Source organism: Pogoniulus pusillus, chromosome 6 (genome assembly GCF_015220805.1).
Source record: "Pogoniulus pusillus isolate bPogPus1 chromosome 6, bPogPus1.pri, whole genome shotgun sequence".
Taxonomy (NCBI): Eukaryota; Metazoa; Chordata; class Aves; order Piciformes; family Lybiidae; genus Pogoniulus; species Pogoniulus pusillus.
In genome coordinates this window covers 23,497,103-23,639,144 of record NC_087269.1, presented here as the reverse complement: position 1 = coordinate 23,639,144, position 142,042 = coordinate 23,497,103, and the positions used below count along the sequence as shown (strand labels likewise).

Below are 142,042 nucleotides of genomic sequence, written 5' to 3'. Positions count from 1 at the left end.
AGCAGAGTTACCCTTCCTTAGGCATGAAGAGCACAGCTAATCCAGCCCGATTCCAGTGCGGGCACTGCACAGTGCCGGAAGGGCCCTGTTCACCCCCTTCATGCCTGCAGGGCAAGGCTGGAGGGTGGGAAACAGGAGGCTTTTCCTCTCCCATTCAAGCCACAGAGGGAGAGGAATTTAGGGGTATACAGGACTCCAGGACACCACAGTATCACAGTATCACAGTATCATCAGGGTTGGAAGAGACCTCACAGATCATCAAGTCCAACCCTTTACCACAGAGCTCAAGGCTAGACCATGGCACCAAGTGCCACGTCAACCTTGCCTTGAACTGCCCCAGGGTCGGCTACTCCACCACCTCCCCAGGCAGGCCCATTCCAGTGTCCCAATGACTCTCTCAGTGAAGAACTTCTCCTCACCTCGAGCCTAAATCTCCCTGGCGCAGCCTGAGGCTGTGCCCTCTTGTTCTGGTGCTGGCCACCTGAGAGAAGAGAGCAACCTCCTCCTGGCCACAACCACCCCTCAGGTAGTTGTAGACAGCAATAAGGTCACCCCTGAGCCTCCTCTTCTCCAGGCTAAACAATCCCAGCTCCCTCAGCCTCTCCTCATAGGGCTTGTGCTCAAGGCCTCTCACCAGCCTCGTTGCCCTTCTCTGGACACGCTCAAGCATCTCAACGTCCCTTCTTAAACTGGGGGGCCCAGAACTGAACACAGGACTCAAGGTGTGGTCTAACCAGTGCAGAGTACAGGGGCAGAATGACCTCCCTGCTCCTGCTGACCACACCATTCCTGATGCAGGCCAAGATGCCACTGGCTCTCTTGGCCACCTGGGCACACTGCTGGCTCATGTTCAGGTGGGTATCAATCAGTACCCCCAGATCCCTCTCTGTCTGGCTGCTCTCCAGCCACTCCGACCCCAGCCTGTATCTCTGCATGGGGTTGTTGTGGCCAAAGTGCAGCACCCTACACTTCGAGCTATTGAACCCCATCCCATTGGACTCTGCCCATCTGTCCAGGCGGTCAAGGTCCCGCTGCAGAGCCCTTCTGCCTTCCAACTCAGTCACATCTGCCCCCTGCTTAGTGTCATCTGCAAACTTGCTGATGACTGACTCGATGCCCTCATCCAGATCATCTATGAAGATGTTTAAAGAGGATGGGGCCCATCACAGATCCCTGAGGGACACCACTAGTGACTGGCCACCAGTGGATGTGGCACCATTTCACCACCCATCTCTGGGTCCGGCCCTCCAGCAGTTCTAACCCAAACACAGAGTCTTGCCATCCAAGCCATGGGCTGACAGCTTAGCCAGCAGTTTGCTGTGGGGGACAGTGTCAAAGGCCTTGCTGAAGTCCAGATAGACCACATCCACAGGCCTCCCCACGTCCACAAGCGGGTCACCTGATCATAGAAGGAGATCAGGTTAGAAAGGCAGGATCATGCCCTTCCTAAACCCATTGCTGGCTGGACCTGAACCCTTTGCCATCCCTTAGGTGCACTCTTATCACCCCCCAAGATAACCTGCTCCATCAGTTTCCCTGGCACTGAGGTCGGCTGACGGGTCTGTAGTTCCCCAGTTCCTCATCCGACCCTTCTTGTGGATGGGGACCCACGGTGGCCATTTACAGACTCCTGGGACCTCTCCGGTGAGCCCAGGACTGCTGGAAAAGATAGAGAGCGGCTTGGCCAGCTCAGCTGCCAGCTCTCTCAGCACCCTGGGATGGATCCCATCTGGTCCATGGACTTGTGGGTGTCCAGATGGCTCAGGCAGGTCCTGAACTAATTCTTCATGATTTCCAGGGGAACACATCGCTCCCCAACCCCATCCCCCAGTTCAAGAGGCCACTTGCCCTGAACTCCTCCCTCCTTGCTGTTGAAAAACTGAGGCGAATGAAGGCATTCAGGACCTCAGCCTTTTCTTCATCTTCAGTTACAGTGTTACCCCTCCTGGTCCAGTAAGGAGTGGAGGCTCTTCTTGCCCTTCCTTTTAGCATTGATAAATTTATACAAGTGTTTTTCTGTTATCTTTCACGGAAGTGGCCAGCCTAAGTTCTAGCTGGGCCTTAGCCTCTCTAATTTTTTCTCCTACATAATCTGGCTATCTCCTTAAACACGTCAGGAGAAGCCTTCCCCTCCCTTCAGAGGTGATACACCTTCTTTTTTTCCCCAATTCCTTCGGAGCTGTTTACTCATCCTGGCTGGTCGCCTTCCCCGAGCCGGCTCATCCTTTCGGCACATGGGAACTGCCAGCTCCTGTGCCTTCAAGAGCTCCTGTTTAAAGTAGGTCCAACTATCCTGGACCCCTTTGTTCTCAAGGACTGCTGCCCAGGGGACTTAGGAAATAAGTTTCTTAAACAAATTGAAGTTTGCCCTCAGAAAGTCCAAGGTGTAGGTTTTGTTGCAATGCCTCCCTACCTTCCTGCATATCTGAAAACTCCAATAACTCGTGATCACTACACCCCAGGCAGCCTCCCACTGCCACATCTACCTACCAGCCCTTCTCTGTTGGAGAGCAGCAGGTCAAGTGAGCTTGACCCCTAGTAGGCTCACTTAACAGCTGGGACAAGAAGCTGTCCTCCATGCACTCTAGAAATCTCCTGGACTGCCTTCTCTCTGCTGAATTAAGTTCCCAGCAGATGTCTGGCAGGTTAAAGTCACCCACAAGGACAAGATCTGATCTTGAGACAGCCTCCAGCTGTTTGTAAAATATCTCGTCTGTTTCTTCATCCTGGTTGAGTGGTCTATAACAGACTCCAACCAGGATGTCAGATTTATTAGTCCTCCCTCTGATTTTAACCCACAAGCTCTCAACCCCTTCATCCCTCACCTCAAGCTCAGTAGCATGGAGTGACTTCCTAATATACAGAGCCACCCCTCCTCCTCTTCTCCCTTGCCTGTCTCTCCTGTAGAGGTTATATCCCCCCAGTATAGCAGCCCAGTCATGCCTGTCATCCCACCAAGTTTCTGAAATGGCAACTATATCATAGTCACCCTGGTGGACCAGGACTTCCAATTCCTCCTGCTTGTTACCCAAGCTGCGTGCATTGGTGTAGATGCACTTCAGCTGGGCTCTCGATTCCTCAATTGTCCCTAGTTTACTTCCCACTCTCTCCTTCTCAGAAAGAGTAATTGCCTCACCCACCCCCCTTCAGACCCTAGTTTAATGCCCGCCTAATGAGCCCTGCCAATCTCATTGCCAGGACTCTCCTGCCCCTCCTAGACAATTGACCCATCACAATCAAGTAGGTCCGGCGCAGTAAAGTTCCCCTGTGGTCACATTCAGATGATGCCTTGGGAGAGGTTCCTTCTCCAGGGCCATTGTTGGGTAGGAGCAAGTCTGTGCTCGGCTGGGTGGGCAGAGGAAGTATGGCAGCCTTAGAGTCCACACTGTGGCACAAACGTTTTTGCTGCACAGGCTTTGCTTGCCTTACACACCTCAGTTCAACCCAGCTTTTGTCCTAAGTTCATCTGACCCTATCCAGGAGCTTGTGTATACCTTGGAAAAAGAGTGGCTGGAAAGCTGCTCAGCAGAAAGGACCTGGGGGGGAGGTGGCTGACAGCAGCTGAGGATGAGCCAGTGTGTAGCCCAGGTGGCTAAGAGCCAACAGCATCCTAGCCTGAATCAGCAACGGTATGGCAGCAGGAGCAGGGCAGAGTTTGTGCCCCCTGTTATCAGCACATGTGAGGCTGCACTTCAGAACAGTTTTGGGGCCCTCACTAGAAGAAGGACATTGAGGTGTGTGAACAGGTCAGGCAGCAACAACAAACAGGTCTGCTTGAGTTAGAGCGGTGAGGGAGCAGGTTGTTCATCCTGAAGAAGAGAAGGCTGGAACGGGAGACCCTTCTGGAACTCTATGGCTCCCTGAAAGGAGGTTGGAGACAGGTGAGGGTTGGGCTTTTCTCACTAATAACAAGTGATAGACAAAGGAAATTACTCTAGGTTGCCCCAAGGGGCATTTAGGTTGGACAGTAGAAGAAACTTCTTCCCTGAAAGGGTTCTCAACACTAGCAAAAGGCCGCCCAGGAAGGTGGTTGAATCCCTGGAGGTGTTTCAAAGAGGGCAGAGCCTGTGGTGCTGAGGGCCCATGGCTTAGCCCCAGCCTTGCAGAGTTAGTGAATGGTTGGAGTGGGTGATCTGAAAGGGCTTTTCCCAACCCAAACAACTCATGACTCTCTGCAGATCAATCCCCTTGTATCCTGTGAGTTCCTGCAGGAGCAGGCACTCTGGTAGCAGCATGCTCAGCTTGTGTTGCTACTGTTATTGAGGGAGCAGCCTGCTGAAACTTGAGTCACTCTTTGCCTGACAGGTTGGACTTCAACGGGTTCTACACAGGAGCGCTTGGAGCAATGTCTGCTGAGCGCAGCCAGAAGGCAGCTCCCTCCCTTCCTCGCTGCCTGTCCTGCTCAGTGAAGCCCCTCTGCCTCCCACCTCAGCTGCCAACTCTTCTGAACCAGCAGAGAACCAGACACTCAGTGGGAGCCAACACTCAACACTCTGCAACCCCCATCAAGCATACGGGTTGTTGTAGTGCACCTCCTGAAATGTAGGTGGCATATTTTCTCTTCTGAGATGCTTTTATGAAGGATCCATGAGTGTATTTTACTGCATAGTAAAATTGTGGATTTGCATGTTGTAAAATAAATTAAACTAGGAAAAAAAAAGGAGGGGTTCTTTGGGCTGTTAACAGATCCTCAGAGTGGTGTAAGTCAGCCTTTAGGTGACCAGTTGTTGGTTTTCTCACAGAGTGCTGTCTCAGATGCCCATGTAGCAGTGTTCTGAGAGGAGACCCTAGTGGGAGGTTGATGGAATGAAGCTGACTCTAATGATGAGGTGGGCTTTGGATCTGTGAGCAGGGTGATGATGTGTGCATCACTTTGGCTGTCCCTTGCAGAGGACCTTCAGGGTATCCTTGCAGACTTGTGCAACCATAACAACTTGCAGGAGCCAGTTTGGGAGGGGGGGTGGAAGAGAAGTGTCTCCAGGAGCAAGTGGTAACCAAGACAGATGCCCACGGTCCTCAATGGCAACCCTGGGGAGAAACACTGGGGCTGTGCATGCAGGTATGAGTGCTCCTGTTAATAACCTACCCTTTCCTCCTTCACTTTCTCCTTGCAAGGACATTCTGGAGCACATTAAGAAAGAGCCACTTTCATTTTGCTTTGTTAGCCTGAAGCTGTATCTCAGCTTGGCAGATGGGACAGACCCAAGTAGAAGAGAGAGGTCACCAGTCCTGGGTCTGGAGAACTGAATTCCCTTCATCCAAAGGTTGAGGACTGAGTCAGTACATGTGGTCTTCAGTGAAAGCAACTTGTGCAGTTGCTGGGGAAAGGGGAAGTTGTTGTGTTCTGGCTTCACAGAATAGGAAGCTTGGAGAAGTTGGACCTGCTGTCTCCAGTAAAGTTTTCTGTGGATCTACAAGCTTCACATCTGTGCCTTGAGCTCCCAATTAGAAATGCAGCAGGGACATCAAGTCTCGCCTTCAGGGCCCAACCTCTTGGGCTTGACTGAGAACCCTTTGCATTGTCTGCCCCAGGCAGAGGTGGTGGTGTAGTGGGGAAGTGGCTCCTGATGTTTGCACAAGGGACACATGATGGGGTGACTTCAGTTACCCCAAGGCTGTGGCCTGTTTGTGGATACCCTGTTGGCAGCTCCTGCAAAAATTTGGGGTGCTTGGGCTGATGGCCCACTTAGCTCTATCTTCCGTGCTTCAGAGCAGACCTTCGTCCGGGCCAGACACTCTACTGCCAGCCCAAAGCAGGATCTGTTTGTGTATGTTCTCCCCTCACCAGATGTAAGGAGGTCGCAGGAGAGGGGTGTCTGAACCTCCTGTGTCTGAACTCAGCGCAGCCCCCACCCTCGTAGTTGGTACCTCCTCGCCAGAGGTCCGTTTGGCCTGTTCTGTGTCTCCCTTAGTGAGCTGGGTATTTTGCTGTGCTTCACAGACCATGGTCCTTTGAGGCCAGCTGTGGTGGTTTCTGAAACGTTTTGGAGGAAGCTTGTGCCCAGTGTCGGAGCTTTGTGACAGCTGAATTTGGTGTCCAAACCCCTCCTGGAACAGCCTCTCCAGGAACATGGTGGAGTCCCCATCACTGGAGAGTTTCGACATTTGATTGGAAGGGTGTGAGTGAACCTCAGCTAAGCAGCCTTCCCCTCAACACATCAGACATGAAGGTCTTCAATGCCATAGCTGCCCCAATGACCTCTCATCTCTTGCATCCCCTCAGGGCCCCACAGACACCCACTCTCACATCCCATCACACCATGGCTAGTCTTTCTGGGCTCTCAGCCCCTCTGTCACCTTAGTGACACCTGTAAGCTCCTGCTGTGTCCTAATGACACCCACTCCATACCCCACAGGCAAGTCCCACTGTCCCATGGGACATCTCCAGCCCAGCAGCTTCTCCAACACCTCAGAGCCAGACTGGACTTCCTAATACCCTGCTGTCAGCCCCCTCCATGCCTGCAGTTCCCTGGGACATGTCCTGGGAATCATGGACCTGTGCTTGGATACTTTCCAAGAAGCTGCACAGATAGTTTTCTGTGATACTCAGCACCCCCCAGTGCCACATGCATCCTCTGACGCCCCACAACCTTCTCCCAGTGCCCCTCATGACATCCTGTGATGCCCCCACAGACCCTCCCCAGTGCTTCAGAGATACCTCCTGAGGCCCTATGGACCCTTCCCAATGCCCCCACGATGCTCCTGGTGCCTGGTAGACCCTTCTCAGTGCTCTATTAGACACCTCTCCCAATGCCCCCACGGACACACTTGATGCCCCGTTAACTGTCCCCAATGCTTTGGGCTGGTTTTAGCCCAAAGACAGACATCACCCGATACCCCCCGGACACTCCCGTCGCCCCACTCTCCCCACTCTAGCGTCTCCCCAGCCTAGCTCCTAACGGAGTCCCCCGCTGGGGGCGGCCCCATCTCCGCCCCGTCCCGTCCCGCCGAGTACGGGTGAGTCACGGCGGCGGGAGCTGCCGGCGCTGTGGAGGCCAAGCGCCGCTGTACACCTCCGAGCCATGGCCCCACAGTTCGGTCCGCTCCTGCAGCGGCTCCTGCGCTGCTGCTGCCGCTGCTGGACCACGGTAGAGCGCGGGGCGGGACGGGTAGGTCCCGGGCGGGTGGGGTCCGCCAACGGGACTGGCGTGAAGTTCGGGAAGGGCGGAGCGTGGGTGCAAGGCAAAAGAAAGCTCGGGGGTAGATATTCTGCCGTGGGGAAGGGTCGGAGTTAGAGGTGAAAGGGTTGCGAGTGTTGCTTTCCATGCGAGAGTTAAGGGGACGCGTGGGCAGTGGAGCGGGAGGGGATGGCATGGCGAGAGCTGGGGTGGAGGGTGGCCTTTTGGGGACGGTTTCACAGCTCGGTGAGGCTTCGGAGGCCGGGCTGAGCCCCGGCATCACCGACAGGCTGGGCGGGCATACTCCTCCCCGAGGGTGAAGGGAGGAGGAAGGGGTTCCGAGTACCAGGCTCTCGCCTCCCTTGGCCGACTCGGCAGCGGGACGCGTTCGGTGGCCCCAGCCTCTGCCCCTCCGTGCTTTCCGCTCCCACCGTCCCTCCGCATGTTGGGACGCCCGCCGTTATGTAAAGGCACGCTCAGCGGGGAGGCTGCCGCCTGCCACGGGAGATTTGTCACCGCCAGCCTGCGGCGTGCCGGCAGGGACACGCACACACACACGCACGGGTGACTCAGACGGCCGCGGGGGTGGGCTGCGGCTCCCGGCTCCTCCTCGGGCTCCGTGGGCGAGCAACCACTTCGGGGGGCTCCCGTCTCCGACGAAATGCTGCCGGCTGAAACTCCTCCTGAGATCAACAGAAAGAGGCCGGGGGGCGCGGGATGAGGCCAGCCCAGCCCGGAGCCTTTCCCCCGCACAATTCCCGGCAGCAGCCAGGCTCTGAGCCAAGTACTTGGGGCATCACGGCTGAGGAATCTCCCTCCTGAATTAAGCACCAGCTCTGCCAGCCTCGAAGGGACCTACTTACACCCATGGGTGATGCTGAGTGCTCTGTGCATGCCAGAGCTGGGCTGAGGAGGCTGGAGCATCCCTGGAGCTCACCAAGCTTTCCCAGGACTTGCCGTTTTGGCTCTTCCTCGTGCCTTCACCTTGTCTGCTTCCATTCTCTTTGGTTGGTTCACAGAACTGTTTTGGTTGGAAAAGCCCTTTCAGATGAGCCAGTCCAACCGTTCTCTGTCTCTACCAAGCCTAAGGCCATGGCTTTCAGCACTACATCTCTGCCTCCAGGGATGGGCATTCAACCACCTCCCCGGAGATCCTCTGCCAGTGGTTGAGACCCCTGTTTCAAGGCATCCCAACTCAAAGCCCTTTGACTTCTCCCAGTTGCAACCACCAGGCTGGAGGAGAAGTTCACTCATGTCAAGCAATATGAGATAGTGATGCCACACAAGGTGCCAGTGCCTCGGGGAGAAAGGGATCTCTCTGTGCCACAGGTGAGTAGGCTCCCAAATACCAGCTCAGCAGATCTGGCTGCACTGTCTTGGAGGTAGTCTGGAGCAGGGTGGGGGTGTTGCAATCAGCAGAGAGACTTGGCCCACCACTGTGTTCAGAGCTAGACCCTCTTGGATCTTGGCCCACCACAGGACTCAGAGCTGGATGCCCTTAGTCCTTGGTCCACCACTGAGCTTAGAGTTGGATTCCTTTTGACTCTTGGCCCACCACTGTGCTTGCAGATGGAACTTTGTGGCCCACCACTGGGCTCAGAGCTGGACCCACTTAGCTCTTGGTCTACCACTGAGTTTAGAGCTGAATCCCACTTGAATCTTGGTTCCTCCATTGCTCTTGGAGCTGGACCCACTTGGCCCACCACTGGGCTCAGAGCTAGACACCCTTAGCACTTGGCTCACCACTAGCTTAGATCAGGATCACCCTTGACTCTTGGCCCTCCTGCCCTTCGTTGGTCTTGGAGCTGGATCTTCTTGGCCCACCACTGGATTTAGAGCTGGACCCACTTGGATCTTGACCCACCACTGGGCTCTGTGCCAGAAGAATAACCTCGTGCAACATCTTCTTGCATTGCTTCCCTCTCAGAGGGTAGAGATCTTCAAGCAGATCAGCTTCCCTGGACTGTTTTTGGGTTAGAACAGAAACTGCAGATAGCTGGCTAGAGATGGAGGTCTTTCTGTGGAGAAAATTACCCAACAGTTCCACCTCTCAGAGCCTCGTGGCATTTAGTCTTTGGTTAAGGAGGAATTTGCAAAACGTCACTGAGCTGTAAGCACTTTTCTTGCTGTGTTTGCTGAAGTTGGGGTTATTTTTTGTCTCTCAAGACAGGGAAATAAGAAGATGAAAGTTGTGGCAATGCAGATGAAAGGAAGCCAGTGCTGTTTTTTTTGGGAAACCTTGTAGTCTGAGGCTTGACTCAGGGGTTTTCAGTGTGGGTTTTGACATCCATGGGGTGAAGGACTGGACTCTAAAGATGCTTTCCTCCTTGGCTTCGAGTGAAATCCAGTCACAGGTGTGCATTCATCTTCTAGGAGTGTTAGCACCTGGTGAGATGGAGGGGCTGGAGACATTTACTGCCTGGTAAACTCCTATCAAGCATTCATTTGTGGTTCAAACACTTTGTGGTAAATGAGCTTCAAAACCACCCCCTAAGACCATCTGTTTTCTCTGCTCTACGAACCTAAACTTGCCCATGAGACGAACATTCCCCAGCTTATTTAGAGACACCATCTGTGTCAGGCGTGCCAGGTGCTTCTGCATCCATCACCCAGCAAACGGAAGCTTGCCCAGCTGAGAGGCCTTCTGCTTTCCAGGGCACAGAAGACTTCTGCCTTGAGCAGTGTACTTTGGGACAGCCATGAGTAGTGTCTGCCAGGTGTCACCTGAATTCAGTCTTCAATTGAGTCATCCTTAGACCTCCCAAACCTGCTGTGTGCTTTAAGCCATCTGGGCAAAACTTAGATTTGTTCTCCTAGTAACCTTGGTGGGGAAGAGGTTCTCAGCACGGCTTGACCACCACCAAGCCCCTCTCTGAAGTGAAGACAGGTAGCTGGATGGTTGTTTTCTGCATCAGCTCCTCCTCTGGCTTTGCATTAGCAGAGTCTTGCTCAGGTGAGCCAAGAGCTGGTTCCTGGGTCAGAGCAGCTGAGATACATGTTGTTGGTCCAGCAAAGCATCTGCCAGGTGAGATTTGAAGCAAACCAGCTCCCCTCTGGCTTTGCTTAAATCCACATCTTTTGCCATGTAGACAGGATGGAGATCTAGGTCCTGCAGCACAGAATCTCTTGGAATGACAGCCTTTTTCACAGGGCATGGTCTTCTAAGCAGAGGGTATAACAGGGCATGGGGCAAACCTGGATTCTTCATGGAAAAGGACCTGAAAAAAAAACAAAAAAAACCAAGAAAGGCCTTAAAAAGGATTTCTAGTTCTGTGTTCTCGTCTGCAGAAGTGACATCTCTCTCATCCCCACACTCCAGCATTTCAAAGAGCTGTATTGAAACAGGAGGGTGATGGTCAGCCTGTGTTAAGACCCGTTGCTGCAAGCTCCCCACCACACCCTACAGCTAGCTGGGGCAAAGAGATGAGTCCTTTCCCTGAGCAGGACAGCAGAGCTCCTGCTGGCCCACCCTGAGGCTCTCCATGAAGCATCAGGCTGTTGCAATGTGGATGGTGGGGCTGGATAGAGCAGGAACAAGGGATGGTGGTGGCCCAGCAACCTGCATTCTTTTCTTCTTCTCTTCAGCTGCAGCTCCTCTAATACATGGCCACATCCCACCTGGGGAAGAAATGCCCAGTGCTAGGCTGGGACAGTGACATCTCATCCCGACCCTCTGCAAGCTCTCTGGAGCTCTCTTAACAAGAATATCTGGAACAAACTCCTCCTCTGTGCATGCTGTGGCCACAGCTCTGCTCTGCTTGCTCAGCATGTGTCATGGAGGGTAGCAAGGCCCTTTAGCGGGCCCCTGTTGTGCATGCTACAGTGTCTCACATTGAAGGCCAAAGCAATCGCAAAACCAAAACCAATATTCCTATCTGCCTGCATGAGCTACTGTATCCATGAGAAGATTCCTCCCTAGGAAGGGTAAAAGGTAAACATTGGCTTTGTTTTGGTTTTGGGGGACTTTGGTTCCCATGTCCGCTCAACACCTGCCGGGGGGCTGATCTCTGGGTGGTCTTACAGGTTGTTTATGGTAAGAATTGTCCAATTGTAAGATTGATTATAATTTTGTACCAATCTGTAAAAATAATGTAAAATCGCCTGAACTGGTTAAGCACACCCCTTTCAAAAGACTATAAAATGGGGCATTTGCCTTAGTCGGGATCACTCTAGCGCTCTAGCTCTCTAGCTCTAGCTCTAGCACTCTAGCCCTCTGCACCCTCCCAACTCTGCTGAAGGACACACTGCATGCTCGACCTGCTTGGTAGCATCCTCTGAAGCCGGGGGCCTGCCTGGGCCTGATCTGCGAAAAGATTGGACAACACCTGAACTTCATAAACACTTCGAAACTCTGCTGAGCTGCTTTGAACAGTGAGTAAACCAACGAACTTTACTTAAAGACTGAGCAACTTATCGAGACTCAAAGAACTCTCTTAAAACCACAGACTCTCCTTATTTTGCCTTTTCTGCTTTTTACCTGCGACCGCGGATCAAAAGAACTTACGTGGGGGTAGTTTAGCTAAGTTTGGGGAAGGGGATTTTCCATATTATAGCAATAAATCATTTAATCTTTACAAATCAGCCTCGCATGTTCTCCCATAATTCCCCCTAAACTGCATTTCTGGGGACCCATGAGGGTGCTTGCACACTAGTGGTGTGCCCATCTGCAGCTGGAGCTTCCTTCCTACTTGGTGGGCCTTGTGCAACCTGCTGGAAATGTTGAGAGGATGTTTGGTGGACAGCAGCCTTCCCTTGGAAGCTGAAAATGTGGTCAGGGGAGAAATGAAGATGACCCAAGTGAGAAGCACCTGACCCTGCTGGCACTGAGTCAGCAACGTTTGTCTGCCTCTGCTCCTGAGAGTGATGAGCCACCCTGTGCCATCCTCCCTGGGAGAGGCTGCATGCCTCCTCCAGGAGGAGTGCTTCCTGTGGGAGATGCCTTTTGGGCAGCTGCCCACCCGGGGAGAGATCCAAAGAGCATGTGCCTTCAGTAGAGTCTCTTGTGCTGCAGTGGTGACTGGAGAAAGGTCTCTGGTGCATGGGGCACCAACACAAGGGATCAGTATCTCTCTGTGTTAGATGGAACCTCTAGAGTTGTGAACCAGCCTCTGCAGGTGGAGATCATGAGCCATCTCAAAGGAACCATTTCTGGAGAGACAGCTCATCCTAAGGGTTCAGGAGCGTGGCTGGGCTGAGCTGTGGCTGCCCTGACCACAGTCATAGTGACTGCAAGTTGGACTTGAGATGCCTTCCACCAGCACCATCTGGCACATGGCAATAGTAAAATCTACTCTCAGTAGCAAATGAGCCAAGAGGTTGGGCTACTGTTTTGCATGCTGGTACAGTCAGAAGTAAGGAAGGTCTCTGCTGGGTGAGAGTCGTTGGGCACCAGAAATCTTTGTGGTTCATTGCATAAGTGCTGACCTCAGTCACCAAAAAAGGAGCTTGGCCACGGAATGAGCAGAAACTTCAGTTTCTGACATGACCATCTGCAGCCATGTGTTAGCCATGGGAAAACAGGCATTGCTGACTCTATCTCACTGCTTTTGACCTGTTCTTTATGCAAGGAAGTGCCAGGGATTTGCATCATTCCCACATGCTTCTCTCATTTCCCCTGTCTTTGCTGGGTGCCTCCAGGGTGGCACAGCCACCTTCCAGTGGGGTGCATGCAAATTCCTATTCCTTTTCTGGGCAGATGGGGGACCAAGAGTTCTCCTTACTGCAAGTCTTTGCTCCTGATGGATGGTAGGTTGTGATGTCATCTATCTTTCATGCAGAGCTCTACCAGACCACATCCTCTACACCCTTCATGCTGAGGGCAAGGACTACCTCCGGTGGCTGGTAAAGAACAAGTGAGTGTGGGTGGGCCACAGTGAAGGGTGGGGCAGGCTTGCCATGAACATCAGTTCTGTAAGGCCTGGTGCCACTGGTGATCAAAGACCCCAGCCCAGAAGCGCACTGGCAAAAGAGTACTTTTTTTTTTTTCCTCCCTACTCTCCCTACCAAAATGCACTCAATGGCCACCATACCCAGCATGATCACGTCAGGGCTCCCCATCCTCTCCCCAAAGTGGGGATCACTGTTGACACCCCTTCCCCATCCTGCAGGGAGCTGCTGGGGCAGAACTACACTGAGATGCACTACTCAGCTAATGGCACAGAGATCATAGAGAGGCCAGCTGTTCAGGTATGGGGCTGGCCCCAGGAGCTCCAGGAGGAGCAGGCTTCCCCCTATTTTGGTCTGCCAGCATGCTGGCAGCAGTTGCATACCCCTTTGTCACTTCGGCTCTCTCCACGTGGCAGCATCACTGCTTTTACAAGGGCCATGTGCAAGGATACTCCAACTCAGCAGCAAGCATCAGCACCTGCAGTGGGCTCAGGTAGGACCTTTGACTCCCCTGGGGCACTGAGGCTGGCCAGAGGACAGCTCTGAGCCTGCTGTCAGTGTGTGCCATGACACTGCTCTGGCAGTGAGCTGGTGAGACCTTGCCATCTGGAGCTGTGCTGGTGGAGAGGGAGCTCAGCTTTTCCCAAGAAGAGAGGAAGACATCCCTATTCCTGCTGATAGTGGGAGTGCTCACGACCCTGGCTTGGTGCCCAGCAGGAAAGCTGCACGTGTTTTGCAGCTAAGCCTGCTGGTTTCGGGGGACTTAACTTGTGACATGGGCATAGACTGGAGACCTGAGTGTGACAGGAGGCTTGGTCAGGAGTGTTCCTCCCTGGCAGCAAAGCATTGCTTGTCCTGGACCTGTCCTCATTTCCCAAGGCAGGGGGCCCCTAACTCATCCCTGCATGTACAGCGGTACCACAAAGTCCTCGTGCACATGGTCCACCTGTGCACATTGGTGGTGTATTGGCTTGCCACAGCTGGCACCTCCTGTGGGCCGTGGCCAGCTCCTAGAGCTGCTGGCCAAGTGTCTTTCAAAACAGAAACAGAAGCATATGGTGCTTAGTTGCTCTCTTTCTTTTAAGATCAGATGGCAGCCAGATATTGCAGACAGTAAGCAGGAAGAAGGCATACCTTGCAGGGGGCTGTATGAGGAGGACAGGTGGTCCTTGGAGCACACAGGGGTTGCAAAGTGGTACAGGAGAAACACCCACTGGGCTGCATGGCAGTCATCTCCTCATTTTGAGAGTCTGTGGAGGCTTCAGCTCACACAGCTGGTGCATGCACGGGACATGATATCAGATATCCTTCTGCAATAAGAGGACAAGATGTCAAGGGAGAAAAGGAAGGGACTCTTTACATGGGCCACCCTACAGAAACCATCTTTAAGGCAGAGATGCTGTGTTAAAGCTGGCCTGGCAGCCCTGTGCAGTTCTTCTCACTTGAAGAGAGGCTGAGGAGCTGGGCCTGTTTAGCCTGGAGAAGAGGAGTTCAGGGGGGTCATATACTGTCTACAACTACCTGAAGGCGACATGTAGCCAGGTGTGGGTTGTCTCTTCTCCCAGGTAACCAGCAATAGAACAAGGGGACACCGTCTCAAGTTGTGCCAGGGTATGTATAGCTGGATATTAGGAGGAAGTTTCTTCACAGAGAGAGTGATTGGCATTGGAATGGCTGCCTAGGGAGGTGATGGAGGCACCGTCCCTGGAGGTCTTCAAGAAAAGGACTGGATGGGGCACTAGTGCCATGGTCTAGTTGATTGGATAGGGCTGGGTGATAGGTTGGACTGGATGATCTTGGAGGTCTCTTCCACCTGGTGATTCTATGATTCTTTCTGCTGCCTGGCAGTGCAGGAAAATCTCCCTTGCTACCAGCTACAGCTGCCATGACATGGTCAGCTCCCTTCAGGCCAGCAGCTGGTCTCCAGTCTCCTTAACCTTCATTGTGGTCAATGGTGGCTCTAAAGCAAAATGCTGTGGATGTATTTCCTAATGCTCCCCATCTCCTGCCGTGCCTCATGCCAGATCCATCCTGCAGCACCTGCTCAGCAGGGAAGAGGCTTTCAGTCCCTCATGCTGCTGTGAGCTCCTTCATTCCACTCTTCTGCACAGCAGTGTGGACCTTCATGCACTACCCAAGAGCTGCTAAGAGCTTTGCACTGTGTGGGTTCCATGCACATAGCCAGGAGGACCTGGAGTGTCACACCCTACTATGGCTGATAGCTGCCTGCAGGAGCCCTGAAGGATCAGGATGTCTTCTTAGCTGGGATTTGGCAGCTTTTTTTGGGTCACAGGCAATGGCAAGGGGTTGCAGATATGGTCTGGCTGTGTTCTGCTGGCTCTGCCCGCAACCTGTTGCCCTGCCTGCCCCTTGGCAGTGGGTTTTCAGGTGACAGGACTACCTACCTGCTGGAGCCCCTGGAGATGCTGGTGAGTGGGTGGCACATCGTCTACAGAGCAGCTCACCTGAGGGCAAAGCATGGGACGTACCTAGAGCCTGCTGCACCTGGGAAAATGACCATGAGCCCAAAGCCTCCTGCGGCCATGAAGCTCTACCACTGGGTTTAAGCAGTGCATTCCTTCTTCTCCCTGTAGCTAAGCTTGCAACAAAGTCACGGAGAGGAGAGGGCCATACTCCATCTCTTGGAGATCCTCGTCTCCCACCTGCTGTTACTTGGGTACCCAACTATGAGTTGCTCCCAATGGCCTAGCTCCTCAGATCCTGTACCATTAGCAGGAGTATCCTGCTCCCCCTAAAAGCACAAGGCCTGCAAAGCCTTACTCTGCTAGGAGGCTGAGGTTTTCCCTTGTGTGTTGGAAGATGTCTGAAATACTCAGCAAAGTAACACCAGAAAGCAGAGTGAGAAGACCTGCTAGTCTTAGTTACCACTGGAATATGCCCAAGAACCAGCACATAGAATCAGAGAATCATAGAATCACCCAGGGTTGGAAGAGACTTCCAGCGGTCAGCCAGTCCGACCCACCTACATTCAGCAGGGACATCCTCAGCTAGATCAGGTTGACCACAGCCCTGTGGAGCCTCACTTTGTCTCCAGGAATTGGCCCTCAACCACTTCTCTGGGCTGGGCAAAGCTGCAGAGCTGAGCCCCTCTTTGTGTTCACTTTCTACTTCCCTTCCAGAATCAGCTCCACTATGCAAAGGCTCCAGATATGTGGAGCTGGTCCTCGTCGTGGACAATGAGGAGGTAAGAGGGACGTGGGGTGAGCTGCTGCCTGTGTTTTTGCTGTCATCCACTGCAGTGAAGAGGTGGAAGCAGCCTGGAAGTCATTCTGCGTCCCCTTCCCATAGTTCAGGAAACACAAGGACTTGCCCACAGGCAGAATTGCATGAAGGAAATTGTGAACCATGTTGACAAGGTAAGCCCAGGGGCCAGACTCTGTTCTCCTTTCTCCTGTGTGTGTCACACAAGCCAGCACGGGCACAAATGCAGCAGAGGCGAGAAGTTGGTGTGAGTAGGATGGTGGAGCTGACTTCGAGCCCGCAATGTGACCGACTGTCTTGGCCAATGGAGTGTGCAAAGTGAACATGAGAAGCAGCTCAGCCTAGGTTTCTCAGGAGCACAGAATGGCTGCTTCCCAGGTTCTCTCATAAGGAAAGGAGACAGGAACTCCTGGGAGCACATCACACAGACACTCTCAAGCTGGAGCAGGTGCTGATGAGGGAAGGGTGATGCACCACAGTGCGGATTCTGCTTGCCTTGCTTCTGCCTCACTCTTTGGTCAGCAGTGTGGGAGCACCACCCCAGCCTTCACCAGCCAAGAGGAAGCCCAGAGGCGTGGATAAACCCAGCCTACATGGTCACCCCAGCTTTTGTTAGTTACTGACAGAAATGATGCTGCACAGTGAAGTGTGGTTCTGGCTTGGTTGCAGTGAGGTGGAACCTTCCTCTGCTTGTGCACCTCAAATCCAAGTGCTTCTGCTGGCCTATCTCCTACCCCAGCTTTATCAGCCTCTTCACCTGCGTGTGGCCTTGATTGGGCTTGGAGGTGTGGAGCCACAAGGACAGAATTGTAGTGAGCCCCAGCTCAGAGGTGACGCTGAACAACTTCCTGCACTGGCGGGAGGCAGAGCTGCTGAGGAGGAAGGACACACGACAATGCCCAGCTGGTCACGTAAGGATAGGGGCAGCTAGGGTGCCACAACAATGCAGTTGCTGCCCAGCCCACATGGCCAAGCTGGTGTCTCAATCCCACAGGGGCATAGACTTCCACAGCACCACTGTAGGGCTGGCGAAGAAGCTGATGATGTGCACCACGGACTCGGGTGGTGTCAGCCAGGTGCTTTGCCACTGCCCAGGTTTGTGCTGGAAGGGCAGCTGTTGTGTTTTGCTCCAGCTTGTCTGTCCACAGCCTTAGGGCTGGATCTGGTCTTCAGCATCTCTGACTTTTGAGCAGCTGTTGTAGCTGCAAGAGAAGGGTAGCTGTGGAAACCCAACCTGGGTGTCTGCAATGTTTCTCACATACTTGAGCCTTGAAGAACCTCCCAGACCGCTCTGTGGACACAGGGCTTCTCCTACCACCATTCAGGTGGCTGGGACTTTGCAGCTGCTCTTTTGCCATCCTGGCTGTGCCATTCATGCCCCCTGCCCCAGGAAGAGCATAGTGTGCTAGTGCAGGAGCAGTCAGCACTGGGCTCTCTGGCTGTCCAAAGCACTGTTTCTGGTAGCCACCTATCTAAGCTCACTTATCCCCTTGAGAGCCCATTCTGGAGGTCTTCAGGAGCTGTGGACCAAGTCCTTTGTTTGTCTGCCTTTAAATGAGAGCATTAGGGAGCAAATCACAGGCAGCAGTGAGACCACAGCGCCTGGGCAGTTGAAAAGCCCCCAGTAAGCCCATGGAGATGCTGTGGGAGATCATTTGAAGCAGGTGGCTGCAACCTTTTTGTCCCACAGGACCACAGCACAAATCCTATCGGTGCTGCATCCACTTTAGCTCATGAGATGGGGCACAACTTGGGGATGTCTCATGATGAAGATGTTGCTGGCTGCCGCTGTCCTGTCCCCAGAGTGGAGGAGGGTGTGTCATGGCATCAAGCATTGGGGTGATGATGGAGGAAAGGGCAGCAGAGCACAGGTCCACAGGATGTTAGGGGTTGGAAGTGACCTCCAGAGATCTTCGAGTCCAACGCCCCTGCCAGAGCATAGAATCCAGCACAGGTTGCACAGGAACACAACCAGACAGGGATGGAATGTCTCTGGAGAAGGAGACTCCACAACCTATCTGGACAGCCTGTTCCAGGACTCTGTGAGCTTTATGGTCAAGAAGTTCTTCCTTGTGTTCAGGTGCAGTTTCTTGTGCTTTATTTTACATCCACTGCCCCTTTACATCCACTGCCCTTGTCCTATCCCAGGGCACAACTGAGCAGAGGCTGTCTCTGTCCCTTCCTTCCTAACCCCCAGCCTTCAGATATTTATAGACATTGATCAGGTCTCCTGTCAGGCTTCTTTCCAGAATAAGCAGCCCCAGGTCTCTCAGCCTCTCCTCATCTGGCAGTGCTCCAGTCCCTTCAGCATCCTTGTAGCCCTCCTTTGGACTCTTTCCAGTAGGTCCCTGTCCCTCTTGAACTGGAGAGCCCAGAACTGGATGCAATATTCCAGGTGGGCCTCACCAGGGCAGAGCAGAGCAGGAAAAGAACCTCTCTAGCCCTGCTGGACACACTCTTCATCCATGCACCCCAGGATTCCATTGGCCTTCTTGGTCACAAGGGCACATTGCTGGCCTATGGAGAACCTGTTGTCCTCCAGGAAACTCCCAGGTCATTTTGAGTGTCCCTCCAACACCTGCCCATGAGATGGTCAGGTCTGCGTGGAGACTCACTTGATGCTGCGCTTCAAAGATCTGCTGTGCCTTTGAGCCTTTTGGTGGCCCTCTAGCTTGTCCCTGGGTTGGTTGGTGCAAGGGTCCCAGTCTCTGAGTTCACTACCTGTTTTTGTGCCACTCCAGCTTGGTTTATCCAAGCTCTTCAGCCGCTGCAGCGAGCAGGACATGTGACAGACAGTTCCTTGGAGGACCCCAGGATCAGCTGCATACTGAATGTGCCCAGGGCAGAGGAGCTGTATGGGGGGCCGGTGTGTGGGAACCACTTTGTGGAGCGTGGGAGAGCAGTGCGACTGTGGCACACCAGAGGTTAGAGGCACACTCTGGGAACCCATCAAGGGTGAAGGTGGGCAGCAGAGACCTGCGATCATTCTTCAAGGCTCAGATGAAGATCTGCAAGCCTCTTTCTTGGACATCCTGCTTGTGGCACTCATCTTCCACATGTTCCTGACCCTTCTTCCAGAAATTAATTGTCAGAGGATGTTTGTTCCTTTGGATGTGTGCCCCCCTTCCTCATGGCAGCTGGTTGGAGTGTGCTAGAAGATAGACATCCTCAAAGCATATCTTCCAAAGAGATGATTCAAGGAGAGGGCTGTCATGACATGTTCTCTGAGGCCTAGCAACCATCACTGCATCACAGTGGGGAAATTAGAGATAAACAGGCCATGCCTCTGGTTAAATGCTTGAGTCACAGCCGTGCTCTGGGACCTGAAGGGGTTCTTTCCTGATGCAGTGAGCGCAGAAAGCCTCCTGTTTTCTCCTTCCTGGAGAGGTGCAAAGGCTTCTACCAGAACAATAGGGACCCAGGTCAGGCCCCATCTTCTGAAAAGTCTCTTCAGGTCATTGTCTTGGTGTTGGTGATGAAAGTAAAGGGGCACAGAACGTTTCACCTAGGTTGATGCTGTAAGGTTTTCCCCATGGTTCAGCCTTGTGACGGCTATGAGGCTGTTGGCACGTGGTGAGTGGCAACTGGATCTCCCCCTCCTCCTCAGAATGGAAGGAAAGGGTCTTTCATGAGAGTTTCATACCTCCCTCTCTTGCAGGTGTGCTCTGACCCATTGCTGCAATGCCACCAATTGCCAGCTGAAAGAGGGAGCCGAGTGTGGCTGCCAGGACTGCACGGCCACCACTGGAGACACCAACTAGACAGGAAGTGACTGGAGATGAGGAATAAATTCTTTACAATGAGAGTGAGGAAAACACTGAAACAGGTTGCCCGGGAGGTTGCGGATGCCCCATCCCTGGAGGTGTTCAAAGCCAGATTGGATGAGGCCTTGGAGTGACCTGGACTAGAGGGAGCTGTCTCTGCCTATAGTAGGGGCATCTCAGCAGAGGTAAGGTATGTCCCTAACTTGCTGAAGACCATGAAGGACCTGTGTAGCAGCCTGTCCAGAGCCAAATGTACCCAATGACCTGTGTGGGAACCATGTTTTTGATTCGGTGCTCTCACTATGTGGACCATTTGGCATGTCAGGTAGGCAGGTGGGGAAGGTTTGGCAGCTGCTGTTTCTGGCATCCTGGTGTCCAGGCCTCCTGGTTCTGTTAAGTGCAGGATGAAAGGTGCTGAAGAACCAGGCGATGTCAGAAGAGATCAATGTGGCCCACTACTGACTTGGGGAGCACACCTGTGTCTCCATTAGGTCCAAGGGGAGATGGGCTGGGTTCTAGCTTATGACCTAAGAAGTGCCCTGGTGTGAAGAGACAGGGCTGGAAGCAGACCCCAGCTAGTCCATACTAGCAGCAAAGCTGAAGGTGCTCATACAGGGAGAGACTTAACTATGGAAAGGTCCAGCCCCAGGCCTGATGGTGTCTTTGTCCTGGCAGTTAGATCAGTCACTAGCAGAGTTGGCACAAGTTCCTGGAGCACCTCTCCTATGAGAACAGGCTGAGTTGGGTTGTTCAGTCTGGAGAAGGCTCCCAGGAGACCTTATTGTGGCATTCCAGTATCTGAAGTGGGCTTACAAGAAAGTTGGGGGAGGACTTTTTAGGGTGTGGGGTAGTTGATAGAACTGGGGGGAACAGATCCAAGCTAGAGGAGGGAGATTTAGATTGGAATGTTAGGAAGAAGTTCTTCATGAGGGTGGTGAGACACCGACAGAGGTTGCCCAGAGAAGTGGTGGAAGCCTCACCCCTGGCTGTTTTTTAAGGCCAGGTTGGATGTGGCTCTGGGAAACCTGATCTAGTGTGAGGTATCCCTGCCCATGGCATGGGGGTTGGAGCTGGTCCCTGATGTCCCTTCCAACCCTGACAATTCTGTGATTCTATGTCTGGGTCTGTGGGGTGCAGATGGTCTATAGGGCAGAGTGCTGCTGGGTCGTGGTGCCTGCCTGGCTCCGGGGCTGTGAGTGCAGAAAGGTGGTGCTGATGTATCCCCTTTTCCATGCAGGTGAAAGGCTGCTGGGATCTCTGCCAGACCAGCAAGAACGACTGCGACCTGCCTGAGCACTGCAGTGGCTTCAGCGCTGAGTGCCACGAGGACGTCTTCCAGGAGAATGGGCTGCCCTGCCAGCAGGGCACTGGCTACTTCTACAACAGTGCCTGCCCCTCACACAGCGAGCAGTGCCGTGCACTCTGGGGCACAGGTAGCGGCTCCCCTCACCCCAGTAGAGGCTGGAGACTGGCCTGCTGGAGAGCACAAGGGGAGCAGGACCTTTGGGTACTAGTAGGGGGAAGGTTGACCATGAGCCAGCAATGTGCACTTGTGGCAAGAAGGCCAAGGGCATCCTGGGATGGATCCTGATGAGAAAGACTCTCCTGCCCCTCTGCTCTGACCTGCTGAGGTCATATTCTGGAATTTTGTGTCCAGTTCAGGGCTCATTTCGAGAAGCAGATCAAGGAACTGCTTGAGAGAGTCCAGCACAGAGCCACGATGATGATGAAGGCAGTGGACCATCTGCCTTATGAGAACAGGCTGAGGGAGCTGCAGCTCTTGAGCTTGGAGTAGAGGAAACTGAGGGCTGTCCTCATTGCTATTGATGCAGATGTGCAGGGTGAGTGCCCAGAGGATGGAGCCAGGCTCTGCTGAGTGATTTCAATGGACGGACAAAGGTTGTAGCTGAGGCATAGGAAGTTCCATGGAAACATGAGGAAACATTTCTTCACAGTGAGGGTGACAGAACACTGAAACAGGCTGCCCAGGGTCTTGGGAGTCTCCTTCTCTGGAGATATTCAAGACCTGTCTGGATGTGCTGCCTGTGTGACTTTCCTTGGGTGACCCTGCTCTGGCAGGGTGTTGGGCTGGATGATCTTTGAGGTGCTTCAGCCTTTATTATTCTGTAATCCCTCACTGGTCTGCTATGGCTGCCAACCCCTGAAATGTGGCCACCAGGGCCACTGTTGCCAGCTGGCTGCTACTGCTCTGCATAACCCTCTCCATGTGTTCTGCAGCAGCCCAGGTGGGCTCCTGATGTCTGCTTTAAGCACACAACAGCGAACAGCACCTTCATCTCCACTGTCGCATCGAGTATGGAAAGCAGCCCTGCAGTCCCAAGTAAGGAGCTGGGGGGCTGCTCTCCGTGTCTAGTGACAGAGCCAAGGGGCCCTCAGCCCCATACTGCCCCTGTTTCTCCTACAGGGATGTGAAGTGTGGCACACTGCTGTGCCTGAGTGACAAGGCCAGCTCAATCCTTAGCAGTGGCCTCCTACTCCCTCTTCTTTGCTTCAAGTGCAAGGCTGTCATCTCCAGCCACGATGCCAATGAGGTAGTAGCCAAGCTCAGACTGGTTCCCACTGGTGCCAAATGTGGAGAAGTGATGGTAAGCCTGCTGGGCCTGCTATGTTGGGGTGTCAGAGAAGAGGGGGATGACCACTAGCTACAGAGACCTCAAAGACTCCCTGTGCCTGCCCCTAGGTCTGCTATGCTGGGCGCTGCCAAAACCTCTTGGTCTACAGCAACTCAGCCAAGTGTAACAACACGGGGGTAGGCTGAGACATTGTCCTTTCCAAGAACCGACACGGCCCAGGGGCAGCCCTGGCTCCTAAGTTGTGTCCACAGCCCTGACACTTTCCTCCCTCATCTCAGGTGTGCAACCACAAGTGGGAGTGTCACTGTGAGCCAGGCTGGTCAGCACCCTACTGTGAGCAGAAGATTTCAGAGATGGTGGCAGGTATGGCACTGCCTCTTTGTGGCCAGCACTGGCTCCTCCAACCTGATGCCTGTGCGGGAAAGGAGGTCAGCACCCTGCAGTGGCACTGATGGGGCTGCTCCAATCCCCTGGGTTTTCCCTAGTGTGGGGTTGCTGGTCCTGATGTCAACTGGGTCTCAGCAGGGAGCAGCAGTGTGGTGTTGGTGGCTGTGCTGGCACTCTGGCATCCTGCTTGGCAGTGGTATTGTGCTCCTCAGAGGCCTGGGGATGAGCATTTCAGAAAGGGTAATTCCCCCCACCTCCTCTGCCCCACAGCAGGGGCTGAGACATAGCCACATGAGACCAAAAGCAGCCCCACATTGCCCCCGTGCCCCACAGGAGGAGCTCTGGCAGGCCTGCTGCTGGCCTTGCCAACCCACTCTTTCAGAAGGGCAACCAGAGCCATGTTCAGCCCCAGCAGCTGAGCAGCACAGCAGCTCAGCAAGCTACCCACCTGCTCAGACCCTGCTCCCCCAGGCCCGCCAGGTAAGGGAAGCACAGGAGAGGCCTGGCACAGGGCCGCTTTGGCAGGCGGTGGGGGACCAGCCCTCTCACCCTGCGGCCTGCTGACCCTGCTAGCAGCCAGCACCAGCTTCTTGGGGAGACGTCTCAGCCTCTCCAGGATGGCCCCTGCAGGTAGGCAGCCCTTCGAAAGCCAACGCTGCCTCATGGTGGGGGTGGCCTGGCCTGGCCTGGTCTGTAGATGGGCACTGCTCTCACACCTCAGCCTCCCTTTACTGAAGGCAGCCCATAGATGTGTGTGGCACAGCCATGGGGTGGCCCAGGCAGCTGGTGACTGAGGGGATGCAGGACCCTTCTCTCTCCCCAGTCCCCATCTGAGTCCCTCCTTGGTGACCAGTGAGAGACTCAAGTCTACTCTCCTAGGTGAAAACAAAGCCACCCAGCAAGCCTCTCCCAGTACTGAAGAGGAAGGTGCCCCTGCTGCGGCGAGATGCCAACAGGAGCAGGCCTCCCTTGCTCCCCACCCAAACCCCTCTTGGTCATCCCACCAAAGGTGGCCCTGAAACCACCCCCAGCCAGGAGGTGACCAAGGGTGCTCCATCCACCACTATGACTGAGGTGCCTGCAGGCTCTGAGGCTTGTCTGGGACAGCCTGCGGAGCTGCCATCTTGCTTCCACCACTGCTTAAATTGCTCAGCAGACCCTCCCCTGGCAGTGCATTCAGTGTTTACAGATATTTGATTTGTGCCTTAAGGATTTCACAGCCTCATGTCCCTAGGTCAGCCATCAACTGGGGCCTGGTGAGGCCAGCTTCTGGTTTTTGAGGCAGCCATGAGTTGGCCCAGCTGACCCTGTTGCCCTTGGAACTGAAACCTTCTCTCTTGACCACTGAACGTGTCCTGCTGATGAGCATGCTCCACCAGCCTACTGGTCAGGAGGAGCATTGCACAAGGGGACTGCTGTCCTGAAAACACCACTTGGACCACGGACAACCATACAGGTCCAAGCCAGGCTTGGCTTCCCACAGGGCTTTTATCCTCTAAAATTATGGTTCTCATGAAAAATAATTTCTTTTTACAGCAGCATTTAACTTATGACCTTAGGGGGACCCTTTGTGACACCCATAGTGAAAGCAGGCCTATTTTTCCTATGGTTTAGGCTGAAGTTTTTTTTGTACCAATAAAGACTGAAGGCAGTGGTGTTGCTGACTGTCTCGTGCAGAAGAGGGGCAGCAGGATGGCAGAAGGCAGGGAGCTGCCCTAGGCTCAAGGTGGTGGATTTGGTGTGAGTGGAATCAAGCTCCTAAGTCCTGTGCGTGAGCCACAGGACCAATGGCAATGCTTCCTGCCAGCTGCATGAAGGGAAGCTGGCAGAGGTGCTGCAGGGGGTTGTAGTGAGTCCCTGTGACCCCCCCAGCACACAGCAATGTTAGCTCACAGCCAGAGCCGTCTGAACAGGCCCTGGGCTGCCCCCTGACTGAAGACACTGTGCCAAAGAGCAGGGCTTCCCCCTCACCCGGGCCAAGCATTCATGCTTGCAGGCAGTTCTGGTGCTCGGAGACTGACCTGCTGTCCCCAGGGACATTGCTTGCACACAGTGGCCATGCCTGCACTGGCTGCATGCAAGCAACACAGAAGTTCAGGTCGGGTGGGAGGGCCAGCTGGTCTCAGCTCCCAGTTTCAGCTTTTAAGGAGACAGCTGAAACAGACCAGGCCTGCAAGTGTTTGCCCTAGCTGCTCAGCTCCACTCCCCTTGGCTGGCTTGGAGGCTGCATATGGAGCTCCCAGGGTGGCGGTGACTGCAGCTGGCAAGTGCTGCCCGGGGGAAGAGGCACAGGCATCTCCCCTCTCCACACACTGCACCAGGATGTGGGATTCACAGGCATTAATGTAACAATGGTCAATCATGGATCAGTGGCAACACAAGCCTTGGGCAAACGATCTGAGTCAGAGTGGACCTGAACATTGTGCAAGAGAAGAAGAATGAGAATTTGCAGATCAGAAGAAGCAAGGAGACAGGACCTTGCTATCTGATGAATATGCTAAGACTGTCCTTCTTATTCGATGAATATCCTGAGACTGTTGCTCCCTGGGAAGCAGATGTGGCCGACAGAATTTAGATTAGATGATCTTTGCATGTGATAAATGACTAATCAATATGTAAAAAATTTAAGCCTTCTTGACAGAATATATATTCCTGTATGTTGCCTATAAAATCAGAAATTAGCTTCATCAAGCTGTCTCCCTGTCCCTTCGTCGCGGCAATGGTGACTACTGATGTGATAACGGCATTGAACATCCGAGACAGGACGACGGGTGTGGAGTCTCGGGGAACTTGGAATTCTGCTGAAGAAGCACGCGAGTGGGCCCGTGACTAGTCACTCCTCGAGATGGCAGGTGAGCCCAGAGAAATTGAAAATGGGAACCAGAGTTCCAATGAAGAAAGGGATGTTTATAAACGCATGAAGGCACTTGTCCGGATGCATATAAAGACATTTTGGGTCATAATTTAAAATTGGTGATGAGATGGTTTGAGGCTATTAAAGAACAAGAGGGGAAGTCGGGTGGGGCAAGAAGGAAGGGACACCAAACTCTGCAAAGCCAGAAGGCGAGTCGAAACCGCCACCGGTCCAGCCCTCTGCCCCCCCACTGCCTCCATCAGTCCACCCGCGCCATTGCCTAAACACCATATACAATCCCATCTTGCTGTTGGGGTTTTGCGAACGGCACCTCGAGTGAGGATCCTTCGAGCTGGATCCCTTTGACCCTGAATGAGAACCGGACCTCTATCCCCCATGACGATTATGACCCCCGTCCTTGGCAGAAGGGATGTTGATAAAAAAAGACAAAAAGAGCTCTGAACTTTTCCTCTCTATGAGAGACATGAAGCTTTAAGAGTTATTTTTGCAATGCAAAAAGTCTGCTTTTTAATTCACCTGAGATGTGGTGACAAGGGCTCCGAAGAGAAAGCTCCAGAGGGCTCATGAATCTGCCGATAAGAAAAGATGTGGACAGAAAACAGAAAAAAGTAACAGGGTTAGCAGCTACAAAGGTAGCCGACGTCAAAAAAGTCTTACGGGATTAACTGCCAACTCCTGTAAGCGTCTGCGGCTCCAATTTGCCTGCAGAGAAATTTAACTTTTGGCTGTAAGATGGAAGACTGCAAGCAAGAGAGAAGCAAGACAGAAGGAGCGAATCTGCTGAGCTGTAGCAACTCTACTTGGGATGCCGTGCAGTCCACCGGGACCACCTGGAAGTGGCGTCCCCCCTGAGGATCCGACACCACCGCGCTGCCGCTTGGGCGCTGCTGCAGCACACAGTACCACCCCCACACCTCGGGCCATGAGGGGCTCACAACACAGTGTGTGGCGAGCCCGGCGCGTACGGAGGGAGAGGCACAGAGAGAGCGCAGCAAACCCTCCCCACCGTCACCTGCCTGCCGGCAGACTCACAGAGGCTTATCTGACCTGGTTAAACAAGCCCTTTCAACTTGATTACTGATTCTGCTTATGTTGCAGGGATTGTTATACGAGCTGAGGCTGCAGCGCTCAAAAATGTTTCTAATCTCCAGCTTTTTCATCTGCTGCAGACATTGATTTATCTTTAAATAACTGGCTCCTCGGTCCATTTGCTAGATACCAACTTCAAGGGACTTTGCTGAGAAACATGATTGGTATGATTTTGGGAAGGTCATCAACTACTTTAATTGGTTCTTTTTGTGCTACCTGGGGTTATTGATAATGATGCTAAAGAAGTAAAGATAATGGTCTGGACGCTGCTCCCCCCCTGTATAGCTCAATTACTTTGCTTCCGAAGATCCTTTTAACCTTGCAACAACAGTGGAGTGGGTGGGAGCATTTGGCTCAATGGGACCTCCAGAAATTTATTGGACTCAATTGCTGTCCATAGAAAGGCCAATTCAAAAATGTGTGGTAAAAAAGGCAGAACAACAATTTGCTCTCAATGGTATCATCAATACTGGTGCGGATGTCACTGTCATTTCATCTGCTAAGTGGCTTCCGGCGTGGCCACTGACAAAACTATCACAGCCGCTAGCAGGAATAGGGGGGTTGGGGAGGAGTCAGCAGAGCATGGACTCTAAATACAGATCATCGGACCTGAGGGAAGGGTTGCAACTGTAAAACCTTTTGTGTTGCCAGTACCTATGGTGTTGTGGGAAAGAGATGTCACACACAGTATCACACACAGTATCACCAAGGTTGGAAGAGACCTCATAGATCATCAAGTCCAACCCTTTACCACAGAGCTCAAGGCTAAACCATGGCACCAAGTGCCACGTCCAATCCTGCCCTGAACAGCTCCAGGGACGGCGACTCCACCACCTCCCTGGGCAGTCCATTCCAGTATCCAATGACTCTCTCAGTGAAGAACTTTCTCCTCACCTCGAGCCTAAATTTCCCCTGGCGTAGTTTGAGGCTGTGTCCTCGGCCTCACCTTAGAAACACATTTTTAGAAAGGGCTGCTGATGAGCGCGACACCCTAAAAATATCCTGGAAAACACAAACCCTTAGGGCTCATCTTTCAATGGGTTTCCAATCTAAAGGACCCATTGTTACTTCTCAAATGGGTCTTCTTGCCTCATCAACCTTCTAAAATGAAGGCAAGAAACAGAATTACTACTACAAAGGCTCACCCCGCCTTCTCCTAAAGTTTTTTTTTCTTTACAGCGGCTTGGAAGAAGTACCTTTCTTTAAGGGACCAGACTGAATTTCTGATAGCTGCCTTGCAAATTAAAATCCTGATAACGTTTCTAATTTTTAATTGCAATAGATCTTAGAGTTTTAAGAGTTCATTGGATAAGTTGTTAATTGCAATAGGATAAGTTTAGGAATAGTTTTAGTAGAATAATTGTAATAAGGCTTAAGTAATTAAAATAAAGTAATTGAGTATATTAAGTAAGTGGTAGAATTTAATGGAATATTATGGTAAGAATTGTTTTGTAAGTGTATCTGGTTTTGTGATTTAAGGTTCTTTTCTTTTTCTGAATACCAGGGTATTTTCAAGGAGCTCCATGAATGTATCATCTTCTTAGATTTTCTTTGCTTTTTCCTCAGTAATGATTTACTGGTTTAGACTTTTTTAAGTTGATAATATAGTAAGAGTTTATAATAGAATATTATAAAACATTTTTCTTAAGTCTTTTCTGTATATTAATATAGCATTATAGGATAAGGATTATATAAAAATAAAATTTAAAAAATATAAAAAAGAGGGTGTATAAGGGCAGCCACCCTGAAAGAGGGACTGCAAAAAGAAAACCTTATAAATTTTCAATTTTTAAATTGCTTTCTTATGGATGACAGAAATTTTAATGCCAACGATTCTCGTGTTTGCATCTGTCATAGGTTTTGACCATGCTTAATCTAGGTATTTTCATGAGTTTCCAACAATTCCTACTCATAGGTAAAGATGGGAAACAAGAGTTTTATTGGCAATGTTTAAAGTGCTGTGCTTGTTATCTTTTTGTAAAAGGCTCCTTGCAGAAAGATAGGAAGCACTGCCTTTATTTTTAATAAAACAGAAAAAGGAGAAAAATGTTCCCCATCGTTAAAAAAGATCAGTTCATGCTTTTCAACAAGATTGTAAAGATAATGTAGAATTCTGGAATGAAGGAGAAAGGATTGCTGATTCCTTCTTTACACCACAAATTGCATCAGCCCAAGCTTTAGCAACATTAAAAAAATTAGGATGCTGGTTAGCAAAACAAACAAATACTACCAACATGGCACTTTCAGGTCTCCTATTAGATATAAATAGTGTTAGACATGCTACCTTGCAAAATCGGGCTGCAATTGATTTTTTGCTTTTAGCTCAGGGACATGGTTGTGAAGATTTTGAAGGACTATGCTGTATGAATTTATCTGATCATTCTGAATCAATACATGCAAGCATTCAACAACTGAAAGAGGGAGTCAGTAGACTGCATTTGGACGATGGTGGAGATTGGCTTGACAAACTTTTTGCAGGATGGGGATTGTCAGGATAGATTCGTAGTATTGTAAAAATGTTTTGTTATGATTGTAGTACTCTTATTGCTTATATTATTACCTTGTTTTTTGCAATGTATTCAAAGAATGATTGAACGTGCCACATTCAGGATCTTTTTTGTGCAACAGAAAGGGGGAAATGTGGGATCACAGGCCATTAATGTAACAATGGTCAATCATGGATCAGTGGCAACACAAGCCTTGGGCAAACGATCTGAGTCAGAGTGGACCTGAACATTGTGCAAGAGAAGAAGAATGAGAATTTGCAGATCAGAAGAAGCAAGGAGACAGGACCTTGCTATCTGATGAATATGCTAAGACTGTCCTTCTTATTCGATGAATATGCTGAGACTGTTGCTCCCTGGGAAGCAGATGTGGCCGACAGAATTTAGATTAGACGATTTTGCATGTGACAAAATGACTAATCAATATGTAAAAAATTTAAGCCTTCTTGACAGAATATATATTCCTGTATGTTGCCTAATAAAATCAGAACTTAGCTTCATCAAGCTGTCTCCCCGTCCTTTTGTTGCGGCACCAGGACACATCAAGCCATCAAGGAAGTGGTAACAAAATAATTTTATTCTGCTTTATCAAAAGAATTTAACACTGTGCGTGTAAACTTGAACATCTATATCGTGACTCCTTGGAGAAAGTGTGGATCTAGTGGCAGGCCCCTTTGCCACAGGGCCACATAGGCCTTTGGAACAGAAAGAAAAACCAGCTCAACCCTAGCGGCCTGGCTGCACCCACAGCTCCCAGCTCAGAGCCACATAAAGCCTAGACTGGGGGTGTTCAAGCCATGAGGATCCCCTTCTCTTCCACACCCCCTGAGGCTTCCAAAGTGATGGCTGGTGAAGCAGAGAGGGATGGAGGCAGCTTTTGCAGGAGGCGTTGATCATTACATATTGATGCAGGCCTTCACACTGCAGAAGCATCCCCCAGTGTCCCTCAGACCACCCAGGGGAGGTGGCTGATGCACACCCAACAAGAGCAGGATGACAGCCAGTTACAGCCACTAATGGCAAAAGGGGAAGCAGCCCTTCCTGCACCAGCCTGGAAAGCTTTCCTGCTCCCCACACAGGGATCTTGCTGTGGGAGAGCTGCCAGGTGCCTGCTTATTGCTTCTGGTGGTTTCTCCCTCATGCCCTTGCTTGTCATCACCAGTCTGATAGAACCCACCCTGCTCATTCAGCCTGAAACCTGGGGTTTGATGCCAGCAACGAGCAGTGCTCAACACCAGCAAGTATCACAAGGAGACAAGTTTTCATCTCCTCCAGCAGTGTTGTTCTACAAGGCCTTTGATTCAAAATTCAACCAAAGTGGCTACTACAAGCCAACAGCAGTGAGGAGGTAGAGAGTTAAAGAGGTGGAGACTCCACAGGCTCCTCAAAGACCTTCCCACAGGAGAAATGAGACCTTGCAAGTCAATCCTCGTAGAAGACACTTCAAACGCTACAGCTACAAAAGATGCTGCCATCAGAAATGTGTTTCAGCCCTGCCCTGCCCGCTAGCTGAGCTGCCTTCCAGCATGACTTGCAGACACCCATCCTGATCCCTTGCTCCACCAGGCTAGTGGGCAGCTTGCCCAAATCTTTGGCAGGTAAAAACACGAGCATCCTCCCATCTCATGCAAACACTGGGCTTAGTGCTGCTCAGGCTGGCACCTCCAAGACAGGTGAGTGCATCACAACTCCAGTGCACCAGGTGTGAACAGCAAAAACTGGAGTAACCTCTCCTAGCGACCCCAGTACCCTTGCTCTCCTCCTCAGAGCATGAGAATGCATGCTCACCTACAGACTCCCTGGAAGATGAGATTGCTGCAGGTGACCTATCGCTGGTGCAGGACCCTAATCCTTGTTCCTGCCATGGCTGGGTTTGAAGAGAAGCTGAGCACCAACTGAGCACTGGGACTTTTGCAAACAGATGGAAGAAGGCCCACCTGAAACTGCTGCAAAGTCTCAGTCATGTATTACCCAAGCTGGCCAGCAGCAGAAGAGACACAGAATCACAGAATCAGCCAGGGGTGCAAGGGACCACAAGGATCATCTAGTTCCAACCCTCCTGCCATGGGCAGGGACACTTCACGCTAGATCAGGCTGTCTAGAGCCTCACCCAGCCTGGCCTTAAACACCTCCAGGGATGGGGCTTCCAGCACCTCCCTGGGCAAGCTGTTCTGGGTCTCACCACCTTCATGCTGAAGAACATCTTCCTAACATCCAGCTTTCTATCATTCCCCAGTCCTATCACTACCTGACAGCCTAAAAAGTCCTCCCCAGCTTTCTTGTAGGCCCCCTTAAGATACTGAAAGGTCACAATAAGGTCATCTAGGAGCCTTCTCCTCTCCAGACTGAACAGCCCTAACTCTCTCAGTCTCTCATTGTAGGAGAGGTGCTCCAGCCCTCTGATCAACCTCATGGCCCTTCTCCGGACACCTTCCAGCACATCCATATCCCTCTTGTAATAGGGGCTCCAGAACTAGATGCAGTACTCCAGGTGGGGTCTCACCATGGTCAATGCATCCTTGCTCTGCCCTAAAGAGAGAAGCAGACAGGGCAGAAGCTGAGACACTTCCTTGAGGAGAGATGCTGCCACCCTCCAAGTCAAGCCACACAGGAGAACAGCACTGGAAAGCCTGAAACCCACACAGCTCACATGAGGAAGCCACAAGCCTTTCCTTGGGAGCTGAATGTTTCACCAAGGAAAAAGCTAGGCATGAGGCTGCAGATCATGCCAGGGACAGAAGATCTCAAGGCCAGCACCAACCAGCCCATCCAGGGAACCCAAAGGGACAGGAAGACAGACTGAACACACAGACATCTCAAGGTTGGCAGAGTAGAGGCCATCTCTGAACTTGCAGTGGGTTTAGGGGCCAGCAATACTGCAGTGATGCCAGTTGTGGAACAGCTTTCCAGCTCAAGCTCTTGCCAGTTACTTGTCCAGCCATCATCCTCTGAGACTGTTGCAGAGCACAAGAAACAAGTCACAGAAACAAAGCTAGCCAAAGCAGGACAGAGGGCAAGTGGAAAGCAGATCACACCAGCAGATATCCCCTACTCCAGGCACATCTCTTTCTCTCGCCCTGCAGTGGCAGTAGGAAGCAGAAGCTGGATACATCACAACACAGGTCAGCAGAACAGACCACCCTGCTAGCACTGCTTGAGTCAAAAGCCCTGCAACACAGTAAAGCTTGGCCATCAACGAGAGCAGCAGCCACAGACTCCCTGCCATGGCTGTTAATAGGACACAGGAGGCAGGTCCCCGTTCTTCTTGGAGCAATGGATTCCAACTTGAGGAGCAGCACTTGCCTCACCTGCTTTACAGTGGAGGTGTCAAGTGTCCGATGTATGCAGCAGGATTCCTTTGTTCTTTGCCAGCCAGAGCAGTGGAAATGCAGCCCCCGTTCCATGATGAAAAGACCTGCGGGGAGGCTGGCATCTGACCAAAGATTTCCCACCTCTGTTTCCGGCTGGCTGCTCAGAGGTGCTCCATAGTTGAGGGTGCAAGCTGGGACCCAGCCACCCAGCTGAACCATCCTACAGTCAGTCACAGGCAGCCAGCATGTGGCTTTTGTTGGAGACAGGGAGTTACAGAAGCCTCTCAGAGACTCCTTGTTCTGAGTTCTTACCTAATGCCACTGTCTACAGGAAAGAAGATTATGGCTGTGCAGTTCCTACTCAACCTATTTCACACCAACTGACTCTCCTTGGCACAACACACCCTGGGTAGGAACGCTGGCCAAGGAGAGCCTACTCCATTGGAGTCCTTGGAGAAAGTGTGGGTAGAAACCTGCCTTGAAGTTCAAAAAGCAAAGCAAGCTTCATTGGCAGGATAAAGGAAAAGTCTTGGCTCAGCCTCAACTTGGAGCACCAGGGAACAACGAGCATGTGGCAACAAGACTCGAAGCTGCATCTCCTGCCTCTAATCAATACTTGCTAAATAACTGCACCTACTGCAGAAGGCTTCCTGGTGTGTCTGTCTTTTAATATTCCAGTATAGGTTATGTTAGTACAGGATTATCCCTCCTTTGGAAGCACCAATTTAACAGGGGAAGGAATGGAAGAGGCAGAGCACTTGCAATGTGTTGCTAGAAGAAAAATCACCCCAGCTGCACCTATCCACAAGATGTCCATGCGTATGCTGCATCTGCCCCACCAGCACGGGCCACCATCCCCACTCACAGCTGGGCTAGCTCGCTAAGCTAGACTGGCAATCTTTCTACCTGTCAGCCAGTGTTTTCCCCTGCCATGAGGTGGCTTTCCTCAGAGGTCTTCAGGGCCTCCTGTAAAGGCAGGCTGGTTTCTTGGGCAGTCCTCAGATTGGGTTGCTGGAAGGCACAGGAATCCAGAAAGACACCGGGGATGCGGTCACCGAAGTAGAGCTTGCTGTTGCCAGCTATTGCTTGGTATTTCACTAGCTCCAGGTACTCAGGGGTGAGCTTCAGCTACAGAAAAAGAGAAACCAGACACTGTAAAAGACAAACTTCCAGGCCCCACATCATTAGATTTCATCTCAGGCAGCTGCTTCACGGAATGTAGGCTGTTACATCAAGTGTTTTCCCAGTGGTGCCCACCTGAACCTAATCTTCTGGACAGAGAAAAAGGGTAAGCAAGTCCTCTTCTGATCAGCTTCCGAATGCTCACCTTGTTGGAATCAGCCAGCTTCTCAGCAGCGTAGTACTGAGCATCAGCTTTTGCTTTCTCTCTTGCCAGAAATGCAGCATCTAAGACCACAACAATGAACGAACAGAAAAAGAAGTGTTAGCAAGTGAGTATCTCCATCACATTCCCCCTGAGCCTTTGCCTCATGAGGATAAGCTGACCCAGGTGTGCCCATGACACAGCCTGCCTGGCTGTCTGTCTGCACTGCTGGCTCCATGCTGAGGTGCCTGCAAAGGGGAAGAATGACACTAGTGCCTGTCCTTCTGCTGCCAGAGCCTTTATTACTTCTGCAGTTTGGTAATGCCTACCAGCCCAGGTGTGAGGTTCTTCTCCCTGCCACCACTTTCAGCTGCAAGATAAGCCCAGGAGTACAGTTACCTTCAATCTCAGAGATGCGCTTCTCTGTTTCTTTTTCCATGATCTTCTGCCGATAGTGAATCCTGGCCACCTGTGCAGCCTTCTCTGCCTCTGCAAATACAAGCTCAGCTCAGACATTTGCTCCTCAGAGCCCCCTGGCTTCACAATCTGCCACACAAGTAGTCTGCTATCTGATGCCTCTACTTCTGCTTGAACACTGCGTACTCCATGTCTGTACTCCAAGCAATACAGAAAGAAACAGTGCTGATGTTTCTAGACCTGCACCGACATCCCTTTCACAAGCATGAGTCTCCTGCCACAAAGACATCTAGCTTTAAGCCAAAATGGTATTTCCGGCAGAGCTGTTGTTGCCTCTGCCTGCTAAGGCAGGACTCTACCGCAGGACAGTGGTGTCTGCTGTTCTGTTGTTATGGGAAGCCAGGTGGGATGTAGACACAGCAGCACAAACATTTCTGTTTTCTAGATAGATGACTGTTGACCCAGCCAGGCTGTGAATTCTCCAGGGAGCTGTCAGTGATGGCAGACAACCTTCTGCTCCAGCTTACTGGGGGATGAGGAATGGAAATCTGGCCTGACTCCCACTCACAAGGACTCCCAACTGGGGACGTACCGATGAGTGCTTTCTTCCGGTCTGTCTCTGCCTCCTTCTCTACTACCTTCTGTTTTTGGGCTGCAATCAGCAGCTTCGTCTTCTCAGCTTCCCTGCAGGGTTAGAAACATTGTCACAAGGATACGGAGATAGGGAACAGCTCTGCATGGGTATGAGAAGTCCTCGCAGCCATGGGGACTAGTTCTGTCTCTGGGTGTGTAAGTGTAAGCCAAGGCAGGAGGTCAAAGGAAGGCACTGGAACAGGGGAACCCCTCTGGCACTAGTGAAGCTGCATTTAGATGCTGCCTATAGTTTGAGGCCCTGGGGGTGAGTAATTCAGTGAAAGGCTACTACAGATGTCAGGTGGGGACCAGGGAGCTGAGTTTGCTTAGATGGAGATGAGGAGGTCAGGGTGGGACCAAAGAGCTGCAGCTGTGACACTGGCCCTGCTCTGGAAAAGGGTTTGTACAGGCCATGGGTATGTATCAGGCTAGAATCATATGCAGTTCTGTCAGTTTGCTGAACGGGAGCTCACGGAGACACCAAGAGCCCTAAGCCCCAGTTTCAGTTTACAAGTCTCCTGCAGGTTCTCTGTAGCACATGGGTGTCCATTCTCCATCAAGGAGCAGGAACACAGCCTTGATTATGGGGATGCTGCCTGTGCTAATCATCCTTGTGAAGCACTGAGAGGCTTTGAGGTGAAAGAGCTACGGCAATAAGGAAATAAAAGGCACAAGTGTACCTAGCCAAGCATACACTGTCTGGATTCTGCCTCTTATTTTCTGAGCACCATGGAAGAGTTTTCTAAGAGAATTCTGCCTGTGCTGGACCTTCCAAACCCATTCACACAGTTTTATGTTAGCTACTCACATCAACTCAAAATTTCTTCGTATGGCTTCTGGAATTTTGGGCTTTGTAACACGCACAGCCTACGGGAAAAGATAAAGTGCATTTGAAATAAAACACAAAACTACAAAATTATTTGGGTTGGAAAATACCTCTAAGATCATCAAGTTCTGACACCACCATGGCCACTAAGCCATGGCCCCAAGTGCCATTGTCACATGCTTCTTGAACACCTCCAGGCATGGGGACTCCACCACCTCCCTGGGCAGCCCTGACTACTCTTGCAGCAAATAAATTTCTCCTCATCTTCAACCTAACCCTTCTCGGCACAATTTCAGGCCATTTCTTCTCCTTCTATCATCTGAGACTGGAGAGAAGAGACCGACGCCCACCTCACTGCAGCCTCCTTTCAGGAAGCTGTAGAGAGCAGTCCCCTCAGCCTCCTCCATACTAGAACTAGTGATGTTCAATATCTTTAATGCTATAGACACGAGATTAAGGAACCCTCAGCAAGTTTGTAGACAACCCCAAGCTGAGTGGTGTGGCTGACATGACTGAAGGGTGATGATGGCATCCAGAGGGTCCTGGACAGGCTGAAGAAGTGAGCTCAGGTGAACCTCACGAAGTTAACAAGGTGAAGTGCGAGGTCCTGTACCTGAGTTAGGACAATCCCCATTATCAATCTAGTCTAGGGGTGATGAGATTGAGAGCAGCCCTGCAGAGATGGACTTGAGGGTGCCAGTGAGTAAGAAGCTGGGCAGGAGCCAGCAATGGACACTGGCAGCCCAGAAAGCAAATGGCAGCCTGGGCTGCATCCAAAGCAGCATGGCCAGAGATGGAGAGAGGGGATCCTGCCCCTCTGATCTGCTCTAGGCAGATCTCCTCTGCACTGCTGTGTCCAGATACAGAGGCCCAAAGACATGACCCCTGACAGAAAGGGTCCAGAGGAGACCATGAAGATGGTGAGAGGGCTGGAAAACCTCTCATGAAAGCAGGCTGTAAGAGTCACGGCTGTCCAGCCTGGAGAAGGCTGTAGAGAGACCTTAGAGCTGCATTTCAGTATCTGAAAGGGACCTCCAGGAAGGCTGGGGAGGTACTGCTCAGGAGGGCCTGTGGGGACAGGCTGAGGACAGTGGTTTGGAACTGGAGCAGGGCAAATGTAGGTTGGATGTCAGAAGGAAGTTGTGCACAGTAAGGGTGGGGAGACACTAGAACAGGTTGCCCAGAAAGGCAGTGGAGGCCACATCCCTGAAGATATTCAAGGTCAAATTTGACAGGGCCCTGAGCAACCTGATTTAAAGATGTCCCTGCTGACTCCAGGGGATTTAGACAAAATGACCTTTGAGGGCCCCTTCCAACTTGATGCATTCTGTAATTCTATACTTGCCAGAAAGAAGCCAAAGGGCAGTGTTGAGTACTTCGGCCTTTCCACATTTTTGGTCACTATGATGTCTGTCCCTTGGTTTTTCTCTTCCTGTGGATGCACCTCAGACGCTCTCTGTGCTGCCCTATACAGCAACCAACAGGTCTAAGCCTAGCTGTGCTTCAGTATTGTCAACTCTGCCCCTGCACTCTGTTCAACCATCTCGCTTTTCCCCAGCACTACCTTTGGTGAGTCTTCTTTTTGCATTCCAGTGCAGTCAGGAGGTCCTTGTTTATCCATGCTCCACTCCCATCTCACCAGCCTTACTTTCCACACTCTGGAATGTTCTTGGCAATAAAGTGGGGCCTCCCAGCCTCCATGCCTGACCCACAGGACCCCAGCAAGCACATTTAACACAAGCTGACTTTTGTCCTCCTTAAGACCAGGCCCATAATTCTCCTGTTCACCTTACTTCTCTGAGGACTCTGAACTCACCAGTTTACATCTGCTACAGCTCACACTACTACCAGACTTCACCTCTCAACCAATTCCTCCTTGTCTCTAAAAGGTCCAGCAAAACACCCCTCCCAGTCAGCTTTGCTCATCACTGCCAGTGTTTGACACCCTTCATAAACATCCAGCAATGCTGCATCCACCATTATTGCTTTTCCAGTGGACACTGAGGTGGTGAGAGATCACCCACCATGGGTACTAAGATCTGTGATCATGAAGCTATCTCTGGTCTTCTATAGGCAACTTTACCTATTCCACCTTACTAACCAGGTAGTCTGCAGCAGACAAGGACCACATGGTCCTCCACATTGGTCTGATTCTTACCTCTGCTGGCTCTTATCTCAGCTGCTCATCAGCCATCCCCAAGCGAAGCTTTCATTTCAGCAAGTCCTTTGCAAACAGCACAACTCTGCTGCCTCACCTTCTCAGCCTGTCCTCCCTAGAAACCCTCTACCCCACCACAGCAGCACTGCACTCACAGTCCACCAGGCCTCAAGACTACAAATGCAGATGTGTTTCTCAGGTTTGTTTCCGGACAGACACTTGAGACAAGCCTCAAGTTGTGCTACATCCACAGGGCAAGTGTAAAAGCCTTCCCCTACCATCCACTGGCTTCCACTTCCCTTCAGGCTTCCCCACCATTCCAGCTAGGAAAGGCAGTTTTGCATAAGGCAACCTAGAGGACTTGGGAAGCTTTTGCACAAACTAGTTTTATTAAACCTAGAAGTAAATGCTGCTCATTTTCTCTAATAGCATCTTTTCAGTAATGGTATTCTGGGTCACTTCTGTAAGCAATGAAACGCCAGTGATCTCAAGAGCAAAAATTCTCTTCAAGAGGAAGAGCACTGTGCCCAAATCCTATTGCCCTCAAAGCTCACAAAATTCCATCCTAGGCACATTTGGGTAAATCTGAGTTACACATCTGCATATGGAGAGCTTAAAGAAAGCTCTGTTCTTCAGCAAAGAAGCAAGCAGTTTCCCGAGACAGTAATGTGGCAGAGCTGTGTGCTGAGGCACAGTGTTACTGGAGACAAAAGCACAAGAGAATAGGAACACAAAGGCAGGATGTCTCTGTCTCTTAAGTACTAGAGATGAACCACTTTCCTTACTAGTTAAGGGAACTCTGGCCATCCACTGAGCTCAGGCTGGGATGATGCAGGCATCCTTCTGCTTTTGACCAACAGTAAAGACTGGGCACACAGAATTGAAACAGCACAGCATATGTCAAAGATCAGGTTCAACTCTGCAGTTAACCTCTCCCTGCAAAGAGCCATGAGCTGTGCTTACTGCCTTCCCCACCCTGACATCAAAAAGATGATAAATCTGACTGGCAATGAACCTCTATACATCATTCATGATGCAGTGCAAGTTAACTCAGACCTTTAGAAGAGCAATGCCATCTCAGCTTCTCTGTGGGAAGACAATGCCTGCAGTTCACCTCCTCAAAGTAAATCAACAGCTGCAGGGGGGAGCAGTCTTTACTGTAGTCTTACCTTTACCTCCCTGCACACAGTTGCCCAGCTCACCTAAATATAGCCACAAGGATGGCAAGACAGATCTAGTCTCAACTCTTCCCTTCAGTAGGAATCTCCAGAGATTTTCATCTCAGCCCTTGAGTCTGTTTTGCCCAGTTGGTTGCCCTCAACTTCAACATGCCAAAAAATCCAAGATGCCACACAGCCCGGCTAAGATTAGAGATGACTTTCTAACATTAAGCCCAAGCATAAAATCACTTCAGAGATAACATCTTTCTCTATCTCTGGCACAAACATAGAGAAGATAAAGATCTCTTTGCTTTTTCAATTACCTGTAGGAACTCTGCTGGCACAGTGGAATATCCAGTTCTGCAGCAGTACCAAAGAGAGTTTAAAGGAAAACATTTTCTTGCCCTTTGCAAGTTCAATCAAGTATCTGCAGGTCTCTGGCCTAAAAAGTCCTCTTCTCTATGACGCAAGGGTTTCCCTACCATGAACTCAGAATTTAGAAGTGATCTCTGGTGATTTGGACAGTCTTCAACTGACCAGCCTCAACTCAAGGATCAACTATTTCATGTTATGTGGAAAAGGGAAGCAACAAATCTCATCAGTCTAGTGAGAGGCAAGCAAATTCAAGGCAGAAAAAAGAGGAATCTTTGTTAGGGAATGAACCTACCTGGATAGTGAGACCTGGTGCCATGACGTTGAGATCTTTCTGCAGAGCCAACTTCAGATTCTCATCTATCTGATCTGTGTTTGGAGAACAAGAAAGAGATCATTTGGCTTACCACCTTTTCTCTAACACTCATACAATACATGTCATCTGGCCTTGAAGAACAGACATTTCTCTGGGCTAAGGCAAAGATGATTTTTGAGCTCATTCAACACACTGCTTCCCTTCCTGGAGCCCCTAGAAAATATTCCCACAAGGAAAACCACACACTAGTGTCACTGGAAAGGCTCAGCTATTAATGAAATCATGGTATCTGAGCTAAAGGCAAGTGGCTTTCATCATCACAGCAACAAAAAGCACCCAGAGCCTCCAACACAAGTCTGTCCCTTTCTAGATGGAGCCACACCAACCTTACTGCCTTCAGTCTCTAGCCATGTAGCTGCTACTGAGTGCATTTCATCACTGCCAGGCTCCAGGGAGATCTTTCCAGTTGTGAAGGGATGTACTGCTAGGAAACTCCTCCCTGACTGCAGACAGGTGGCCAGCACCAGAACGAAAGGACACAGCCTCAGGCTGCACCAGGGGAAATTTAGGCTCGAGGTGAGGAGAAAGTTCTTCACTGAGAGAGTCATTGGATACTGGAATGGGCTGCCCGGGGAGGTGGTGGAGTCGCCGTCCCTGGAGCTGTTCAAGGCAAGATTGGACGTGGCACTTGGTGCCATGCTCTAGCCTTGAGTTCTGTGGTAAAGGGTTGGACTTGATGATCTGTGAGGTCTCTTCCAACCCTGATGATACTGTGATACATCTGGTGAGTCCATTCAAAGATTTACAGTCCCTTAACATCTGAAATAAACTCATTTTGCTCTGCTCTGCTTCTCAAAAAGAAAGGTGATGCTGGTCTGCCTTTGGGGTAATTACCAAGAAACAGAACTTGCTAATTCCTGAACCACTTCTAGGCCCTTGTAAAAATCTAGAACAGTGCAATGAACTGGAAGCATGTCCCCTCTGGCTCACATTTGCTATAAACAGCCAGAAGGAAGCTTTTAAAGTTAAAAAAAAAAAAGAAGATAAATGCAGTGATAGAACATGGGCCTGAAGTAAAAAGCCATTATCACAGTGAAAGCACCAGGCATGACTCCATGTGCAACTCGTATGTCCAGAATTCAGTCCTAAGTGGAAAGAAAGGGGCTGAAATCAAAATCCCAAGTGCAGATGTGGAAAGATGAAGAAACCTGAATTGTTAAAGAGTGAAGTTGTGCAAGAACTGGTATGTGGATATGGAGGGAGCTGGATTCCAGACTGCAGCAGTGGCTGTTTGCTCACAGGAGCCTTCTGTGTGATGTGGGAAGGTGATCCAGACCTTGGAGGGTGCATCCAGCTGCCATCCACTTACCAAACAGCTCAATGTATACTTCCTGCAGGGTATGGGCACTGCAGAACTGGTTCAACTCATGATGAATTTTATTGAAGATCAAGGTCTTATCATAGTCTGCGGTGTAGTTCCTCACAATATCGTACACTGAGGAAGTAAGAGAACGACCAGAGGTCACCACTGACTGCTTTCTGCAGTGTCACAATCACAAAACAACAGCTTGGTGTGTTTGGAGAGCAATGCAGCACTGGGATAGGTGCAAGGGGGATATCCATCCTTAGAGGTTGTCAGGACTTGGCTGGACAAAGCTATAGATTCTCTGCCCAGCTGTTAGGAGCCTGCTGTGAGTGGGAGAGATGAGGAGAAACCAGCAGATGTCCCCTCCACCAGTGCTGCTAGAATTATAAAACTTTAGAAGACAATGTCATTACAGCAAGATATACAGCATGCTCCTGCTTCATCATCTGCACGAACACAGAAACCAGTCAAGCTTGCCAGGACCTGCATGTACTTGAAGAGATACTACTGCAAAGTGAAAACAAGCATCATCCACACCATTCTAAAATGTTTTCACCCTCAGTAATGCCAGTGATTTACACTAAGTTATGCTGATGGAAAAATAAACCAAACTGTCTTGGTCTTTGATCCAGCAGCTGGTGAAATAAGGTAAAGAGGCTTCTAAGTGGGTTCAGCCTTTGTAATTTTCCCTGGAAGCTGAGCTGACAAACCCCTGTGAGCTTTGGTTTATTCAGCTTCACAACTGGTTTCCCCTTCAGGAGAAACAAACAGGATTGCTCCAGCATCCAGCACATTTCTACATGCAAAGGGCAGGAGCCATCCCAGAACTGATCTTTGCAGATCTGCTGTTCTTGGAAAAGCTTGCATACATTCGTGAAACTAAGTGCTAAGGTACTTGGAACTATGAGGATAACAAGACATGGAAAATAGAAGCCTTGCCGAGCAACAGAGAGGATGGGTGAAGACAGTCAGAGTGCTGCTTGTTGGCAGAAGATGGGAAATACCTGCATATGGTGCCAGTTTATTCACAACCTCTATTCGGTCAATGTAGATCATAACACCACCACTGCAAGGGAAGAAGAGGAACAAGAATTATTGCCTCAGCTGCTGACAGTGCTCCATTAAACAAAGTCATCTTTACCCCTCTTTTACTAAATCCCACCAAACTTACTCAAAACAATTCTGACTTGCAATTAGATGGTAACAAACTCCAGCTTTGTGCAGACTTCTCCCTCTCGGCAAAAATCAAAAGCATGCCCCAGCAAGCCTGCAAGGCGCTTTCAGTTCATCTCACCCCACACTGAGCCAGCAAAAGGAAAGAGGAATGTGGCTGCAACTCTTAAAAAAGGGGAGTCCAGCACAAGAGCAGATGATACCTGCAAGCAGCAGAGCAGGAAAACGTTGCAGACACAAGCCCTTAGTTTAAGTTCAGACATTCACTAACTCCAGCAGACACTCAACAGGGCCCCTGTCTGGAAGAACCAAAGCACGTGAAAGAACTTCAATCCATGTCCCCTGCTTCAACATCAGGTTGCAAATGATTCTCCAGCAACACTTCAACGCTGCAAGTGTAGTGTAACATAGCTCCATACACCTCAGTAGAAGCCTGTAGGCCACTGTCTCCCCAAGAGATTGCACACTGTTGGGTGGGCAGAGAAGAGCAGGAATTAGGGGTAGGGCTTAATCCTAGCCTCTGCTCTTACTGATGTAGCTTTCAGCAGGTCACACTCATGCCTGGGTACCTGAAATGCTGGGGAGAAGCACGAACACCATGGGAAATCAGAAAGCAACAACTCAATTTTCAACAGGTCTCAAGCCTCTCTTGAGTTCGTCTTTAAAGCCCAAGGCTCTTGCAATTCTGTCCTCAGGGCAAAAGCAAATTACAAAGCAGCATCTTTAGCAGAAAACATTTAGAGACAACTGATTCCCAGAAGCATTTCCAAACTCTTTGTGGTGTTTTAACTCAAGCACCTTCCCCAAGGCCTGGCTTCCTCTTTTGCAGATGTTAACCTCTGGCAGCCTGCAGCAAACCCCCCAACCTTGTTTGTGTCTGGGCTCTTTTGAAAGAAGTATCCTAGGCACAGCCTGGATTTTTCTGCAAACCTGCCTGGCCACGGCAAGCTAGGAGCTAAAATCCTCCACCACCCTGCCACTTGCTGGTTCCTATGCCTCTCTTTCCCCAGCTCAGCTCCCCTGTCCCCTGGACACATTTCCCTGAAGCACACAGCCACTGCTGGTGTCCCCACGGCCCAGCCATGTCTCACCACCCACAGCTCCTGGGCGTACCTCCCCTGTAACATTCTGTCTTGGGTGCCTTACCTCAGTGTCCCCATGGCCAACAACTCATGACACAGTTGAGACCCCCCATTTGACCCTCTGCCACTAGCTGCTCTGGGCAGAAGTTTGCGGGTGGCCACCCTGGGTGCCAGGGTGGCTGCTGGCAGCACTGCCCAGGAGTATTTCTGTTTCCTGTTAGTGATGATCTGAACTTGTTTGCTGTAATGGACTAGTCAGAAGAAAAGATATTTGTGGCTGAAGAGAGACTTATTTCTCAGCAAGATTCCTTTTTTCATTCATAACATCTCTGCAGGCCACAGTCACTTTGGTCACTCTCTTAAGAGCAGTACTTTTAGGTAAGACAACCTGAAGGATCCTTTATAGCTATATCTGGCTGCACAAGCAGTTACAATAGCAGGACAGATGTGGTTTTCCCCATCCCATCTGTTCTGCACTCTGGCTCATCATATCCAATAAAATGACTATTTGTGGCACCCAGCCGTATTGCTCAGGATCCTCTGAACCTGGTATCACCCTCCTGATTTGTTCTAGTCACCCTATGACATCTTCACCAGGACTAGGAAACCCAGCTACCATCTTGGCCAAATGCCAGGTCCTGCACCTGGGTCACAACCCCATGGGGAGCTACAGGCTTAGGGCAGTGTGGCCACAAAGCTACCTGCAGAAAAGGGACCTGGAGGTACTGATCAACATGAGCCAGCAGTGTGCACAGGTGGTCAAGAAAGCCACCGGCATCATGGTTGGAATCAGAACTGCTGTGCCCAGCAGTAGGGAGGTGACAGTCCCCCTGTGCTCAGCACTGCTGAGGCTACACCTTCAGTGCTGTGCTCAGTTTTGGGCACTCAGTACAAGAGAGGTGTGGAGGTGCTGAAGCCAGTGCAGAGGAGGGCAAGGAAGCTGGGAAGGGCCTGGAGAATAAATCTGATGAGGAGTGACTGAAGGAATTGGGATTGCTTGGTGTGAAGAAGGGGAGGCTGAAGGGAGACCTCATGGCTCTTCACAACTCCCTGAAAGGAGGCTGTGGAGAGGCTCGTGCTGGTTGCTTCTCACAGGTGACTAGAACAAGAGGGAATGGCCTCAACCTGCAGCAGGGCAGAGTTAGGCTGAACACCAGGAAAACTTTTTTCACAGCAAAAGTGGTCAGGCATTGGAACAGGCTGCCCCAGGAGGTGGTAGACTCACCAACCCTGGAGGTGTTTAACAGTTGTTTAGATGTGGTGCCTGGGGATATGGTTTAAGGGCGAACCTTCACCTCACGTGCAAGAAAGGCCAGCACCTCAGACCAGAGAGGACTGCCACACACAGCAACCCTGCCAAGGATCAAAACCAGCATGTGTCAACAGAGTAACTGTAAGTGAATTACACCAGTCCTGCAGGTCAAACAGGAGCCCCGACGAAAAATGTCCCTCAGAGTTGAAATAGGCTGGCCACCTTCTTTCCCCACTGAGGGCTGGAAGTTGAACAAAGCCCAGGAAGCACCTGTGCTGTGTTTTCCATCCATCCACCCAGCTGCTGGAGCTATCATGACTTCACACTGCAGCAAGCCCTGTGGACCTCACTGCTGTCAACCCTGGAGTCAAACTGAACTGTAATACTCTGAGCTCCTCAGACAAGACCTCCTCTCAAACAGCCTGGTACAGAAGATGTTAGTGAAACCCTGTGGTGCAGGAAACACCACCCTGGCAGTTCAGGGCATCGTGCAATGATTTGGGCTAGTTCACACACCAGGCTGATCTGCAGATGTACAAACCCTCTCACCACCTGCAGCTGCTGGTCTCTGTACCTCTGGGTCTCATGCTGGCTCAGGGCTCTTTCCATTTCCAGAAGCCACCAGCATTCTCTGAACAGCCTTTGCATGCCAAAGCCTGGCTCTTGCCAGATGCAAGGCAGGGTGACTCCTGCTGGGGGATTTCCAGGGCTTGCAACAATTCACTGCAGTTTTGTAACCTAACACAGGCATTTACAGTCTGTGCTAGGGTTCCTTGCACCTCTCCAGGTCTTCCCTGCAGAGCTGCTCAGGCCTGAAACAAGCAGGTGCTTTAGTCAAGGAGAGAGGCTCAAGACACCCATAGCAAGTCTGAAAGGAGGACTACGTGCACCAGAGAGAAGTTAATAGAATGGGTTGGGTTAGAAAGAGGACCATCCAGTCCCAAGCCCTGCCGTGAGCAGGGACACCTTTCACCAATCCAGCTTGCTCAAGGCCTTATTCAACCTGACCAGGTCCTTCTTGTGGTGGGGGACCCAGAGCTGGAGGCAGTGCTCCAGGTGGGGTCTGAGCAGAGCAGAGGGGCAGAATCCTCTCCCTGTGCTGCTGCTCTCCCTGCTCTGGCTGCAACCAGCACACAGCTGACTCTGGGCTGCCAGCAACCAGTGCTGGCTCCTGGGCAGTTAGTCACCAACTGACACCCCTGAGGCCACCTCCTCCAGGCTGCTTTCAAGCCATTCTCTGCCCAGCCTATATTTGTGCTTGAGATTGCACCAACCCAGCTGCAGGACCTTGCATTTGGCCTTGTTGACCTTCATGAGGTTGGCTTGGACCCAGCTCTGCAGCCTGTCCAAGCCCCTCTGGATGGATGCCTTCCCTCCAGCTTGGTGCCATCTGCAACTTACTGAAGGTTCTTCTATCCCACTGCCCATGTTGCTGACAAAGGTGTTAACCAGCACTGATCCCAGGACATACTCCCAATGTCATTTATCATTGATTGCCATCTGGACATTGAGCCTTTGACTATGATTCCGAGTGTGCCCATCCAGGCAGTTCCTCATCCAGTCAGTGGCCCATCCCCTCAAGTCCATGCTTTTCCCATTTGGTCACCAGGATGCCACAAAAAAAAATAATCTTGCCTTATGGATCAGGTGGTCTCCTACATCAGTTACAGCTTTAACAGATATGGGAAGAGCAGCTGATACCATCTACTTGGGCTTGTGCAATGCCTTTGGCACTGTCCCACGTGCATCCTTGACTCCAAGATGGAGAGACGTGGACTTCATTGATGGACCACTCAGTGGACAAGGAAACGGGTAGATGGATGGACTCAAAGGGTTGTGATCAACACCTTAGTGTCTAGGTGGAGACCAGTGACAAGTGGAGCTCCTGGGTCCAGTGGTGTTCAACATCTGTGAGAGTGACCTGGGCAGTGGGCATGAGGCACCCTCAGCAGGTTTGTGGTGTGTGTGGTGCAGTGGACTTGTGCGAGGGAAGGGATCCATCCAGGAAGATCTTGACAGGCTTGAGAGGTAGGCCAGTGCCAACTGCATGACGTTCAGTAAGTCACAGTGCAAGGTCCTGCAGCTGGGTTGGGGCAACTCTAGACACAAATCCAGGCTGACTGCAGAGTGGATTTAGAGTAGCCCTAAAGAAAGATACTTGGGGGTGTTGGGTGCTGAGCAATTCCCCAGGAGCCAGCAGTGCCCTCATGCAGCCCAGCAAGCAGCTGTGTGCTGGGCTGCATCCAGAGGAGTGTGGGCAGCAGGGCAAGAGAGAGGATTCTGCTCTTCAGCTCTACTCTGCTGAGACCTCACCTCCAATCCCGCCTCCAGTTCTGCTGTCTCTAGCAGAAGGACACAGAGCTGCTGGAGTGAGGCCAGAGGAGGCCACAAAGATGATCCAAAGGCTGAAAGAGTTCTGCTATGAGGACAGGCTGAGGGAGCTGAGAACATTCAGCTTGGAGAAGATAAGACTCTGGGGGACCTCAGAGCTGCCTTCCAGTACCTGAAGGTATCCTCCAGGAAGGCTGCAGAGAGACTTTATCTGAGGGTGTCTAGAGACAAGACAAATGGGAATGGTTTGAAGCTGAGAGAGCAGGAAATTCTTTAGTAGGAGGGTGGTGAGACTCCGGAACAGGTTGCCCAGATTGGTTGTTGATGTCTCCTCCCTAGAGGTGTTTCAGGCCAGGCTTGATGAGGCTTTGGGCAACCAAGTCTAGTTGAGCGCTGTCCCTACCCATGGCATGGGGGTTAGAGTGGATGAGCTCTGAGGTCCCTTCCAACCTGAGCCATTCTGTGATTCTACGGTGTCATGCAGGACAGCGTCAAACACTTTACACAAGTCCAAACAGAGCTTTACTGAACAAACTACACAGAATTAAACCAAACATTTAGCTCCCAAATCACAGCATGGTCAATGCTGACAGGGACCTTTAGAGGTCATTTTGTATAGTCGCCCTGCTCAAGCAGGATCAAAGCAGCATAGGTGAACAGTGATTGTGTTAGGACATCTAATACGGTTCACCTTTGCTTGGGTGTCAGTCTGCTTGTTGTTCTGGCTTGCAGGATAGCTGGACCCCACTCCTAAATCGGAGATGTGATGCTGTCTGACAAGGTCTGGCAGGTGAAGTCTTACTATTTATAAGCCAGAAGTTGCATTAAATACACTGCAGAAAGTCTGCTCTAATAACTTACTTTTAAGCATGTCACTTGCAGGCAAGATTACAGAACATAATGAGACTTACTCCTGGCAATTATTTTACGCTTGATCTGAAGGTTCTTGGCCTGCCCACAAAGTCCTGGCTACAGCACTACCTACAGACAGTCCTCAAAGAGGTTTGAAATCTCAAACCTCAAACTGAAACCAGCTAGGGCCCACAAGAACTTTATGTTAATATTTAAGCCCAAGGGATGTCTGATGAGCTGCTCAAATAACTCATTTCAATAGGGACTAAAAGAAAACAAACTCTGACTCGTTAGTGTTCACAGAACCACAGAACATTAGGTGTTGGATGGAACTTCTGGAGCTCATTCAGTCCAAACCCCTACCAGGGCAGGACCATCCAGAGTAGGTCATGCTGGAATGTTTCCAGCTGAGTTTTGAATGTCTCCAGAGCAGGAGACTCCACAACGTCTCTGGGCAGGATGCTCCAGGGCCTCAGCACTCTCACAGTGACAAAGTTTTCCCTTCTGTTCACAAGTTCAAAATGTTGTCATGTTTAATTTCTTTGTTGTTTGCCACACGTAAGTCATTCTGCCTTTGTGGTTTAACATAAATACCCTAATGCTACAAGACAAGGAGAATCACCAGGTGAAACAGATTCAGTCAACACTTAATCTTGGGAACTATCAGAGAGAATAGCATCTGCAGTCCAGTTCCTCTAGTCCTTTCCTTAAGGATCAGCTTGATTATGAAGCAGGCAGGTGCCACCGATGTACAGGATTCTTCCTTGCTCATTCTCATTTTCTCTTCACCTCAGATCAATGTCAATTACCACAGAATCTCAGGACGGGTTGGAAGGGACCTCAAAGATCATCTAGTTCCAACACCCCTGCCATGAGCAGGGACAACACTTACTAGACCAGGTAGCTTAAGGCCTCATCCAGCCTGGCTCTGAGCACTGCTAGGGTTGGAGCCTCCACAAGTTCTCTGGGAACCTGTTCTGGTGCCTCATCACCCTCTTGGGGAAAAATTTCCTCCTAATGATTGATGTAAATCCAATTTCTACCAGTTTGAAGCCAGTGTCCCTGTCCTGTCACTAAGAACCTTAGTCAAAAGTCCCTCTCCAGCTCTCCTGTAACCCCTTCAAATACTGGCAGACTGCTCTAAGGTCTAACCCAATCTTTTCTTCTGACTAGCCCAAACTTTCTCAGCCTGTCCTCACAGCAGAGGGCTTCTAGCTCTTAGATCACTTTAGTAGCCTCCTCTGGATCTGACCAAATCATTCTAGACTCGTTTTCTTGAGCTGTTTCTGAACTAAATGAGCTCCCATCAGGAGGATTCTCACTCACCTTCAACTTTTAACCACTGCTTAGCTCAACATTTTTGTTAGCCACAAACTTCAGAACAGGAACACCACAGAGCAGAGAGCAGATTGAGGCACAAGCAATGATCTATACAAGTAACTGAGGGGAGACACCAAGAAAGATCAAAAGGCAAATAAATGCAAATCCCTTCTGAACATCAATTCCAGTGAAAGCAAGAACACTGCTTCCCATACTCCCTGCTGTTACTTAGTTTTGGGACTGATTATAGAGTATGTGCCTTTACTTTTCAGTCTCTGTTGTCAAATCCATTGTGAATGAGGAGATGCACACCACACAGCAGAGTGCATCTGCTCATTCCCAAAAGAAATGCAAAGAAAAAACATACCTGGTCCCACAGGGCACATTTTTCACTTCATCAGTCTGCAGTGTGGTCTGAAATAAAAAGACAGTAAACAAACCCACTTGTTTTCCAGGAAGCTCGTGCCCAGATTCCCACAACCATTACACAGGAACATGGAGCCAAAACTATGATCCCTGCCTTCCTCCTGACTTTTGCAGGTGGGGACAGAACAGTTTCCAATTTGCTTTCCAAGAGACAGAAAAGTAGTAATGCTCATTTCCCTACTCTCAGCCCCTGCAGTGCCAAGGCCTGCAGCTTTCCTAGAAAACAATTAGGACCACAAATGCAGTACTGCCAGAGCAAGATGTCCCCTGTCCCAAGCAATGCACATGCATGTTGTAGAAGCAGAACGAAAAGGACTAGTCCCAGAGCACAGCTGGGCCTGGCACCTAAGGCAAAAGGAACTAAGGGCTTATAGAATGGTTTAGGTTGGAACTGACCTCAAAGATCATCTAGTTCCAACCCCCCACCATAGGCAGGGACATGTCCCACTAGAACAGATTGCTCAAGGCCTCATCCAACCTGGCCTTGAACACCTTCAGGAAGGCAGCATCCACAACCTCTCTGGGCAACCTGGTCCAGTGTTTCACCACTCTCACTGTAAAGAACTTCTTCCTAACATCCAATTTAAATCTCCCCTCTGCCACTTTAAACCCATTACTCCTCATCCTGTCATTGCAAGACCTTGTCAATAGTCCCTTCCCAGCCTTCCTGTAGGCCCTTTCAGATACTGGAAGGCTACTCCAAGGTCCCCTTGAAGTCTTTGCTTCTTGTGAATGCTTAATGCAATCAAGAATCACAGAATTGCCAGGGCTGGAAGGGACCTCAAAGATCATCTAGCTCCAACCCCCCCTGCCATAGGCAGGGACACCTCACACTAAGATTGCACAGAGCCATATCCAGCCTGGCCTTAAAAACCTTCAGGGATGGAGCTTCCACCACCTCCCTGGGCAACCTGTTCCACCACCCCAATGCCGAAAAACTCCTTCCTAATCTCTAATTTAAATCTCCCCTCCTCTAACTTAGATCCATTCCTCCCAGGACTCATCGCTACCTGACACCCTCCTTGGCTTCCTTGTAGCCCCTTTCAGATACTGGGAAAATGACAATAAGTTCTCCTCATAGCTTTCTCTTCTCTAGACTGAACAACTCTCTCAGCTCATCCCCATAGCAGAAGAGCTCCAGCTCATCCTTGTGGCCCTTCTCTGGACACATTCCCTATTTTTCTTGTGATCGTTAAGACTGGAAATGATGTCTAAGGTCATCAAGTCCAACTGTCAACACAACACGACCATGAACACTATGTCATGTCCAGAAGTGCCATGTCTTCCTAGGAGCTGCTACCCTGACTACCGTATTACTGAGTCACTTTGCAAACACCAGTTGCCCAGGCCACCCCCATCCAGCAACATCCCCACTGAGATCTGCTCCCACTTCCAAGATGAGAAAATACTAACCTGAACAGATTTGAAGGTGGTGATGAATGGGAGCATGATGTGATAGCCTGGTCCACTTGGACTAGTTAACAACGCACCACCCCTACAGAGAGAGAGAATGGGGAAGAGGCTCAAGCAACTGTAAAAAAGTTAATTGTTGGCTTGGAGCATGAATGAGTACATTTAAACTGCCAGGGTCGCAGCTACAGTAGGACAAATTACATTACTCACCTGTACCAAACATGCCTCCCTACTAAAGGCCTGACCTCCCAGGATACTTACTACAGCTCCACAACCATTTGCTTGGGTCCTGTGAGCAATTAACTTTTGGAGAAGGCAGGTACTGACACAGCCTTCCGTTGTTATGACACTACAGAGAGCTTCGAGCACACAGATTTTCCTTTCTAGGTAGTTCACTATTAACCATGGAAAAATCCAGCACTTGATGTGATGCTGCCAGTTTGGATTTCCACAAAGCACTTGGCACAGGTCCTTACCCAAGGCACAATGAAACCCCCCAGGCCCCGCAGGTAGTTAAAAGGCAGGAGAGGTCTAAGCAGTCAGTCCTCCTATAGTGAGGTCTCTTGCAGCATCCCATAAGGACCTGTGCTGCTTGACCTGCTCACAAGTAAAGGGCAAAGAAATGTAATCAGGTCATAGTAGGAAGTGCAGGGTATGAACGACAGGACAGAAATATAGCAGAATGGCTGGTGCAGAATTTCTTTGTTCCTTTACTCAGATTTGAGACAAAATCTAGCCAAGTGACTCTTGGTAACCGTATCAGTGTTTAGTCTGACAACCAAATGCTCTACAGATGTGATTCAGAGTGGCTACATGCCCCACAAGCTCAGCCCAAAGCCATGGGTGATGGCCCCCAATAGAAGAAGGGAAGGATTAACATGAAAAGCCCGGAGAGGCCAAGAGCTTTAGCACTCTAAGTTTTGAAACCTAAATCGCCACTCAAGAAAACGGAGGCAAAAGATTGAGGAAAAAGTAGCTGAGGATTCAGAAGACTCACACTCCTGAGAGTTCTGCACAGAGCCAGACCACCCAGGCACTTCTGGTGCAAGAGAGCAGATTCACTGCCTCTGCCCAATTCGGACGAAATCATGGCAGAGAGAAATCACTTCCCGAGGTGAACTGTGGCCAGGGACGAGTTTCTACTGAGACAGAGAAACTTAGGGAAGCCATGAGCAGCTTTTCAGGCACCGGCAGTAACAGTACCTGTAATACACAGCCAGGTGTCCCTCCTCAACTTTATGGATAGAGGCATACAGGAAGAAGATGAGAAGTCCCGTGGCAGCTGCAACTACGGCTCCAGCCTGAGCCATGGTCATCCTCGCATCACCTGCAGGCGAACAGAAACCGTTACCCCTTGCAGCCGAGGGTCGCCTAGAGGTGCCGTTGATCCGCCGCCTGCATTCGGACTTTCCCTCGCTCCGCTGACGGTGTCTGCCGCCCCGCAAAGCCTTCCCAGCTTTGAGACCGAAAAGCCCAGGACCAGCCGCGGCGCCCTCAGCGACCAACGCTCCGCAGCAGGCTGCCGCCGCCTCCACTCGAGGGCCGCGTTACCCTGCCTCGTTACTCACAGCCAGCGGCACGCCACCGCCAAAAGCGCACGGGGAGCTCCGGCTGCCCAGACCGTCCCGCCGTAGGACGAAATATTCCGTCAACACCCACCGCACCGCGAGGAGGTGGGGCCGCCAGCGGCCCCTCGGCGCCCCACCGCTCCCGGTCGACTGTCCCTTGGGAGGTGAAGGCTCCGGCGCAACTCTGCCGCCCTCCCACCACGTTGGGCCTAGCCCCCCGCACTGCCCCCCTCCCCGGTACTTGCCGCGTGCCCACGCGCGGCCGAGGTCCCGCGCACGCGCGCCGCCCCTACCCGCACGGGGCGGACTCGGGAGCGCGCGCGCCGCCGGGCGCGCAGCGATGACGCCAAGCCCCAGCGCCGCCGGTGCCGCTGGTCCGCCTGCCGGGCAACAGCGCGAAGGAGAGGCGGGGAGCGGCTCCACAACTTTATTGCAGCCGTGCTGTCTCCCCTTACGCCCCACCCCCCAGAGCATACCAGATGCGTAGCACTAGGCAGCAGTCAGCAACCGCGGCGGAGCCCTGAGGCGGGGCGCCGCGGGGACTGAGCTCTTGGTGCCAGTTCCCTCCGGCCAGGCGGGGCCGTCTGTCCCATCACGCCCATGACCCGGTGCTGCAGCTGCAGCTTTACGCTCGCCAAAACACCATTCGTTACTGCCACAGGTGTATCCCCGCCTGACCACCACCCGCACCACCCCTCTACGGCGTGCAGAGCATAAGGTGATTGATGAACCAGTCCCCTCCAGCTCTTTGCGGCGAAGGCTGCCCAGCTCCCAGCACGAAGGCACTCTGGCTCTGGAGACAGCAGCACAGTGTTGGCTCTTTTGGGCTATTTCAGCCAGCTCCAATCAAAACTCTGAAAGAAGGAGGGGAAAAGAAGTAAGTGAAGTACATTGAGCAGCCAACTCCTGCACATTCCCAATGTGGTGACCAAAGAATCTTCTCAAAAAATGCTGTGGATCTGACAGGTCAAAAGTCACCTCCCAGTTTCCCAGCTCAGTTTGCCTTGCTACAAACGCTCCCAATTCTTATTGCAGTTGCTTTATAAATTGTATCTTGAGCCCACAAAAAACCTATCATCAGGGTTCCTGGAGCACCATGGGGCAGAGTGATACCACAAGAACACAAAAAAGAAAGGCTCAAATACATTCAAGAAAAGGAAAAAAGTGTCTTTTCCCCCTGTTTCTCCCCAGGCAAAGAGGGCATTTTCTGCTACTTTTGTCGCTCAACTTCTGTCCTCTGCTGCAAGGAAGAGGGGAAAGAAACCAAACAGAGCCTGATTCTACATTAACAAATAATCTTTATGTTCTCTAACATGCCAGAGACTGCACCTTGGAAAGAGATAGGGACAACTAACCAGTAAGAATCCAGTGATAGAGTTTCTCACTTGTATCTAGCTACAGCAAGGAGACAAGGCAGGAAAGAAGATTGTTATTGCACAACGGATACCAACCCTGTCAGAACTAAAGACAAACAAAACATTGATCAGCCATTGGATGAAGACCAGGCTTTGCATCATTAAGAGTCTTTCCCCCACTATCACAATTACTTTGCTTTAATCAGGAGCTCATTTCGTTTGATTGCTCAATCCCTTGCAACTCCCAACTGCTAAGTTGTCATTTCATCACCCCAAATAACTTAGTCACTCCAGTAACCTCTCACTTCACTATTTACTAATTATTCAATAAACACTGCAATGCTCATGGATTTCAATATTTATGAACTGTAAGAGCTCCCACTCAACAACCACTGCGGAAGGGAACCAGGAAAGCAGGGAGACGGCTCAATGTGAGCTGGACTTCTGAATGATCCAACTCTTTATGGAGAGCATCAGACTCCAAGTTACAAAGCACATACTTTGTAGTTAGGGTGAGAAGTGTGAAATGCATACAGCATACTGCATAGTATTTTCCTTATCCCTTGGCACATCTAAATATTTGAATATGTATAATCTTCCCTAATTGTGGTTACTGCAAAAGCATTTTTAGTGCACCTAAGTATTGGAATTTGCATATTCCTCCTAATTCCCTCCTACTCTGCACACAGCCCCACAGACGCTGTTTATCAGAAGGCTCAAGGACAAATTCCTCTGAGCTTCACACACAGCGCTGTGGTTTACTGCAGTTCCAATACTTAGACCTCACATCCAAGGCTTGATTGTACATGCTTCTAGGGGCTTGTGCCCCCCATTTTCCAGCCAGTTCCCAACAAATCACCTCCATTTCCCCACCCCTCTGGTTCCCTGTTATTTCAGCAGCCACCACCAGTAAACAGCTCCAGCTCCTGCATTCTGTGAGAAAGAATGTTATCCCTTAGAAGACCATGGAGAAGCTCCTTGAAAATCGAAGTGACAGAACATAGGTGAATCTCTGCTGTCTTTACAGGACTGCACATTTGTAAGACAACCTGATGCTGTCAGAATCTGTGTTGACTCTTCTCTGTGATATAAACTATCGATACCACCAAGCTGTGTGGTGCACTTTGACACACCAGAGGGATAGGGTCTAGCCAGAGGGACCTAGACAAGTTTGAGAAGTGGGACTCTGTGAACCTCATAAAGTTCAACCAGGCCAAGTGCAATCCCCAGCATCAGTGCAGGCTAGGGGATGAAGGGCTGAAGAATAACTCTGCAGAAAAGGACTTGGGAGTGCTATGGGGTACAAAGATGTACATGAGCTGGCACCAAGTGCTGCCAGCCCAGCCCTAGACTGTCCTGGGCTGATCCCCAGCAGTGTGGGTAGCAGGGGCAGGGAGGGGATTCTGCCCCTCTGCTGTGCTTTGCTGAGACCCACCCCTGCAGTGCTCTGCTCTGGAGTCCTCAGCACAAAGACACAGAAACATTAAGAATGGGTCCAGTAAGTCATGAAGGTGACCCAAGGGCTGGAGCACCTCTCCTGTGAAGTCTTGGAGAGTTGGGGGTTTTCAGCCTGGAGAAGATTCCAGAGAGACCTTTTTGTGACCTTTCAGTGCTTAAAGGGGCAGATCAGAAAGCTGGGGACAGACATTTTAAGCAGAATCTGTTGTGACAGGACAAGGTGTGATGGGTTTAAATGGTCCTCTCATTGTATATTTATACACATGTTTCTGTGATACAGCCTCTGAAATCAGCTGGGAGCTTCTTCTAGCAGACTGGTATTCTTACAGTAACTGGATTCTTATGAATAGTAACTTGCTGGCCTCAAGAGCAGTTTCACATTGCATCAAAACATCTGGGTGATCACTTTTGTAATTTTTTGCTATTTCAAATACCTATTTGGGCAAAGAACCTTCTTAAGACTTTCTAAAGTACCACCTTTGACATGAGGAGAGTTTCAGTTAACTGTCAGGACAGGGCTTTGAATATGAACAGTCCCACCCACACAAATCAGAGCTCTGCAGCTGAGAATTCAATCAGTGGAGTCCAGGAGGGCTGACAGGCATCACATACCAGCCACAGCAATTCACGTAATCACAAATGACCCTATTTAAGGAGTTTTCTGTAACCCCAGAGGATCCTGTGTGGCTGTTAAAAAGATCTAGTTGCAGAATCACAGAATTAACCAGGTTGGAAAAGACCTTCGAGATCATCACATCCAACCTATTACCCAAATCTTGCCTCTTTCTTTCCATACCTGAAACACTACATCTTTACTCATAAGTAAATGTTTGAATAAAATAAAGATGACTCAGGTAGCTGGGAGAGAGGGGAGCAAGTAAGCCACCCAAACAGAACTTATATAAAAAAACATAAATAATGCCTCAGGTAAAAGCTACTTGCTTAAAGATGCCAATATTTTCACTCATTTATTACCAAGGCTATCAAGAAATACTTTGGAGAAAGAGGATCAAGTTTTTTCAGTCTCCTACAAAGGCACCAAGTTTACATCAGAAATGCTCCTCTGTTGTTTTGACAGTTGACCCTGGATTCAATCTTTCAATTTAAGTATGGTGCAGAAATAGGACAGACTCACCATCATGCTGCTGTTCTGCTCCTGTCTCACCTCCTGCAAAATACTGCTGAAGAGCTCTAGGTAATTCAGATTCTCTTCTATCACCTGGACAAAATTTTCCCTGAAGGGAAGACACAAGATGACAGATCTAAACAAAAGTGACACCAATATCAAAAGGCTTTGCACTAGGGGAAAAAAAACTAACAACACAACAACCAAGCCATAACTAACAACAAAACCAAATTGTAGGAGCCATCTTGCAGGGTAGAAACCCATGCCTTGAGGTGGCATCCTGCAGAATCCCAGCCTGGAAGCATACATTTGCACTCCTCCTCAACAGAGGATCTATGCAAACCACACTGAAATACAACCTTAGCAGTACCACAATGAAGTCATGGTTCATAGAAGCGCTTCATGGCAATCCAAAGGCACCTTGCTCAGGAAAGTGCTTATTAAAAGGTGATCAACTCCACATTACTCAGAGGCAAGAATTGCCCCACAGCACTAGAGAGCAAAGAGGAAGCAGAGAAGGTTGCTTGGAGTTCCAAGTGTGAAGATGTGACGTGTGTATTTGCAAAACCTAGATATTTTCTCCAATCACCTAAAAGGAGATAGCAAAATAGTCTGATGCCCCACAAAAGCAGGACTACAACCCTGGATTTCAGAAGGGACAACTTTGGCCTTTTCAAGCAATTGCTGGGGGAAATCTCATGGGACAGGGTACTAGAAGGCAAAAGGGCCCATGATAGTTGGTTAACATTTAAGGATCTCTTCTTCCAATCTCAAGATCAGAGCATCCTAGCAAGTGGAAAATTGAGAAAAGGAGCCAGGAGACCTGCATGGTAAAGTAAGGGACTGCTGGGCACACTCAAGTGGAAGAAGAGAGTTTACAGATCATGGAAGGTGGGGCTGGCCACCTGGGAGGAGTATAAGACTGTTGTCAGAGGGTGTAGGGAGGCAACTAGGAAGGCTAAGGCCTCACAGGAACTCAACCTTGCAAAGGACATCAAAGATAACAGAAAGGGCTTCTTCAAATACACTGCAGGAAAAGCTAATGTTAGAGGCAATATAGGCCCTCTGCTGAATGAGGAGGGTGCCTGGTGACAGAGGGCACAATGAAGGCAGAGTTACTAAATGCCTTCTTTGTCTCTGTCTATACTACTGGAGACTGTCCTCAGAAGCCCTTGACACCTGAGCCACCAGAGGAGTCTCCCCTGGTTGATGAGGACTGGTTTAAGGACCAGTTGAGTAATCTGCACATCCACAAGTCCATAGGTCCTGACGGAATGCACCAGCACATGCTGAGGGAGGTGGCACATGGCATTGCCAGACCACTCTCCACCATCTTCAGTAAGTCATGGTGGACAGGAGAGGTGCCTGAGGACTGGAAGAGGGCAAACATCACTGTAGTCCTCAAAAAGGGTAAGAACTCAGGCAGCTATAGACCTGTCAGCATCAACCCCATCCCAAGAAAGCTAATGGAGAAACTTGATGCTGTCCTAAGGCATATCTGGGACAAGGGGGTTGTTAGGAGCAGCCAACATGGTTTTACCATGGGGCAGTTTGATAGCCTTTGATGAGGACATAACCAGGTAAACAGATGATGGGAGAGCATTAGATGTGGTTTATCTTGATTTTAGTAAAGCATCTGACACTGTCTCCCACAGCATCCTGGATAAATTGAGGCAGTGTGGTCTGAATGATCAAGCAGTGAGGTGAATTTGGAACTGGTTGAAGGGAAGAAATCAGAGAGTTGTGGCCAATGGGACAGAGTCTAGTTGGAGGCCTGTACTAGTGGAGTCCCTCAGGGGTCAGTACTGGGACCAGTTCTGTTCAGTATACTCATCAATGACCTGGATGAGGGCACAGAGGCACTGTCAGCAAGTTTGCTGATGACACCAAACTGGGTGGAATGGCTGCCACACCAGAAGGCTGTGCTGCCACTCAGCGAGACTTAGACAGGCTGAGAGTTGGGCAGGAAGAAACTGAATGTAATTCAACAAGGGCAAAAGTAAGAGTCTGGCATCTGGGAAAGAACAACCCCAGTTGCATCAATATAGATTCAGGACCGACCTGCTGGAAGGCAGCGAAGGGGAAAATAATCTGGGGGTGCTAGTGGATGCGTAGGTTGGCTGTCAGCCAGCAGTGTGCTCTTGTGGCCAGGAGAGCCAATGCCATTCTGGGGTGTATTAGAAGGGATGTTTAGAAGGTCGAGAGACATTCTCCTCCCCCATTCTCCTGCCCTGGTAGGGCTGCATCTGAAGTACTCTGTCCAGTTCTAGGCCTCCCCGCTCAAGAGGGACAGGAACTGCTTGAGAGAGTCCAGCACAGAGCCACAAAGGGAATGGAACATTTCTCAGACAGCCTGAGGGAGCTGTGGCTCTTTGGCTTGGAGAATAGGAGACTGAAAGGTGACCTCATTCATGTTTATAAAGATGTTCAGGGTGAGTGCCAGGAGGCCGGTGCCCCGTGACAAGGGGCAATGGGCGGAAGCTGAGGCATAGGAAGTTTCATGTAAACACGAGGAGGATTTTTTTCACTGTGAAGGTGACAGAACACTGCAACAGGCTGCCCAGGGGGTTGCGCAGTCTCCCTCTCTGGAGATATTAAAAGTCTGCCTGGACATGTTCCTGCGTGATTTGCTCTAGGTGATCCTGGCAGGGGGTTGGAACTTTTGAGGTTCTTTCCAGCCCCTGACATTCTGTGGAAAACTGTTAATGAAGCCAAAAGAAAAACTACTCAACTCCTGACAGCTCTCTTAGGTCTTTCTGAGAGAGACCTTGACCAAATCCAACCCCAACACAGAACAGCATGACACATAAGAAGGGAGTAGCACAGTGCTTTAGCTGAGAGGCCTGTGGAACTTCCTCAGGAGCAGAGATTAGAGGTTACTGCATACAGAGTTCAACCTAATTCCTGATTTTTAAAAACACTGGCTACAATCATCATGGGTTCACCAAGGGCAAATCCTGCCTGACAAACCTGGTGGCCTTCTATGAACAGATCCCAACATTAATAGATGAGCGGTGAGCTACTGATGGCAGTGACCTGGAGCTGACCAAGGCCTTTGACACTGTCCTGCACCACATCCTGGTCTCCAGGCTGGTGACACATGGGTTTGGTGGGTGGAGCACTGATGGATAAAGAACTGGCTTGATGGCCGCACCCAAAGAGTGGCTGTCAACAGGTCCATGTCCACTTGTCACTGGCCAGTGACAAGTGGAGTCTCTCAGGGATCAGTCCTGGGACCAGTCATGTTCAACATCTTTGTGGGTGCCACGGACAGAGGCATTAAGTGCACTCTCAGCAAGCTTGATGACCACACCAAGCTGTGTGGTGCAGCAGACACGCTGGAGGGAAGGGGTGCCATCCAGAGGGACCTGGACAGGCTGGAGAGGTGGGCACAAGCCTACCTCATGAGGTTCAACAAGACCAAGCGAGAGGTCCTGCATCTGGGTCGGGGCAAAGCCAAGCACAAATCCAGGCTGGACAGTGAGTGCCTGGAGAGCAGCCCTGAGGAGAGGGACTTGAGGGTGCTGGTGAACGAGAAGCTCAACAGGAGCCAGCAGTGTGCACTTGCAGCCCAGAAAGCCAACAAGATCCTGGCCTGCATCAGGAGAAGTGTGGCCAGCAGGGTGAGGGACGTGATTCTCCCCCTCTACTCCGCTCCGCTATGATTAGTCACGTATGAGCTACTGAAACCTTTTTTTTTTTTAAGATAAATCCCTCTGCAGATATTGAACCAGATGGACTGTTTAGTACTGACCTCAACTTCAGACCTCTGTTTGAATTATGGCTTTTTAAAAATCACTAAAACTGTAAGAAGTGCCAATTATGGCCTGATTTACCTGGGACTTGCACCAGAACTTGGGCATGGGTACGGAAAGAAACTGCATTCTGGATCAAAATCACAGCAATGAATTTTTCTGTGCTATGACCCATGGTAAATGACTAACACTTCAGACAGGAGTTGAACAAAGTCTCCTTCAGAGACAATCTAGCACGGCAAAGTCTCTCTGCCCTGCAGATCCAAAACCCATCACATGGGATATGGTGAAAACATGCCCCATAGCTCCCCTGAGCAATAGAGGGCATTGGCAGAGGACAGGATTTCTAAGTGTATTCACACAAAGTGGTCATGCTGGTGTCTCCTTTCCTAGAAGCTCTTACCCATCTTCAAGAGCTGCCACAGATGACAGAGGATGAGGCACATTCCCTGAGGAGCTCTGTGGGAGCCATGGGGCTGCTGGAGTTGAGGCTGTCCCTTCCAGGCTGGGGCTTACCAGTGATCGGGAGGAGCTCTGAGTCTACAAAGAAAGAAACTCATCTGCTGTGATGGGAAAAAAGGATTTCATCAGGCTAAATTATTTTGTAGGCAAAAATTGTTTGTAACAAGGCAAGCATTGTTTGTAACAGACCCATCACCCATGCTGTGCCTGTGGCAAGGCAGCTGCTACAACCCTCCACTGTTCTGCAAGTAGCTGCTACCAGATGTCTCTGCAGGTCATGTCACCCATGTTGTGCTATGGCATGTCTTCAATAGCGAGTCATTATGAGGTGGTGCCATCTCCTGAACTGTAAACCATTTGCATTGGATGTTAGCAACCAGTTCTTTACTATGGGGCTGCTGGAGCACTGCAACAGGTTGCCCAGGGAGACGGTTGAGGCCCTGTCCCTGAAGATAAGTCAAGCTGAGGCTGGACAGGGCTGTGGGCAACCTGATCTAGTGGAGGACATCTCTGCTGAATGCCAGTGGGGTTGGACTGGATGACCTTCGGTCCCTTCCAAGCCAGACCATTCTGCATCCTGACAAGTGAAAGACATGCATTTTTCCTCTGCTGACCCTGAATGTACGCATGTGGACATCAGGAGGTAGTTTCTGCATAGTCGCTATAACTGATGCTGAAAAGGCACATTAAACTAAGCAGGAAAGCATCTAGTTTGCTTCTGCAGCACTAAAATCATGGTAGGTTGGTAGGTTGAACATATCAGGCTGAAGTTCACCTATCCCAGTGCATGCCCTCCAACATAAGAAGCTGGGTATGGCATGACATGTCTAAAAGCAGTCCAGCCACCAGAGAAGTTGTGAAGGCTCCAAACTGGGATGTGTTCAAGGCTATTTTGGGCAGAATCTTGAGCAACCCGGGCTAGCAGTAGGTGTCCCTGCCCATGGGAGTGGGGGTTGGAACTAGATGGTTTTTTAAGGCCCCTTCTAACCCAAGCCATTCTATCCTTCTATAAATTTGCAGTTTGATGGGACTAAGGAATTCCTCATCTGGGCTTCCTTTCCATAGATTTTTCTACCCCTTTCTAAACCTGTGATAAAATTTAGCATCTCAAACTTCCCTTCTCTATGGTAAAATCAAACATTGTCTGGAGGTTATCCCTTTTTGGTCTCTTCTGAGATCCATTTGACGTTCTCTGGATGCTGCACTGGAGAGAAGAGAGAAATAAAAAGTCCAAAAACTACTTACACAAGCAATTTTCAACAAATGCCATATCTCCCTTTGCCTTTTGCCCTGCATCTGCATCACTGAGTTGTCAGCTTCCTTGATGTCATTTAGAGCCACTTCAATCTTTGGAAGCAAGTCAATGATCTTCTGCTTACAACCCAAGAGCTTGCTGTAATACAAACCAAACACAAAGTCACTTTCCAGCCTGTGAGACAGGATGTTCTGGGGAAACCAAAAGTCTCACTTTGGGATTCAAGAAGAATTCTGAGACAAAACCCATCCCGTACCTTAGCACAGCACTATGACAGCTGCAGGTACAAAACCTGCAGGACTGGAGGGCCCACACAGCTTTTCCAAGTCCAGTTAAGGCTCACAATATAAGTTCACAGAACATACCATCACCCTTCTCTTCTCCAAGATGAACAACCCTAGCTCCCTCAGCCTGTCCTTGTAGCAGAGGTGCTTCAACCCCCTGATCATTTTCATGGCCTCCTCTGGACCTGCTCCGTCACATGCATGTTTCTTCACTTGAGGTTTCTTCCCTAGTACAGGCTGCCCAGGGAAGTTGAGGGATCAAAAGTGTTCAAAAAACATGTAGATGCGGCGCTGAGGGACATGGTTTAGTGTTGGATTTGGCAGTGCTAGGCTAATGGTTGGAGTCAATGACCTTTGAGGTCTTTTACAACCTTAACGATTCTGTGACGCTCTTGTCTGTGGTCTCAGGGGACTGACCAGGTAACAATTTCCTTTATGAGATCTACTAAACAGAAGCCAGACATGAACTAAAAACCAAATCATGCTTTGCCAACTGCTGAGATCTGCATCATGACAGTTTTTTTCCTGTGATCCTTAAAAAAAACCAAGAAGAAATCTTGTGGTTGGTATCTTCTCACTTGTTTCAGTATTTCTTTCCCCTTAAGACTTCAATCCCAACCTGCACACTGGCACAACGTGCCCCATTTCCAAGCCCTTGCATTCTCCCTCACTTCCATATAACCAATATTTACTACCTCTATGTTTAAAATAATAAAGTGAAAATTCAGCACAAAGGAGATGAATTCCCTTCACTATGAGAAATTTTTTCCTGTGGATGGAACTTCTAGGCTCTAGATCTCCATGGTTTTCCTTCTCCTTTCCTGCTACAAAGCTACAAATCCTGCAAATTGCATTTATTTAGGTTTATTTTCTGCATTGAGTACCTGAGATGGCCGAAGAGCTCCTTGAGAACTCTATCTTGGCTCTGAACTGTCTGCACAATGATCTTCACCATGTCCATGCTGTCACTGTAGGCATGATCTGCAAGAGCCATCAGTCACCACGTTAGTAAAATGCCCTTCAGCAAAGATCCAAGGAAAGATTTGACTTTGTGAGTGCAGCCAAACAAACTGAAACACAATAAAATGCATTCCAAAGAGATCAGGTAAGGAAGTTAAGAAACCTGCATGGTTGAGCAGGGAGTTACTATATAACTGAAGTCAAAGACAGAGGTATTTAGGGGCTGGAACAATCCTTGCTATCAATACAGGCTGGGGAAGGAGCTGACAAAAAGAAGCCCTGTAGAAAAGGATTTTGGGGTGGTGGGTGAGAAGCTGAACAACAGCAGGCAGTGTGAGCTTGCAGCACAGAAGGCCAATAACTGCCTGGGCTGCATCCAAAGATCCAGAGAGGTGATGGGTTTAGGAAGGGCAGATCCTGCCTCTCCAACCTGATCTCCTTCTATGATCAGGTGACCCGCTTGGTGGATGTGGGGAGGCCTGTGGATGTGGTCTATCTGGACTTCAGCAAGGCCTTTGACACTGTCCCCCACAGCAAACTGCTGGCTAAGCTGTCAGCCCACGGCTTGGATGGTAACACTCTGTGCTGGGTTAGGAACTGGCTGGAGGGCCGGACCCAGAGAGTGGTGGTGAATGGTGCCACATCCAGTTGGCGGCCAGTCACTAGTGGTGTCCCTCAGGGATCAGTGCTGGGCCCCATCCTCTTTAACATCTTCATAGATGATCTGGATGAGGGCACTGAGTCAGTCATCAGCAAGTTTGCAGATGACACCAAGCTGGGGGCAGATGTGGCTGGGTTGGAGGGCAGAAGGGCTCTGCAGCGGGACCTTGACCACCTGGACAGATGGGCAGAGTCCAATGGGATGGGGTTCAATAGCTCCAAGTGCAGGGTGCTGCACTTTGGCCACAACAACCCCATGCAGAGATACAGGCTGGGGTCGGAGTGGCTGGAGAGCAACCAGACAGAGAGGGATCTGGGGGTACCGATTGATACCTGCCTGAACATGAGCCAGCAGTGTGCCCAGGTGGCCAAGAGAGCCAGTGGCATCCTGGCCTGCATCAGGAATGGTGTGGTCAGCAGGAGCAGGGAGGTCATTCTGCCCCTGTACTCTGCATTGGTTAGACCACACCTTGAGTACTGTGTTCAGTTCTGGGCCCCCTAGTTTAGGAAGGACACTGAGATGCTTGAGCGTGTCCAGAGAAGGGCAACGAGGCTGGTGAGCGGCCTCGAGCAGAAGCCCTACGAGGAGAGGCTGAGGGAGCTGGGATTGTTTAGCCTGGAGAAGAGGAGGCTCAGGGGTGACCTTATTGCTGTCTACAACTACCTGAAGGGTGGTTGTGGCCAGGAGGAGGTTGCTCTCTTCTCTCAGGTGGCCAGCACCAGAACAAGAGGACACAGCCTCAGGCTGCGCCAGGGGACATTTAGACTCGAGGTGAGGAGAAAGTTCTTCACTGAGAGAGTCATTGGATACTGGAATGGGCTGCCCGGGGAGGTGGTGGAGTCGCCGTCCCTGGGGCAGTTCAAGGCAAGGTTGGACGTGGCACTTGGTGCCATGGTCTAGCCTTGAGCTCTGTGGTAAAGGGTTGGACTTGATGATCTGTGAGGTCTCTTCCAACCTTGGTGATACTGTGATTCTGCCACTTTGCTCTGGTGAAATCTCACCTGTAGTGCTGTGTCCAGATATGGGGACCTTAACACAGGAAGGACATGGACCTGATAGAGAGGGTCCAGAGGAGGCCATCAAGAGGCTGGAGCACCTCTGCTATAAGGACAAGCTGAGTGAGCTGGGGTTGTTCAGCCTGGAGAAAAGGCGGCTCCAGGGAGACCTAATAGCAACCTTCCAGTATCTCAAGTGGGCTACAAGAAGGGTGCACAGGGAGTATTTGCAAAGGCCTGCAAGAACAGAACCAGGGGCAATGGCTTCAAAGTAGAGCAGAGCAGATTTAGATTGGATGTGAGGAATAAGTTCTTTGCCATGAGGCTGCTGGAACACTGCAAAAGGATATCTGCCCAGGGAGGTGGTTGAGGCCCCATCTCTGAAGATTTGAAGGTCAGGCTGGACACGGCTGTGGACAACCTGATCTAGTGGAGGATATCCTTGCTAAGTGCAGAGGGGATTGGGCTGGATGACCTTTGGAGGTCCTTTCCAGCCCAGATCATTCTACGATTCTGTACCATAGAAGAAGGGGCTGGCCACCTGAAAGGAATACAAGAATGATGTCAGGGCATGTAGGGATATGGTGAGGAAAGCATTCTTAGAATTAAACCTGCCAAATGGGAGATCAAGGACAACAATAATGGCTTCTTCAACACTTTGGAGTCAAAAGGAAGACTACAGGAAATGTGGGCCCATTGCTGAATGAAGAGGGTGCTCTGGTGACCAAGGATACAGGATAGGCAAAAGTTACTGAATTCCACTTTTGCCTCATCTTAACTACTACTAGAAGACAGGCCTCAGGAGTCCCAGACCTTGAAGACCACAGAAAAAGACAGGAGAAAGGAAGATGTTGCTTAGCTGAAGAGGATATGATTGGAGATCAATCGAGCAAACTGATGAAACACCCACAAACCCATGCCATGCACCCACGAGTGCTAAGTGAGCTGGCAGAAGACATTTCTGGACCACTCTCCATAATCTTTGAAAAAGTCCTTGAGAACAGAAAGCTGTTGAGGCCTGGAGGAAAGTCAGTGTCACTCCAACCTTCCAAAAAGGCAAGAAGGAACCCAGGTTCCAGCTATAGGCTTAGCATGAGTAGTCAACATGGATTCACTGAGGGGAAGTGATGCCTGACCAATCTGATAGTGTAACTAGATAAGACAGAGAAGGGAAGGGCAGTGGATCCGGTCTGCCTTGACTTCAGCAAAGCTTTCATCACTGTCTCCTATGGCATCCTCACAGTCAAGCTTCAAAAGGGTGAACAGGGTGATTGGGTGGTGAGATGGGTTGGGAACTGTCTGAAGGACAGAGCTCAGAAGGTTGTGGTGAGTGGGGCAAGGTCTAGTTGGAGACTAGTGGTGTCCCCAAGGGCCCAGCCGTGTTCAATATGTTCATATATTCAATACATTCATCAATGATCTGGACTAAGGGATAGAGTGGACCCTCAGCTACTTTGCTGATGATTCCAAATAGGGAACAGTGGCTGCTGCCCTGTCAGCTGTGCTACCATCCAGTGTGATCTGGACAGACTGGAGGGCTGGCTGGGGAGAAACCTAATGGATTCACAAAGGGCAAGTATATAGTCCTGCATCTGGGGAAGAACCCCATGGACCAGTACAAGCTGGAGGCTGATTTGTCGGAGAGCAGCTCTGAGGAAAGGACTTGTGAGTGCCAGCAGCCAACAGGATGGCCATTGTGCTAGTTTGAAGCTAGCTAGAATGTTTTGGTGAGAACCAGATTACAGGCTGTGAAAGGAAAACAATGGTGATGTCTACTTCCCTCACCATCTTGCCAAGACGTATGGGAAGGAGAAATGAAAACATTAGATAACACTCTCACCATTTTTTCTCTCACTCTTGCTTGGGCTGCTGGCTGAGCAACATCTTACTCCCTAACCTCACCTTCCATTTGGCCTAACCCACTTTGCTTCTTAACCTCTTGGCCGAACCTCTATTCTTCTTTAGGACTGGGATAAGGTTGAGAGGGGCAGGTGGGAAGGTGCAGGGGTGGTTGAGAGCCCCTCCTGGGGACTCAGGTTTCTGGGAGGGCTGTTGTGTTTCTGTATTACCTTTTACCTTGTACATTTCTGTATATAACTGTATATACTGTAAATATCTGCTTGTATATTGTGCTGCTGTAAATATAAGCTTCATTCATATTTCCAGAGCCGACTGAGTCTAGTCTGGGTGATTTCTAAAGTGTGGGGGGGCGGAGAACACCCAAACCGTCACAGCCTTGAGCTAGCAGTGTGCCCTCATGGCTGAGAAGGCCAATGGCATCCTGGGGTGCATCAAGAGGAGTGTGGCCAGCAGTTTGAGAGAGAGTCTCCTCCCCCCTCCACTCTCACTAGGGAGGCCTCACTTGCAGTATTGGGTGCAGTTCTGGGCACCTCGGCTCAAGACAGGTAAATAACTACAGGGACACTAAGAAGATGAAGGCACTGCAACATCTCTCATCTGAGGAGAGTCTGATAGCCCTGAAGATGGTTAACTTGGAGAGGAGGAGGCTGAGGCGGTTCTCAGTTATTACAAATATCTAACGAGTGGGTTTCAGGACGATGTAGCCTGACTCTTCTCAGTGGTCCCCAGTAACAGGACAAGAGGCGCTGGGCATAAATGAACCTCATCACTATTCTTCTGTCTCAGTAGTGCCTCCAGGAGGATCTCCTCCATGATCTTACTGGGCACAGAGGTGAGACTGACTGGCCTGGAGTTCCCTGGCTCCTCCTTCCTACCCTTTTTGAAAATGGGAGTTCTGTTTCCCCTTTTCCTGTCAGTGGGGACTACATCAGACTGCCATCACTTTTGGAATAGAATAGAGAGGGATTTAGCAACCTCATCTGCCAGTTCCCTCAGCACCTGTGGGTGTATCCCATCAGGTCCCATGAACTTAAACACTTTTCGGGTTCTTCAGGTGATCATGAACCTGATCTTCACTTATGATGGGCAGCTCTTCCTTCCAGTCCCTGATTTTATCTTCCATGACTCCAGTAGTGTGGCTGGAGGCCTTTGCAGTGAAGACTGAGTTGAAGAAGTCATTGAGAACCTCAGCCTTTTCCATGTCACTTGTGACCATTTCATCCATTTCCTTTCTGAGAGGGTCCATATCTTCGCTAGGCTTCTTTTTACCATTAATATATGTGTAAAAAATTCTTGGTGTTCCCTTTGACTTCCACATTCAATTCAAACTGTGCCTTGGCTTTCCTAACCAGATCTCTAGGTGGTCAGGCAGCTTCCTTATATCCTCCCCATTCCAGCTGTCCTTTCTTCCACTCCTTGTACAGTTTCTTTCTGTGTGACAGTATGTCCAGGAGCTCCTTGCTCAGCCAAGCATGCTTCCTAGCATTATTCCCTACTTTCCTCTTTGTTGGTATACATTGCTCCTGGACACGAGGTGATCCTTGAATACTGACTAGCTGTCCTGGGCCCCTCTTCTCTCTAGGGCTTCATCCCATGATACTTTGGCCAGCAGATCCCTGAAGCCATGAGGACCAGGGCTTGTGACCTGGAAGCCGCTTCTATTTGTCTGTGAAGGGCCTCATCTGCTTGGTTCTGCAGGTCAGGTGTCTGCAGCAGACCCCTACAGTAACATCACCCTCCTCTGTCTTCCCTTTAATTTTAACCCATACATTCTCACTAGTTCATCATCCTTCCCCAGGTGGAGTTCCATTGATTCTAGGTGGTCACTGATATAGGGCAACACTTCCTTCTCTCCTTCCCTGCCTGTCCTTCCTAAAGAGCTTGTACCCATCTATCCCTACATTCCAGTCATGGGAATCATCAAACCAAGTTTCAGTAATAGCCACTATGTCATGGCATCCCAGCAGCACAGTGGCTCTTAATTCATCCTGTTTGTTGCCCAACCTCCGTGCATTTGCATAGAGGCACTTCAGCTGGGCTGGCCCTGGCCTCCTCTTGTGGCAAGTCCCCTTCATTTCCTCAGATTGTCCTGGTGCATCATCCCTGGCTTGCCTCAGGGCAGCAAGTTGAGGGCCCTCATTAGCTCTCCATCCTTCTGACTCTGGTGAGCTGCCCCTCTTCAAACTTGCCAGTCGCTCACCAGGCCTAGCTTTTTCTTGACATCTCTCCACAGCAATGCCCAGCGCTTGCTGTCTGGGTACTGGCTTCAATAAGGGCTATAGATAGTTGCACAAGTAACTAATCCTTCTCTTCACCACTCACTATGTTCAGAACATAATCCCTAGGCTCCATCCAGCAGAGTTAAGAAAGGATAGAGAGAAAGGAAACTGTCCTTGGGCTGGAGCAATGAAAGGAAGATTTCTTCCTATGTCTGGGCGTAGCAAAGCAACAGTACTAGGGGGCAGGAAGCAAAGTAGAGAATGGCAGGAGGCAGATGTAGTTGTGCTCAGGCAAGATGCTCTAAGACTGAAAACCAAGAGACAAACCTGTGGCTGAGAAAAAGGACTACAAAATGTGGGAAAGTGCTAGGCTTAGCTAAAATAAGACATCCTAAAGCACGCCCTTTAGTCTGGTTGACTTAAATACAATCACTTGCTTTTTGCTTTCTGGAATCACCTCTTGCCATACCTGGAGATCTTGTTTTTAATTGCTTGTACAAGTCTATGGCTCTCAGTTCCCTTTAAAAGAGAAGAAAATTATTCATTCATGTATCAACAACAAATAATTAAAGAAAAAAAAAAACAACAAACTGCAATTAAATTATGCATTGGAACTGCCACTTTCTACAGCTACTATACAAATATGACATTTGGAATACAGGGATGGTCTTCCTGTGGTGGAAAAAAGCTCTTCCCTAAATGAGGTCTCTCTTTTCCTCCCATAATGCATTTTTCCCCCCCTCAGATAACCACACTAATTAGAGACCACTTTCAGTTTCAAACTTCACATGTTTTAGCTGGGTTTTCTTTGATCCTTCATGCTGAAACCTCAGTTTTAGAACTGCAGGCACAACTGCCTGAGAAATTATTTTTCCCATTCTGCATTTTCTGCCTGATTTTTAGTGATATTCTGCAACTGAAGACAGCTGCATCACAAACAAGAGAACAGAGTTTCTCTTCTTCCCATTAAGTAAGTGTTATTGCTGTCAAATATTTGAAAAGCAGTCAACCACTGAAGCTTCCCCCCTTTAGCGAATCTTCACTGGTCTAAATTAAATGTCTGACAGAAACAAATTGCAGTTTAAACAGTTCCAAGTCTGCTTTTGGGCCCTCACCAAGCCTTTTCTTTCCTTCAGCTGCCCTTAGATCACCCCAATAGTGTTTCCTGAGATTACATAAGCTGCTTCTGCCTAAGTCAGCATTTGTAGGGGGCTGGACCACCTTAATAAATCCCCTGTATCAGCCAAGGAGAGGGAGAGGGGTGTTTTTTACTCCTGCTGCAGTGGGAAGAAGAGAACTTTGCCATTTAGCAGTGTCAGGCAAATCCCAGACATCACCCAGGATCCAAGCTAGAGCTCTGTGGTGTGCTTTGTCATAGCCCTAAAGACTAAAGAGCAGGGAATTCAGTCTGTTCTCTACCTCACTGCTCACAAAGAGCAGCAGCTTTAGACCAGAATACCAACAGCTCTGGGTAGACAGATGATGCAGAGGTGGGTTTGCTGTGGTGAAAGTGTTTAAAAATACATTTTAGGAGGCAGGTTAACGATTAGTTTGAGCTGCTCTGATCATGGGCTGCTGCTGCAAAAAGTGGTTTCTCCCTCTACCACCTCTCCTCCCCTGTCCACCATGTTCTGCTGCTCCTACAACTACACATGGATGAAAAGCAGCTTAGCTGCTCAAAGAGGGAGAAGGAAGAACACATCACAAGCAAGCATGTTTCCTCCCAGAATACTCAGAGATATTCAGAAGAGCTCTTATTAACAACAGATTCAGAGATTATATCTTGGTGGATATTTGATTCCTTTTTGATAATTGCCACTTGTGCTCTCAGCAACAACCCAAGCTACAACATATTGTACAGTATATTTGTTTCCAAACATTCAGTTCTCCACAAGCCGTTAATTACCCTAACTTGGAAAAATCCATTTAAATAGGATTACAATTACCTCATCCATTTTATTACTCTGCACTTAAGCATTAACCCTCCTCCAACAAAAAAAACTTCTTTGCCTTTTTCATCTGAGGCCAAGATACAGCCACCCCCTTTTAAAATGAAGCTTCATAGTCAGTGACAGAGAAGTGTCCTGTTCCCTTCAGCTGTGTTTTCCATGTTACCCCAGGCCTAGTCACTGCATGCCTGAGTTAACTCTTGTAACTGGATGTTGTCCTTTCCTGCACATTTGGATTTCAGATAGAGCAGTGTCCTGTCCTGCCTTATAATGTTGCCAAGTGATCATTGGAACAAGGAACCTACAGCCAAAAGTGGTGTGATCTGCCCTTCTACCAGCCAAATAATCTTTAACTACTCTGTACAGAGTTTGCAAAAAGCAAGGAGCCTTTGAAAAGCACTAACAGAGAAAAAAGCAAATCCCCCAGAGACTGAACTATACAAAATCCATTGAAGTGCAAGAAAAAACGAGGACTCACAAGCTCTCCATCACCTCTCCTTGGCGCCTTGCGTATGGACTCTTCTGAAGTTCTACAATCTCTGTGTGAAGAGCCATGATCTGCTCATCCAGATATCCAATATCTTCAGCCTAAGGGCAACATTGTACACATCAAACTGGGAGGTACAAATCCAAGTGCCAGGTGCTGCGCTTGGGTCACAACCCCATGCAGTGCTTTATGGCTTGGGGCAGAGCGGCTGTAAACAGAAAAGGACCTAGTGATGCTGGTTTGACAGGGGGCTGAAGACGTTCCACAGAGTAGAACACTTTTCCTTCTTGATAAGCAGGAAGAGTGTGACTACACATGTGAGCTGCACAGCTTGAAGACACATCATTCTGATGGTCTATAAAGTAAATATTTGTGGCAATATGTGGCAAGTGGTACATGCTGCAAACAGCCAGAGACAGCTTTCATCTATTCTGCTAGAAGAAGCCTCCCTTTAATCCTTGTTGCTTCCTAACAGGGACCAACAAGATCCCCAAATGTGAAGAGCTAAACAGAGGTGGATTCCAGTTGCCCTATTTCCATCACATGAGCAAGAAGAAAAAGGCTCCAAGAACCTTTTGGCATAGGTAAAAGGATCCCAGATCCTGAACTGCCCAGCCTGTTCCTTAATAAAAACAGTCTGATTCATTGTTTGTTTCTAACACATTAATTAGGCAATGGTGTGGTTAGGAGGCCAGGGCAGTGACTGTCATCCTGTACTGGACACTGGTGAGGCCAAACCTCCAATACTGGATTCAGCTTTGGGCCACTCTAACAAGGACAGTGAGGGGCTGGAACAGGTCCAGAGAAGGGCAGTGAGGTTGGTGAAAGGTCCAAGCAGAAGTCTTGTGAGGAGCAGCTGAGGGACTTGGGGTTGTTCAGCCTGGAGAAAAGCCTCCTGTACAACCCCCTGAAAGGAAGCTGAAGCCAGGTGGACATTGGTCTCTTTTGCTTAATAACAACAGATGAGAGGAAATGGTCTCAAGTTGCCCCAGGGGAGGTTTAGGTTGGACATTAGAAGAAACTTGTTCCCTGAAAGTGTTCTCAACCACTGGCACAGGGTCTGCAGGCCTCATCTCTAGAGAGATTTAAAACACTTGAGGGATTTTAAGAGATGTGGTGCTGAGGGACGTGGTTTAACACCAGGGTTAATAACACTAGGTTAATGGTTGGACCCAATGATCTTAATCATCTTAAAGGTATTTTTCATCCAAAACAATTCTATGGCTCTATGACCACTGTGATCGTTGCATTTACTGTGACAGCCAACATAAAGAACTCCCTTCAGGGCAGAACACAAACCTGAGCCATCAGCCCTCCATCAGTCCTGACCAGCAGAACTGCCATGCACTCAGCACTCTTGCAGCAAGCTGTTATCACACAGCACCATATAGAGATCACTACTTCTGGAAGTATTTAAAAGGCTTCTACTCTAAAAAAATGCATTTCAAATGTTCTGATTTATTTTTAACACATTCCTGTCTATTAAAAAAGCTTTTGTTTCCTCATAGCTTTCACTGGAGGCAAAGGTCAAATCCTCATTCCCAGAAGACAGAAATCAGAATTTTCAGCAGCAGATAAATTCAACTAACATTTCTCTGTAAGAAACAGAAAGCCATGATATCAGCTCAGCTGTCCAGAAAACACAAGTGAAAACATCTGCTCTCCATCAGGACTGTTCAGAGCAAGAACTGGCTCTGGCTCTGCCTCTGCTCTAAATGGATGAGTCTTATTCAAAACTAATTTGCATATCTACAAGGAGAATGCCAGAAATGTCTGTCCGGACTCTCAAAAAAGTGCTGCCACTTTGAAATTACTGCACAGTAAGTGACTGGCATAAGCTAGAAGACAGGAAGCTCCACCTCAACATGAGGAGAAACTTCTTTACTATGAGGGTGACAGAGCCCTGGGACAGGCTGCCCAGAGAGGTTGTGGTGTCTTCTCCTCTGGAGACTTTTGATGTCAACCTTGATGTGTTGCTCTGTGGCCTGTCCTGGGTGCTCCTGCTTTGGCAGAGGGGTTGGACTGAACGATCGCTGGAGGTCCTTTCCAGCCCCTAGCATTCTGTGATTCTGTTCACTTTAGCAATGTACATTCTTGAGTGCATTAAATCTATCCAGAGGGACTCTTGCCTATAGCAATACAATTTCTTCCAGGCAATAAGTAACGTCTCCTTACAGCCTGTATTCCTATACCCACAACTAAGCCTAGTAACATTAGATTCAGACAATCTCTTGACTGGGGAGTGTTTGTTTTCTTGTTTTCTTTCCCACAGCAGGCAGGATATGAAACAGGCGGAAGAGACACACAACACAAAGTTCCTGTCAGGGCATCCTTTATAGAGAGATTATGGAGATTCTTTAATGTGCCCTACCTGTGCACACTGAGAGGCCTTCTCTTTCATCTCCTTCCAGGCTTTCAGCATCTTTTCTGAAGCTTAAGACAAGAGAGTTACTACTTTATAAGCAGATAAACACAAGAAAATAAAGCATGGCCTGAAGCTTACACCTGTCAGTTTTGAATTTCAACAGAGAGCACGTTGCTGGATCTCTGAGTAGAAGTCAGGACCCAGAGATCAGAGACACAACAACACTGCAACTTCACAACTCCATGCTTAACCTTAACTGAAAACTGCTCCAGCAGGATTTTCACTGTTTGCAGTCCTCATCCTAAAATGAGTTTGAGCTTTTCAAGTCCACTGTTAGGCTCAAGAACTGCCACTTTTGATTAAATACAGACTCCTCAAACCCAGTTCACTGAGGCTCTCCATTTTCTACCCTTCAGCCCAGTCTTCATTTTTGACTCAAGTTTCAGTTTTCTGCTATATATCCAAACTATGCACAAATCTTCCTCTGCTCCCCTGAACACTCTTTGTCAGATGCAGACATTCCTGTGATACTGAAGTTGTAGCTGGTCCTGTTTCATCTCCTCTCTTGTCCTGTCTCTTGCTGCCTAACAGGAAGCACAGCAAGATCACTCCTCTAGTTCTGTTTCTGCAGTCACCGTGCCCATTTGTCCTGCCAGGGATGGTTAGTGGCCCTTCCACTGTAGAGTAGCTCTTCCCCTTGCTTCATGCCCAGGGAAAATTCCAAATGGATCAGACTCTGAATAAATAAACAGCAAACATTTACATCACCACTACTATTAATATTCCAATTTTCTTAGCTTAGTGCTCTCAATGGGGAACAGCTGACCACCTGCTTCACTGTCACTCTCAGAAACCCTTTTTTTTCCTATTTTTTAAAATTGTCCTGCCTTTGCCTCTGTCAAACTCTTTTGCACCTGCCCCAGTTAAAACATACACATGAAGATGCTGAGGAAGAAGAACTTCTCCTGCACTCATTTCCTTTTAATGGCAGTTCTTACCCACAGCCCTTCCCAGTCAGTCTGATCCCACCCAGGTTAAGTATTACACTATACACACATATGCCATAAGCCATCTGGTCACTGTATCTCTCCAGGTCAAGATGAATGCTTTGATGAAAGAATTCCAGCTTAGCTTTCAGCTGCTGAGATGCTGACACCATGTTGTTCTTCATTTTGATCAGGTTGGCATTATAGCGAAGGAGACTGAGCCTAACAAATGAAACAAGAAGAGATGTTAGCTGAAAAGCCTCTCTGGCCTTAAGCAGCCACTGCTGTTACATCACCTGAAGGAAAGGCAGAGCCAGCAAAATGTTTTGTAAGATCCTTACAGTTTATCACTTGGACTGGAAAGGACCGTCTAAAGGTCATATAAGTCCAACCCTACTGCAGTCAGCAGAGACATCCTCTACTAGATCAGGATGCTCACAGCCCTGTCAAGATTGAATACCTTGAATATCTCTAGGGATGAGGCCTCAACTCCCTCCCTGGCCAGCCTGTTCCAGTGTTCCAGCACCCTCATAGTAAAGAATACACTCCTCACATCCAATCTAAATCTGCTCTGCTCTACTTTGAAGCCATTGCCCTCATCCTGTCACTGCAGGCCTTTGTAAACAGTCTCTCTCCAGCTTCCTTGTAGGCCTCCTTCAGGTACTGGAAGGTACTCTTCTCCATGCTGAACACCCCCAGCTCCCTCAGCCTGTCCTCATAGCAGAGGTGCTCCAAGATTAAGGGAGTGGAATATGCCTCCCATGAGGTAAACCCGGAAGAGCCAGTGCCACTGCACCTGAAGACGAGATGACTGAGTGAGCATGGAAATGTGCAACACCTGAAAAGAGGGTGCAGGGAGAATGGAGTTAGGCTGTTTTCAGGATTGCCCAGTGAAAGGACCAGAGGCAGTGGCCAAAACTGAAAACACAGGAGGTTCCTTCTGAACATCAGGAAACTCTGTTTTACAGTGAAGGTAGCCAAGCATTAGCACTTGTAGGGTTTCCACCCTTGGAGATGCTTTGGAGCCATCCAGATATAGTCCTGAGCAACCAACTCTGAGTGATCATGCTTGAGCAGGCATGTTGGACAGGATGGCCTCCAGAGATCCCTTCCACCCTCAGCCACTCTGAGTCTGTAACTGTATTAAGTTTCAAGCTTTTCTAGTTATTATCAATTTCAGACACTGTGCAATAAAATTCCTGGAGTGAAACAAGTCCTAGGCCATATATCTTGCTATGACTTACAAAGAGAGAACAGCAGAGAGCTGCAAAAACTTTTGATCAATTAAGACTCTACAGGATGTTAGTTTCTGTGCAAGCAGCCTCTGTATTTGCACACTAGTGTATCTTCTGGAGGAGGAATATCAACTTACATGGCAGCTCTCTGGCCCTGGAAGAGCCTGCTGTAATCCTCTTTGAGCCCGATCACGTAGTGAACTGCTTCTGCCCACACCTTGCGAAGCTGAGGAATCGGCAGCTGGATTTTACTGTCCTGCACTGAACACAAGACAACCACAATTGGACATGAATCAGAATTAACCAGGTTGGAAAAGACCTTCAAGATTGAGTCAAACCCATCACCTAACACCTTCTAATTAACTAAATCATGGTACTAAGTGCCTCATCCAGCCTCTTTTTAAACACCTCCAGGGATGGTGACTCCACCACCTTCCTGGGCAGCCCATTCCAATGTAAATCATTCTTGCTGTGAAGAACTTCTTCCTAACATTCAGCCTGAACTTGCCCTGGAACAGCTTCAAGCTGTGTCCTCTTGTGTCTTGGGTACCTAGGAGAATAGACCAACCCCAGCTGGCTACAACCTCTTTTCAGGTAGTTGTAGAGAGGAATAATGTGTGCCCTGAGCCTCCTCTTCTTCAGGCTGCACACCCCCAGCTCCCTCAGCCTCTCCTCACAGGGCTGCGCTCCAGTTCCCTCACCAGCCTTGGTGCCCTTCTCTGGACATGTTCAGCACCTCCACATCTTTCTTAAATTGAGGGGCCCAGAACTGGACACAGTACTCAAGGTGTGGCTTAACCAGTGCTGAGTGTAGGGGCAGAAGGACTTCCTTGGTCCTGCCAGCCACACCATTCCTGATACAGGCTAGGATGTCGTTGGCCTTCTTGGCCACCTGAGCACACTACTGGCTTATGTTCAGTCACCTGTCAACCAGTACCCCCAGGTCTCTTTCTGTCTGGCTGCTCTTCAGCCACTCTGTTCCCAGCCTGCAGCACTCCATGGGGTTGTTGTGACCAAAGTGCAGAACCTGGCACTTGGACTTGTTAAAATTCCTGGCACCAGACTCTACCCATCTCTCCAGGCCTCTCTGTAGAGCTCTCCTGCCCTCTAACAGATCAACATACACTCCTAACTTGGTGTCATCTGACTGATGGAGGACTCAATCCACTTCTCCATATCATCAGCAAAGATATTAAACAGGACTAGACCCAGCACTGATTCCTGAGGCATACCACTAGTGACAACTGCATGGGGCTCCATTCACCACTGCTCTCTGGGCCTGGCCATCCAGACAGTTCTTAACTTGGCACAGAGTGCCCCTGTTGAATCCACAGGCTGCCAGCTCGGCCAGAAGTTTGCTATCGCAAGGAAAACATGAGCTGATAAAATGACTTGCAGTCTTTAGATTCTTGATTCCCTAAGGGATCAAGGCAGAGAAGATCTGCTCAATTTTCATGTGATGTTGCCTAAGTGTGTATCAGCTTTCCATATGACCACTCCCTGGGTATTGTTGGTCATATCTGGGTGAATTCTGGGCTCACCAGTACATCAGTGACATGGAGAAAGGCCAGTGAAGATGAAGGGACTGGAATAGCTCTCCCATAAGGCAAGGCTAGGAAAGCCTTACTGGCTCTTCCTTCCCCACTGGCCAGGCAACAGCTCACTTTTGAGCTCACAGCCCCAGAAGTGCTGGTTTCTTTGAGCATTTTGGCCAGCTGGCACTAGCAGCCATAGGGCACACTATGAGGCAGGACCTATGGGCGATATCATCCCTAAACTCTATCAAAGGAACTTGGTCAGGCTAACAAAAAAATCATTGTTCCACCGAATCAAGTATCAGAGCCTCAGCTCCAAAAGATTCCAGTGTGTGCAGAGAAGGGCAATTGAGCTGCTGAAGGGTCTGGAGAACATATCTTATGAGGAGCAGATGAGGCAATTGGGGTTGCTTAGCCTGGAGAAAAGAAGGCTAAGTGGGGAGACCTGGTTTTCTACAGCTCCCAGGAAGAAGGTTGGAGCATGGTGGGTGTTGGCCTTTTCTCCCTGTAATACAGTGATAGAAGAGGAGGAAATGGCCTCAAACTGTACCACAGGAGGTTTAGGTTGGACATGAGAAGAGATTTCTTCACTGAAAGGATTCTCAAACACTGGAAAAGACTCCCCAGGGAGGTGGCTGAATCCTTATCGCTGGAGATATTTAAAAGACAGAAATGTGGCTGGTGCTGATTGCAACCAAGGATTGCAACCTTGGACTTCGGGAAGGCTAACTTTGTCCTCTTCAAGAAACTGCTTAGTGAAATCACATGGATTAGGGCTCTGGAAGGCAGAAAGGCTCAAGAGAGCTGGTTGATATTCAAGAACTACCTCTTTCAAGTTCAGGATCAGTGTATCCCTAAAAGCAAGAGATCAGTCAAGCAAAGCAGAAGACCTGCATGTTTGAGCAGGATGCTTCTGAAAAAGCTCAAGTAGAAGAAGATGACAAGAATGCTGTCACACAAGGATTGCGGGAATACAACACGAGAGAGAATAATAGCAAGCAGTGCATAAGCACTTGACGTTCGTTCCCACAGCTTCAAGATATCCCCCGCGAGGGAGAAAACATAGTGGGACATCTGGCTAAGGGGAAAAACAAGGCGTGATGTATGGTGGGTTGTACTCACCTAGATCATGCTAATGTGTAGGTGTGTGTGCTGCACTCTAGACTATATAAACAGGGTCATAACCAACAATAAATGTCTCCAGTGGGTGAATTGTGTGGAGTCCCTGTTGTCCCTCACTGGCTAGGGACGAAGCAAAGACCAAACCGAACCTGGCAAGTAATGCTGTGGTCAAGGCAGAAGGGAAATTGGAGGAAAGGTGGGTCTGCTGCTAAATGAGGGAGGTGCCACAGTGAAGGAGAATGATGAGAAGATCCCTTCTTTACTTCAGTCTTTACTGCTCAGGTCAGCCCTTAGGAGTCCCTGACTTTGGAGATAATAGATAAAGCCTGAAAGAAAGAAGACTTTCCCTCAGTTGAGGAGGATCAAGTTCAATAAATTGGATGCCCACAAGTCCCTAAGTCCTGATCTCCTTTCATGATCAGGTTACCCGCCTGGTGAATGTGGGGAAGGCTGTGGATGTAGTCTACTTGGACTTCAGCAAAGCCTTTGACACTGTCTGCCACAAGAAGCTCCTAGCCAAGCTGGCAGCTCATGGTTTGGACAGATTCACTCAGTACTAGATCAAGAACTGGCTGGATGGCAGAGCCCAGAGAGTGGTGGTGATTGGTGCCAATATCTTTATTGATGACCTGGACGAGGGGATTGAGTCCAGCTCAGTAAGTTTGCAGATGACACCAAGCTAGGAGCAGGTGTTGATCTGTTGGAAGGTAGGAGAGCCCTGCAGAGGGACCTGGACAGGCTGGATGGGTGGGCAGAGGCCAATGGGATGAGATTTAACAAGGCCAAGTGCAGGGTTCTGCACTTTGGCCACAACAACCCCAAGCAGCGCTATAGGCTGGGGACTGAGTGGCTGGAGAGCAGCCAGGAGGAAAGGGACCCGGGGGTGCTGATAGATAGTAAGCTGAAGATGAGCCAGCAGTGTGCCCAGGTGGCCAAGAGAGCCAATGGCATCCTGGCCTGCATCAGGAACAGTGTGGCCAGTAGGACAAGGGAGGTTATTCTTCCCCTGTACTCAGCACTGGTCAGGCCACATCTTGAGTACTGTGTCCAGTTCTGGGCCCCTCAATTCAAGAAAGATGTTGAGGTGCTGGAACATGTCCAGAGAAGGGCAACAAAGCTGGTGAGGGGTCTGGAGCACAAATCCTATGAGGAGAGGTTGAGGGAGCTGGGCCTGTTTAGCCTGGAGAAGAGGAGGCTCAGGGGTGATCTTATTACTGTCTACAACTACCTGAAGGGGCATTGTAGCCAGGTGGGGGGTGGCCTCTTCTCCCAAGCAACCAGCAATAGAACAAGGGGACACAGTCTCAAGTTGTGCCAGGGTAGGCATAGGCTGGATATTAGGAAGAAGTTCTTCACAGAGAGAGTGATTTCCCATTGGAATGGGCTGCCCAGGGAGGGAGTGGAGGCATCGTTCCTGGGGGTCTTCAAGAAAAGATTGGATGAGGCACTTAGTGCCATGGTCTAGTTGACTAGTTAGGGCTGAGTGATAGGTTGAACTGGATGATCTTAGAGGTCTCTTCCAACCTGGTTGATTCTATGATCTATGATGGAATGCACCTTCAAGTGCTGAGGGAGGTGGCAGAAGTCCTTGTGGGACCACATTCTATATAATCTTTGAAAGGTCCTGGAGAACAGGCAAGGTGCCTGAGGGCTGGAGAAAAGCCAGTGTCACTCCAGCCTTCAAAACAGACAATAAGGAAGACTCAGGAAACTACAGGCTTGCCAGCCTCACCTCCATCCCTAGAAAGACCATGGAACAGCTTGCTCTGTGTGTCATCTCAAAGCATGTGGAGGAAAACAGAGCTCTAAGAAGTAGTCAGTATGGATACACCAATAGGAAGTCACGTCTGATGTTGGGAGTAGTAATATTAAATGTAGTGATTCTATAGAATTGTCTGAATATTATACACTGGAACATAAGCCATGGACAGGCGAGAGTGCACAAGCTCAGAAACACTGAGTTAAGATAAAATGGAAGGTAGGAATGACCTTAGAGAATGGTGTAACAAATATAAACAAATGTAAGGCTGGAGTCTGTGGTTTTTGCCTATCTCTGCTGACTTAGATTGCTTAGACACAGTGTACATGTTGCTGAGAGAATATGATGAACGTCTATGCTAATTAGTATGTAATTTCTAATGCAAGTACATGTAACCGATTAGTTTAATGCAATTTATAGCCTTCTGATAAAAACACGTTTGGAATGCAATAAACGGATTGGATTGGCTTGTGTCAGGCCTTCTCCCTGTCTCCTCTGATGCCTATGGCATTGAAGCCTGTGGTAGTCTGACTAATCTGATAACCTCCTATGAGAGCATGACTAGATGGACAGATGAGGGGAGAGCGGCACACATTGTCTTCCCTGCCTTCAGCAAGGGGCTCCCTCAGCAACCTCACAGGCAAGCTTAAGAAGTGCGAGTCAGATGAACATGATCTTGTGGAGGTCCCTTCCAACCCAGATCATTCTAAGATTCTATTCTGATTCTACGATCCTGTCTTGGATCCAGCAGGACCAGAGAAGTCATCTTATCCCTGTAGTGGGTACTAGTGAGGCTGCTCCTCGACTACTGGGTTCAGTTTGGGCCGCTCCAAGAAGGACCTTGAGGGACTGGAGTGTGTCCAGAGAAGGGCAAAGTGGCCAGTGAGGGACATTGAACACAGGTGCTGTGAGGAGCAGCTGGGGTTTTCAGCCTGAAGAAGAGGAAGCTGAGTGGAGATCACTCTCTACAACTCTCTGAAAGGAGGTCTGAGACAGGTGGGGTCCAGTCTCTTTTTGCAGCTAACAAGAGATGAGTCAAATATGGCTTTAAATTGCACCAGAGGAGGTTCAAATAGAGACCAGGAAAAAATACTGCACCAAAAGGATCATCAGTTACTGAAACAGGCTTCCCAGGAAAGCAGCGGAGGTGTTTAAGAGATGTTTGGATGACGTGCTTAGGAACCTCAGGATATAACAACTGTGTAGAGGGAGAAGTCAGATTATAGTTGGACTCCATAAACCTTAGTGTCTTTTCCAACGAGCCCATTCTATGAGTCTATGAGGTTCAGAAGCATGACCCTAGGCAAACTCTAGGAGCATAAGTGCTCCCAAACATCCAAAGCATCCAAGTCTCAGGAGACAGAACCACGAGGAGCTGAAACCTGTTTGTACGCAGGGAGGTGGAGAAGGGGTATGTCCATGATTTCTACAGATGCTAAAACCTAAGAGAAGAAAGTCCCTAACCCTGGATATCACACCTGTAGTGTGTATTGGACATCTCTGTGAGCCATCACTCAAGTTCGGCACTCACCTCCCAGCAGGATGTGAGTGCCACGCTCTGCAGGTGTGAAGTGAGAAGACCCTTTAGCAGAGCAGAAGTTGTACAAATGAAATTGCAGCCCCCAGGTCAGAATCTTCTTTCCAGGATGCAGTGTGCAGACAGTTTGCTCTGGTGAGCTGGAGACCTGGAGCACTGTGTCCAGCTCTGGAGCCCTTAACACAGGAAGAACATGGACCTGATGAAGCAGGTGCAGAGAGGGGCAGGCTGAGGGAGCTGGGGTTGTTCAGCCTGGAGAAGAGAAGGCTCCAGGGAAACCTAACAGCAGCCTGCCAGGACCTGAAGGGGTCTACAAGAAGGCTGCAGAAAGACTATTTGCAAAGGCTTGCTGAGACAGGACCAGGGGCAATGGCTTCAAACTAAAGCAGAGCAGATTGTGATTGGATATGAGGAACAAGTTCTTTACCATGAGGCTGCTGGAACACTGCAACAGGTTGCCCAGGGAGGTGGTTGAGGGCCCATCCCTGGAGATATTCAAAGTGAGGCTGGACAGGGCTGTGGGCAACCTGATCTAGTGGAGGATGCCCATGCTGATTGCAGGGAGTTGGACCGGATGACCTTTGGAGGTCACTTCCAACCCAAGCCATTCTGTGAGTCTATAACCAAAATTCTCCCTCTCTAGGCTACAAGACCACCTGCCAAACCTTCAATCATGTTGTGGTTCTGCTGAAGTGAAACAATGCTCAGGTTTAGGTGGGGTAGGTGATGTTCAGAGCACAGATATTAATACAAGGGCAAACACCTTAAATGAATTCTGAAGTCGCTCTATAGGAAAGTTCCCAAAAGCTGAACAATAAATTCTCTGATCTGTCACATCTACAAAATGTGGAGATGCAACACTGTAGCTAAAACTTTGCTAGGCTGCTCCAGGTTCTCAGAGGGCCACCTCTGAATCACAGCACCCTTTGAGAAAACAAACCTTCGAGAAAACAGCAACCCTCCTTTCAAATGACTTAAGCAGCAGTGCTTTCAGCTGTCGTCCAGCAGACTTACCAATGTAATTCACACAGTCAGACAAGCTCCGAGAAGCGAAGGGGCCATCATAGACAGTCTTGTTTTTATCAAACAAATAGACCATGTAGCTATCCCAGCCTCTCTGGTGAGAAAAGAGAAAGGACAATAAACAAGAGAAATCCCAAGCTTAGCTCTCTCTGACCCAGAAGGGTCCTGGTTACATCCTGACTAATTATTGTGGGCAGACACTCTTCTTTTCATGTGCCTTAAGGAGATGATTTGGATGGATCCCACAGCAATAGTCAAGAGTATAACTGCAGGAATCTGCTAATGTTATCCAATTAAGAAAATAATGCTAGGCTTTAAGAGTTACTCCCCTTACAAACTGTCTCCAGTGGGAAAAGATTACAGCAATTTATCTTCCCTAAGACTTTAAAGTCCCTGAGATTGTGAAAGGCAAGACATTGAAGGAACAGAATGGTTCTTACCACACTATCGATAACACACTGGGAAGCAGGTTTCCGAGGGTCCAGGCAAATTCCCGTTTCCAAAAGCAGTTCCTGATTGCCAGTACTTATTCCAGTTTCTAACTCAATCCGAATCTGGAGGGAATGCAGGCTCTCCTCAGGATGCAAGAGAAATGAAACAATCTTGGCGGAGGTCATGTTTAGGATGTGTACTATCTGTGGAAAGAGTAAGTTGATTGCAAGTCACTGACCACCATGGACACAGAGGCCTAGAAGGGAGCACGTAGGAATCAACATGTTAGAATGAGAACATCGCTGGAGTCTTAACTACTAAAATAATCAAATTCAGGAGCAAACCCCCACATAATAAAACTCAGAGGCTGCTCCTAAGCAAGGGAGTCCTGCTTGTATTCTTGCTACCCTCTCTAGTTTTACTGCCACTGGGCAAAGACTGTAGAATCCAAGCCACACTAGACTGACAAATTCCAACTCTAGGCACAATATTTTGTGTTTTGGGCTTCTGTTCACTTGGAATCATTACAGATCAGACCAAATGATCTGCTGGCTTCTACAGATGCTTGCCTCAGGTAGTCTTTCTCCAGCAAAGCTCCAATAATCACTTGAAGAGTCAGGTGAATGTAATCTCTGTTCTGCTGCAGGTAATGCCACAGTACATGGATCTGCAGGTCACAGCTTCAGTAGTGGAACTGAGGAAAACTGCTATTAGCAAATACTAAACCATTCTCTGATCTTGATGAGTCCTACTGAGATGACAAGCAGTAACAGAGGGTCCTTCTTCCACTCCAAGTGTGGAGCTAGAGCTAAATACTTCTGGTTGTATTTTGCCTTCAGGTTGTACATACACTCACTTCCTGACACAAATGTTACTCATCATTCTGCATCTGGATGATGCCAGGATTATAGCTTTCCTCATGCACTTTCTGTCCCATGAGATGCTTTTGACAGGCCTTTAAACTCAGAAACAATCCTTGCTCACCTTCAAATTCAGTATGTGATCCATGATCAGGAAACACTTTGGACGATTGCTCTGAGGATCCAAACCTCCCCCTCTCTGTTGGGGATCCCAGTTCAGCATAAGTTGCAACCAATTTTCCATTGGCTCTACAATTAGACTAAAACAGGAGGACTGTCAGAAAAAGAAGAGGGATGTTCTGCAACACTCAGCCCATGGAGTGACCTACGGTCTCACCACAGCTCTGTGGTTAGAGACCACATGTGTGTAACATCAAACCAACATGTGAAGAACAGTCATTTCACTGCAGCTGCTTATCCTTAGAACAGGCAAAGCCTGAAAAGGGAGGAAAGAACATAGCGAGAATCTGCAGTACATGGATACTTGAGGTGGCCTGGTGCCAACCTCACAAAGCTCAACAAGTTCCTGCACCTGGATTGAGGCAACCTCAAGCACAAATACAGGCTGGGTGGACAACAGATAGAAAGCAGTGCTGAGGAGAAGGACTTGGTGGGGTGCTGGTTGAAAAGATGCTCAGCACAAGCTGGTAATGTGTACTTGTAACCTAGAAGGTATCCAGGTGCTGAACTGCATAAAAAACAGTGCAGGCAGGAGGTCAAGGGAGAGGATTCTGCCCCTCTGTTCTGCTGAGAACCTGCCTGCACTGCCGGGGCCAGCTCTGGAGCTCTCAACACAAGAAGGACTGGGAAATATTAAGAGTGGGTCCAGAGGAGGTCACGTAGTTTATCCAAGGCCTGAAGCACCTCTCCTATGAAGACAGGCTGCAGGAGTTGGGGTTGTGCAGCCTGGAGAAGACTCCTGAGAGACCTTAGAGCAGCCTTCCAGTATTTGAAGTGGGCTACAGGAGAGCTGGAAAGGGACTTTTGATAAAGGAAGGAGTGTCAGGACAAGGGGTAATGGCTTCACACTGGCAGATGCTGGATTTAGATCAGACACCTGGAAGAAAGTCTTTCCTGTTGAGGTGGTGAGACTCTTCAACAGGTTGCCCAGAGAATCCGTGGAGGCTCCAAACCTGTCAATGTTCAAGGCCAGGTTGGATGAGGCCTTCAGCAGTCTATTCTAGTAGGTGTCTCTGCCCATGGCAAGGAGGTTGGAACTGGATGATCTTTAATGTTCCTTTCAACTCAACTTATTCTGTTTCTATGATAAAAGCAAATAAATTTTCAAAGCCTTGCCTGTGAAATAGTCACCCCTATGCCTCAGAGAGCTGCCTGCAAGGCTTTCCTCCATGCTTATCCACAGGAGATGCACATAATTTTATTGTCAAGCACATCTTTAAAGACAGCAGACAGTTCAAAAAGACCAAAGCACTTACCCAAAGCTGCTTATTTAGTTCTTAACTCCAGTACTTGTTCCAGAAGACTGCCAGTGCACTATGCTGCACTGCTGGGCACACCTAAGTGTACAAGCTAAGTGCCACATGATCAGACTTGGTACAGACCCATTAATTCAGGTCGAAGGCCCTTCTGGAGGTGGGCTCAGAAGGAAGACAGCAGGGTCAACGTCTCAGTGTGCTAGTTTGAAGCAAGCTAGAATGTTTTGGTAACAGAACTAGATAATGGGCAGTGAAATGAAAACAATTGTGTCTCCTTCTCTCACAGTCACACTGAGAATTCTGGGAAGAAAAAGTAAACATTTGATAGCATTCTCCATTTTTGTCTCTCATTTTGCTTCTGGGCCTTGATGAAGATGCATCTCATTAACCTTGCTGCCACTAACCTTGCTCCCTAACCTCTTGGCTGCACCTCTCTTCTTTCTGAGAACTGGGGTAAGGTTGAGAGGGCAAGGGGTGGTTTGAGAGCCCCTCCTGGGGACTCAGGTTTCTGGGAGGGGAGTTGTGCTTCTGTATTGTTTATCCTTTGTATATTTCTGTATATAACTGTATATATTGTAAATAGCTGCTTGTATATTTGCTGCTGTAAAATAAATAACTTCATTTATATTCCTGGAGTCCCTTCTGAGTTAGCTGGGGCAATTACAAAAGTGTGGGGGGTGGGTTAATGCCCAAACCATCACACTCAGCCACAGCAGGCTACTCAGAACTGTGTTCAAGCAAGTCTGGACAAATAGAGGTGCCCTACTGCTCGGGATCCTGTCTCAGAGATGAAATCACTAGTACAGGGAGACCCTCTTCCTGTGTTCAAATTCTCTTTACCTTGTAACCTTTGCTGTGGCCTTTCAATGAGCTAGCAGTGTGCTCAGGTGGCCAAGAAGACCAAAAGCACCCTGACCTGGATCAACAAGAGAGTGGCCAGCAGGACTAGGGCAATTGTCTTACCCCTGTGCTGGGTACTGGTGAAGTCACACTTCCAAGAATGATATCAGGCCCATAACTCCAAGAATAACATTGAGGATCTGGAGCAGGTCCAGAGAAGGGCAAGGATGCTGTAGAAAGGTCTGGTGAGGAGCAGCTGAGGAAACTGGGTATATTCAGTCTGGAGTAGAGGAGAATGAAGAGAGATCTCATTGCTCTCTACAGCTCCCTGAAAGGAGGCTGGAATGAGGTGGGGCTGTCCACGGAGGTGGTGGAGTCCCCATCCATGGAGGTGTTCAAGAAATGTGTGGCCACGGCATTCGAGGACATGGCTTAACTGCCATAGTGGGGCTGGGCTGATGGTTGGAATCTAATCTTGGAAGTCTTTTCCAACCAAAACAATTCTGTGATTCACTCTGTTGCAATACATTGTCTCTTTAATACCCTAACTGACAAAATTAGATCCCTCTTTGCCTTACTGAAGGGGGAAACCCTCAGGAGCTTCTCCTTGTATGCTCTACTCAAGAGGCTCACTCCATCTTCTCAGCCTCTGCTGGACTTGCAGCAGTTTTCACAGTATCACCAAGGTTGGAAGAGACCTCATAGATCAAGTCCAACCTGTTACCACAGAGCTCAAGGCTAGACCATGGCACCAAGTGCCACGTCCAGTCCTGCCTTGAACAGCTCCAGGGACGGCAACTCCACCACCTCCCCGGGCAGCACATTCCAGTAGCCAATGACTCTCTCAGTGAAGAACTTTCTCCTCACCTCGAGCCTAAATTTCTCCCAGCATAGCTTGAGGCTGTGTCCTCTTGTTCTGGTGCTGGCCACCTGAGAGAAGAGAGCAACCTCCTCCTGGCTACAACCACCCTTCAGGTAGTTGTAGACAGCAACAAGGTCTCCCCTAAGCCTCCTCCTCTCCAAGCTAAACAATCCCAGCTCCCTCAGCCTCTCCTCGCAGGGTTGTGCTCAAGGCCTCTCACCAGCCTCATTGCCCTTCTCTGGACACATTCAAGCATCTCAATGTCCTTCTTAAATTGGGGGGCCCAGAACTGAACACAGTACTCAAGGTGTGGTCTAACCAGTGTGGAGTACAGGGGCAGAATGACCTCCCTGCTCCTGCTGGCCACACCATTCCTGATGCAGGCCAGGATGTCATTGGCCCTCTTGGCCACCTGGGCACACTGCTGGCTCACGTTCAGGCAGGTATCAATCTGCAGCCCCAGATCCCTCTCTGTCTGGCTGCTCTCCAGCCACTCCGACCCCAGCCTGTATCTCTGCATGGGGTTGTTGTGGCCAAAGTGCAGCACCCGGCATTTGGACTTACTGAACGCCATCCTGTTGGACTCTGCCCATCTGTCCAGGCAGTCGAGGTCCCGCTGCAGAGCCCTTCTGCCCTCCAACCCAGCCACATCTGCCCCCAGCTTGGTGTCATCTGCAAACTTGCTGATGACTGACTCAGTGCCCTCATCCAGATCATCTATGAAGATGTTAAAGAGGATGGGGCCCAGCACTGATCCCTGAGGGACACTGCTAGTGACCAGCCACCAGCTGGATGTGGCACCATTCACCACCACTCTCTGGGCTTGGCCCTCCAGCCAGTTTCTAACCCAGCACAGAGTGTTACCATCCAAGCCGTGGGCTGACAGCTTAGCCAGCAGTTTGCTGTGGGGGACAGTGTCAAAGGCCTTGCTGAAGTCCAGATAGACCACATCCACAGGCCTCCCCACATCCACCACGCAGGTCACCTGATCATAGAAGGAGGTCAGGTTGGAGAGGCAGGATCTGCCCTTCCTAAATCCATGTTGGCTGGACCTGAGCCCTTGGCTATCCCTCAGGTGTGCAGTTATTGCCCCCAGGATAACCTGCTCCATCAGCTTCCCTGGCACTGAGGTCAGGCTGACAGGTCCGTAGTTCCCAGGTTCCTCCATCCAACCCTTCTTGTGGATGGGGATCACACTGGCCAGTTTCCAGTCTCCTGGGACCTTTCCGGTGAGCCAGGACTGCTGGAAAATGATGGAGAGAGGCTTGGCCAGTTCATCTGCTAGTTCACTCAGCACCCTAGAATGGATCCCATCTGGTCCCATGGACTTGTGGGTGTCCAAGTGGCTCAGCAGGTCCTGGACTAATTCCTCATGGATTTTACAACCCCATCCCCCAGTTCAAGAGGCCACTTGCCCTGAACTCCTCCCTCCTCACTGTTGAAAACTGAGGTAAAAAAGGTATTCAGGACCTCAGCCTTTTCCTCGTTGTCAGTTATGGTGTTCCCCTCCTGGTCCAGTAAGGAGTGGAGGCTCTTCTTGCCCTTCTTTTTAGCATTGATAAATTTATAAAAATGCTTTTTATTATCTTTCACAGAGGTGGCCAGCCTAAGTTCTAACTGGGACTTTGCCGCTCTAATTTTTCTCCTACATAATCTAGCTACATCCTTGAACATGTCAGGAGAACCCTTCCCCTCCTTCCAAAGGAGCTGTTTGCTCATCCAGGCTGGTCGCCTTCCCCGCTGGCTCGTCTTTCGGCACATGGGAACTGCCAGCTCCTGTGCCTTCAAGAGCTCCTGTTTAAAGTAGGTCCAACCATCCTGGACCCCTTTGTTCTTAAGGACTGCTGCCCAGGGGACTTTGTAAATCAGTTTCTTGAACAAATTGAAGTTTGCCCTCCAGAAGTCCAAGGCGAGGGTTCTGTTATTGTTCCTCCTTATCTCCCTGCAAATTGAAAACTCCACTATCTCATGGTCACTACACCCTAGGCAGCCTCCGACTGTCACATCTTCCACCAGCCCTTCTCTGTTGGAGAACAGCAGGTCAAGCAGAGCTTGACCCCTAGTAGGCTCACTTAACAGCTGTGTCAAGAAGCAGTTCTCCATGAGTTCCAGAAATCTTCTGGACTGCCTCCTCTCTGCTGAATTAAGTTCCCAGCAGATATCTGGCAGGTTAGTCACCCACAAGAACAAGATCTGATGATCTTGAGACAGCCTCCAATTGTTTGTAGAATACCTCATATGCTTCCTCATCCTGGTTGGGGGGTCTATAACAGACTCCAACCAGGATGTCAGATTTGTTAGGCCTCCCTCTGATTTTAACCCACAAGCTCTCAATCCCTTTGTCCTTCACCTCTAGCTCTGTGGCAAGGAGTGACTCCCTAATATACAGAGCCACCCCTCCTCCTCTTCTCCCTTGCCTATCTCTCCTGAAGAGGCTGTATCCCCCCAGTATAGCACTCCAGTCATGCCTGTTATCCCACCAAGTTTCTGAAATGGCGACTATATCATAGTCACCCTGGTGGACCAGGACTTCCAGCTCTTCCTGCTTGTTACCCATGCTGCGTGCATTGGTGTAGATGCACTTCAGCTGGGCTCTTGATTACTCAGTTGACCCTGGTTTTCCTCCCATTCTCTCCTTCTCAGAGAGACTGATTGCCTCACCCACCCCCTTCAGACCTAGTTTAAAGCCCGCCTAACGAGCCCTGCCAACTCCAGTGTGAGGACTTTCCTGCCCCTCCTAGACAACTGCACCCCATCAGGATCTAACAGATCTGGTGCAGAAAAAGTTTCCCCATGGTCGAAGAACCCAAAATGCCGCCGCTGGCACCATCCCTTGAGCCAGTTGTTGATGGCATGGGTTCTGCTGTTCCTCTCAGTGTACTCCCCTGCCACAGAGGGAACTGAGCAGAACACCACCTGTGCTCCTTCCCCATCTATCAATCTTCCCAGGGCCTGAAATTCCTTTTTAAATGCCCTAGTGCCCTTCTTATCAATCTCATCACTATCAGCCTGTACTACCAGCAAAGGGTAATAATCAGAGGGCTGGATTAGGTTTGGGAGTCTCTTCGTGATGTCCCTAACCCAGGCACCAGGTAGGGAGCAGACCTCCCTGTGGGATGGGTTGGGACGACAAATGGGTCCCTCAGTCCCCCTCAAGACAGAGTCCCCAACAACTATAACCCTTCTCTTCGTTTTTGTGGAGCTGGTCATTATAGTTGGTGGAGACTGCTTCACCCTAGGCACCACCCCAGATGGCTGCTACTCAGCCCTCTCATCCCCACTGCTCTCATCCTGAAGGGCCTCATACTTGTTGTGCAAGGGCAATGGAAGGGGAGGAGAGGGCTGGGGTGGATTTCCCCTGCTGCCTCTGACAGGGATCAGTATCCATCCCTCCCTGTTTCCAGGAACAGTTCCCTTAGCAGGGGGGATCTGCAGAGCCTGCTCCCACAGATCCAGCTCCCTTTCGCTTTTCCTTATTGACCTGAGCCGGGATACTTCTTCCTTCAGCTCAGACACTTCATCCTTTAGTTTTGCCACCAAGGTGAGGAGAAAGTTCACCTACTCACACCTGACACAACTGTTTGCCCCTTCACCCTCCATGTCAAGTGTCAGGCTCCAGCATTCCCTGCAGCCAGTAACCTGGACTCCTGTGTGCTGATGCACCAAATCTGTCTGGGTGCACACGCTGTTTCTACCCTTCATCATGTGAGTGACAGTCATGGTGCACTGTTTTACTGACAGTTATTAACAAGACCAAAAAAAAAAAAATCCCTAGCTGCGGGGCAGCCTGGCTCTGCAGCCAAAATGGCGTCATGCACACTGCCCCGGTGGTTTTTTAAACCTCCCGTAGCTGATGTCACAACCCTGCGTCACAACCCTGCTCAATCTCGCGAGAGATGAACCCTGCCAACCCCCCTGCCTACCTGGAGGTCCTCCCAACCCGCAAAAGAGCAAGAACAGAGGAGAAAGTGAGAAGGCTCTGAGCTTGAGCAAAGCAGTGCTTGCTGCGATCTCGATTGGCTCTGCAGCCAACACAAGCACCAAAATCTTTTGCTTTCATGAAGCAGTATTTGGCTCATGTATTCAAGTACTTGGCTCAGAGATTCAGCACATCAGGTTATCATGTGGATGTTACTCAGTGGCCTTGTGGTAAGCGGTGGAAAGGAGTCACAGTTCCCTCTACAAGGTGAACTGCCAGAGAAGAACCTGAAGTATGAAAAAAGACATGAGGATATGGGCTATTCTTCAACAGGAATGGCTCCTGGAATCCTTGTCAGGAGCTTGAAACACCTAGTGTTTATGATAAAGGAAGAAGAGCTCTCAGTTTAAAAGCCAAAGTAAAAATAGATTCATAGAATGGTTTGGGTTGGAAGGGACCTTGAGGATCATCCAGGTCCAACCCACCTGCCACAGGCATGGACACCTCCCACCAGCCCAGGTTGCTCAAGGCTTCATCCAACCTGGCCTTCAACACCTGCAGGTTTGGAGACTTCACAGCCTCCCTGGGCAATCTGTGCCAGTGCCTCCGCACCCTTGTTCTCAAGAATTTCTTCCTTGTCTCCATCTCCCTTCTTCCAGCTCAAAGCCACTGCCTCTCTTCCAATCACTCCCAGCCCTTTTCAAAAATCTCTTTTCTTGTAGCCCCCTGCAGGTACTGGATGACTGCTCTACAGTCTCCCTGGAGCCTTCAGCAGGCTAAGCAGCCCCAGCTCTCTCCCCACAGAGGAATTCTGATGCTAAAGGGACATTGAAATGTCAGAGAAAGACCAAGTCCTTTGTGACAGGCACAAAAGTCAGCAGTGGGGGTGGGGATGAAACTGCCCCACAAAATATTTGAGGAGCAACATGCCCAACACAGACACATCAAATCTGACCAAGAAGCTGGCCAGCAGTTGCCTGTGCTTGCTGGTAGGCACTAGGACACACTTACCCACACAGGCTGTGAGGCTGTGGCAAATGGGTACTGAAGCGAACCTCCCCATTCATCTCTTCAGAAGCAAAGATGTGCTTGGGATCCTTCTTCTTGATTTTTTCATGCCTAGAACAAGAAAATCTTTTGTGGCTATACTGACAGCACTACTTCTGTAATGGGATAGTTGAATACAGCAGCAGTAAAAAGCACCAGTCTAGTACCTTAGAAAACCAAACTTCCTTCTAGGCAAAGACAGCCATTTCCCAACAACCCACCCAGAACATCTGGAAGAAGAAAAAGGGAGCGCTTGTAATGAACCCTGCAAACGTTTTTACACCTATCTGAGGTCTGAGCAGTGTCAAACAGAAAGGGTTAACAAGCAACAAAAATCTCTGACCACAGAGAAAGCCTGCACTGTAAAATTAGTCTCCATACATCGGTGAGCCAGGGAGAAGTTGCAAGAGTCACCTGGTCTAAGCCTTCCCATTACTTTAATCTGTGTGAAGCAAGTGTTGTAAGTACAGCCTGCTACTGGATCCAGCATCAGAGAACGCCTCACCAGCAACACTGCCTCCATTTTCCTCACTGTGGCTTGCTTCAGCACTGGTCTGAAGCCTGCCTAGAGTTCAGCTCTTCTGGAGCAGAAGCAGAATTTCCCCAAGCAAGTCAACACCTAGCAGTGAGGCTGCTGAACATCTGCTCCTGCACACTGCCAGTCTACTCTCTGTCCAGCTGGCCTCAACTGGAACTGCAGCTACACAGGTGTGGTTCACACAGCTCTCTTTATGAATAGGGCAACACAGATAACAGATAAAATTTCTAGACTTTTGAGTCAGGGGGTCTCAGGCACTTGAAAAGTGCTCAACTCCCTTGCAGCAGCTTTCCTGAATAGCCATACCCTGAACGACTCCCAAGAAAAGCCTGTGCTACATCCTTCTCTGCCTGCCCCAACTTCACCTTGATGATTAATTGCATCCATTCTACTCCTCACATTAGAAAATCAAGCTTTCCGTCTTGGAAAAAACACAGAAAATCCTGAACTAGCCAAATAATAAACCCCCCAAGAGTTAGCAGTTACAAGCAAAACTACTGCAACATACTGTTTAGATTTTTAGACCCAAATTTTTTTAGCCTAAACTGGTTAAAATGTTTAAACTCTAATTTGCTAACACACAGCCAATTCTTTTTAAGCAAATACTTGCACAAACCCTCAAGTTTACCTTCTCTCCCCTTATTTCAGTGCTTACAGAAAAGCAAGTCTTGTATTTTCTTTATCCTGTTATACAATCTCTTTTACAAACCAAGCCTAAATAACTCCAGGTATCAAAATGTGAGAAGCAGAAATACAAACCAGCATATTCCTGCCCCATCTCGTAGCCCATGAAGCATCAACCTCCAAACTAAACAGATCTATGATTTCCTGCAGGTTGCAGTCAGTCATCACTTCCCTAAATTTACTCACAAACACATAACTATGCATTTACTACTCACACAAAAAAGATCTGTCACACAAAAAGGCTGAAACTAAGGCATGCCACACATTAGGTGAACTGTATCACTCCTGCTTGTTACACTTCTCTGACACCAATACAGAGGTTGGTTTCTATTTTTTTTAATTCACATTCGACTTGGGGAAGAATTATTACGATTAGAGGCTACCATGCAACGTGAATGAACCACCAACCAAACTGTCATTGGCACTACTGCATTATCAGCAGCTCCTGCACAGCTCCCAAGAATAAAAGTATCACTCTGGCTCATGCTGTCACCCCTGTTGCTTGGAGTAAATGTCTTACCAGGTGAAGGGCTGTAGGTTGTGTAAGAAAGGTCTAAATCCTGCAATGCATTCAAACACCATTGTCCCAAAGCTCCAATAATCAACAGTCACTGAGTAGGATTTGTTCTCAAAGAGTTCTGGAGCCTAAAAAGGATCACCAAAAGACACTTCCACAGTGGTTATTTCAGGTCATGCATTGTCTTGCATTTCTGCTGATACAACTGCACAACTAGGCGTAGTCCCCAGGTCCAGATTGGCATGGGCATGCTGGTAAGGACCTCCTCAGGCTGCTTGGTGAATCAGGGCCTGAAGCACCCAACCCACAGGCAGATGGGAGAGCTCAGCTTGTTTGGTCTAGTTGTGGAGAGGCTGAGGGCAGCCTCCCAGATGTGACACAGGAAGGGATGGAGGGGGTGGATCGGGCCAAACTCGTCTTGGAAGCAAGGGGAAATGAACCCAGATCACCACTGGGGAGGTCTAAGTTGGACGTGAGGAAACAGTTCTTCCCCTGGAGAGGGAACACCTTTGGGACAGGGCCCCAGGAAGGTGCAGAACCTCCATTTCTTGAGTTTTTAGGACTTGGCTGAGCCAAGTGGTCTAACCTAGTGCTGGCAACAGTACTGTTGGGAGCAGAAGGCTGGAAAAGGAACCTCTATATGGTCCTTCTGACACACACTTCTGAAATGCTATAAAGCGTGTCAAGGCCGAATCACTTGTATACAAAAAACAACTCTTACCAAATACTGTAATGTTCCAACAAATGAAGTGCATAAACTTCCTTGATCCAAATCCTTTGCATACCCCAAGTCTATTATTTTGTGAACAACCTGCAGATAGTTTGAACAGATCATCAGGAGAGTAGGTTCAGAGGAAAAAAAGCCATGCAATCCAAAATTTATGCACATAACACATCCACAGCATACACTTGAGCAGCTAAAAGCCAGAATGGAAACTCTAGAGGAGGTCCCTGGTGAAACTCTGACATGACACAGCATTGAGGCTGGCTGTCTCACCATGTCAGCTGACCTCCTCCACCTGTCTCAAAGACCTGACTTTCAATAAAGTAGCCTGCCAGTGATGGCTTGGAAAAAACGAGCAAAAAGCTTTTAATCTGAGAATTTAAAGCTATTTGTTTCAACTGTAACAACAAAGAAAACAACTTTCACTTAGAAATCTGTGATGTTATATGCAGCCCTCACAGAATCAATGGTCCAAAGGTCATCCAGCTTAACCCCTGAGCACTCAGCAGGGACACCCTCCACTAGATCAGGTTGCCCACTGCCCTGTCCAGCCTCACTTTGAATATCTCCAGGGATGGGGCCTCAACTATCTCCCTGGGCAACCTGTTCCAGTGTTCCAGCACTCTCATGGCAAAGAACTTGTTCCTCACGTCCAATCTCAATCTGCTCTGCTCTAGTTTGAAGCAACTGTCCCTTGCCCTGTCTCTACAGGCCTTTGGGAACAGTCCCTCTGCAGCCTTCTTGTAGCCCCCTTCAAGTACTACCAGGCTCCCTGAAGCCTTCTCTTCTCCAGGCTGAACACCCCCAGCTTCCTCAACCTGTACTCATGGCAGAGCTGCTTCAAACCCCTGATCATTTTTGTGGCCCTACTCTGGACCCACTCCATCACGTCCATGTCCTTCCAATATCGAGAGTTTCAGACAAACCACCGGGACATTGCTACAATCTCACATCACTCACACTCTGCTGCAGGCAGATTTCTGGAATGGAAGCAAAAATTTGTTTTTAATGACATGGATTTAAGAAACAGCAAAACAGGATCTGTGGCTTCAAGAAAATGTAAGCTTCTAGTAAATTCAGAGCTAAGTTTTGGATGCAGTTTGATGCCACAAAGCTACTTTCTCTCATGTAAGACAAAAGTGCAGATTACTTTCAGCACTGACAGTAGGAATACCATTGACAGAGGCCACCTGGCTTACCTTCCCACCTTCGTCCTGAAGAACAATATTTTCAGGTTTTAAATCTCTATGTATAATTCTGTTCTCATGCAAATACTGGATACCAGACCCTGAAAGACAAGTATTTGATTTAATAGATTAAAAAAACTTACATTGATTAGAAGAGACACATGAGAAAAATGTGACATCCATGACATCAAACAACTTTCATTTTAAAGCACCATTAAGAGCTTTTAGCATCATTAAGCCTACTGAAAGACTCAGATTTATGCAAGACTGAACTAGCTGTTTCTAGAGTTCAGCCCAGTAGCATAACCACAGGTCATATCTCTTGCCTGTGAAGTGATAGCAAAGGCAGCTGAATTCTTCTCAAGTTGTAGAATTCTAAACCAAACCACAGCACACAGACAGACGAACAAGTTTCCAAAATGTGTAGGCAGCTTGAAACAGCTCTGTGCATCCTCTAGCCTAAGATCTTGGTACAAAAAGAACACTGGAACAGGTTGTCCTTGTTGAGGCCCCATCCCTCAAGATATTCAAGATGAGGCTGGACAGGGCCCTGGGAACCTGAGTGCAGAGGGTTGGACTGGATGAGCTTTGAAGGTCCCTTCCAACCCAGACCATTCTGTGATATATGTGAGCACATTATGCAAGACATTGGTGAAATTAATTTGACAAAAAACTGCGCACAAAAGGTGGCTTAGAAGCTTCTAATAAAAATCCAGCACGACTGGTGGAACCACCCCAACAGCAAAGTGACCATCCAACTGCTATGAAGCAGAAGTGCAGCTGGAATTAAAAATTGATTCCTAGGCAGTCTCTGGTCAGGCTTTGAAAGAAGCAGCTGGGCAAGGTGCAATCACCAATGCCTTGGTCAGTATGAGCATCACTGAGCTTAGAGGCTCAAGGCTTCCCCTCTGCTGATAAGGGAAGGGAGTGATCACAGCAGCCTCATTCCTGCTTATGCCCACCACTAAAAATTGTTTTAAGACTGCTTGCACAGAGGCTGTCACCAGAAGGAACACAGGTTCCCAAACTACCCCTTCCCAGATGCAACTTCCATGGTGGCACAGGCATGGTGAGTTTTAGCCTGGGATTAACAGAGATAGAAACTACTAAGAAAAAACAGATAAATTAATAAAATCATGCTTTAACCAGGATGTTTCCTGAACCTGCTCCTCACCTAGGCATGGGAGTGGCTGTCACAGAGAAAGGAATGGGAGCACATGCCTAGTGAAAAAGTGAAGAGCTGGACTGTGCCTTGTCACAACACTCCAGAGGGGCCTGTGGAGCCTCTAACAGAACAGAAACATGGCAGATCGTGCCTGTGGGAAGGTGAAAACTCACTACTAGTCCACTCAGGTAACAACACTGACTGTTAAATCAAAGATCATTCAGCAAGTGTCTGTCACAGGACACAGTCACAGACAAACCAGCACAAGACAGTTTTCAAAATGTGAGTTTGGACTGATACTTTGCTTTTTTAAAACAGTCACAAGTGCAAGCAGAAAAAAAAGGTCCCATGAAAGGGAAGGTGTATTTTCTAATCTCCAACATGGGGTCTTCTAAATGTTCCTTTGCAAAAAAGGTATTCTAACTGCACATGATGTAAAGTTTGCCTCTAGGCAGACCTGCCTGCAAATCCATCACAAGATTATTTTAAGAGAAATAACCAACATGCCTTGTTGTTATGGTTTGATACTGGGTACCTTTAAGTACCATAACCGTTGAGGTCCCCCAGAGGCTAGATAGTTCCAGGAGGTGGATTAGAAAGTGTAATTTTTTGTTACTTCATTCCCACAAGTCCTGTATCTCCATAAAACTGTCTGCAGAGTCAGTTTCTGCTACTTTCCCCCACCCCCTCTCCCAGTCAGACCTTATCTCTTGTGGGGGAGATTTGCATCCTGGCTGGGCCTTGGCAGAGCTAATTTTTACTGCATCTTTTGGGCCTGGGTAGGAAGGAATGGGGGGAGAGGGGGCATTGAGGCCTTGTTGCAGGGGAGGTTTTGGAAGGTTTTGGCCTAAAAACAATGTGGTAAGCCCAGGCTGAAGGACTCGGCCAGGGCTGAAGATGAATTTGTGCATTTAATATTACTGTATGTATTTGTGTATAGTACTTCCATTTTAAATCTCCAATTCTTTCCAACCTGGATGGAGCATTTTTCCTTTTACCTTTTCAAAAACGGTGAAGGACCCAAGACACTTGTCTCCAGCTCAAACACTTTCTCCCAGCAGAGTTCTCTCTGCTCCCAACCTTTACTGACTTTCCACTCATTTATACTTTGAACAGCATTTAGCTTTTATTCCTTCTCTGCTGCATTTTAATTTTTTTGCCAAAGACTTTCAGTTTGTTATGGGGACAACTGACCCTGTCCTACAGGTGGAAGGGAAAACAAAGAGGAAGGAGCAGAGTTGCACTTGATTTTGGGCAGTCAACTGCAAGCCTATTGAGCTTGCAAGCCCACTGAGAAAAACATCAATACATCCAAAAGGCTTTCTCAGATCAAAGCTAGCTTTCTCCAGCTCCCAGGCAGAGATGGGCTATCTGTAAGAGAACTGAAAAACTGAGGGGCTCTACTAAGATGCTCTCCTTGAAAGCCTAATTGCTGGAGAAACCATCTGTAAGTATTATTCCCAGGCAGATGGCCCTGTCCAGCCTCACCTTAGGCTGAGGGATGGGGCCTCAACTCCCTCCCTGGGCAACCTGTTGCAGTGTTCCAGCACCCTCATAGTAAAGAACCTGCCTCTCACATCCAATCTCAATCTGCTCTGCTCTAGTTTGAAGCCATTGTCCTTGTCCTGTCCCTACACGCCTTTGCAAACAGGCTCTCCCCATTCTTCTTGTAGCCCCCTTCAGATACTGGAAGGCTGCTATTAGGTCTCCCTGAAGCCTTTTCTCCTCCAGGCTGCACAACCCCAGCTCCCTCAGTCTGTCCTTGTAGCAGAGGTGCTCCAGTCCCCTGATTATTACTGTGGCAATCCTCTGGAGTGCTACCTTGGGCTACTCTTATCCTGCACAGATTTGCTGCCCACCCCTTTCCAAATTGCAGAGTCTGAAACCCCCTTGATGTCAGACACCTGTAAGACAGATCAAGTCGATGTCTAGCTAATTCTCATCTTGTCATTACTTTACTTTCCTGCAGATTGCCTTGAGACCTTCCCTAGGGCCAACACCAGCAGTCTTAGTGGGAAAAGAATATTCTTCAGCCTTCCATGTTGCAACACAGGACTGGTACCCCTCATTACACTGCTCGCCAAGTACAGTTTGGCCTCATCCATCACCTCTGCAACTGCCCTTTCTGTAGCAACAGGCTGCCTCCAGACCTTCCTCTGCCTTCTCACTCTCAGATCAACCAAGGTTATCTCCTACCCAGTAGGGTGCTCCAGGCCATTGCAGGGCCACGTGAGGATCTCCATGTTCCTCTGGAACTTGGGGCCAGATGCGGACAGCTGTAATCAGATATAGTTTCCCCACTGCTGAGTAAAGAGAGACCATGACCTCCATCACTGTGCTAAACAGAATTCTAATGCAGACCGACAAAATTGCTTCAAAACAAGAAGCTTCTCAACACTTAACAACACTTGCTTTGAGATTTCCTGCCTAATTCACCATCAAGTTGAGAGCAAATCATTAGACAGAACATTGCTGGACTAGCCACAACGTGGTAGGCTGCTTCGGCTATGAAGACAGAGAGAGCTGGGGCTTATTGTGGCCTTCCAGTACCTGAAGGGGGCTACAACAAAGCTGGGGAAGGATTTTTTAGGATGTCTGGTAGTGATAGGCCTGGGGGGAATGGATCCAAGCTAGAGGAGGGGAGATTTAGATTATATGTTAAAAAGAAGTTCTTCACCATGAGGGTGGTGAGAGACTGGAACAGGCTGCCCAGGGAGGTGGTGGAAACCTCATGCCTGGAGGTCTTTAAGGCCAGAGCCACATCCAGTCTGAGGAACCTATCTAGTGTGGGGTGTCCCTGCCCATGGCAGGGGGGTTGGAGCTAGATGATCCTTGAGTCCCTTCCCGCCCTGACAATTCTATGATTCCTGCATTCCTTTCTCTCAGCTCCACTCCAGTTGAGCATCTCCTCTGTACTGTGACTCTGAGCAAGTAGCATTTCCCTCCCATCAAGCAAATCCTAGAGAAGCCACAGGGCTTCTTTCAGAGGTTCTTGGTTTTTGGCTTGTTCCCTGAAGTGACATGCAGTTTGGGATCCCATGAGCTATGAACAGAGATGGGGTCTGAACGGAAAATTGTGACCACAACAAACAAAGGCTTAGGGTCACAATTAACCTACAGCTGACCACTAACACAGGTTTTCCAGTCCCATGCCACAGACACATCTTGTCTTTGGGATCAATGAGGATAACAAGTGCTTCCTCCAGAAGAGAAACCTGGTGTCTTTTAAGACACTCTTCTCCTTAGTGCCCTCTTTCAGAGTCAGCTAGAAAAGAAGCAAAATGTCATTAAATAGAATAAAAAAGCATCCACCAAAAATACAAATCAAAGAAAAGTGTTACACGGCCTACCAATGTCGCTGAGCAGATAAAGTATTTGACTTTCCTTAAGTCCACAGCAGTTTTCTGGTTTGTTCAGCAACTACAATAAAGAAAAGATGTTTAGACACATACTGCAACATTTAATAGGCAAGAATAACACCTTCCATCCTCTGCTGAAATGCAGGAAGAGCAGAGGTCAAATATAACTCTAGATGAATGAGGTAGTTAGCTTTGAGAGTTAAAAGCATAGGAGGAAAACTACTCCAACAAAACTAAACTTCATTGCATAGAGATGGGGTTGAAAAAGAGATTGGGACTGCTAGAAGAACAGCACAAAAGCAGGAGAGCCATCAAAAAGCAAGCAGGCAAGAGATGCAAGTAAGGCCTTATGGTTGCAGGTAGTGGGGAGCCTGAGGCTGCAGAATCTGCTTATTCTTCATTTGCTGAAGTTTGGCTTGATGGGATTTGAGAACACCCCAGACACTTTGAGGCCGGACTGCTGCTTGGAATAACAATTTTCCAGTGATGAAAAGAACCTGAGTGACAAAAAGCAAAGGGAAAGGATGTGCATCTAAGCCCCTGGCATTCGAATGTGGGTCACCAATAAACAGGGGCAACCACAGATTTGAGTTTAGACCACAGAAAAGATCACTGCAGTCATTTACAGCTCCAAAACAGCCCAGCCGACTCAAAGCAATTGCTGCTTCAGTATGGACTCTAACAAAGCCTGTTGTTTTTCCTCAACCTGCTGTACTCAAGTGATATCTAGCACTGGAGAAAAGCTACCCAGCTATCAGACTCCCCTGCAAGAGGCTGCTGGACACTGTGCATCCTCCCCCGCAGTCAGTCACCTGTAGTCAGTCCCCACTCCCACTGGCTAGCTCTGCCCTGGGCCTTATCTTCTTCCTGATTGTCCTCCCAGTAACAAAAAGCTGCTCAACACTTCAGCGCACTGGCTTCTAGCTTGCCCATCTACTTGATCCTGAGTGAACTGAAGATTGTTGGTCTGTGGATCACTAGAGTGCCCACAACATGGACTTGAACTCTTGACCCTGCTTCCATTATAAAGTGCTTCTTAATCTTTTTTCTCCTTGGCCCCAAATTGTTTTCCTCTAGCAAAACGTCTGATGACGTACCATAGGAAACTCCCTCCCAATTACTGTCTGAATGATCTCTGCTTTCCTGCATATGCCTTGGGTCAATCAACACATGACCTCATTTTTACTACACTGAAGGCTTTTACAGATGATTGAAGTACATCTCTGCACTGCAGCTACCCCTCCCATGATAGATCCTCATGTTTTTGTCTGCCTCTCACAATTCAGTCATGGAAGAAGCCAAGCTTCAACACTTAAGTACTAGGCAGATGTGCTGAACAACAAAGGAAGAGAGACACAGAGTCAGAAATCAAGCTGAGAGCCCACAACACTATCGTGAAAGAGTGTAAACATAAAAATGTGCATGGCCTACAGACAAAAAAAGATGCTTTTCCAGGCTTTACAGGACACTGCAGATGTGGAAGGAGAAATTAAGTGGTGCAGAACACAACTGGTGCCAAGCAAGATAAGAGAGAAAGACTTAAAGAGCAGCAGGATCAGAAATAAAGCAGCATGCATATTTGTTTTTTTTTTCCCCTTAAGGATCAAAACATTACATGCAATTAAATGACATGAAGTGTGCTACTGCCTCCATTGTCCTGGCATCTGTGCAACATGTCAAGGACTCATCAAAAATTTAGTGCTCACACATTACATGGCAGCTAGTGCCAGGGTCCCAGATTTACCTTCAAGCAGTCTTAAAAAACTTTTCCCGCAACAATACTGAAGTACCCCCAAGAACATAGTAGGCGACAGAAGCCTGCAACATCCAAAGGCTATTTTCACACACATCCACTTCATCCCACTGTCACTCTTGGCTCTTCAGAGCTCCCTGTTTGCAAAAGCTCCAAAACACATCAGTGAGGCCCAGTATGTTATCCCCACACTAGCTGCTAACACACACATACAGTTACTGCATTCAGTGTGCACTCACTTTCCTCTGGCTATCCACCACCAAGCACAAAACCAAAATGCAGCTAAGGGCATCCTGGGGTAGATTTAAATGGGTGTGGTCAAGACAAGTTCTCCCCCCCTCTACTCTGCTTTGGTAAAGCCACATCTGGAATCTTGTGTCCAGTTCTAGGTTCTTCAGGTCAAGAAGGACCTCAGGGAACTGCTTGAGAGAGTCCAGCCCAGAGCCACCAAGTTGCTGAAGGCAGTGGAACACCTCCCTGTGAGAACAGGCTGAGGGAGCTGTGGCTTGGAGCAGAGGAGACTGAGGGCTGCCTTCATTGCTTCCATAAAAAAGTGCAGGATGAGTGCCCAGAGAATGGAGTCAGGCTCTGTTCAGTGATGCCCAATGGTAGGACAAGGGTAGAGGCTGAGGCATATGAAGTTCCACGACAAAAAGCTTTTTTACTCTGAGAATGACACTAGAACAGGCTGCCCAAGGCAGTTGTGGAGTCTGCTCTGGAGACATTCAAAACCTGCCTGGATGCATTCCCGTGTGATCTAGTATAGATGACCCTGCTCTGGCAGGGAGGTTGGGCTGGATGATCTTTCAAAATCCCTTCCAGGCCCTAACATTCTGTGATTCTGTGTGAGCTTCCTGATCACTCAGATGAGGTCATTTCTCAGCAACAGGGATTTGCTTCTCCACCCTAATACAAATGGTTGCTTCCTGAATCCAGATGCAGTAAAAAAGAAATAAAAACTTCATTGGGCCATGTAGCCACTGCATGGGGAACTACTGACAGGTCTTTTACTCTTGGGTGTTACTATTCTATAGAAGGAGAGTTCCACTTTCAGAGGAAAGCCTCTGAAGCCCTGGAGGCTTCAATCCAGTACCAAAACAATCTCTCCCTGTGCTGACAGCAATTCAACGTTGGCTGCAAGTGAATCAGAACCAGATCAAACTCCAACCAGATAAAGAGACACATTGCAGCAAAGCTGTTACATACATACTGTGAGCATCCAGGCCATGGGAAGCTGTACAAATAATAAAGCAGTGTTATCAAAGGTTAAGAGACTATGTGTCCTTGGATTGCTGGCCTCTGTGGCTTTCAAACACAAGCCATATTTCCCACACGTGGTTTTTTTTTTTTCCATTTCACATTTACCTTCCTGCATCTGTACCTAAAAGGATGTGCCACAGGACAAACACGTGGCAGAACCAGCAGGACCATCCACTACTTTTGCTACATGTTGCAACATTACCTTTCGGAGGTCACCCCCTGAACAATACTCCATGGCCAGAAGAGGAACGTCGTTAACCAGAAAGTTCATCTCCTCAGGAACTTCACAGGCTCTTACTACATTGGGATGGTTCAACCTAAGCATATAGAAAGCTGGATGAAAACTGACTCCTCTTTTGGGAAAATGAGACAACAGGTAAGTCAACCAAACGTGTTTTACGTCTTAGGTCAAATTTACAGCCCCCAAATGTACCCTTGCTATGAAGTACCTATCAGTTCTCACAACTTGGGAGTACACAAACCTGTCATGAGCAGAAAACATATCTCAAAGTCAAGGTACAGGACTTTGATGATGGAGATCCAGGCTCAGATTCTAGATTCCTGAACATTCCTGGTAAAGTTCTGTGTCTCTGGTTCTGCATGTGGGGATGGTTTCTCCCTACCCCAACATTTTGTAGGAATCGGGAACTGGACCAGGGAGGTGGAACCAGGCAGGTTAAATCCATGTACATGGGCAAAGATTAATTCCTCCAACTGAATTCAAACAGCTGCTTCGTGGTCGTCTCTAGGTCACTCTTAGGAGTAAATAATGCATCCACAAGGAAGCAAAGACAAATTACCTTGGGGTACACCTTCCAAACTTCTGCAAGCCTCCACAAGAGCAGCTGTCACTGTGCAGCCCACAGCTTGTACCAGGAGAACAAATATGGGGAAAAGGCTAACAAGGACAGTAGTCACCAAGCCTTGATTTACAAACTCAGGTCGCCTACAAGTGGTTTCCTTCAGTGTTACTGCACATGGTGAGCCAGTGTGGGTAACAAGAAGTCAGAACAGGAGCTCAGTAAAGAGCTATTCAGCAGAGGCATTGCAGGCCTAGGTAACAACTGAGAATAAAACCAAGCAGTGTTCTGGCTCCCACCAGTAGCACAGCGTATTTCATGCTCCAGGAACTTTCTTGGAAGAGGAAAGTAATTCTTGAGATGAGAGAACAACCACATGAAACCCTGACACCCAGAGCTACCACTCCTGTTCACAGGGACAAATCTGGGTCAGCTCTAGTTCACAGGTACCTCAGAGTGACACACTGGAGAAAGAGATGGCAGGCAGCATGCAAGAAAGCTTTAGGAGACATCATTCTATACGTGTGGGAGCCTGACAGAAAACAAAACCAAAACAATTCTTAGATTGCTGGTTGCTAGATCAAAGATGAACGCACTGCAAGTATGTGAACTCGCAGGTGTTTTCATGTCACTACATTAAAACTCAACTCACCCCATGGTGTGAGTTCGAAGGAATTTAGGAGGGGATAAACAACCGAGGCACCTGAAGAACGCAAACCAAAGCACTAACTGGTACACCAGAGCATGGCATGACACAAACCAGCATAGGGCCACTAGATCACAGGCCTCACCCTAGCTGGTTTTAGGACGTCAGGGGGCTGGCCGCAAACCCCATGGCTCGGCCGCTCAGCCCGGCTAGTTCAGGCCCCGCCGCGCCCGGCTGTGTTGTGCCGGCACTGTCCGCACTCACTTACCTTCATGATATCGATCTCGTGGCACCAGCGGTCCTTGTTCTTCACGCTGAGCTCCAGTCGGCAGGACTTGATGGCTACCCGGACGCCCGAGTCCTGGAGGACATAGCGCCGTCAGCCGTCCCACCCCGGTCCAAGTCTCCCCGCCGCCGCCCGCCCTGGCCCACACGGCGCCGCCCCACCTGGTGTTGGTACAGACAGACGTTACCGAAGCCGCCGGTGCCCAGGCGGTCACGCATCTCCCAAGGCCCACAGCCTCCCGCCGGCTGCCCCCGCAACGCCGCCCCGCCGGGCGTCCGCTCCGCACCGCCAGGCCCGGCGGGGCCACCCCGTTCCATCGTTCCGCAGCCACTCAGCATTAGCGACCACTCCGCCTTTATTGCCGCGTCACGGAGCGCGCCCGCCCTCCCGCCTATGGCCCCGTCGCCTCCACCAACGTCAGCGTCAGGACCGGAGGCCAAAATCGAAGGGCTGGAATTCGCGGCGGAAGGCGCAGGCCTGCGCCTCCTCCTCCGTCCGCTCGGTGGGGCACTGCCGCCAGTCGGTCCGCTGAGGCACTGCCAGCAGCGCCTCACTCGCCAGCACCTCCCTGCAAAGCACAGAGTCAAAGGCGGCGTCACCGCTCGCGCCGTCAGCGCCGCCGGAACGGAGAGGAGGAAGGTACCGACCTGCCGAAATGCAGTGGGAAGCGACCTCGGACGCGGTGGAAGAGCTTCTCCCCCGTGTCCAGCTCCACGTAGAAGTAGGGCGTCCCCGGCTGTGCCACCTGCGCAAGGACAGAAGGGCTCCTGCCAGTTATATACGGCAGCATGAGCGGGTGTACCCTTGAACGGTGAGGAACCTCGACCAAACCAACCCACTCAGAGACGCCTCAGTAGTTGACATCGACCCGTTTTTGGACTCCCCTGCTCAAGAAGGACAAGGAACTAGTGGAGACAGTTCAGCCACTAAGACACTGAAGGAACTGAAGCATCTACCTTATGAGGCAAGGCTGAGAGGGCTGGGGCTGTTTACCCTGCAGAAGAGCAGCTGGAGAGGGGATATTATTAATGCTGGAGGAGAATGGAAGCAGACTGTCTTCAGTGGTGTCCAGTGACAGGATAAGTGGCAGTGGACACAAAACAGGAATACAGACAGTTCAACCTAAACATAATTTAAAAATTCTTCACTGTGGGAGTGGCAGAGCAGTGCAACAAGATGCCCAGAGAAGCTGTGGAGTCGCCATCTTTGGTGGCATTAAAAACCCAACTGGATGTGTTCCTGTGTGATTTACACTATGTGATCTTCAGAGGTCCATTCCAACCCTCTTCCATTCTGTGGGACAACAAAGTGGCAGATCTTTTCCTCACTGAGCTCATCAGCTATTACAGTATTAATTGTGGTTTAATTCTGCAGTTACAACTACAGAATCGTGAAATGAGAGAACCAGGCATTTCTGAACATTCCCAACTAGACCTAGGTCATCCCATCTATACTAACATGGCACCTTTTTAGAGGAAGGAACACATGTGAAGAAGTCATCTTCACATTGCTCAGCTGAGAACCAGCCTCTGAGCACACCACTGTGGGTCTCTAAGCTGCCATGGCTTCAAGACAAGCATGCACCACAGGCCATTTCTGGATCCTGCTGCACGATCAGGTCTCCCTGTGACCACTGAGCACAAAGAAAAGAAACCCCATGTCACTGCTGACTCATTTCTTTGATAGAACAGGAAGATTTTCTTCAAATTCTTATCCGAGGGACCAAAATCCACTTGATGCACAGCAACACTAAATGAGGGATGGTGTTTGGTATTGGAATGAATTCAGCAAGCCCTACACGTAGCTGCAATAGTTTCCAGATAAGCAGGTAAGTTCTTGGACACTTCACATGGAGCAGAAACGGAACGGTTGTCCCTGCAGTCAGCAGGGACATTCTCAAATAGATCAAGTTGTCCAGAGCCCTGTCCAGCTACATCTTGAATATCTCCAGGGATGGGGCCTCAACCACCTCCCTGGGCAGCCTGTTGCAGTGTTCCAGCACCTTCATGGTGCAGAACTTGTTCCTCACATCCAATCACAATCTACTGTAATTTCAAACAGTTGCCCCTAGTCCCATCACTGAAGGGCTTTGTAAACAGTCTCTCTCCAGCCTTCTTGTAGCCCACTTCAGGTACTTGAAAAGTTATTAGACCATTCTCTTTTCCAGGATAAACAACCTTAGCTCCCTCAGCAGCAATACATCTGGCACATCTGCAAGTCTACAGTGGTCAGCCTCTAACATCTTAACCCTACCACACAGTGTGACCTCAGGGAGAAAGCAGCCTAGACAAGACAGAGGGAAAACAAGCAAGAGGTGACACCTTGTCTCATACTTGCTTAATATCCGAATGCTCAGGGATTTCTAATAATTCAATCTGCAGCCTTCCTGTGGCCTGTGCAATAAAGGATTCTATAAATGTCTTCGGGAGTACACTGGTCCAACGGGACAGGAACCACCTGGAGATGGGGAGGACAGCATTTCCATAAGAAGAAGGAAAGACGAGGTGAAGCACTTGCAGAAATCAGTCAATCCATCACTGGAGCTGGTGAACTCCTCAGTATGGCTAAGCATCATCACAAAGACAGGTGAGTGCTGTCCTTTGCAGTCTTAACTTATGAGTTTTTTTTTTAAATATAGGAGCTGAAACAAAATGCTGAAAACTACCAGCTTGGAAGAAGTCTCAGCACAGCCGCCTCTCTTTCTGATCTCTGTGGTTGGTTTTAAAGGCAGCTCTGATTCAGTTACAGATCTGGCCAAACAGAGAAACCACCACAGATGCCCTAGATGATAGACATATGACAAAAAAGAAAGAAATCAAAGGGCTGGTACTAGTAGGCAAAGACCAAAGCTCTGCATTTATCTTTAGATTTTCAGCCTACTTCAGTTCCAAAACCAGGGAAAAGTTTCCTGCCCCAATCAACACAACCAAGGCTGTGCTGCTGTAAAGGAAGAATTAAAGGCCTGTGGGCAGCTAGCACACTGGGTTTAGTTTGTGTCTGACTGTAGGTAGGCCAACTTCTTTTTGTACTCTGGGACAGTACAGAATGAAGAAAGAAATTTACAGGTGAATTTTCGCTTTAAATGCATTTGCAGAGACGTGACTTAATATTCTCCCAAACAGACACTCAAAACCATACCTGTAACTGCAGATGATGACTCTTATAGTTTCTTTCAAACAGGACGTATCTCTTTCCCTTGCTTCTGAAAAACTCCTTTAGAGCAGACTTGTACTTGGTCACTTCTCTACCACATCTGAAGGGCAAGTCAGCCACGGACTGATAGTGCCCAATAGGCAAAATCAAGACGTGGTCAGGCAATATAGGCCACCTTTGGCCAAGGCAAGATAGCACTAGAGTGAAACAATATGCACCTGTTACTGCAAGCAGTGCTTACTCACTACGCTGCGGAGATTTACTCCAGGACTGCATTCTGAGCATCCCCTCAGCCTAGCCATTTCACCTCAGAAGCATTAAAGTCTTCTTCTTCATGCTACTTACTAGGGATTACTAGTAATTTATTAATTTCCAGAAGGTTGAGAAAGAGAGAAGCTGCTAAAGGATGAAAAATAAAAGTCTTTGGAATGCTAGAGAGTGACTTGTCTGCAGGAAAGCACCTGAGTGAGCCTCACCACTGTGGCTAGAACTTATTGTGACAAGGAAATCCACTTGCAGGTTGTTAAGAGCTTTTAAAACAAGCCCATGAACAAGCCAGCTAACTTTAAGAAATGGGAACATGCCAATGTTTGAATTAATCCCACAGATGTACTTTCAGATGTTGATTTTAAACAGAAGATAACTTTAATCTCTATATAACAAAATCTGGAACCAGTCATCCCAGAGAGATCTGGTGTAAGTCCAGACAGTTAATCCTGCTGACAAAGCAGGCCCCACTTTATGCTGAGTTCATGCTGGGGAAATTCAACCAGATGGTAACCTAAGTAAATCATGAGGGCTGGCACAGCAAGAAGGGTTCTGTCACTGTAGTCCAGCCCTGCTGCTGGACTACAGTGCTGAAGCACAACTTGTCTGTGCTTCATTTTTGAAAAGACTTTATCCATACTCTTAATCTTCTGTAGGGGTGATACAAAGAAACACAAAACTAATCCAAGAGTCAACTTCGAATAAAGTTTGTTTGTGGGGGTGTTTTAAGATTTAAAATTGAAATCTTAGCATAATTGTGTTGCCATGCTGTGTGCTGCAAGTACTTACATGTGTGCCGATACTAACAACCAAGTGCTTCTCAACCTCTGGGCTGGCAAGGCAGAACCAGCAGGGCCCTGGGGGCTGTGCTTTATTAGGAGACAGAAGAGAAACAAGTGTTAGCACAAGGCTTAGTTGTTAGAGCAAGGATCACAGGAGGACAGGATGGTAGGGGTTGGAAGTGACCTCTGGGTATCTTTGAGTCCAACCCCCCTGCCAGAACAAGATCACAGAATCTAGAGCAGGTTGCACAAGATCACATCCAGAGAAGGCTTGAAAGTCTCCAGAGAAGAGTCTCCACAACCTCTCTGAGGAGCCTGTCTCTGGGGGACCCTTACAGTCAAGTTCTTACACATGTTGAAGTGGAACTTCCTGTGCTGCAGTTTCCATCCATTGCCTCTTGTCCTATCCCAGGGCACAAGTGAACAGAGGTTCACCTTTCTTCCTGACCCTCAGACGTCAATCAGATCCCCTCTCAGACTACTCCTCTCCAGACTAAACAGCCCCAGGGCTCTCAGCCTTTCTTCATGAGGCAATTCTCCAGTCCCTCCATCATCCTGGTAGACCTCCATTAGATTCTCTCCAGTAGATCCCTATCCCTCTTGAACTGGAGAGCCCAGAATTGGATGCAATATTCCAGGTGGGGCCTCACCAGGGCAGAGTATAGGGGGAGAAGAATCTCCCTCAACCTGCTGGACACAGTCTTCTCCATGCACCCCAGGACATCATTGACCTTCTGGGCTACAAGGGCACAGAAGCGATGGGTTGTGGTGAATAGTCCCAAAGGACATAAAATGGGCTTAAGCATGTCCTGTCTTATTTACCTGACTGTCTGCATTGCAGCCAGAGGTGGGAAAACAGGACAAAGAAACCCAGGCAACCTAGTCTGGTTTAGTCTGGTTGCCTGAGAGGGGTTTCATGGGGACCACGCCCCTGTCACGTGCAAGGTGTATGCACCTCCCATTTTTGGAAGACAACAGCTTGTGGGTTCTTCCATTTTTGGGTCTACCTGGGTGATTGCCAGAGGTGATTGGGTGATTGTGTGGCCAATGAGACTATTAGCCTCAGCTATTACCCTATAAATGGGGATGAAGAGGTGAATAAGGTGCTTGCGTGCTCATTCGTCCCTTGCTCACCTGCTGCTCGCCTGCCCGTCACCTCAAGCCGCCTCAGCCCGCAGCTGATTCCACTTTGCAGGCCCACGTGGAATTTGCACTGGACTTCTGTTGAATATTTTCCTGCCTATGTTTTGGGCCATGGACATTAGGACTAGTGAATATTCTTAATTCTTTGTTCAAGATGCTAAAGGATTTTAATCAACCTCACTAGCAGTGAATTAAGCCGACAGACTCTCTATTAAAGACATTTCTGAAACCTTTAAAAAATTCCATTATATAGAGATATTCTGTAAAACAGTTCTGCTAACCGCATCAAAGAACTTGTGTGGATAGTTGTAAATAAGTTTGGGGGAATTATTTTGTGTATATTGATAAACTATTTAGTAACTTTTAAATCGGCCTCATTGCATTTTACCCCAAACTCAGATTTCAACTAGTCCTCTTTATAACATGGGTGAACCCAGAACACCCACACACATTGTTCCGTCAAGAGTGACCATCACTACAGCCAGTTGTGCCTGGGTGCAGTCACACATAGCACAAGGACACTGTGCCTGTGGGAACATCAAGTAATTCAGCTTGCAGGACTGTCTCTGCAAGGACAGGCAGGAAACCTCAATGACAACTGAGCCAACTTAGTCTCATATAACAAAGGCAACCAGACTTGTCAAGAGAGGCATGGCTGAAGAACAACTCCTAATCCAGTGGCAGTAGGAATAGCTTTCCCAGAACCAAAGGGGAACCAACACCTACTTTTGCATTTTAAGGCCAAATTTCTTTATAACTGAGGCCAGTGTTTCTAATCTTACACATCTGCAATGACACTGTTACTAAGAAGTTATAAATCCTTAAGGATTTCATTCCAATTTCTTCAGTTCAGACAAGCTCTAATGAGATTTATGACAGAAACACAGATGTAACAGAAGGGCTTTCTCCCTGTCTAGTTCATTAATGCTTCTTGAACTCATAGCACAAAACAACAGAATCCCAGAATGTCAGAGGCTGGAAGGGACCTCGTAAGATCATCCAATCCAACCTCCCTGCCAGAGCAGGGTCACCTATATCAGATCACATAGGAACACATGTAGGTGGGTTTTGAATATCTACAGAGGAGACTGCACAACCTCCCATGGCAGCCTGTTCCAGTGTTCTGTCACTCTCACAGTGAAAAACATTTTTCCTCATGTTTCCATGGAACTTCCTATGTCTTAACTTCTACCGCTGCCCCTTGTCCTGTCACTGGGCATTACCCAGCAGTGCCTGACTCCATTCTCTGGGCACTCACCCTGCACATCTTTACCAATAGCAATGAGGTTACCTCTCAGGTTCCTTCTCTCCAGGCTAAAGAGCCGCAGCTCCCACAGGCTCTCCTCATAGGGAAGATGTTCCACCTCCTCCATCGTCTTTGTGGCTCTGTGCTGGACTCTTTCAAGCAGTTCCCTGAGGTCCTTCTTAAACTGAGGGGCCCAGAACTGGACACAATATCCAGATGTGACCTCAGCTAGGCAGAGTAGAGGGGGAGGAGTACCTCTCTCACCTACTAATCACACCCCTTCTAACTCACCCCAGGATGCCCTTGGCCTTCATGGCACACTCCTGGCTGATGTGGTGTTTCAAGAACCCACCAGCACCATGATCCAGTCTCCTGCAGTGCCTCTAAATGGAAACATGATTATTTTGTAAAACTGCTTATTGTGCTCAGAGGCCAATCCCATTCAGAGCTGCAGCTGCTACCACCACAGCTGCTTGTGAGACTTTCACCTATTGATGGTCACATTTGTAAGCAGCAAGGGGCCCTTCATTCCTCTGTATTCCTACAGCATCTAGTGTAGAAACAGAGCAATGTGCAAGCTTGACAGATTGAGAAAAATCATGAGTGAGATGGACCAATGCCTCAGGGGGTAAAAAAAAGCAGCACCTGCATACTTACAGGGTTTTCTGGCTTGCTTAGGCTGGGAGGTCCCTCTCTGTTTCTCCTGTGAGGGACGTTTCTTTCCCTGATGCTTCTTCAAATCAAAGAAAAACTGACAAGCTGGTTCTTCCTGTTTAGAAAATGGAAACCGGAGCACACGATGCAAAAAACCTGTACCCACCACCCACACTCAACTTGCACTGAGGGGTATTGTGGAAATGCAATATCAAAGTAGCACCTAAGTAGTCAGCAGCCTAAGGAAGAATCAAAGTAAAGGCTTAATTTGTAGTCTGCAAGCTTAAAAATAGTAAGACCGTGTATGCTGAGGTGTCCAACAGTGAACAGTCCAGACATGGAGGCAGATCTAACTACAGCAACACCATGCAGACCAGGAATGTTTGAGGTGGAAGGGGTTTTAAAGATCTAGACCAACACCCTCGCAATGAGCAGGAATAACTTCAACTGCAGCAGGTTGCTCAGAGCCTCATCCAACCTGACCTGGAATGATTCCAGGGATAGGACATCTACTACCTTTCTGGGCAAACTGGGCCATGGTCTCACAACCTTCAGCATAAAAAATGTCTTCCTTAGATCTAGCCTAAATCTCCTCTCTTCTAGCTTAAAACCATCACCCCCTGTCCTCTTGCTACAGCCTCTGCTAAAAAGTCTGTCCCCAGCTTTCTGTTCAGCCCCTTTAAGTAGTCAAAGACTATCAGAAGGTCAGGCAAAAGGCTTCTCCAGGCTGAACAACCCCAACTGTCTCAGCCTGACCTCAGAGCAGAGGGCTTTAAGCTCTAGGACCACATCTTGGCCTACACTGGTTCATGTCTCTCCTGTGCTGAGGACTCTGGAGGGGCAGGGCAGAGGGGCAGAGTCCCCTCCCTCCACATTCTGCCCATGCTGCCAGGCATCAGCCCAGGACATGGGTGGCTAAAGAAGGAACAAACTACATCAAACTCCCATGCTCTGCATCTATAAATTCAGTTGGTGCACACAGTTTACACAGAACACAGACAGAAATATTCCAGAATTAAAGCCAAGCACTGTTTAAAGTCCTTGAACATGGGAGAGGGAAACCAGATTGTGGAGCTAGAGGAGAAGGCAGCAGTACCTCTGCTGGCAGCAATGTTCTACTCTTCTGTGCCACCTTCTGCAGTTTTCGGTATGGATTTTCAGTGACATCCTGGGGCTGCTTCACAAGCTCTGCAGGGTCCATCATGCTCATTGGAACAATGCTGAAGGCATAGAGATACTACAACAAAACCAAGTGGCTCAAATGCAAGAAGCTTTTGCCATGACTGCAACTCAGAAGAGGTTGGCTGTGAACTAAGCCTGAACTTGACATTAAAAGAACTCAGCAAAGCAGGGCATGAAAAACACAGTCCCTGTGCCAGGCTCCCATTTGGTGCAATCAACACTTCATGGAGTACTTCCAAGTGACTCACTCCTTTCAGTTTAAGGAAAGATCTTTTTGAAAACCAAAGTGTATCCTGACTGAAAGAAAAGCAGCCTTGGCCTTTGCCTATTTCCAGGCTTTGTTTCTGTCCAGAACTCCTGAACTGTTTTTTTAAACAGGCTTTGTTCAAATGCCTTAACCATTATCAACCTATCCTTCTGTGCCAATATTCTGTAATTTAAGGTGAAAAGAGAAACAGGTTAAGGAAAAAAAAATCAAACAGAAAAACAGAACAGCCCCTTCCCATCCTAGAAGTCAGTTATGTTCTAAGATCTGTCAGGGCTCCTTTGGAATTTTGCTTCTCTCTTAAAGCAGGACATGTGAACAGAAAAGCAGCTGAGGAAGAGGAAGGAATGGCAGCTTTCCAACTGTTTTCCTCTGTAGCTGTCTTCACAGCTACGTGCCAGTTATCCAGGGAGAGAAGAACCACAGTGCCTCAGAACACATCTTGCAGCTCTTACTCCTCTGACATAAGGAGTGAATGCGAGTGCAAGAGATCCCTCCACCCCAAAGAAGCTTTTAAGAGGTCAATGCTGTCCCCTAGACAGAGCTGCATTATTACCTGCACTTGAGAAAGGAAGAAAGATTCACAAGCATCAGTACCTTTTTCTTGCCTGCATTGCCAACATCAGCAAGTGCAATGAACCTGCTCACATGCTGTGGGGTCTCCTTTAACACTGTGTGATTTCTGGAAGGAAGAGAAACATGACTGCATCAACAAATGCAATATAGAAAAGGACAGTGGGAAACCCACATGTCCTCCATGAAGCTACTCAGGCAGCATGACAATCACATATAGTCTTTGGCCAAGGGAGGAGTGAGGACAGACTCAGGAAGACAGGCTGAGAGAGTTGGGGTTGCTCAGTCTGGGGAAGAAAAGGCTCCAAGAAGACTTTATTGTAGCCTTCCATTATCTGAAGAAATCTGGGAAGTGACTTCTTAGGGTGTGAGGTAATGATAGGACCAGGGGGAATGGAGCAAAATTAGAAGTGGGTAAATTCAGATTGGATGTTAGGAAGAAGTTCTTCACCACGAGGGTCATGAGACACTGGAATAGTTTTCCCAGGGAGGTGGTAGAAGCCTCATGCCTGGAAGTCTTTAAGGCCAGGCTGGATGTGGCTCTGGGCAATCTGATCTAGTGTGAGGTGCCCCTGTCCATGTCAGGGGGTGTGGAACTGGATGAACCTTGAGGTACCTTCCAACCCTGACAATTCTGTGATGTAATAGCAAACAGCTGCACAGACCAAAATGGCATCTTATCATAGAATCATAGAATCAACCGGGTTGGAAGAGACATCCAAGATCATCCAGTCCAACCTAGCACCCAGCCCTAGCCAGTCAACTAGACCATGGCACCAAGTGCCTCATCCAGTCTTTTCTTGAACACGTCCAGGAATGGTGCCTCCACCACCTCCGTGGGCAGCCCATTCCAATGCCAATCACTCTCTCTGTGAAGAACTTCCTCCTAACATCCAACCTATACTTCCCCTGGCACAACTTGAGACTGTGTCCCCTTGTTCTGTTGCTGGTTGCCTGGGAGAAGAGACCAACCCCCACCTGGCTACAATGTCCCTTCAGGTAGTTGTACACAGCAATGAGGTCACCCCTGAGCCTCCTCTTCTCCAGGCTAAACAGGCCCAGCTCCCTCAGCCTCTCCTCATAGGGTTTATGTTCCAGGCCTCTCACCAGCTTTGTCGCCCTTCTCTGGACATGTTCCAGCACCTCAACATCTCTCTTGAATTGAGGGGCCCAGAACTGGACACAGTACTCAAGGTGTGGCCTGACCAGTGCTGAGTACAGGGGACGATAATCTCCCTTGTCCTACTGGCCACACTGTTCCTGATGCAGGCCAGGATGCCATTGGCTCTCTTGGCCACCTGGGCACACTGCTGGCTCATCTTCAGCCTACTGTCTATCAGTACCCCCAGGTCCCTTTCCTCTTGGTTGCTTTCCAGCCACTTAGTCCCCAGCCTGTAGCGCTGCTTGGGGTTCTTGTGGCCAAAGTGCAGAACCCTGCACTTGGCCTTGTTAAATGTCATCCCATTGGCCTCTGCCCACCTATCCAGCCTGTCCAGGTCCCTCTGCAGGGCTCTCCTACCTTCCAACAGATCAACACCTGCTCCTAGCTTGGTGTCATCTGCAAACTTACTGATGCTGGACTCAATCCCCTCGTCCAGATCATCAATGAAGACATTGAACAGGACTGGGCCCAGCACTGATCCTTGGGGAACACCACTAGTGACTGGCTGCCAACTGGATGTGGCACCATTCACCACCACTCTCTGGGCTCTGCCATCCAGCCAGTTCTTGATCTAGTACTGAGTGAATCTGTCCAAACCATGAGCTGCCAGCTTGGCTAGGAGCTTCTTGTGGCAGACAGTGTCAAAGGCTTTGCTGAAGTCCATCTTGTTGCAGTCCAAATAGAGAAAGAGGACATTTCACTAGTCTGAAAACAGTGACACCTTGAAAGTGCTTCCTGTGGAAAGGATGGATCTTACCCAACACCAGCATGACAGCCTGGATGTTATTTGTACGTTGTTCTGACACCTCCGTTATGTTACTAGTCACATTTTCATACCCAAAGTTCTGACTGAAGACACCGGTATTCTTCACCACATAAGATTTCCACAAGGTATTTTCAGAGACACACACCTAAGTTAGGCTGAATGCTGTTTTTGTCAGTAAGGGCAACTAGCTTGGCATCAGCTTCACAGCATTGTCCCTGAACAAGCATTGTCAGCAACAGCACAGGTTGTGAGGCAAGCAGGAGTGATGGTGATAAGACACACCTGCAAAAGCAATCTTGACCCTGTCTTTGGGCTGGATGACTTAATAAAATTATTCAATGTTATCCTTTTGCATTCTTTAAAAACTGAACTCTTATTGGAAAAGAGGTAACATTTCACTTGTTCTTACAAACCTGTAAGGAAGTCTTTCATAGTAAGCCTTCTCCAGGGCAGCAAAGTGGTACCTTGGTTTGAGACTTGCAGCTAGATCAGATACTAACTTGGAGCCACATTTCTTAGTATCTATTTCTCCCTATAAAACAGAAACCAAGTTTTATTTATGAAAAACAACCAAGCTAAACCAAACAAACAAAACCCAAACCTGTGAGATTTCAGTGAAAATATATAGTTTTATAGAGAACCACAGAATGGAAATTTGGAGACTGACTACAGTCATCACCACTCCCTGGAAGTGGAAAACACCAAGTCAGAAGGACTTGATATCACCAACCAGAGAGTACTCATTTACTCCATTCTGTGTTCTTGGGCTTTTCATCCACTTGTTTCATCAATATGAGTTTGCCACAATTTCCTTCTCTTGGTCTAGTGAATTTAAGGCAGCCCAAAGTGAGTTTGGCAAACAGATGTCAAAATATTAAGACAGGTTTTGACCTCACACCCAGTGTCAAAGCCTTAAGGTACAAGTCAAGCAAATAGGAAAGTTTTGAGGCTTCCTTAAAAACCAAAATGTTATCCCACTCTCAGCCCTGAGATGTCAGTGCAAAACAGAACACAACCAACAAGCAGGCTTCAAATAATTTCCTTGGGTGAAGGTTCCAGTGGTGTTTTCATTTAATAGTGACTGAGAAATGAAGGGAAGGAAAAGGCCAAGGGCAAAGAGAAACTCAGAAAGTTCACTTTGTTGCCTCATTACCTTTGGTGAGAACACAGGGAAAGAGACTCTGACCTGGCAGGCACCTGTCACAGCCCTTCTTTGAGGCAATGTGACAGGCAATAACCCACCCTCGAGAAAGCACAGATGTCACAGAATTATGTGTGTAGGTTGGAAAAGACCTTCAAAATCACTGACTCCAACCATTAACCCTATCTTTAAAAAAAAAAATAGGGCCACAAGGATGTTCAGAGGGCTGGAGCACCTTTCCTATGAGGAGAGACTAAGGGAGTTGGGGCTGTTCAGTCTGGAGAGGAGAAGGCTCCAAAGTGACCTTATTGCAGCCTTCCAGTATCTTAAGGGGGCCTACAAGAAAAGTGGGGAGGGACATTTTAGAGTGTCAGGTAGATAGGACTGGGGGGAATGGAACAAAGCCAGAAATGAGTAGATTCAGATTGGATATTATGAAGAAGTTCTTCACCATGTGGGTGGTGAGACCCTGGAACGGGTTGCCCAGGGACGTGGTAGAAGTCTCATCTCTGGAGGTGTTTAAGGCCAGGCTGGATGAGGCTCTAGACAGCCTGACATAGTGTGAGGTGTCCCTATCCATGGCAGAGGGGCTGGAACTAGATGATCCCTATGGTCCCTTCCAACCCTGATTCTATGATTCCATCTTTCCAAGTCCACCACTAACTAAGCCATATTCTTAGGCACATCTACATGGCTTTTGGACACATCCAGGGATGATGAATCAGCCACCTCCCTGGGCAGCCTGTTTCAATCCTGGACAACCCTTTCAGCAACAGTTTTTTTTTCCTAATGTCCAGAATAAACCTCCCCAAGTGCAGATTAAGGCCATTCTCTCTTGTTCTATCCACCATCCATCAGCTTTCAGAGAGCTGGAGAGAGCAATGAGGTTTTGCCTCAGCCTCCTTTTCTCCAGGAACATTTTAAGTTCCCTGTTCTCTAGGCCCTTCATCATCCTCATTGCCCTTCTCTGGACACATTCCAGCACCTTGAAGTCCTTCTTGTACGAAAGTGCTCAAAACTCAACAAAATACTTGTAGTGCAGCTTCACCAATGCAGAGTACAGAGGGACGATCACCTCCCTGGTCCTGGTGGCCACACTATTTTTAATACAGGCCAGGATGCCGTTAGCCTTTGTGGCCACTTGGTCACATTGCTGGCTCATGTTCAGCCACTCCTCAGTCAGCTGCCTTCTCACCAGGCAGCCTTCCAGCTGCTCTTCCCCAAACCTGTGGCACTGCATTGGGCTTCTGTGGCCCAAGTGCAGGACCTGGCACTTGGCCTTACTGAGACTCATACAATTAACCTTGGTCCATCAATCTGATCTGCATAAGTCCCCCTGTAGACTCTCACTGTCCTCAAGCAGATCAATGCTCCCACCCAACCTGCTGTCATCCCCAGACTTACTGAGGGTGCACTCTATCTCCTCATAAAGTTATTGATAAAGATGTTAAACAGAAGTCTCAATACTGAGCCCTGAGGAACACCACTAGTGACCAGCCACCAGCAGGACCTAACTCTACTCCCCATCACTCTTTGGGCCCAGTATTTTACCCAGCAGATGGAACATCCATCCAAGCCAAGAGCCAGTTTGTCCAAGAGGATGCTGTGGGGAATCATGTCAAAGGCTTTACAGAAGTCCAGGTGCCTGACATCCACAACCTTTCCCTCATCCACTAAGTGGGGCACTTTGTCATAGAAAGGAGATCAGGTTCATCAAGCAGGACCTGCTTTTCATGACCCCATGCTGACTAGGCCTTGCTCCCTGGTTGTTCTGTATGTGGTGCAGGATGGCCCTTCAGATGATCTGCACCACTGACTCTGACTTTTCAAGCAGGGACAGCTGAAGCACAATGTAGTTTCACAGATCACCCTCACCACTGGTCCTGGGTTGATCAGTCTGAAAGGAGGATGAGGGGAGACCTCATTGCTCTCTAAAACTACCCAAAGATTGGGGTGAGGAGACAGCCTCTGCTCCTGGGTGTCAAGCCACAGGACCAGAAGAAATGGTTCCAAGCTGCACCAGGGGAGGTTCAGGCTGGATGCTAGGAAATATTTCTTCATAGAAAAGGTTCTCAAACTTCTGAACAGGCTGCCCAGGGCAGTGCTGGAGTCACCATCACTGGGGGTGTTTAAGCAGCCTGTGGGGCTGGTGCACTGCTGGGTGGAGTGAATCTTTGATTCTTCTCTGAAAAACCAGAACATCCCTTGTCCATTCTTTACTTTCAGATTTCTCAAGCACTTGGAGATGGCCCTATAACCCAATGTACCAGAGCAAGCAGAAAGGCTTTGTTAAATGCACCTGGAAATGCATCCTACCAGGAAACAGAACACTTACTGCACTGTTGCCAAAGGTCTCTGCACCTCTGGGCCAGGGGGATGTCAGCAATATATCCACACCTTTGAAGTTTGGGGTTGATAACAAAGAGGTTTTCAATTCTGCAACATCCTTTGCACTAAAACTGTAGGCAGGAGCTGGCTCTTGCTGGGCCTCCGTACCACTCAGGTATGCAATCTGCAGTCCAGAAGCACCACTGTAAAGACCTCGACGGCCTGCATTAATACACAGGCATGTACTTGAGATGTGGACATTGCAAGGAAACCCTTAGTCACATCAGAGCTAAGAAGCAAATTCAACAGTCCTGCCTTACTGCAAAGCTCTCCTTTTAGACAGGTGTGCCCACAAACTGCCATAAAGACATTTTATTGCAGTGGCTTACACCCAACCCTGCCTATACTGAAGCAGCTGTTCTCATTGATGTCCAACAGCAGGACTACAGGTTGCCCAGGGAGGTGGTTGGAGCTCTATCCCTAGCGATATTCAAGGTGAGGCTCAATAGGCCTCTGAACAACCTGATCTAGTTGAGGATGTCCCAGCTGACTGCAGGGGTGTGGGACTGGATGACCATTGGAGGTCCTTTCCAGCCCAGAAACATTCTATGACAAAGGGCAAGGGGTGCAAGCTGGAGCAGAGGAGGTCCCACGTGAACATAAGGAGAAACTTTGTCACTGTGTGGGTGACAAAACACTGCAGCAGACTATCACTATGTTCTGTGATTCTGTGACAACCCCTATTTTTGTGTCCTCATTGTTATCTTGCTTCCCCAAAATCAAGCCATATCAAGAGGTGGGTGTGAAGGCTGAATATAAAGTCAGCTGCAAATGCCTTTACTTGTACTCGGGTACCATTCTTTACTCAGGTACCATTCTGTAAAGAAACTATTTTTTTCTTTTAGCTTTGCTCCAGTTTCATGACCTTTAAAGACAACACTTCTTACCTCTGCTACTCCAGTACAGCCTCAGAGCATAGCAAAAATCACACTGCAAGTAGGAGATATCTCCAATATAAACATGGGCACACTATGGGAATAAGATAATCTGAAAGAATAGGCTCTTTCAACCACCCTTTCTTGCGGTTAGCAAGTTCAGTGTTAGAAAACCACCACAGGAAAAAAAAAAAAAGCAGGGAAGCAGGGTTATCTTTGACACTTAACATTATAGACTGTATCAGCCTTTTAACACCATGTTCAACTGCACTCTGAACCCCAGAAATGCCAGCTTAAAATTTCCTGGAGAAGAGCTCCACATGAAAGCACCCCATGGCAAATCCAGATCCCTTATCACAGATCCTGGGCACACTTACCTAAGTAAGTGATATTCTCAGCCAATTCGCAGCCACTGATGTCTGGAAAATAGCTTAGAGTCTCTGGGCCGTTAGCACCGAGCAGGTAGGTTGGAATTGGAGCTGAGGAAGAAAGCTACATGGCACTCACTCTGCTTGAATTCAAATACATTTGCACATTTGTTAACAAAGGCAGCAGGTCCCATCCATCCCTACTGACCCTAACAGGGCTCTCTGCAATCTTCTGAGAAGCAATAAGCACAGAATAAGAAACCGTCCTTCAGGATATGTTCCCGAGCCTGCTGTTTCCACAAATGCAGCAACACACTGGGGCAGGTGTGCGGAGAGCTCATGGCCTTGTTGCCACATAAACTTCTACATGCAGCTTCTCGGGCTACTCAGGCTGAGAAAATGTGGACTGCCCCAGGACCAAAATTTAAGGAAGTGACTGCGGGAACATAAGTGGAGCCGTAAGACACCCAGACCAGGAGAGAGAAAACTCTGACACCATCTGGCTGCATCCTGCATCTCTCCTGTGACAGCACACAGCACTAGCCAAATGACCCTTAATGGCCAAATCATGGCGGGGGGGGGACGGACACTTGGGCAAATGAATCTTTGTGTTTCCATGTCCAAGAATTCTGTTTTACAAGAAGTCCATCCTTCCTGTGTGAAATTTTCTTACCTGAGTTTAACTGCTCTAACATGATACCATTTAACTGCTCTTTCTGAATTCAGAACACTGTGTTGAGACAGCAAAGCAGGTCACAAAACAGTACAACCACCAGCACAATCACCAGCACCCATAGGGACAACACCTTCCTTACCTTTCTTGGCCCCTGTGTGATACTCTGCCCATTCTGTTTCTGAAGTTGAGCCAAAAAAATTCCCAACACATAAAAGCATCTAAAAACATCAGATAAAGTGAGAGTTACAACTGACCAAAGACACAACACTTGCACCCTCTTCTACTGATTCATCACAACTTTGTGACAGGCATCACAGAATCATAGAATCATACAATTGTCAGAGCTGGAAGGGACCTTAAGGATCATCTAGCTCCAGCAATCCTGCCATGAGCAGGGACACTTCACACTAGAACAGGTTGCCCAGAGCCACATCCAGCCTGGCCTTAAAAACCTCCAGGGATGAGGCTTCCACCACCTTCCTGGACAACCTGTTCCAGCATCTCACCACTCTCATGGTGAATAATTTCTTCCTAACATCCAATCTTAATCTAACCACTTCCAGTTTTGCTCCATATTCCCCACTCCTATTATTACCTCACACCCTAAAAAATCCCTCCCCATTTTTTTTGCAGCTCACTTCAGATACTGGAAGGCCACAATAAGGTCTCCTCGGAGCCTTCTCCTCTCCAGACTGAGTAACTCAAACTCTCTCAGTCTGTCTTTAAAATAAAGGTGTTCCAGCTCTCTGATCCATCCTCATGGCCCTTCTTTGGACATGCTCCAGCAAGCCTATATCCTTCTTGTAACAGGGGCTCCAGAACTGGACTTCAACACATTTTGTATTCTATAGTCAAAAGGTTCCCCCATGTTTATCTGTGCCTAAAACTAAATGCATAACAGCAGCATTGACGACAAAAAGACTGGTGCTTTCTCTGCCCACAAACTGCAGCTCTGCCCAACACTCTGGGGCCAGACAAGGACTGCCGAAGGGATGCTAAGCCTTCTGCACCAGTCCATTCGTACCTCGAGGAACAAGCAGAGTCTCACCACCCCAGAGGGGGCACAGGCCAACCGAACATCCTCAGCGCAACCCCAACACCCCCCGCCCAACGCGAATCCCACCCAGACCATTTTCACCCGTCTCTCTGAACCTCGGGGTACGAGAACCCCACAAACAGCCCCATTCGCCTTCACCAGGTACTTCCCTCCTTATGGACACCCCTCGAGCACCGTTTCCTCCGCTGGCCCTCATAGACTCACGTCGAAGCGGCCGCTCTTGCCCTGGATAGCCTTGACCCGCCCGAAAAGGGCCTCCAGCCGTCCCTCCACGTCGCCACACGCCAACCTGCGGGACACCGAGAGTCAGCGGCCGGCGCGGCACAGTTCAGCTCAGTTGCCCGCCGCGCCTCACAGCTCTTCTCTCCCACAGCCCGCCCAGTGCCTCCCGGTCTCGTCCCGTTACACTCACACACGCAGAGGCGAAGCTGCCATCGCGGAAACGCGAGCGCGGAGCCGTGTCACCGCCCTCAGCCCCTACCGCTTCCGGTGCGCCGGCCAAAGCGCTCCGCTGCCGCTCACACCGAGCATTGGCGGTCCGTCAGCGGCCCCCGCCGGCACCTACCCTGAAAACCATTTCTAGACACAGGAAAAAGAGGAAAGTGATGAAGAATAGCCTGTGTCAATTTGCCAGGGGGAATTCCCGTGTCCCCTCTGATTGCCTTCTGAAGAGAGGGGACAACATGTACCCTCAGGCAGCTGGGAAGTGCTAGAAAACTGAGAGGACACCAGAATAGGATGCGTACTGTTATCCGGAGAGGACCCCTACAGGCTGCAGAGCTGGGCTGAGAGTGACCTAAGTGAAGTTCAACCAACGGAAGTGCGATTACTTTCTCATGGGGAAAGCATTGCCCCATGCACCGCGACGCCACAGAATCACAGAAGGGACCTCCCGAGATCACCCAATCCAGCCCCTCTGCCAGAGCAGGATCACACAGGGAGGTCACACAGGAACGTGTCCAGGCGGTTTGAGTCTTCAGAGGAGGAGACTCCACAACCTCTCTGGGCAGCCTACTCCAGCCTCCAGCACCCACACAGTGACAAAGTTTCTCCTCCTGTTCCCGTGGCACTTCTGCTCTAGCTTGCTCCCAGTGTCCCTTGTGCTGTCTTTGGCCATCCCTGGGCAGAGCCTGGCTGCATCCTCCCGACACTGCCCTGCACATCTTTATCACCAGGAATAAGGGTTGTGAGAAACAGGCTCACTCTTTTTAAGAATTTCACGGAGGGACAAATTCTACAAAGACGTGCACTTAGAGCGCTGGAGTACTTGCCTTCCTCCACTGGGGCTTTTGTAACCTGCCCTTGTTACAGAACTCCTTCCTGCACAATCACCTGATTGGTTCAAGAACAAAGAACCCTGCCTCCAACACAACCAATTCACCCACTGCAGCCTCAGCTCTCTCCTGCGCATGTCCACCGATAGACTTTTTGGTGGTTGGTGGACCAGCAAGGTTGAACTTTTGATCCCGAGTGCTGCTATGTTAGTGAGGGGTACCACACAGACTCCACAAGATTCAATATGAATCCTACTGGATTCATTTATTGTTCGTTGTGACTCCATTTCTATAGTCTAGAGCATAGACCACACACCTACACGTTAGCATAATCCAGACAAGATTAACCCAGTCATTTACATACATCACGTCTTGTTTTCCTCATTAACCAGGTGTCCCACCATCTCTTCTCCCCTGTGGGAGACATTCTAAAGCCATGGGAATCAAGGTCAAAATGCTCAGCCTGGTTGATATTCCTTTTCACATTGCATTCTCACAACTCTTCTCTTGTATGCTCTTCTCTACAGTTCTCTGCAGTCTCTGCACAGAGTAGGCAGGTGGTGGCTGTGCCTGAGCAGGCTGCTTGCTGCCCCTTGCTCTCTCTTCTTTCCTGCTCTGTGCTTCTGCCTGCACTGAGGTCATCTCTCCTGCCTGAGCAGCAGCAAGAGCAGAGGCAGGGATCATTGTGAGGGAAGCTCAGAACAAAACCCCAACAAATTCCCCTGCTTTGGCCTCCATTTGGAGTGCAATTCTTAGCTTTTCAGTTACCAAATGCTGCCAAGCTCCCTAGCTGGCCTCACCTTGCTCCAAGCCTGGCAGAGCTCTGCTGCCCTGACAGCATCACAAAGTGATGCTGGCAGTCACCAGGACAGATAAGGACTGCCCCACAGAACCTGAGCCCCACTGGAGCAGTGTCCCCAGCTGTCCTACTCACCAGCTGTGCTCCAGCCTGTTCCAGCTCTGACAGCTTCTGCTGAAGCTCCAGCAGCTGCTTTTCCTTCACAAGCAGTTGCTGCCTCAGCAGCTACTGCTGGCTCAGTGTCTTTGAGATCACAGGAGGAACTGGAGCAGAGGCACCAGAGGGGGCGGAGGGAGATGCAGTGGATTCCTCAGGCTGAAAACAGAACAAAACCTCTTACACTGAAACTCCTGATGGAATCAGGGAACCATGGAACTGTTTGGGCTACAAACAGCCACCCAGGGCACCGAGCCCAACCCTCAGCCTAACAGCCTGTGGCCATGAAGCAGTCAGCAAACTCCATCTCCCTTAACTGTTCCCAGGGGCCAGCACTGACCTCACTCTGTGTAGCTGTTAGAAGCTGCATTTGTAACACACAACAGAACTGAACCATTGCAAACCTTTGCCCCCCACTAGAATTTGTCATTGTGACAGGAGGAGGTCACCAAACAGAAATTCATCAATGTCCAATCTCCAGAGCACGGGTTTGAAATGCACAAACCAAACCCATCCAGTAGTCTGAATTCAAGAGTGTGTCTGCCTCCCACACACGGCGCAAGGCCTGCACTGTCAGCTGCACCATCAGACCCATCTGTGAGCCACAGACCAAACCTCCCTCTGTAGGGTCAATGCCCACTTTGTTTCTTCAGTCAGTTTGGATTCTCTTGGGTTAGTTAGAAGCCAAGTAAAATTGACTTCCCCTCAGAACTTTAGAGTTCAGCTGAAGAAGAACTGACAACCACCTGAGGATGAAGTCTCTGCAGCTGCCCTAATGCAGTCTCCCAGTGCAGCCACTGAGTGCTGGCTGTGGGGATGGCTGTGGCTGCACTGTTAGGATGCTACAGCAGACAGAGAACAGTCTGGAAAGTTTGGAGATTCCTTTGAAGAGCAGCAGCAACTCCAACACAAAGAATGAATCCTCAGCCCATGGCGGAGGGCCTTGTACAACTGTCATAAGAAGCACCAAGTTCACTGCCGAGGGAGAAAAAAAGGCTGAGCAAAACGTTCTGACTCCAGGAAGTATCTGAATGGTCCCAAGGCAGAGGGACCTGGCACTGCCTGGCAACACCACCTGTGGGGATAGCAGTGCTGGGATTTTGCTGCTGCCTTCCACACAGCCAGGTCAGCATCAGAGGTGACTGCTGATGTGCACATTTAATTAATATGCATTAATTAAGTGGTTCTGGTTAGCTCAGCAGACACTTAACCTATAAGACTGTGCACAGGGCCCTTTTCCTCTCCTAGCACTTGTCTCAAATTCCAGCCCACCAGGACAGAAGCAGCCACTCACTCCTCACAGCTCCAGTGCTCACTGTGCACACCAGAATTGAAGTAAGTCAGACAAATCCAACTACAGGAGGGACAGAAATCCACGAGGAACTGATTCCCAGTCTCTTCCTAGCACAAGAACTATTTACTCGTATTAAATCAGGAATTCATAACTCCTTCAGCTGTACATTACAAGAAGTCAATCCAGGTGAGCTCTGGATACCCAAACTCCTGTCAGTAAAATCCTGCCTGGCCAGGACAGTTGCAGACTTGTATGACCCAAGGCAAGACTCTGCATCCTGCTGCTCCACTATGGTTCCCCTGGGTGAGAGCAGCAGGGACAACCTCCCACAGCACAGAGCCTGGACAGGGATTTAGCAAAGCCAATTAATGGTGATGGTTCAGCACCCAACAGAACCCAACCCTGGGTACAGAATTATTCCCCAGTGTGATGGTTTGAGTGTTACCTGCCCCCCCCCCACTTTAGAAATACCCAACTAGACTCAGCTGGCTCCGGGAATATAAATGAAGCTATTTATTTACAGCTAGCACAATATACAAGCAGATATTTACAGTATATAGTTATATACAGAAATATACAAAAATATACAACTGCTGTTTCCTTATCAGGGTCTATTGTGGGAGAATTCTCCCGCAGCAGGACATGAGCTGTAAACATGAGAACTCGTGCTGGGAGATGTCCTTGAGCATTGCTGGCTCAGGAAGCTAGGCTGTGGACAAGTGAACAATGCATGCACGCCTGCAGGGGGCTGGGCCTGACAGCCCCCTGGGGCAGACACAGCTACAGGGGGCTGATCCTGTCAGCTCCCTGGGGTGGACACTGCGGGTTGTTATTGACACAGGACAACCTATCTGCACCTTGCACGTGGCTCTGGGCCAATCTGTACTGCCCACTTGTGCCAGCCCCAAACTGATTGTACACACCTTCTCTGAGCACTATTTAAGAAGCTTCACTGCCCTAATAAAGTGTGCTGCTGCATAGAAGCTGCTGAATCAACTCCTCAGTACCCCAATCTTGCCTCTCACCAGCCTCCGGACTCTGACAAATGGCACCCGAACAGACTGATTGAACCACCATATTGCTGCATGGCCACGTGTTGAGGCCTGCATCCGGACTATCGAGAGGCCTCCAGGCCGTGATTGACAAAGCTCTAAGCCTGTCCGTTAGGCCGCTAGGGCCCCGATAAGGGGCTGACACATTACTTCACCTCCACATGGTACGGAGCTGGCAGAGATGGGAGGGATCAGATGCTAGGACACCCCCTGGTGGGAAAACCACTTTTATTCCTTTTCTTTCTTGGGCAACCCGGTACTAGATCGGAGACAGGCTGTTGGATCCAGCAATTACTACAAAATAGGACTATTAAACACAGGGGACAGTTACTGTGAAGACAGGTGTGACCATACAGATGGGCGCCTTCCAGAAGTGTAATGGCCGTAGAGACGGGGCCTTCTGGAAGCAGCTGTTGCCGTAAAACAGCAGCCCCACCCCCCCACCTCGCTTTTGGAGCAATGGTGGCCAGTGGAAGCAACAAGTTTTTCAGTTTAAACTCTTTCTTAGAACTACTACAGCCTTGCATATGAACTGACTTGCTGGGCGTCGCTAATAACCTGCTCAGGTACTCTGCTGAGAACCCTGATGGTCCAGTTCACCATCTGGAGGTGCAGGCCCCGTGCCCCCATGCCCCCACTGATCATATCCACAGGAAAACACCAAAGAGACACCAAAGAGACAGAGGGACAAACAGCGGAGACTCTGGAGGATGGGGGTTGGTAGAGCAGCTCAAGCGGCGAGTTGTCTGGGAGTGCGAGCCACACACCCCACAACCCCCCCCCCCCCACTTTTGGAGTCTTGCCGCTGGCAGAGTGCCCCCCCTGCCTGCGGAGCTCAGCGGAGCCCATTCCCCCCCAGCTTACAGATTGGCGATCGGCGAAGCGGTCGCCTGCCCCCCCCCGCTTGCGGTTCTATTGTCGATTTCATGCCCTCCGCTCTCCCCCCTGCCACTTGCGGTTCTATTGTCGATTTCATGACACACACACACCACCCCCACCCCCCCCTTCGCTTGCAATGTTGGAGAACGGTGCTGGCTCTGCGGGACACAAGCACCCTTCCTCCCTCTCCCTCCTCCTTCCCCGCGGGACTGGGAGGCCCTCCCCCGACTCCCTCCCCTGGCACGTGGTCAGCACGGCCCACCTACACCCCTCCCTCCCCTGACATGGAGTCAGGCAGCTTTATTCTTAAAGTGACAGATTCATATTTTTGTATCTTGCTAACTATATGAGGATTGATGTCAATGCTGTTTCTATCCTTTTGATTGTACTGGATCTTAGAGGTTAGGAGTTTACTGACTAGGATGTTAAAGGATTACTAATTGTATCAGAATTTCTAGGAGGATCTTATTTTCCCCTCTGTTCTGATTCTGACTTTGCTGTGGTACCACATTTGTTGATTTTTCTTTGCTTTTTCTTCTATTTCCTTCATTTCCTAGATCTTTAAGTTGCTAAGATAATATAGTTAAGGGTAAGAGTTTGTAATACGCCAATTGTGGGATCTTAGGATATAGGGATATCATGGGATGTTTTTTCTTGTTTTTTTTTTCTGTATATCTAGGTATCACTGGGATTAAAAAAAAAAGGAGGGGAAAAGGGGGTATAAAGACAAGGAAGGAGTACGAAGAAAGTCTGCAGTTTCTTTAGACACATCACACAGACGAGATCAATGGATTTGTTAGCCTAGGCACTGAATATGTTTGCATTTGTCTTTGTTTGTGTTTGATCACTTGTCTTTACAGGCCTTAAGATGGAGACCAGCTTGTTATGACCAGCCTGTTTTTCTTAAGTGAGCAGAAATCCTGCTCAGATGGCAGAGTTGTGGCAAAATCTTGAGAGGAGTATTGAAATGATGATTACATGTGTATGGATTGTAAGGTTTTGATCATGGTTACTGAATTTGGATATTTTTATGAGTTTTCAGTGATTCTGGTTTAATGGAATAGGTAATAGCAAAATGGAGATTAAGTGTAGCACCTGTTGTAAAGGCCAAGGCCCACTTAATTGGCATAGATGGCAATGTGGTTCTTGCCTCTTTGCAAGGGCTCTGCAAATAGATGGGAAACACTGCCTAAAATTTTTTAAAATAAATACAGAACTGTGGGGAAAGGCCTAATAGGAAGCCTGAAGGTAACATCTAGGGCATATCTTTGTATCATATTTAGAAGCTAGTAGTTCTTAAGCACAATAGACAGATGCAGCTCATAGCTAAGGAGTGTGATGAAAACATCAAGATTTCTGAGAATTATGGAGTGAATCCAGAACTGTGGGAGTCTGAGGAGAAATATTGGACAGCTGATTCATCTGCAACTCTACAACATCGACTGCCACACAGAACCAACAAAGACGTGGTGCATATGCACATATGGCACAAGTTGGCAGTACAGATTGGGCCAGAGCCACATACAAGGTGCAGATAGGTTGCCCTGTGTCAATAACAACCCACAGTATCCACCCCAGGGGTCTGGCAGGCTCAGCCCCCTGTAGCTGTGTCCGCCCCAGGGGGCCATCAGGCCCAGCCCCCTGCAGGTGTGCGTGGGTTGCTCATTGTAGCTTCCAGCTCAAGGACATCTCCCAGCATGAGTTCTCATGTTTACAGCTCATGTCCTTCTGCGGGAGAATTCTCCCACACACTTGTGCCAGCCCCAAACTGATTGTACACACCTTCTCTGAGCACTATTTAAGAAGCTTCACTGCCCTAATAAAGTGTACTGCTGCATAGAAGCTGCTGAGCCAACTTATCAGTACCCCAATCTCGCCTCTCACCAGTCTCCTGCCTCTGACAGTCCATAATCTAATGCCTCTCACTAAAATATCCCACCAAGACTAAAACTACACATGCATCATTCTACTGCTTGCTAGGAGACTCATGTATTGGAAAAAGACATTTTTACTCCTAAGTCCTTTCCTTTAAAACACCCTATTTTCACTTTTGTTCCTATTCAAATGATAAAACAGTTTAGAAAATGCATGCATTCCAATTATAACACTGGCCAGGAATGTGCTAGGCTTGACTAGCCTGCACCATTCTACTCCTATCTACAAGCCACACACATTGGCAAAAGAAATTGTCTCCTAGGTTGTTTCCTTTCAAACCTCCCATGTTCACTGTTCTTGCAATTCAGGCCAGAACTGAAGCTGCTGCGAAAATGCACCCAGTTGCCCTTGGAATTCTGGCCTTTCTAGGAGCCTCACACATGGGCAAAGAATTTTTTTCCTAGGTAATTTCTTTTTAAACCCCCTACATTCACTCTTCTTGCTATTCAGGCCAGAAGGAAAGCTGCTGAGAAAATGCACCCAGCTACCTGTGGAACTCTGGCCAGTGACAGGCTAGGCTGGAATAGCCTGCACCATTCTACACCTTTCTAGGAGCCTCACACATTGGCAAAAGAAATTTTCTCCTAGGTGGTTTCCTTTTAAACCACCACATGTTCACTTTGGTTGCTGTCCAGACCAGGACAAAAAAGTGTTTAGAAAATGGAATCATTCCCCTCATAATTCCAGCCAGGAATGGCCTAGTCGTGAATAGAATGCACCCTTCTCCTCCTTCCTAGCAGCCTCACACATTGGCAAAAGAAATTTTCGCATAGGTAATTTCCTTTTAAACCACCACATGTTCACTTTGGTTGCTGTCCGGACCAGGACAAAAACTGTTTAGAAAATGAAACCATTCCCCTTATAAGTGCAAGCAGGAATGGCCTAGGCATGAATTCTACTCCTTTATAGGAGCCTCACATGTTAACAAAGAAATTTTCTCCTAGGTTGTTTCCTTTTAAACTCCTGCACGTTCACTTGAGTTGCTGTGGGGACTAGTGCAAAAGCTGGTTAGAAAATGTACCCTTTCCCCTTATAACTCCACTCAGGAATGGCCTAGGCTTGAAAAGAATGAACCCTTCTGCTGGTGTTGCACCCCAGAGTAACAATTCGAGCACCAATATGGTTATATGATTGTTCTCCAAATCTATCTTTTATTACAGTTATACAGTGACTTATATGCTAACTTGGAAGAGGCACGCATAGCTAGCTTAGTTAGTATTGATACATGTGGAAGGTACAGATAGGCTAAGCTTATACAAACAACTTGCAGGGTCAGCTTTCTGCGGCCAGCAGACCCTGGCACCTGCAGCTGCATGTGGGGGTATGCTTCACCATCTTAGTTCCTGCCTCTGGGATGGGCTCAAGGACACTCCGCAGCACAGGTTGTTAATTTTTATCAATTCATGTCCTCTGTAGGCAAGAGCCTCACACATTGCCAAAAGAAATTTTCTCATAGGTCATTTCCTCCTGGCCTGCATCGGGAATGGTGTGGTCAGCAGGAACAGAGAGGTCATTCTGCCCCTGTACTCTGCACTGGTTAGACCACACCTTGAGTACTGTGTTCAGTTCTTGTTGGAGGACGGAGACCGGTGCGGCGAGAGATCGGGGCACTGAGAGTCGACTCTGTGGCTTCTGCGCAGCAGTGCAATTTATTAGGGCGATGCAGCGACCTTTATAGCCCCCAAAGGGGGTGTAGACAACTAACTTAGCTCAAGATTGGTACAAGTGGAGGGTACAGATTGGCTCCAGGTTAAGTGTAAGGCAGAGATAGGTTAACTTACAGTAAACACCTTAAGGATCCCACCCAGGGGGGGTGGCCAGAGTCAGCCCCCAGGGCCGTGCCCACCCCGTAGGCGGGCAGATTCCACCCCCTGACAGCTGTGCGTGGGTTGCTCATAGTCGCAGGCTCAGGCCCCTGGGAGCCTCAAGGCTCCAAGGACACTTCTCATCACAGGGTCTGATGTTTACCTTTCATGCTCCGCTGCGGGAGGAAGCTTCCCACAGTACCCCCTTCTTTTCTTTTGAGCAACCCACATTTGATTTTAAACGAGCTGTGCTCAGTGGGAGCGCAGGTCAATGGTGTTAAAGTAAAGAGTATACATTCGTTAAGAATTTTGCTAGTGACAACAATCTGGCAAACCAGCCACCCAAGCTTAGCTAATGATCCCAAAAGCTATTTCTGCAAGCGACAGCGAGTCAAATGTTCAAAAACCCAAAAGTCCAGACGAACATCACAGCTTCTGGAGGGTGCAAGTCTGTCACGTCTTCATTAGCTCACTGTGGTAGCTGATGTTGTGGGCGAGTGAATTGTTCAGTATCTCTCCATAGCTTTAAGTTCACTTCATACTTTTCAGAGATCTTGATGTTCCCAGTGCAGTCCTCGGCTATGAGCTGCATCTGACGATTGTGCTTAAGAACTACCAACCCCCAAATACAATACAAGAGTGCGTCTTAGATGTTGCTTTCAGGCTATTCTGCTTAGGCCTTTTCCCACAGCTCTCGATTCACTTCAAGAATTTGGAGCAGTGTTTTTTCAGCCCTTGCAGGGCCCTTGCAAGAGATAAAGAAATCACTTTGCCATCTTATGCCAATTTTAAGTGGGCTTTGGCCTTCACCAAAGGGACCAGACCGAATCTATTCCATTAAGCTACAATCATTGAAGCTCATGAAAATACCCAAATTCATTAGCCAAGATCCAATGCCTTATAATCCAAATACTCATGATCATCATCTCTATGACTCTCCCAAGATCTTACCACAATTCTGCCATCTCAGCAAGATTTTCTGCTCACTTCATGAAAGGACAAACCAATCATATTCAAGTTGGTATCCACCTTAGGGCCTGTACAGACAGGTGATAAAGCATAATACGAACATATTCAATACCTAAGCTGATAAATCCACTGATCTTACTTGTATGATGTGTCCAAAAAGGCTGTAGTGTTTCTCCATGCCTTTCTTCTTATTTTACTAGCTCCTCTTCCACCTCGCCCCCTTTTCCTCTTTTTTTTTTTTTTTTCAATTTATATAAAAGACAAAATTCTACATTTCTATACGTTAAAGAAAAAAAAAATCATATAACTATAATACTGTCTTAACTTATAAGCCTAGTAGAAAAGGAAAAGAAAAAAGGCGTGTGAGTGAGTGTGTAAAAGAGAATATGGTACCATATTATCTTTAGTATAGAAAAAGTGAGTAGGGACTTATAAGTATAAAATATGATGCCTTACCATAGTATATCAGTATAACATCTATCAAAAGCTAATTATGCTCTATCATGATTGCCTAAGAATTACTGCATTATTAACATTATCCTAAAAATCCAATATTATTAATAAGCATCAGTACCTTATCCAACAAATGTCCAAAATACAAAATATATTATAATTAAAGTCAAAAACAACGGTAAAATTCCAGAGTCCAACATAGTCATCAAGACCCCAGTCTATATCTAGAGAAATCAACCAGGCTGTGTTTGCTGTCTATCCGGCTTCCGCGGCGGAAGTCCAACTCGGGCCCGCTGCAGCCGGGGAGGTGGGTCGGAATGTAGCAGAAGGAGTTTGCGCCGGACGTGGCGAGATGGTAGCGGAAGCCGGGAGTGGGGAAAACGGACCACTGTAGGGCGGTGGCGCTGGGAGCAGGGGGGCAGACGGCTGCACCGGAACAGCAGGGATGGTGGGAATGTTTTGGGGAATTGGTGCCGCTGGCATCGGGGGTGCTGGTGGCTGCACTGGAACGGCAGGAACGTCGGGAACGTCTTGAGGGAGTGGCGTCGGTTGTTGAGGCAGCGCAGGGTATAACGAAGGGTCCTGAGCCGGCGGCGCCGGCTGCATCGGGACGTCCTGCTGAGGCGGTGCTGGTTGCTGAGGCGCTGCCGGCTGCGTCGGAGTGTCTGGAGTTGGTGGCACCGGTTGCTGAGGCGCTGCCGGCTGCGTCGGAGTGTTTGGAGTTGGTGGCACTGGTTGCTGAGGCGCCGCCGGCTGCGTCGGAGTGTTTGAAGTTGGCGGCACCGGTTGCATCGGCACTGCGGACAGCATTGGAACAGTAGATGCACTGGGGAGAGTCATCAAAGGCACCACCGTGCCTGGAGAAATTTTCAGGTTGGAAAAGAGAGAGCTAGCTGGCGTAACCATTGCCTCTAGTGGTCTCTCCCCCCGAGTGTCCAAGCCGTCAGCAAGCCGTGCCGCTGCTGTAGCTGCAAGGGTCTGTTCCAGTCTGTATTTCTTCAAGCAATTAATGACATCACGCCATTGCTTTTGTACGCTTTTGGCTGTTTTGTCACCGTCAATAGCCTGGTCAAAAATAGTATCACCACAGCAGCGCCATTCAGATTCATCAAAAGGAGAGTCTGAAGTTTGAAAGTGTCCTCTTACTAGTCCATATGCTACTAAGGAAGTCAATTTTTTCTTTGACATGGAAACTCCTCGCTTTTCCAAAAAGTTCAAGAGGAGAGAAATTGCTACTTGTTTATCCAAAAGTGCTTGCGTGGTCGGTTCGCCAGCTCCCCAAAGGGAGTCACCAATACTTTGAAAAAACCGCGGAAGAAGGGAGGGGCAGCTGGGAGGTTCCATGGTAACGGCAAGGTTCCGTAAGCGCGCGGAAGAAGAGAGAAAAGAAAAAAAAAAAGGAAAGAAGGAAAAAAAAAGGGGGGGGGGGGGTGTGTGGGTGGTGTGTTCGCCTTCCGGCGGCAACTGCCCTGGGGGGATCTGACTATGCACGATCACTGCCCCCAGAAGTGCCCATCTATATGGTCGCACCTGTCGTCACACCAGCTGCCGTTATTAAAATTTGCCCCCATATTTATGAGCGGCGACTTTTTTTTTTTTTTTTTTTTTTTATTTTAATAAACGCCTATCTATATAGGCCGTCCGTGTCGGCAGACACCTATCCCTTGGTTAGTAACGGGTTTAACGAGGGGGAAAAAAAAGAAAAAAGGGAAAAAAAAAAGGAAAAACAGAAAGAAAGAAAAAAGGAAAAAAGAGAAAAAAAAAGGAGACGTGTTTCCCCAGCAGGGGGTATAGTAGCGTCCGATCTCTTGCGTTTCCACCAGCTCCTTTTATGTGGAAGCCTCTATGTACTTCGTGGCCGGAGGAGGGGGAGAGGGGGGAAGCGGCCTGGCGGTATCTTTGCGGCCTGGCAGTGGGGGGGGGGGAGAGGCCTGGCGGTTTCTTCGTGGCCTGGCGGTGGGGGGGGAGAGAGGCCTGGTGGTTTCTTCGCGGCCTGGCGGTGGGGGGGGGGAGAGGCCTGGTGGTTTCTTTGCGGCCTGGCGGTGGGGGGGGGGGAGAGGCCTGGTGGTTTCTTCGCGGCCTGGCGGTGGGGGGGGGGAGAGGCCTGGTGGTTTCTTCGCGGCCTGGCGGTGGGGGGGGGGAGAGAGGCCTGGCGGTTTCTTCGCGGCCTGGCGGTGGGGGGGGGGGGGGAGAGGCCTAGCTGGCGCTGCCGGCGGCGGCAAGTGGCCCGGGGTGCGGGTCGGAATGTACCTGGTCGCGTAGTCGTTCGGAGGTTCAATCGGTGTGTTCGGGCGCCATCTGTTGGAGGACGGAGACCGGTGCGGCGAGAGATCGGGGCACTGAGAGTCGACTCTGTGGCTTCTGCGCAGCAGTGCAATTTATTAGGGCGATGCAGCGACCTTTATAGCCCCCAAAGGGGGTGTAGACAACTAACTTAGCTCAAGATTGGTACAAGTGGAGGGTACAGATTGGCTCCAGGTTAAGTGTAAGGCAGAGATAGGTTAACTTACAGTAAACACCTTAAGGATCCCACCCAGGGGGGGTGGCCAGAGTCAGCCCCCTGGGCCGTGCCCACCCCATAGGCGGGCAGATTCCACCCCCTGACAGCTGTGCGTGGGTTGCTCATAGTCGCAGGCTCAGGCCCCTGGGAGCCTCAAGGCTCCAAGGACACTTCTCATCACAGGGTCTGATGTTTACCTTTCATGCTCCGCTGCGGGAGGAAGCTTCCCACAAGTTCTGGGCCCCCCAGTTTAGGAAGGACACTGAGATGCTTGAGCGTGTCCAGAGAAGGGCGATGAGGCTGGTGAGAGGCCTCAAGCACAAGCCCTACGAGGAGAGGCTGAGGGAGCTGGGATTGTTTAACCTGGAGAAGAGGAGGCTCAGGGGTGACCTTATTGCTGTCTACAACTACCTGAGGGGTGGTTGTGGCCAGGGGGAGGTTACTCTCTTCTCTCAGGTGGCCAGCACCAGAACAAGAGGACAGAGCCTCAGGCTGTGCCAGGGAAAATTTAGGCTCAAGGTGAGAAGAAAGTTCTTCACTGAGAGAGTCATTGGCTACTGGAATGGGCTGCCTGGGGAGGTGGTGGAGTCGTCGTCCCTGGGGCAGTTCAAGGCAAGGTTGGACGTGGCACTTGGTGCCATGGTCTACCCTTGAGCTCTGTGAGGTCTCTTCCAACCTTGGTGATACTGTGATACTGTGATACTGTGATGTTCACTTCGGTTGTTGTTTGGACCAGTACAAAAACTATTTAGAAAATGCAACCATTCCCCTTATAACTCCAGCCAGGAATGGACTAATTATGAATAGCATGCACCATTCTACTCCTTTCTAGGAGCCTTATTGGAGAAAGAAATTTGGTGCTAGGTCGTCTCCTTATTAAAAAAACATTTTCAATTTTCTTGTGATTTGGACATGAACTAAACCTGTTCAGAAAGTACTCTGCTCCACTTATTACTCTGGGCAGGAATGTGATAGGCATGAATAGGATGCATCACCCACTCCTTTCTAGGAGCCTCACACATTGGAGAAAGAAATTTGCTCCTAGTTCATTTCCTTAAAAACCCCCCATATTCACTTTTCTTGCTGTTTGGAAGAGGACAAAGACTGTTCAGAAAATACATCCATTCCCCTTATAATGCTGGGCAGGAATGTGATAGCCCTGAATAGGAGGCATCATTTTGATCCATTGTAGGAGCCTCAGAAATTGTGAAATGAAATTTGGTGCTAGGTCATTTCCTTAAAACCCTGCCATTTTCATGTTTCTTGCTATTGGGCCTGGAACAAGAGCTGATCAGAAAATGCATTAATTCCACTTATTAGTCTGGACAGGAATGTGATACGCACAAATACGATGCATCATTCTGCTACTTTCTAGCTGCCTCACACTTTGGAGAAAGAAATTTGCTCATAAGTAATTTCCTTAAAACTCCCCAATTTTCAATTTTCCTGCTATTTGGACGAGAACAATACCTGTTGAGAAAATGCATCCATTCCCCTTATATCTCTGGGTAGGAATGTGATAAGCTTGAATAGGATACATCATTCTGCTCCTTTCTAGGAGCCTCAAACACCTTGGAGAAAGAAATTTCCTCCTAGGTCATTTCCTTAAAAAAAAAAAAAAAAATCACTTTTCATTCTATTTGGATGAGAACAAAACCTGTTCAGAAAGTGCATTCATTCCCCTTATATCACTGAGCAGGAACGTGATAGGCTTGAATAGGTTGCATCATCCTGTTCCTTTTGCGAAGCCTCTCACATTGCAGAAAGAAATTTGCTCCGAAGTAATTCCCTTAGAAAAAAAACATTTTCACTTTTCCTGCTATTTGAACGAGACCAAAAACTTTTCAGAAAATGCATTCATTGCCCTTATAACTCTGAGCAGAAAAGTTCTAGGATGGAATAGGTTGCATCATTCTGCATATTTCTAGAGGCCTGTAGCATTGGAGAAAGAAATTTGTTTTCTTCACATCCCCGTATTTTCACTTTTCTTGCTCTTTGAAGGTCAACAAAACCTGCTCAGAAAATGCATTCATTTCCCTTAAATCTTTGAGCAGGAAAGCGATAGGCTTGAATAGGATGCATCATTCTTTATATTTCTAGGAGCTTTGTGCATTGGAGAAAGAAATTTGCTCCCAGGTCGTTTCCTTAAAAAAAAAACTAGTGACCAATTTTGTTGGTATTTGGACGTGAACAAAACCTGGTCAGAAAATGCACTCATTCTCCTTATAACTTTGAGTAAGAAAGTGATACGCTTGAATAGTATGCATCATTCTGCATCTTTCTAGCAGGTTCTCTCATTTGAGAAAGAAATTTGCTCCTGGATGGTTTCCTTAAAAAACTCTGATTTTTCAATTTTCATGCCCTTAGAAGGTCAACAAAACCTGTTCAGAAAACACATTCATTCCCCTAATAAATCTGAGGAAGAAAGTGATAGGCTTGAATAGGATGCATCATTATTTATATTTCCAGAGGCCTCTCACATTGGAGAAAGAAATTTGCTCCTAGGTTGTTTCATTTAAAACACCGAATGTCCCCTTTTGATGCTATTTGGATGAGAACAAAACCTGTTCAGAAAATGCATTCTTTCCCCTTTTAACTCCTAGCAGGAATGTAATAGGCTTGAATAGGATGTATCATTCTGCATCTTTCTGGGAGTTTCTCATTTTGGAGAAAGAAATTTGCACCCATATTGTTTCCTTAAAATAAAAATCCCCATTTTCACTATTCTTGCTATTTGGACATGAACAAAACCTGTTCAGAAAATGCATTAATTTACCTTATATCTATGAGCAGGAAAGTGATAGGTTTGAATAGGATGCATCATTCTTTATATTTCCAGGAGCCTCTCACATTGCCAAAAGAAATATATTCCTAGGTTGTTTACATTAAAACTCCACTGTCCGCTTTTAATGCTGTTTGGATGTGAAATAAACCTGTTCAGAAAATGCATCAATTCCCCTTAAAACACTGAGCAGGAAAGGGAATAGGCTTGAATAGAATGCATCATTGTGCTCTTTTCATGAAGCCTTCCACAATGGAGAAAAAAAAAATTGAACTTGGTCGTTTCATTTGAAGCTCTCAATTTTCACATTTCTTGCTATTTAGATGAGAACCAAACCTGTTCAGAAAATACATTAATTCCCCTTATAACTCCTAACAGGAAAGACATAGGCTTGAATAAGATGTATCATACTCATCTATTTGTGAAGCCTCACACACTGGAGAAAGGCTGCATGTATCTAGCATCCTCTCGCATAGGAGAAAGGAATTTCCTCCGATGTTCTTAACTTAAAACCCAACACAATTTCACTTTTCTTGCTATTAAGACGAGAAAGAAAACCTGTTCAGAAAATTCATTCCTTCCCCTTATATCTATTAGCAGGAAAGTGATAAGCTCGCATGGAATGCATCATTCGGCCTTTTCTAAACTGCATTTGTATTGGTGCGCAAGTCAGCTACTTTCAAAATGTGTTTCTGCTTCAAAGGAAAGGAGCTAGGAGAACGTTTCTTTTGCCAGCATGTGAAGCTGCTGAAAAGCTGCAGAATGGTGCATGTGATTCCATGCTAGGCCATTCTGGCTGGGTCTGTAACCAGAATGATTGCCTTTTCTAAACTGCATTTGTATGGGGCCCAAAACCAGCAAGCATCAAAATGTGTTTCACCTCCATAGGGAATGAGCTAGGAGAAAGTTTCTTTTGCCAATTTGAGAGGGTGCTGGAAAGCTGCAGAATGGTGCATGTGATTCCATGCTAGGCCATTCCTGGCTGGGTCTGAAAGCAAAATGAGTGCCTTTTCTAAACCGCATTAGTATGGGTAAGAAAAGCAGCAAGCATCAAAATGTGTTTCTGCTCCAAAGGGAAGGAGCTAGGAGAAAGTTTCCTTATCCACTTTGTTAGGCTGCTGGACAGCTTCAGAATGGTGCACGTGATTGAAGGCTAAGCCATTCTTGGCTGGGTCTATAAGTAGAATGAGTGTTTTTTGTAAACCGCACTTGTATGGGTCTTCAATGGGGCTAGAATCAAAAGGTTTTTCTGCTTCAAAAGAAAGGAGCTAGGAGAAAGTTTCTTTTGCGAATGTGTGAAGATGCTGGAAATGTGCAGAATGCTGCAAGTGATTCCAGGCTTCGGCATTCCTGGCTGGGTCTGTAAGCAAATGAGTGCCTTTTCTAAACTACATTTCTATGGGGCCCAAAACCAGTAAGCATCAAAATGTGTTTCTGCACCAAAGGGAAGGAGCTAGGAGAAAGTTGCGGATGTCAGTTTGAGTGGCTGCTGGAAATCTGCAGAATGGTGCACATGATTCCAGGCTAGGCCATTCCTGGCTGGGGCTATAAGCAGAATGAGTGCCTTTTCTAAACCGCATTAGTATGGGACCGAAAAGCAGCAAGGATCAAAATGTGTTTCTGCTTCAAAGGAAAGGAGCTAGGAGAAAGTTTCTTTTGCGAATGTATGAAGCTGCTGGAAATCTGCAGAATGGTGCACGTAATTCCAGGCTAGGCCATTCCTGGCAGGGTCAGTAAGCAGAATGAGTGCCTTTTCTAAACAGTGATTGTATGGTTCCGAAAAGCAGCAAGGATCAAAATGTGTTTCTGCTTCAAAGGAAAGGAGCTAGGAGAAAGTTTCTTTTGCCAGTGTGTGACGTAGCTGGAAAGCTGCAGAATGGTGCTTGTGATTCCAGGCTAGGCCATTCCTGGCTGGGTCTGTAAGCAGAATGATTGCCTTTTCTAATCAGCATTTGAACGGGTCTGAAATCCAGAAAGCATCAAATTGTTTTTCTCCTCCATAGAGAAGGAGCTAGGAGAAAGTTTCTTTTGCCAGCATGTGAGGGAGCTGGAAAGCTACACAATGGTGCAGGGGATTCCAGGCTAGGCCATTCCTGACTAGTGCTATAAGCAGAATGAGTGCTTTTTCTAAAACGCATTTGTATGTGTCAGGGGGTGGAATCTGCCGGCTCCCGGGGCGGACACAGCCCCAAGGGGGCTGACCCTGGCCAGCCCCCCTGGGTAGTACTCACAGGTTGTTTACCACAGATAACCTATCTCTGCCTTACACATAACTTGGGGCAAATCTGTATTGTTCACTTGTGCCAGCCCCAGGCTGGCTGGAAACACCATCTCCGAGCACTATATAAGATGCTGCACTACCCAAATAAAATGGTACTGATGTACTGATGCACAGGTGCCTAGAAGCTGCTGTCTCGAGTCGTTAATACCCCGATCTCGCCGCTCGCCAGCCGCCGTACTCAAACATTTATGGTTCTTCGATGAGGCTAGGATCAAAAAGTGTTTCTACTTCAAAGCAAAGGAGCTAGGAGAAAGTTTCTTTTGCCAGTGTGTGAGGGAGCTGGAAAGCTGCAGAATGGTATAGGGGATTCCAGGCTAGGCCAGTCCTGGCTGTGTCTATAAGCAGAATGAGTGCTTTTTCTAAACCGCATTTGTGTGTCTCTTCAATGGGGCTCGGATCAAAACGTGTTTCTGCTTCAAAAGAAAGGAGCTAGGAGAAAGTTTCTTTTGCCAGTGCGTGAGGGAGCTGGAAAGCAATAGAATGGTGCATGGTATTCCAGGCTAGGCCATTCCTGGCTGGGTCTATAAGCAGAATGAATGCTTTTTCCAAACCGCATATGTGTATTTCTTCAAAGGAGCTAGGATCAAAAAGTGTTTCTGCTCGAATGGAAAAGAGTTAGTTCAATGATTCTTTTGCCAGTGTTTGACGCAGCTGGAAAGTTGCAGAATGATGCAGGGGATTCCAGGCTAGGCCATTCCTGACTGGGGATTATAAGCAGAATAA

At 48.8% G+C, this 142,042-nt stretch overlaps 3 protein-coding genes across 10 annotated transcripts; all 3 read right to left on the bottom strand.

Annotated features, from left to right (window-relative positions):
• Positions 1-29,998: 29,998 nt before the first annotated feature.
• On the bottom strand, positions 29,999-53,216 carry ERLIN1 (ER lipid raft associated 1). 6 transcript variants are annotated; one of them, XR_010302567.1, is made up of 13 exons: positions 52,985-53,068; positions 52,375-52,498; positions 51,172-51,253; positions 49,700-49,746; positions 42,327-42,388; positions 41,326-41,451; positions 39,936-40,009; positions 35,933-35,991; positions 35,084-35,175; positions 34,474-34,563; positions 34,078-34,157; positions 32,748-33,878; positions 29,999-31,968 (listed from the first exon to the last, which is right to left on the bottom strand). XR_010302567.1 is itself a non-coding variant. In XM_064144961.1 (12 exons), the coding sequence occupies exons 1-12, from the start codon at positions 53,211-53,213 to the stop codon at positions 33,660-33,662; spliced, it is 1,236 nt and encodes a 411-aa protein (XP_064001031.1). In that variant the 5' UTR covers positions 53,214-53,216; the 3' UTR covers positions 29,999-33,659. The 6 variants fall into 6 exon arrangements, 5 of the variants coding, with proteins under 5 accessions (XP_064001031.1, XP_064001030.1, XP_064001034.1 ...); XM_064144961.1 differs by having other exon boundaries at positions 29,999-33,878; positions 53,033-53,216; XM_064144960.1 differs by having other exon boundaries at positions 29,999-33,878.
• Positions 53,153-105,868, bottom strand: CHUK (component of inhibitor of nuclear factor kappa B kinase complex). 3 transcript variants are annotated; one of them, XM_064144958.1, is made up of 22 exons: positions 105,604-105,868; positions 105,425-105,517; positions 104,532-104,533; positions 103,913-104,027; positions 100,689-100,758; positions 96,186-96,274; positions 94,984-95,073; positions 94,266-94,390; positions 92,488-92,595; positions 84,544-84,679; positions 83,568-83,762; positions 83,119-83,221; positions 76,289-76,412; positions 74,987-75,138; positions 73,937-73,998; positions 71,557-71,666; positions 69,599-69,648; positions 63,319-63,415; positions 62,141-62,288; positions 60,837-60,973; positions 56,688-56,787; positions 53,504-53,593 (listed from the first exon to the last, which is right to left on the bottom strand). In XM_064144958.1, the coding sequence occupies exons 1-22, from the start codon at positions 105,778-105,780 to the stop codon at positions 53,567-53,569; spliced, it is 2,310 nt and encodes a 769-aa protein (XP_064001028.1). In that variant the 5' UTR covers positions 105,781-105,868; the 3' UTR covers positions 53,504-53,566. The 3 variants fall into 3 exon arrangements, with proteins under 3 accessions (XP_064001026.1, XP_064001027.1, XP_064001028.1); XM_064144956.1 differs by lacking the exons at positions 104,532-104,533; positions 105,425-105,517; positions 105,604-105,868 and adding an exon at positions 104,961-105,307 and having other exon boundaries at positions 53,153-53,593; XM_064144957.1 differs by lacking the exons at positions 104,532-104,533; positions 105,425-105,517; positions 105,604-105,868 and adding an exon at positions 105,163-105,307 and having other exon boundaries at positions 53,153-53,593.
• CWF19L1 (CWF19 like cell cycle control factor 1) lies at positions 105,777-123,633 on the bottom strand. Its single transcript, XM_064144959.1, is given in 16 exon segments — positions 105,777-106,010; positions 106,090-106,187; positions 107,776-107,853; positions 107,855-107,899; positions 108,581-108,760; positions 108,763-108,792; positions 109,652-109,731; positions 112,691-112,802; positions 113,784-113,924; positions 114,732-114,816; positions 117,049-117,167; positions 120,112-120,326; positions 121,417-121,518; positions 122,223-122,301; positions 123,345-123,429; positions 123,553-123,633. Coding segments are annotated over 16 exon segments (1,617 nt in total). The 5' UTR covers positions 123,576-123,633; the 3' UTR covers positions 105,777-105,865.
• Positions 123,634-142,042: the final 18,409 nt, after the last annotated feature.

What these genes read in the sequence shown, in the direction of transcription:
- ERLIN1 (XM_064144961.1), bottom strand. Translation starts at nt 53,213, where the DNA reads ATGCTCTGGGGGGTGGGGCGTAAGGGGAGACAGCACGGCTGCAATAAA. An exon ending in CGAAGAAATTTTGAGTTGAT is followed by an intron (nt 35,176 to 35,932) that starts GTGAGTAGCTAA and finishes CTAACCCTGCAG; the next exon opens with GGAAGCTGAGAAGACGAAGC. An exon ending in GCGCATCTCTGAGATTGAAG is followed by an intron (nt 34,158 to 34,473) that starts GTAACTGTACTC and finishes TTGTGGTCTTAG; the next exon opens with ATGCTGCATTTCTGGCAAGA.
- CHUK (XM_064144958.1), bottom strand. Translation starts at nt 105,780, where the DNA reads ATGCTGAGTGGCTGCGGAACGATGGAACGGGGTGGCCCCGCCGGGCCT. An exon ending in TTGGAACATTACAGTATTTG is followed by an intron (nt 94,391 to 94,983) that starts GTAAGAGTTGTT and finishes GATCCTTTTTAG; the next exon opens with GCTCCAGAACTCTTTGAGAA. An exon ending in CCAGATGGCTTATGGCATAT is followed by an intron (nt 73,999 to 74,986) that starts GTGTGTATAGTG and finishes TCTTGTCTTAAG; the next exon opens with CTTCAGAAAAGATGCTGAAA.